Consider the following 144,179-nt stretch of genomic DNA (forward strand, 5'->3'; position numbering starts at 1 on the left):
TGTCTATTTGTGAAACTTTCTATAAGCGTTCAAAGCTGACTATTCAAAATTGGCACAGAGGAAATTCTATTTGGAGATATGTCAGTAACCTTATCTACTATATCGCCTCCTGGTTGCTCTTTCACTACCAAGAATTTCATTGATGGACACTGTAGTCTCAGAAGCCAGATACGCTTTTCAAAGGAAATGTCATCAGTCTAATAGAGGGCAGGCTTTTTGACAGAAGACAGAAAGTTGCTATATATGAATATTTTTAACCTAGGCATGATTTAAAAGGTAAGGCTTTTTTTCTAAAAATAATTGTTAATCAGAGATATGTCACTGCTGTTTACAAAGTCGGACATCTGTCTCAATGAATTGCACAGTCTGGGTCTTACTTATTCATACGTCTTACGTAAGACATTTACAACAATTTGCTGGTGAATATCTCTGCTCACAACCTGCATACCTGATTTATATACCTCTGCATCTTGCATAGATATGTACTACAAAGCAAATGTGTTTTGATTGAAATATCAGTCTATTATGGCTGTTTTGCTTTTTTTTTTTTTTTTTCCACATCAGGTGGTCACAAAGCACTAAGCTCATGTACCTTGAGTATTTCCTGCCCACCTTGTCCATTGCTCAGGGATATGATTTTGCATATCCTTGCTCAGGGATATGATTTAGCAGAGGGTAGCTAGAGGTAAGGTACAATGGTTAGGCTGTGGTTGGACTTGATGATCTTCAAGTTCTTTTCCAACCTGAGTGATTCTATGATTCTATGATTAGATGATGAGGAAGACTATTTTGCAGAGGTTGAGGTATGCATCTCTTGTTGTGAAAGACTCTATATTTAAACTACTGAAAATGCTGGAATTTAGCTGGGAGTCAATGGACATGGTATGTACCCCTGGTTCAAACAAATACTTTCTTTGTTGCTGCATTGTGTTATGCAATACTTCAGGATGCTGCTTTGTGTAAACGTAAAGCAATGATAGCAGCATTTGTTTCAACCATTTTGGAACTGTGAAGATTTATAAAGCTCCTTGAGATGTGTTTGTCAAATTCTGAAAAGGTAACGTCTGAACATTCAGAACTGTGGATGCTTGTAGAAATGCTTAAAAAACCCTCAGCATGGCTGAGCTCAGGGAGCTGGGCCTATTCCAATTCAGAGATGTGAATGAGTGGTGGGTACGCTGAGTTACCAGAGATATTCCACTAGGTGTACTGGTCCTTCCCTTAGAGCACCCAGAGAAAGAGGTTGTGAATGTCCACACTGCAGGGCCACCAAAGAGCCCATGGGGAGAGCAAGAGTTCCCCACAGATGATCAGAAAGCCAGGTGCCATGCTGGTCATGGGTTGAAAGTTGGACTAGATGATCTTGGAGGTCTGTTCCAGCCTCAATGATTCTATGATCTGTGTTACTTCCTCTATATAAAAGAAACTAGGAATGCTGAAGTGTTTATTTCCTTGTCTTTCTGTTAAAAACAAACATCAGGTAATGGAGAAAATACAGAACACGAAGGAAAAATGAGTGTTTTTTTAACTACAGGTTTTTGGACAGGCATGTAAGATCTGTCTTCAGGAAGGATGGGAGGTGCCGATCACATTGTTTATCAGAATGAGACTAGCATCCCCTCAAGGACATGAAAAAAAAGAAGAAAATCCCACTATTTTTAATTATAGAAGTTACAGAACCCTCATGTAATTCACTTCAAAAATTGACTGGACATGTACTATAGTTTAGACAAATTCATTTGTTTTTTCTTTATAATACAAGATGAATGGAAATGCTGGCTATATGCCTGCAGCCAAATACAAAGAGGAATATGATTATAATATTTATTCAACATTAATTAGAATAAAGAACCTTTCCTATATGAAAGCATGAACTGAATTAATGGTGAAGCTAGAGTGTATAAACAGGCAAGCTTTTGTAACAGATCTAAATTCTGTGGGAAACAAAATACCAACAGTTCTCAAGCATTATGTGTCTGTACCAAAAATGCCCTGCCACCACCTGCCTTCCATATACTCTGGTGACTGTTTTTGCCAACAAACTAAACATCTCCATCAACTGCAGTGGAGGATGTGCAATGCAGAAAAAGACAGTCTGAATCTTCTGAAGAGACCATAGAAACTGAAACATAATACATTTCTCTTTAGTTATTTACTTTTCTACTCCTCCAATACTTGTCCAGCAACAGAGGTTCCAGCACAGAAAGCATATACGAAGAAACACACCAAGTATATCCACAGAGGACAGTGCATGATGTAGCCATAACCTCTGCCATGTCTGAATCAAACACAACAATCTGAGTAAGAGTGAAATTCTGCTTAATTGTCTACTAAGTAATACCAGAAATATCCTATCTCCTTTAGCGTTCTAGCTTTGGTAAATGAAGCTTAGAACTTCTAAAGCGAATCTCTTGGTTGTTCTCACCTCTTGTGCCCTGCTTCACATTGCAATCTTACCTTGCAGGACATCACTTAGCTCACTTCAGCTGAGTTGAAACTAGAGACACTCCAGTAGCTCACCTGAGGTGTGCTCCAGTCAAAAATGAGCTTAAGCCTGTGTAATCAGAATAGTCCAAGGTAACACCTCTCAGCATAAATACAAACTGAAGGTCTGGAGATCTGCTTCTGTCTGCAGAGCCACTCCTATTCATCTGCACCCTTGCTAAAATAGAGCTTTTCAGGCCAAAGAACATTCTGAGTTATTCCACAAAATAAATAAATGCAAAAACCTTTTTGCTCAAACAAGGTCAAAAACAACATTCCTGTCTTTATGTGCCTGCCTACTCATGTATAACACTTACACAATTCATGTCACAGTAATACCTGTATCTTTGTAACTTGTGAGTGAACACTCAACTATAATTTCTAGGTACTACTGAAAGAATCTGTATCTATTTCATTAGGTTCAATGGTAAGTGGGGTCAGAGCAGCCAGTGGGTTGGAATTAATGATTGAGGTGAAATGACCTTGTTTCTTAGGAAAATTCTGCTGTTTTGTAGCCATGAATCAGTGCTTTCTGGTCCCCACAGCCTCCCTTGGAAGTTTCAGAAAAGCAGCATACAAGTGAAGTATCGGCACACAGGATCTTTCAAGACCCATTTCTTATTAAGCTGCCTCAGCTTCAGCCTGCCAACAGAGTCAGCCCAGCTTGGGTTATATTTCAGTCACTTTTCCAAAATCCACTACTGCTGAGTCCTGGATTATCCCTGTCTAAAAATTCAGTCCCCTGTGTCTGAAGGTGAAATTTGGTTTAGCAGCGGGAAGGTGTTAACACAACCGCACTGTGGAGATTAACGTTAGAGCAAATCATCAAAAGAACCAGAAATATCCAACATATTCAAGATATCTATTTTTGATGAAAGCCTCAAGAAAGTAATAAGAGAACAGAGCTTTACAGTAGGTCAGTTATTAATTTTTGTTGGAACACCAACAAGAGCTTGGCAAGAAGCTACATGTCTGCAGTATATAATTTTTTACTGGTTATTTAATAAGAAGTTCCAGATACCCATTAACTTCCTCTGCTCAAACTAAGTATTTATTGTTTCACCTGTTTTGAACGAGGAACAATGACCTCATTAATAAAAGGTTAGAAACAGTGTGCAGTTGTGTTGCTGTTCTTCAAAGTAGCTCCATGTTAGTGCAGAAAAATGAGTGTATGATTCCTAATGGCTACACTCACCATGATCCACAACTCAAATCCCTCTCATGTCAAGAGCTTTATAACTACCTTTACAAATACAAGAGTGAAGAAGAGCAAAGGGCTTCTTGCTTTTCCACACTGTTCCCAGAGGGTCACACACACCACCTGTGTACTTTTGAGCTATGGAGATGCTCCTTGCTGTGCCTACAGAAGCTGGTAGTACTGGCTTCTTCCTGGTCAGTCTCTCCAAGAGAACGTCTGGCAACCATGCACAAAAATTGTCATGCCTGCTATGCAGGTCTAAAACGTGCTGGCCCCTGTAGTGCATGAATATAGAAGGACTATGTTTACCCACATGAGCTCCTAGGAATGAAAACTAAGGTAAAAATAGCAGTGATACCTTATTGGAGTTTGCAGTGTGGGCAAACAGCAGGAGTGAGAACTTATTTCAGGCAGGAGTGTGGTTGTCATACATCATGAAGTGTGACCTCTGTTCTGCTAACATGTCCTACACCTGTACTCTACTACACCTGTGTCTGCTCAGCCTTCTGGCAATATCTAGTATTTATGAAGCATGCTTATACCTTTATGTTAGCAACAGTGCACATGTATATATAGGCACACTGTAGCTCCTCTGTTGATTTGGCATTTGTAAGGTCATGCTGTGATGATTCTGAAAGTGTTTCTTGGAGATGTCTGAAAACCTCTTAAAGAACCACTGGCTCACTTGAAGTAATACCATTTTAATCCAGTTTTTTTAAAGCCAAACAATTAGAAGAATATACTGTATGCAAATAGGTACTGTGCTGGGAGGAGGAGTGAGCAATTGATCAAAGAAATGGGATTCAATCGGAAACTGAGAGCAATTAGACTGTTATGCTGATCTTTGGTCCTAAAGCTAAAGCAGAATGAAACTTTAGGATACATAAACTACAGAATGTCTAGCTCATATTGGCCACACTTACGGAAAAATTCATGCCATGGAACTGCTACCTCTCTGATGCAATCTGTCAGATCTACATGAGGTGGATTGGAGAGGAAACGGTCACAAATCCATGGCTGGACTACTGCCTGAACAGATGGCTGTGCAAAGTGAAGTGGACTTGCTCATGTAAGGTTTTAGACACACTTTTTGTTGATATTTAAACTTTATCAGTCTATGAATGCATACTCAATTTGGAAATCTCCCATCCGAGCTCAAATTTTTCACACTAATAGTTCAGTTATTCTAAAAAGTCAAGGCAGCAAAGAAAAAACCCTTTTCCCCAGCTCACTCTGAGAGCTATTGCTGCTGTTTCAGACACAGCGACAAAACAAACTAAGAAGTGTTTGGAAACACTGAATTAAAATTTTCAGTGTGTGCACTCGAGTATGAGTGGTAGTCATGCATGTGTATAATCATGTTAAAACTGCAAACCCATAAGCCTAAGCTCAGACTTAAATCACAGTTCTCTGAAATGACTCAAATGACACAGGGAAGAGCTTTTCCTCAGCAGCTCTTAGCTACTTCTAGCTTTTCTACTTCATATCCTCATATACTGTGTTGGTGGATGAAGAGAAGAAATATGATTAAGGCATTTCAAGCCTGACATGAATATTTTTCCAGTGTAGAGGGTTTTGATAATGTAGACTTGTGAACTGAATTTGGAATTTGCTTTGCTTCTGTAATTGGGCTTCTAATGCCAGCAGAAGAATCAAGGCCTGAGAAGCAAACTGAAAATACATTTCAAGGGAGTGCACACATCTGTGGCACAGTAAAACTATTAGGCTACCGAATGCCTGTTTTGAATTACATCAAATTATCTGAAGACCATATGGCAAATGGAAATTTTTAAAGTTGCCGTTCACTGCCTTGTACAATATCATGAAAGATTTTTTTGTTATTTTGTCTAAACCTATATATGTAAACTCATATGCTTTCAGCATTTTGTAATCAATAACGGAAAGCCAAGTGCAACCTGCTGCAAATGCATAATCCACACAACGGAGAGCTGCCTTCCAGTGGAGAAGCGTGTCTGCATTTTTAAAAAGAAAGTGAATAAAAGAATAACCCACAGACAGCATCACTTATTTCTCTCAGATTCGCTGGGGGAACCAGGACTAAGAACCTGAACAGGAGATGCTGACATGTGGACTCTGGTTCCTGACTTTAGGAACTAGTATTTGGAAGTATTGACCTGTTTATCCAACCCTAAAAAGAAATCAGTGTTTTATCAATTGTACTTTCCCTATGCACTTTCCTATGTACATCCCACACCATATATGACTTGCAGATGGAGAGAGCAGACAGCAGTCCAAAGAACAGTTTTCTCACCGTGTGGCAGATGTCAAACAGAATTTTGTGTTTTTCTACATATGCTTCTACATACAGAGGCAGTAATTAGCTAAAATATTGCCCAAATCATTTGTCTAATAGAGTTAGTGAGCCCTTGTCTTAGTGTTTTCACTGGCAGCATGTGACTTTGGCTTTGTACTGATATCAGCCTCATTTTCCAGTCTTGCATCATGGGACCAACCCCATGTTTCCAACTACCAAGGAAATCTGACTTTTTTCAATTAAAATGCCCATCGCAACTGAAGCTAATTTAAACTTTGCATCACATCTGAAGGCCATTCTGGATTTATATTTCTCATTGCTTGGATGTTTTGCATCTCTCCTGGTCCAGGATTTATTATGTTTTCCAGTTATCTTTGAAGTGTTGGTGTGGGATTTTTTGTAGTGAGTCTTGAGCAGTTTGTTTCAAGAACCTTTACTCTCAGTAAATGTATATGGATGTGTGAATGCTGTACCTTGCAGAACAGCAGTAAATACACATTTAAGGGAACAGGAGTTGTGTGAGTGTAGCTGAGTAATGGCCACTTGTACTTTAATGTCCTTGTCCTTGATGTTTGCAAAATCAGCCACATCCCAACTTGCAAGATGTTTCTCCCATCTTTCTACCTTCTACAGAAGAGAAAGAACACCAGTCTCACAGAGCTATGTCATATTTATGTCTTTACTTAATATGTCTTTACTTCAAAACAGTGAGAAAATAGGAAATCAAAAAGGTTGCATTATACATTCTGCCTAATAAAACATGAGACTTTGTTAATGCTGAGATATGGCTTGATAGATGCACTATGGCATATCAATGAGTTGCACCTGTCCAAAAAGTGAATATTTTTAAAAGGATTTTTTTTATTTATTTTTTTTAAATTTATAAGAACTATTTGATGAAAAATACATGCCAGGCTGATTTATATTTTGATATTTTAGAGGTTTTTTTATGTCTTCACATTAATAGGCTTATCTAAAGCAGGAAGGTCTTTTTTACTCTCATATTGGCTACATTGCATGAACTGACATTTCAGTTCAAGGAAGTAACTTACTCTGCAACAGTAACATTTATTATTTGATCCTGATAGTACGGTTGCTGTGTATATGACTATACAGCTAAAAGACACCTGTTCAGTGACTATTACCTGGCCCTGAGGCAGTGTTCTGGCCTGGTATAGCCTACAATACACACCACTTGTCCTTCAAGTCTCCTTCAGGTACCCCTGAGGTTCTCAGATATAATTTTCATTGCATTGCATGCTTGCTTGAAGTGTTCACAATAATGTGAAAGTGCACTGCAGTGTTTTTGTAGCCTGAAAACAAAATTATGCTTGCACGCCTTTGGTTTGATATGCAGGCATGTTTGAAGGTACAAAGGCTGCTAGTGCCACTTTGGAGAGTTGCAAAAGTTGGAGGGAGCCAAGACTTGTCATTCTTGCTCATAGTGCCCTGACGGTAATGCTTCTCAATGCCTCCAAACCCCAAATCCAAATCCAGGTGTTGTGGTAGAGCATACTAGGTGGCAAAGGACAAAATCATGCCAGTGGGCTACCAACCAAGCAGCATAGGTGGTCATAACAGAAACTTCCTATACAGCACCCATTAATTAGCAGTGTAGATGTGTGCTGAACAAATACTTGGCTTCCAGTGGTTAAACATGGCAAGATTTGACTGCATGTTTGTGAGTGTATAAGTTCTCTGTTCCTCAGTTCCTCAGCAGACAGAAGGCATGTCAAGGAGATGTCAATACAGAGAGGACGGGCACTGATGAGTGCTGCGAAGGCAACATACACAATTCTATCTGTACTTCTTTTGTAAAGACTAAGCCTTTCCCAAATTGCATGCACTGCTCAGGACCCAAATTAAGAGATTAAAAGAAAAATGAACAGGTAGCAAAGAGGGGAAATAACTTTTCACTACTGCTACCACACAATTGCTGCAACAAGACAGCTTAATTAAGTCTGACTTCTCCAGCAGTTCTTCATGCATGCAGATCATAATTTGGGATAAAGCAATGCACTTTATATGATCTCCATAGCTGTTTTTGTTGTTGTTGTTGTTGGCTGCTTTTCAATTATGACTTTTTTATTACATTTCTATTATTTTTTCTTCTGGATTCACAACATGTTTCTGTTTCTACCATGGAACAATATAAGTGCTTTCCAGTGGCCAAAAATAATATGTCTAAATTCCAGTGGATTTCAATGAGAGACTGCACAGACCCATGGATAAAGTGTCTGTCTTATATTTCAAAGCACAAACTTTGCAGATTCTTTCTTTCTTTCTTTCTTTCTTTCTTTCTTTCTTTCTTTCTTTCTTTCTTTCTTTCTTTCTTTCTTTCTTTCTTTCTTTCTTTCTTTCTTTCTTTCTTTCTTTCTTTCTTTCTTTCTTTCTTTCTTTCTTTCTTCCTTTCTTTCCTTTCTTTCCTTTCTTCCTTTCTTCCTTTCTTCCTTTTTTCTTCCTTTTTTCTTCCTTTTTTCTTCCTTTTTTCTTCCTTTTTTCTTCCTTCCTTCCTTCCTTCCTTCCTTCCTTCCTTCCTTCCTTCCTTCCTTCCTTCCTTCCTTCCTTCCTTCCTTCCTTCCTTCCTTCCTTCCTTCCTTCCTTCCTTCCTTCCTTCCTTCCTTCCTTCCTTCCTTCCTTCCTTCCTTCCTTCCTTCCTTCCTTCCTTCCTTCCTTCCTTCCTTCCTTCCTTCCCTTTTTTCCTTCCCTTTTTTCCTTCCTTTTTTCCTTCCTTTTTTCCTTCTTAACTTTAATGGGCCAGATTCTCAGTTTGGGTAAACTGGAAGATCTGTGTTGATGTTAAAGGAGCTGTGCCATGCTACATTAGCATCTGGCTTCATAGCTTTTTTCCTCTTTGTATCATTTTTAGTCTTCAGTATCCATACACCAATAATTTGAAATCTGTAACTAAATGTATTTTTTTGTTGTTGTTGTTTTAACAGAAACTCCTGTTCAAGAACTTGTGAAAATCAGTAGCCTCTGCAAGAGGAAGGTTGTGAGTATAAAATGTTAAAGCTGGACTTTTTCAATTTGGTCTTCTACCAAAGTAAATGGAAATGTTGACAGAGCAGAAGATGAGTGAAAACATATAGACTTGTTCACTTCAATATCTCTGTAAAGAAGAGGGTACAGTAATTCCTTCCCTCTTTTAAACTCAGGCACAAGATTATTCAGAATTAGGAGGCAACTGTAATCTGTTTTTTGCCATTAGTTCAATCTCTGTGACTTCTGAAAGCAGCTTGAAACCATGTCAAACTCTCAGATCTGCCTGTTCCTTATCTACTGACATCTTGTTGATCCCTTTTGCCATCCACAAACTTGAACTGAGTGATTAGTTAAGACCTTGTATTTAATGCTTCCACCTAATGATCAACAAGCAACAAGATATTATGTAGGATCCTATCTGTTCTGGGGGCATCATTGGTGGGGCCATACTGCCAGGTTTGCTGGCTGGATGAACCACTAACTTAGATCTTAACAGGGCTGTCCCTCAAGTTTCATTCAGTAAGACCAAGATTTTATCCTTAGTTTGATTACAAAACTCTGACATGAATACCATGACTACTGAAGCGGTCCTTTAGCTAGCTTTGTTTGCAATGAAGAATTGGGCTAAACTTCTATTAGATTCATAAATAGTAGCATACCTGAGTGCGTATAATTATGAGAGAAAGAACTGAATACCACAGAAATATATTATCCACCTTGTTAGGTGGCTAATGGCTGAGAGGAAGAAGTAACGGACTAAATGAACATAAGAGAGCTCCCTAGTTGTCTGCAGAAGTGTTCCTAGATGAGCTGCTGTCATTTTGGCGTTTTATCCTGTTTCACAGAGGTATAAATTTAATGCAGACCTGTCTGAATAAAGATTTCAAGTTTTCATGAAGACACAGAGGAGAGAAAGAGCAGCAGTACCCAAGACATTCAGACAGCACAGTTCATGGCAGACTCACTGTCTGTCCCATGTCCATCCTCCTGGAAGTTTCCCTAATAGCCCTCTCAGTGGGTTTCAGATTCTTTGTTATTGCTCTTGCAACTGTTTTGAGTCTGTTAGATTTTTTTTTTTTAATATAAATTTTTGCTGTATGACCAAACATGTGAAGGAAATGATCATAGTTCAGCAGCATAAGGAGAAGGCGGTTTCTGAGTTGCAATGAACATCTATTCATTTTGAGTACAACTATAATCAAAACTTGACATGTAATTAAAATGATGATCATTTTCAACCGTGGCTGTAAAAAATTAGTTTTTGAGTTATGCAGGTTCAACACATTTACAGGAAGCATAAGAGATGAAGATATGTAGCAGTGGGAAAATTTTATGACAGTGTATAATATTGAATAGATTTCTTGAGCTCTCCATTTCTCTCCTTCATTTCTCTGGCACTGAGACTGTGAGTTTGAGTTTAGGCTTAGCTTCCTCTGCTTATATTTGTCACGCAAAATCTAGACCTGCATCTAAAAGCCAGAACTGCTTCTATCACTTCTGAGAAGATTTTCACATATATTCCCATACATATTTCCAAATACAATTTTACTGGTATTACATAGAATGGTGTGATTTTTCACGTGGTTTATACAGTTGAGATCACATTTATCCAGCTTCATGAAGAGACTGAGTTTCTTGTAGTTGGATTAAACTTAATGAATGTATGATCAGATAGCCAAGAAAACAATGTATTTTAAATACGAGAAAGCCAAATTTGCCCTTATTTACCTTCTGTGGATACCTCCTGTGGATATCCATGCATTTTTATGAGTAGAAGAGAGAGCAGAAATTGGTTTTGAATATTGTGGAAATCACTCCAGTATTTTGGCTAACCATCTCCTCTAACTTAATGTGGTTAAGGACACGAGATTACAAAACCAACCAAAATTCTGGCAATGGATTCACTGGCTGGCAAGGAACAAATTACTACTTAACTGAAGCCACTAAAAAGTTCTCAAAACCCCAGGAAGCACCATATTTCTTGGCTGTGGCAGAATCACTGGGAAAAAGAACAAAGTGAAGCCCTTCACAACACTACCTCAGCAGTAGCTGGAGCTGGAGCTGGATGAAAAACCTGCTAGAGGTTACTCAGGATGAGTACCATCCAAGTCTCTCATACCACAAGTAAACAAAGTTAGTTATAAAAGAATGGAAACAAATGTAAAATACACTAGGTAACACTCTAAAAAATTATAAAAAGAAAAAAACATTGCCTTTAAATACAACGACCACATTTCCTTCCCCTTAATCAAGACACGTGTGACGTAATGGCATTTCCCATATTCAGCTCTATGAAAGTCCCTCTGTGCAACTGCTGCTCGTCCAGTCACCTCTGCTCTTTCAGGAGTGTTGCTAAAAGGGCAGAGAGTGGTTGCAATCAGCAGCATCATTTCTAGAGCTGCTTGGGAGTTTTGTGCCATGGCTCATGTTTACTGGTTCATTAAGACCTACTTGTGGGAAAGGACTGAATATGATCACCATTTGAAGAAGAAAAAAATTCCCCTCCTTTTTGAATTAACTTGCTGTAGTATCCTGCTTTAGATTTCCAAAATAAAAGACTGCCTTTGGAGGATGTAAAAAGTCTTTCAAAATCTTTGGGTTTTTTTTTTTCAAATCAAAGTAACTTCCTGTGTAAGTCAAAAAAGCATTATCACAACGTAATACATTCTTTGATCCAATCAAAGCATGTTTGATTGCTGGTCTGTGAAAATTTTCCAAAAAATTACTTTTTCTCCTTTTGGAGGATGAGAAAATACTTTGAAAGCTCCAAATTTCTGTCAATCAAATACAAATATTCCCTTCCTGCCCAAATCACATCCTGAAAAGTCTCTAGAAGGGCTCAATTTAGCCAAGATTTTTCTCAGATTTCAAAGCACAAATAAAAAGAGCACAGGCATTGTGCTGGATAGGCCATGAGGAGGTGAGGTGCCTTTACAGAGAAGCAAGGAAGGCTGCAATCTGCCTTTAGCCATCAGTCACACCAGCAGCTTCCTATAAGAAACTGAGATCATCCATGCCAAGTTCTCCCTGCTTCACCTCCACATTCACACAGTTAACCCTGACATTTAGCCCTGAAATATTGGCCATTTCCCTGTAGCTACTGAGATATGTAAAGGGCCAGGACATCCACCTGTTCTGCTTAATGTAGGTAGCCAGAAACAAGTAGCTGGCTTTACACTACAGTGGAAACCTTACTGTCCAAACTCTGTAGACAGGTCTGTCAGATTTTATGCTTGAAGGCTTCATTCAGTGTGCTATATTGGAAAAGTGACTTTTGTTCTGCTCAGAAATGCTATGTATTCCATTACTTTGTGGTATTTGTAGTATGTCATGAACTTTAGCAAGACAGACGGAACAGAGTAAGCCAGATTTCACAACTGTTTCTAGGTTTTATGTTTGTTTATTTTTAATCTTCCTTATGTCTGAAATCTGCCCTGAACAAAACAAAACACTTCCATCAGGCCAAGCCTTTGAAAAAAATAATAAACTGGCATAGAAATATTCTTGTGCTGTTAGTGATTAATATGTATACTGTGTTAGTTTAGTGCCATCAAGTGACCAAAAATGTGAAACAGCACTTTTATTCTGTGAGGTTTCTTATGGATATTTCTTATAAATATAAAGAAAGCTGACTTGTTATCCTTTCAAAATATGTACACAGAAACAGTTTCACAAGGTTTTGGTTCTTCGCTTTGAGCGCATTTCTTATAAGAATACAGAAATAAACTTTAAAACTTCACCCATACAATGCCAAGGCAATGAATCCTTTCATCTCCCTGTTTATCAGGTTTGAATAACCTCATCCGCTTCTCTCTGGCTGCAATCTTTGCTGCACACAATTCAGTAAGAGGTGAGAAGTCATGATAAGTTTATTTCATGGTGATATCCTGACACTCTGATACAAACTTATCTTTTTTTTGACTGAGGTTATCATAACTTTGATGTATAAGTCCTTACATTAGTTTCTAAAACGCAGTAACTAGCTCTGTTAGTACAAAGCATCCTAAGTGGATATAGAAAAGAAAATGTTTAGGTTTTAGTATGTCCATTAATTATACGAATGGCCACTGCACAAAGTAGCATATGTAACATATGTAAACATCTAAGAAAACTTGTCTACAAGTTTTTATTTGAGATTTTCTTTATGTAAATGTGTATGTAAATTAACTTTGAAGCAATCATCAATCATAGAATCATCTGAGTTGGAAGGGACCTTTAAAGGCCATCTGGTTCGATTCCCCTGCAATGAACAGGGACACCTACAGCTACACCAGGGTTATCAAAGCCCCATCCAATCTGACCTGGAAATGTCTCCAGGGACAGGGCACCCACCACTTTTCAGGATGCAGAGTCCAAGCATAAGTATGTTTCTGATTTGTGAGGGTAGAACCAAGTTCAAAACAGAGGTGAGGGCATTTTATCTCCGGGATATTACGTTAACTTCCCACCAGCAGAAAAAGTTCTGAATCAGTCATCAAGTGAATGTGAGCCCTTCAGAGGGAAGTGGGAGAGCTGAGAATTCACAGGCAGAGCACTAAATACAAAAATCCCACATAATGCCCCAGTGAGTAATAGGCTGAGAATAGGGGCCTGACAGAACTAGGCTGTGGTTGAGAGGAGCATGGAGTGTAACTACAAACCATGCGTGTTACTGGATAGCCCTCAGAGTTAACATCGTGGGTAGTTCTTTAAAACTTTTCCTGAAGGTTCGCATCATCTCCAACAAATTCCTTTATCATGCGCACACAGGTAGCACTTGTGGTTGTAGCTACTGGTGAAATATAAGGAGGAACAAAACCTGGCAGTGTTGCTATTTCACAAAGAGCTGTCGTTTACAGTTGGATCTACTTTGCAAAAAGCCTGTAAACACTCTATATGTGCCCCCTAGCTTCTATAGGCTTCATTTGTCTGGAAGTCCCCTAAGAGCACATATAGTCAGTATGTATGTAAATATTCAGATGCTATTTATGTTCAAAATACATGTATGAGGGCTTCATAGAAAGTAATATCTTCTATTTTATGATGTTGGCCCATGACATCAGAGGCAGATGGTGGCGCAATGGCAGTAGAGGTTGAACTTCCCACCAGTATTCCATTACATTTTGTTGCTGCGTGACAGATGGCAGCAGAAAGGTAGTAGGAAAATGAAACTAGTGAAAATGTATAGCTCCCTTACCAAACTTACTGTTTAAGCTAACATAAAGAGGTAACAAATGCTTGCATTCAGAGTAAGGAAAATAATCAAAACATCCAGTTCTCGTATAAAATAAACTGGAAGAGTGCATCCCATCCATTGGACATGTGGGGATAAAATACATTCTTGGCTTCTTTTCTTTGGTTCTCCTCTTCCCAAACCAGCTACCATTCATTGCTCAGTTGGTAAGGCAGAGCACAGGATTCCTTGATGCCTGGTCAATAGTGATGCCGAGCACACAAGGTCCTTTGATGCAAAGGATTTCAAGCTCAAAACCTCAGAAGACGAATAATACCATTTTGTTTTATACCTTTTAAAATTCTTAGTTACACAGAGTACACCACTGAAACATATGAACCTCTTAATCTTTGCTACCCAAGAATGAAAGCCAAAGACTGATTTGACGTCTAAACTGTCTTTCAAATATGCTTTTGAAAGAAGTGTTCAGGTACCTTGCAGTTAAAAACAGTTTCTTCCACCCATGGTCTTTCCCTTTAGGAATTTTTAAAATACATTTCAATTTTGGAAATAATATACCATGAAGAGCTTATCAATTTATATCCTGCACAATGTTGAGTGATGTAGTCCTCAGCAGTTTCTCACACCCCATTCTGTTCCAATTCTTTGAACAGAAGGCCATTGAAGTCAGGCTATAATAATGAGACAGCCATATCAAATACTGGATTTTTCTCTTTTAAATCATACCAAGTGGGAACTCTAAATGTGATACTGTGGAAATTACCATATGCTTATGAGTACCGAGCAGAAGTCCTAGTTTGCTTTCAAAAATTTTTCAGAGCACATAAGAACCTAGAATTTCATCTCTGCTCTTGAATTAAAAGCAGTCCGTGTAAAAAGCAACAGACTGCTTCTCCTCTCTCCTACTAATGGCTGAGCTGATAGCAGCTATGCCTTTGCTACAATGAGAGCACAATCTGCAAAGCAGCTGAAAAAGCAGTGAGCTTTATGTCTGGGGAACTATTTCTCCCTAATGCTGCCTAATGGGCAGCCTGTTCAGGCACATGTGATGGTCGTAACTCAGGATATCAACATAGCCACAGAAATATCAGCATGCTGGAAATTACTGCGTGTGTTACTGTATCTACATGTGTTACTGCATGCTCATTGTACCTAGCCAAAGTTATCCCAAAATAGGAAGTCTAGACAGTCATCTGGACTCTTCGTAGCAAGTGGAATGCCATAGGAAGCAACACATTCTCCACAATGCACTGTAGAAATACAGGAGGCAATCCATGGCTAAACTATAGGTGAGCAGAATCCATCTTTAATGCCTAAGATTTCATTATTTCCAGAAGAAATTCCATCCTAAACAATTTCTCTGAACAGAAGAGTTGTATTCCCTCCTCACTTTCCCAGCTGCTCTGAATTAAAATCTAACTTCATTGACTGGTAACAGGGGAGACAGAAGTTTCCAGCCAAGAAAAATTCTGGTCTTGCATTCAGGAAGATATTTACAGGACAACAGTATAAGACATCACTCAAAACACATCCCATTTTCTGGATTGGAGTACTGTTGAAGAAAGGGCCTTTATATCTTTGTTGTGTAGCCTTCACTACAGTGCAAGCAGTCCAGTTTGTTTATTCAGGCTTTGGCTGAGCTGGTTTTACACCTCCCCAGCTCATCACACAGTAGGAGCTTTTAGACCAAACTTAGGTTTGCTATTATTCTTGGCCGATCTAGGTTTAGAATTTATGGAAAGCTGGATAGAGTGAATCAATAATTTAAAATATATATCAAAGAAACATTCCAAGCTTCCATGTATGTCTGAAAATTAAATTATGGATCTGCTCTACTGAACTAAAATGGAAGTACTATTTTATCACAGCTTCTGCTGTTGCAGCAAGAATTGTGTTGGACGCGGAACAGAAGTAGTTAATAAAAAAAAATCAATCAAACATATGTAGAACGAGAACCTACAGGCAAAAATACGAGAACTGAAAATATCCTTGGCCAAGATATTTAAAGTTTTCATCTGCAATCTAAATTGTCAAATTACAAAGAACTGCCCTGTATCTCAGTTCTTCTTTCTTTTCCCTCCTGTACAACCAGGCAAACCACCCCCTGCAAGAAAAGGTACTTTCTTGCAGAATGCTGAGACTGTTGACCAAAAGAGGGAAATTCCTTTTTTTAGCATTTATGTGTTGGCACTTCCCCTTGCCAGAGTTTTATATATACGCATTTTTAAGCATACCCTCAAATGCACTTGCTCACAAGGAATGGGATAAAACAATGAATTCATTTGCAAACTTACATTCTGCCAACAAGTCAGCTTTGTTCATAAAAAAATAGGGAAACCGCAACAATATTATGCATTTCTATCTAAACTTTACATGTATTTAAATGATATATTAATGTGGTGAATACAATGAAAACCAGATCTTACTCTGAAAGGTTGTATTTTTATATTACTGTCATGTAATACATCTGTCTTGAATGCCCTCCCCAAGACTTCTGTGGAACTGTCTCACCATTACTATCCACATCTATTTTCATTGCTGGGGCTTTGTTTTGTTTGTTTTGTTTTTAATACAGTTCTATTGTCCTGAGGACTGTACACATCTATATGTGACAGGTTTACTAAAATGCCTCTCTTTAAAACATTGGCTACACAGGAAAATGACTCAACTGCTTCTCCACTTGTCAAACAAGTATTTATGGTGCCATATTTAGCATTATACCCCAGAGCACAGTGACTCCTACACTTATAATGGCAGAAAATGAAGTGCTTGGGCAATGAATTCATGAGGAAGAATCTTACTAGAGGAACATAATCTTTTCTCCAGTGCAGTTACTGTGTGTTTCAAACCTATTTAATAAATATACTCAGTTATGACAGAATAGTCTTTCGTCTTTAAATCTTACAGGCCTTTAAAAAAAAACTGAATTAGTATGGAGTGCAGTATTCCCGATCAGTGCAGGTATGGATTCTTTTGGGATTATCTTCTCCCTACGCTAATCTACAGGTTCTCTTCAGGACACTTTCCTAATGAGCCTTGTATGGATCTGCTTGTGTGGGAACAGTAGAGGCTGAGCAGCATTTATGAGATGTTTACATTTGCCGGTGTTCACTGATGGAGGACCAACCATATGCAAAGCCAGGCAATGCCCTGATGTTTAAGAATCAATCTTAATTTTCAAGAATATGATTAAACAGTAATTCAGCTCACTCAGAGATATTCAGTTCAAGCTTCAGCAACAGGAAAAGACAAAATACCTCTGCAAATTTAATCTCTGACCAGGTAAGACACCTACAGCTCAAAGGAACTTATATATATAAGACTTTGCTGACAACTTACCTCCACTAAATTGCATCTGCAGTTTCAAGATGCCTGTCATTTCCCATGCTTGCTTGCATCAGCCACTTTACAGCTCCTAAACAGACTGAACTGACCAAATCAGAAGATGAGAATCCAGCCTTGAAATTCTTCATGTCTTATCCTGTGATAAAGAGCTGCTAGCAACACTAACAGAAGATCCAAAGGAGATCTAAAGGAGATACATTAACTGACTAACCATTCACAGAGCACTAAAATCACAAGTTAGTGAAGCACTTCATTTAATCACTGAGGTAGTTCAGAGGGATTTCACTGGAAACATTACTTTTGTATGAAATTGTCAATTTAAATTGTGTAAGATGCTTATACAAAATTATCTCTTTGTTGTCTATTTTTTTTTAAGAACCACTTTAAACGTTCACTGAAGATGTTCTTTTTGGGTAGTTCTGCTCCAAGTAAAATGGTTTAATTAAAATTGATTTTAAATCAGCTAAATGCTTACAAAGCTTGTGTATGTATTTTCTAAAAAAAACAAAAAAAAAAACCCAAAACACTTTAGGACAATGTAGTAAAAATACTCTGATAAAAAATTAGTTTCAAAGTGTTCACACTGGGTAAATTTTATGTTCATTGTTATATTAGTAGAATTCCTGCATGTATCTCCAAGTCATTATTCAAATCAGGGCAACAGATAAGCCAAGGCACATATAATTACTGTTGATGATGATGTAGATTCTATTATTGCTGCTGTGGTGGAAGCAACGTGTACCAGTTGGGGATCTATTATTCTAGGCTGAGTACACATACAATGAAAAGATAGCATATGCCACAAAGAAATTTGAGCTAGCATCAGCTTTGCAGAATTCAGCCTGCACAAGCTTCTGTTGAAAGCAAAACTATTCATTTATTCATTTGAATATTAATCACAACAAAAAGCTAACTTTACAAAATGGGAAATGTATTTTGAGTAGGTTACATTCCACTGAAAAACAGTGAGAGATGACTGTGCTGTTTTCTGTTTACCATTGTTTCTAAAAACAAACAGCTACAGTATTCATTACTAGTTTTATTTTTGGTTAATATGTCAAGTGCGGGCCATTACCATACATGGCAGAATAAATATGAAATATATTACTGTATGGGTCCTTGAAATACAGTCAGGAGTCTTTTATGATCCCAACAATTCAGTGGGAATTTCACTGACTTGGATAGATGAGGTTAAGTCTATCCTGAATGTGTCTAAAAATTATCTGTAGAAGAGAACAGATTCATGCAGCTTCCTCGAACATTGTATTTCAGGAAGATTTTCAGGTACAAGGACAAAGCTTTACTGAAGAATATCTGCCAGAAACCTACTATTGTAAAAATCTTCCCTAATAAAACTGCTGGCACAGTTTCATTATGATCCTACACCCAATATATGAATGCTGTACTTACAATGATAGTGTTGTATTATATTAGGTAATATATACTCATGTGTTCTCCTGTCCTGAAGAAAAAATTATGTATGCCTTAAAGCTTGTGCTGATACATGGTCACTGACTAAATGGAACCATTTATTTGTTTAAGATTGCACTAATGGTGTGAAAACATAATGGTACTACGTCTTGTCATTCTGATGCATTCAATTACTTGCCCACCACCAGATTCTTCAGGAAAAGGAAAAGGAGCAGGGGTACTAACCTGGGAAATAGAAGGGGTGATAAGGACATCATTAGCAAGGTGCTGACACAACACAAATCTAGAATAGTGGAAGCTAGGCAGAATTGCAGGATTATAGCAGCACTTTGACAGAAGGACTAATAACTTTGAGGTGAAAGATGGGGTTTAAGTTACTCTGTGATGAATACAGAGGTTAACAGAGCAGTATTGTGGATGAGTTGACAGAAGGTCTGAACAATTTGACCACTGGGTATTTATTGTTCTTTAGATATATTTCTTGCATGGGAAGAAAAGGGGTCAATTCAACAGAGACAAGAAAGAGCATTAGAGGACAGTGACTAACACACAAAGAGACGTGATCTTTTAACAACATGAGAAAAAGGCTTTGAAAAGAAGACCTGTCACAAAGATCCAGAAATAAGGGGTCTCAGAGAGGTAGAGAGAGAAACAAATGAGTAGGCATTAAGAGAAAATAAAGACATAGAAGACGAGTTGGGATTTGAAGTCAAATGTCAGGGATTTAGTGAACCTGTGGAAAAAAATATGAGTTTATCAACATCGCAGAAAGAGAGATGGTGGCACACTTCAGTGATAGCTGTATATAAGTATGCAGCTTGCTAAGGAGAATGGGAAGAGCAATGCAGGATAAGATGCCTCATTTTGCATCAGATGCAGGAAGAAACAAAATATATATTGTGTATTGGTGAAAATAAAAAGGAAGAAACAAGAGTGTGTCATGGCTAGAGTTTATTTTTCACAACAGACTATAGCTCTATTAAAAAGGAGGAGGTTATCCTGAGCAACTAATAGAGGTATTCCAAAAGCAGTGGATTTCAATTACTTGAAAATCAGAAAAATTATATAGCATGGCAAAAGAAGGTCCATTGATTTCTTGTAATGTTTTAGGGATGATCTCAAGCTTCAAGGGACAGACAAAGTCAAAGAGGCATTACTAACTTGATTTTCATGACAAGTAGGGTGGAACTCATTTTGAATTTAAAGGCAGAAGGTAAACTGAGTGAAAGTGATCATTACATGTTTTATCAAAATAGGCTTCTCTGTTCTAAAAAGAGAAAGAAAAAGCACCTCTATGCTACCAAACACCGACTGCATTGTTATGTAGAAATGGTAAAACTAGCTTTAAATCAAGCTAATCTTGGTTTTAAAAGCGGGATCATCATAAAAGCATACCATTCTATATGAGTTAATTAACCTCCTTTCTGCATGGTCTAGGCTGCAGCTCAGTAATTTAAAGCTAACCTAGATTTCCTACAGAGAACAATAGACTCATTTTTAATTAAACATACAATAGCAAGCTATCTTGATGTGAACAAAAGGAAGGGGAAGCTTAGGTAGACTGTGTTAAAGTCACATTAAGAGCTCTTCAAGGGTTTGAAAAAAAGTCATAATAAGGGGACAAAGAAGACTAGTATAAAGGAATAAAATCACGTAGCCTACAGTACAAAATGAAGTAGAAAGAGATATAAAAGGCAACAAGAAAATATTCTGGGAATATATTAGAAGTGCCCTGATACTTACTTAAGTTTATCTCACAAAAGAATTTAGAGAAGAAATGAGTTAAAAACTATTTAGATGAAATATGCTTGATTTAAGAGCCTGAAGAATTTGGTTCAAAAATACAGCAAAAATAATGTGAATTGTTAAAAGGCTGTGCAGATTCAAAGAGACCAGAATAGGATAAAATGCGTATAAGGAAAGCACATCCAAAGCGATCTAGGTTAATTTTTACCCTGAGGGACACTCTAGAAAAAATATGTTTACACAAATTTGTCAAGAATAAGCGATCTCACATTAATCTCACGGCCTTTTTTACAAACAATTTCCCTGAGTCTGTAGGAAAAAAAAGGTGTCATAGATCTTAACTTTAGAATAAGTAAGAATCTGTCCCATGACAGTTTTATTAAAACAAAAAGCAAAGTAAATACGATTTTAATGAAATACAGTTTTCATGAAATCAAATCCAAAAGGCACGTTCCTTGCAAAAAACAAACCTGGAGAATATTTTCAGCAAGATCCCATAAGGGTATATTGTCATTTCACTCCACTCAATCATTCCTTTAATGATCTGCAAGATATAACAGAATATAGATATGTTAAAAAAAGGCTTTTCACCAACTTGGGAACTGTAAGACAAAGTTAGAGCTCAAAATCAGTTCTGTAACTTGGATAAGTATCTAAAAGTTAGCAGTATCTAGAAGTCATCAGAGCTAAGGCAAAATGTTACACCTGAGAATATAAATGCATAGTCTAAAAATGAGAGAACTAGGTGGTAATATATTAGAAGAGGTTCACAGCAGAAGTAAGGCTTTTGTCACAGAAGCAATCACAAAAGCAAATTATTTCTGGGATGTACTGATAGAATTTGTTCTTACATCTAATAATGTAATAACATAATTTCTACACTCTAGTTGGTGTTGATGTCTCAGCTGGACTACTGAAAGGCATTATACGTTAAGGTAAATGCAAAAATCATACTGGAAAGGAGCTAGAGAAGAACAGTAAGTCGTTTATTTAATGTAGTCTAGGATGAACGTGAACAACACTGTTTTGTCTATGAAAAGATAGTGTACATATCCACATACAAACACTTGTATAAATGAATGCATATTAACACACACTTAAAAAAAAAACATATGTGAATATATTTTTAAAAATATAATTTAAAATATTGTTCATTCTCATTGGAAATATGAAAAGGAGAGCAGCAAGAAAATTCAAGTTGGATACAGGAAATATATTTTCATGCAGGTAAGCATAGGTGCAATCTACACACAAGTGTTGCAGCTTCCCTTCAAGTAGATGTTTTAATAAATCAATTAGACAACTTTTTTGTGGGCGATGCCACTTTTGAAAACATGATCCACAGCCTCCTTAGATTCTGTGAACTACTCCAGAGAGGTCCCTGAAAAACAAATGAGCAAAGCCAACCTAATCTCAGCATATACAGCAGTTCTCATATTCATGTTTACGAGTGCACAAATTGAAGATGTTTGAAGAATGCGGATCAACATATATCTGAACCTGCCTCAGTGCAGAGATTAGATTAAACTCTTGGGGCCTATGAGCCTATAATTCTTTTTATTCCTATGTGAAAAATCACATCCCCTCTGCAACTCAATTTTCTTTTACTTAACAAAAACGCAAATAGTATTTTCCTGTCTCACAGGGGACTGTGTCACTACATGCATTATAGATTGCTCAGATACAGTGGCAGTTGCATGAACTAAAGCATTCAGAATTCTATTTTTCTCTCCTCCATGGAGGTCTTCTAGGTTCTGAACATCTGGAAGAAGGATGTGGAGCTGCTGGAGTAGGCCCAGAGGAGGGCCACAGGGACGATCAGAGGGTTGGATCACCTCTCCTACAAAGACAGGTTGAGGGAGATGGGCTTGTTCAGCCTGGAGGAGGCTCCAGGGAGACCTCATCATGGCCTTCCAGTGCTTAAAGAGTTTCTAAGTTTATAGTGATAGGACAATGATGATCAGCTTTAAACTAAAAAGGGAGATTTGGGTTAGATGTTAGGTGAAAATACTTTTCTCAGAGGACAGTAAGGCACTGTCACAGCTGTCCAGAGAGGCTGTGGTGCCCCATCCCTGTAAGCACTCAGGGCCAGGCTGGATGGGCCCTGGGCAGCTGAGCTGGTGGGGGGCAACCCCATTCTTGGCAGGGAGATGGGACAGGATGGCCTTAAGGTCCCTTCCAACCGAAGCTGCTCTGTGACTGCTCTCTATTAGCTCTCTATAACTTCCTGAAGGGAGGTTGTAGTGAGCTGGGGGTTGGCCTCTTCTCTCGTGTAATCGATGATAGAACTAGAGGGAATGGTTTTAAGCTGCGCCAGGGGAGATTCAGGCTGGACATTAGGAAGTATTACTTCTCGGAAAGGGTAGTCAGGCATTGGAATGCACTGCCCAGGGAGGTGGTGGAGTCACTGACCATGGGAGAGTTCAAGAAACGTATGGATGTCGTGTTGATGAATATGATTTAGCTGGGAAGTATTGGTAATGGTTGGACTAGATGATCTTCTAGGTCTTTTCCAACCTTGATAATTCTGTGATTCTGTGCATGATCTCATGCCTATACAGCATGTGTCACATCATGGGCAAAAGGAATCTCACAGCGACTGTATTATATTTACAATACAATAAGTAAGTAAGCTCTTTTGATACCAAATAAAGAATAGATAACATGAGCACGTGCAATTGAGAAAGCTTGCACCAGAAACTTCCACAAAGCTTTCACAAAACACAACGGCCTTGGGCTCAGGGGTGCCACCTCCGTACCCACAACAGAAACAACGCGGCGTTAGTTCTGAGGAGGAAGAAGAAGTAGGAAGGCAGGGAGCGATGCGAGCGTTGCCTCACGGAAGCCCAAAGGAGGCCCTGAGCGGCCGCAGCGCCGCGACTTGATCTAGTAAATGTGTATGTTTGGTGGCCCTGCCAGGCAGGGGGGTTGGAACTACATGATCCTTGAGGTCCCTTCCAACCCGGGTTATTCTGTGATTCTGTGACAGCCCGGGCGAGGGCGCAGGGCCCGGTGCCGGCCGCCTTCCTTCCCCTTCCCCGCCTCTCCGCCCGTATAAGCGGGGCGGGCGCCCCCGGCCGGGCCCGCCAGACCGGTTGGCTCCTGCGGGCCGCGCTGCTCCCTCCGCCTCTCCGAGGCGCGGCTCGGCCGGGCCCGGCGTCCTGCGGCCGCATAGAGGCCGGGCGGCCCCATGGCTTTCATCCGCAAGCGGCGGCAGGAGCAGGAGCTGTACTCCAAGGAGAGGTGAGCGCTCGGCTCGGCCTCGGAGCGGGAGCGGGCTCAGCCGGCCCGAGGGGCGCGGGCCCTGCGGGAGGCCCCGGCGGAGCGCTGGGTGGAAGGGGCGGCTGCGGCGCCCGGCTTCGGTGTCCTTGTTACTACTGCTGTCATCGATTACCCTGACATAAGGCTGAAAGGGCTGCAGGGTAAAGCTGGAAAACTAAGAGTTGCGTATAAGCTCCTGTTTTCGGTTGTGTTCATGGCGTGGAGGTACTCTTGCACCGTAGACGCTGTTTACGATTTACCTGAACATGCTGAGCAGCATGTTGTCAGCCCTCGCCTTATGGGCTCCCTGGCAGCTCCTCAGAGCACTGAATGCAGCTGCTTTTCCTGCTGTCTGACTGCAGCCGCTGTGCTTTGTGCCTGTGACTGCCTGAACCTGTGAGCAGGCCGTACCACACATGCCTATGTAAGTTTTGAATGTGCTCTCTTATTTTTAGCCAGTGACACAGTTTCCTTTATGTGCCTTACCTACATCTGGCTTGTCAGAAAGCTTCAAAGCCCCTTCTGATCTTTGTATTTCCACAAAGATCTCTGTGAAGTAAGAACAGGGCTCAAGTGCTCCCTAGTTGTGGCCCACACTGTGAGAGGCAGGTCCCACATGGACACGTTGCTGGTGTACATCTCTGCTGTTTGTTCTTTAAGAACAAATCACGTGGCAAAGAGTTTGGCTCACTTTGTCCTATAAATTCTGATTCATCGCTGGTGAGAGATGATGCTACTACAGCTTTCGGAGTGTTGACATGGAGGGGAAGGGGGGAGGTTGGAAATTTTAACAGCATTTCTTAAGCACTCTGAAGAGCTTTTGTCTCTGAAATATCAAATGAGTAATATGTAATCCTACCGCCTTTTGTGGCAGTCATGCCTTAAAGCAGCACAGAGAAGCTGTTTACTTCTCTCTCTTCAAGAGGCTGCACTGAGATCTTCTCTTTAAGCCTTGTTGGGTACTTGTTGCAGGGATATGACACAGGTTCCTACCCCTGAGCTTCGCTTGTCTGAAGTAACATCCCTGTAGTTATTTCATAGTGAGTTGACTAGGGCTTGAAACTTAGTGGTAGAGGTGTTTCACACGTGGGTTTGTTGTTTGTTTATTTGTATAAAGCAATGTACACATGTGTAAGCTGTGAAAGTTCTGATTAACAGCACTGTGAAACAGTGGGTAAAAAGCTAATCTTCTTACATAGTTGCTTTGGGGGAGGGAGGAAGGAAGGAAGACCAGTTCTAAGTGGTAAGAAAAAGGCCTTGAACTAATTAGTTGGACTGAATTAATATCTGATTACATAAGCCTACTTTTCTGACTTATTTTCTAGGAGAAAACAAGGTAATTCTAAAATGCCTTGTTTGTATGCTGAGAAAAGGGGAGGGGGGGGGGGGGGTTGTTCCTTTAAATAAACCAATCCACCTATTGAGTTAATTCTGGCAGCAGTTTCCCCTTCAAACATACCTGTATTAGAAGACACTTTTTCACTTTTCCTATGTGTTCAGAGTTTAATAAAAGATGAGATATTGTGTCTTGTTTTAATTACGTGTGTTGCTACCCAGTGCAACCTTTAAAAACAGTCTACATTCATGAGTAGGAATAGATGTGTATTTTTCCCCAATTAATCTTAGTTAAAATTGAAATTAAGTGATGTTTTGTGAACTTGTTGCTTTCTTTATCTCTCGAGTTCTTGGTTCTGCTGGCTGTGTGCCCAAGCACAGGTGTTTCTAACACTTGCTATACAGGTCTTTTATAAATAGACCTGCTGGTTTGCCTGCTTGGCTTTCTGTTGACAGAGTTTATCTGTTCTGCTGCTAACATCACTCATGCAGTGTAGGTCCTGCAGGTTCACCTGTGTGATGGTTGCTTGCTGCTTTAAATCTGTATCTTTATCTCGCCCTCTTGGGACAAAAATATTCATAACGGAGGGTTTTATACAAACATTAGCAAAGGAGTCCTACAGTTGGCCGACAGATGCTGTGCTCTTAAGAGGAGGGTCGCTGTTAGAGGTAGTTTATGTAGCCACATGCTGCCACAAAAGTGGGTGACCTGCTGTGACCCTGGCAATGTACTTCCCTTATCAAGACTGTGCTTCCAGTATCTTCTCAAGGTGTGTCCAGTCAAACACCTTAAGGCATTGTGCCCCAGTGGTTTTCTGGCATGTGCAGTGAAGTGATGGAAATGGGAACAATGGAACAATGCGGTCACGGTTAAGAAATTAAAGCAGGATCAATGGGCTGGCTTCTCTTCTGGGCGGTATACATAGAATTTTGCTGAGATGTGTCCCTGCACACTCATTCCTGTCTTCAGTTAGAACTGATTTGGTGCTTGAGTTGGTAGGTGATATTGGTACATAAAATCAATTGTGGGTTTGTCGGTTTCCTTTTGCTGTTGTTGGGTTGGTTCTTCCACACCCTGAACAGTCTTCAGCTGGATCTCAGCTGGAGCTAGGTTTGGTTCTTTGAAAACTGAAGTATAAAAAGATGTGCACATTAAGCAAAATAAAAGTGAAAAACCTCAAACCTGTAAAGCTGTGTCTGCTGGGGGATCCATCGTAGCATTCTGGCAGGGCTTGCACACCTCAAGTTGAAGTTAGTACGACAAGAATTCTGCATTTGGTTTCAGTGCTGAATGCTTTGAACAATGCCAAGAATGTTTGGGGTGTAATTTGGGTACCCAAAACTTATATTTAGGAGATGACATCATGTGAAGTTAAGTTTTGCAAGTGTTTTTCCTGGTACTTAGCATGCTGCCTTGTTCTTTGATGTGTATAGGGTGTGTTCTTGGCTGGGATCCCTCAGCCCTTTTCTGAGTGGCAATTATATGTCAAAAATAAACAGAAGGCTGGAATACTTCACTGCTTTGTTTCCCAGCCTCACCTGCAGTACGCTAGTACTACTGTAGGTTAACTAGATTAACATTAGTTTTGCTTGGCAAAGTGTTTGTGATTTGTTCTGTTCTTTTCTTGAAGCTATTTCCACATTGCTTCTATCTGGATCTTTCAGATTTCCTTAATCCCGTTGTTCTGGGACGACACAAGAACATGAAATTGTCTCCAAGTTATACTGGCATGTCTTAATTTACTTGTAAGCGTGGGTATTTATTTTCTAAGATCAAACAATTAAACGAGTATCTGTTTATGCTGACTGAACCTTATCCACAAGGTTCAGTGGACTAATGCCAGTGGACGTGGGTTGGTATCAAGATGCAGAAGCTGTTAGAGCCTTTAGTAAAGTTCCTTCTTCTAGTCTCTTACTGCTTCTGCTGCTGGTCTTAGATGGAAGGTTTGCTTTAAGTCTGAGATGTGGCAGCTTAAATGTCCTTCCACCCACCATAATGATCAAAACTACTGATTGATTCCATCCTGTGATTCTGTGATCCTGGAAAGGGCTCCCACTAAACCATGTCCCTCAACACAACATCCAGTCTTTCCTTGAACACCTTCAGGGTCGGTGACTCCACCACCTCCCTGGGCAGTCCATTCCAGTGCCTGACCACCCTTCCTGAGAAGTAATACTTCCTAATGTCCACCTTGAGTCCCCTGCTGCAGCTTGAAACCATTCCCTCTGGTCCTATCCCTAATGACACGAGAGAAGAAGCCAACACCCAGCTCGCTACAACCTCTCTTTAGGAAGTTATAGAGAGCAATGAGGTCTTCCCTGAGCCTCCTCTTCTCCAGGCTGAACATTCCCAGCTCCTTCAGCCTCTCCTCATAAGGCCTGTGCTCCAGACCCCTCACCTGGGGGTGTTCAAGGAATGACTGGATGTTGTGTTGAGGGACATGGTTTAGTAGGAGCTATTGATGATAGGTGAGTGGTTGGACTGGATGATCTTGTAGGTCTTTTCCAACCATGGTGATTCTATGATCCTATGAATTAAATAGCACGGTGACCACAAAGAATGTGAATGTAAGCCTGTGACAAATGTCTGTATTATGGAGCCAGAATGAATATATCCTATGATATGCTAAGCTATGAGTTCTATTGCTTGATTTCAAAGGCTTTGGTATCAACAGGTACTTTCTGGGTTGCTTTTCAAGAGAACACAGGCCAAAAGAAGTACAAGTTCTCCACTTTATACTCTGCCAGTTTCTCATGCTGGGTATCATTCTCTTCCTACTGCTGGGTTTTGATTTCCCTTTTCCTGCTCTCTCTCCCCTTGCTGCACACAGAAGAATCAAATTGCCATTCTAAATGTATACCAAACATGCCTACAATTCTTGTCATAGGACTGTGTGACAGCTGATAGCACATAAATTTTGCATGTCAGTATCCTGATAACCACAAGTGTCTTTAGAATACCTTTAGTTCTTTGGAAGACAGTCACACTGCAGGTTCATCTGAAGTCCATCTGCTTTGCTACATGTTGAAGATCCCCATTGCTGTAATTGTGTAGTTTCTGTGCTAGATTTGCTATTTGTGCAGCCCTTCACAACACTGTTAACTACTGATGCAGCATAGCAGAGGGTATTGTGTTCCCTTGCTATCTGCAAATACTTGTTAAACCTCCTGACAATTCTGAAATAACATCTGATGTGGTGACACCCCCTCTCGAGAGACCCTGTTGATACTATAGTATTAGTGGCTATACTTTTTGACTTATTTACATGAAAATTCCAGGTTATTCTATAGGTCATGCTTCATAATTCCGAGGTTCATTTTAAGCCATAATTTAAACTGGTCTAAATTTGTAAGCCAGTCACAATCGGTTGAAATACAAGTTTGATGATTTTTGGTATCATAAATAAAATTTAAACATATATTCGCTGAAATAGAAGTGAGGTAAAAGGGGAAGCATACCTCAAGTCCTTCCCATTGGCCCCATGCATCTGGCTGCGGGAGGATGAATGATGCAAAAGCTGTTGAGTATGAAGACAGAATGCTTTGTAGGTAGGGAAGAACCATCCTGAAATATTTCAAAGAAAACTCTTGGCTTGTGTATTTAGTTTTATGTAAATGTGTTGGTGTCACTGCAAATAGCATAGCCAGTGTTTTGATGTAGAAACATGACTTATCTTGAGTATATGAAGGATTCCTGCATTTGTTAAAACCATAAAAGGGAAGTCTAATAATTATATAGACAACGGGTGCATTATGAAAGACCATATAAATGTGTGGAACTTGTCCAAAGGATGGATGAAGACAAAGGAAGGAGTGTAAGAATGGAGAACTTCGGAAACTAATTCAATGGAACATGACCATCTTGGAAGAGGATTTTGGGACCACTAACATCATTGGTCTGAAGCTGGTTGTTTCCTATGTCTGTAGTGTCAGATCCCAGATGAAGAGACTTTGGCTTGTGGATACTAAGCAAAGTGCATAGGCATGCGCATATATATATATATATATATATATATATATATATAAAATATCAGAAAGAAATGTTCTGATGGTGAATTACTGTTTAGGTATTCTGATGTAACTTCAATAAAAGGCTTTAAATAAAAGTGTGATAGCACTTGCTGTATCAGTGTTTGCAGAAGTCCAGGCCTTTTAAGCTTGTCCCAAGTGATTTGAGTAATGTTGAAAAATGAGATTTAATGGTATCTGTGTGCAGTCTGCTACAGTTTCGTACTTCTCTGTCCTTTTAACGTGTAGAATGCTCCTGGTGAAGGATTTTTTCCTTTCATAATGTGAAGCTGGAACCTTTGTTTCCTGAGATGATCAAAGTAAATATGATTCAGCTCCTTCAGAGGCACCAAAGCCTCTGAAGCCTGGAAATTCAGTTTATGCCTGTTGACAACTCTTTGGAAGGGTAAAAAATAGCAAGACAAGGGGAAATGGTTAGAAGTTGAAGGAGGGAAGATTTAGGTTAGATATGAGGAGGAAGTTCTTTATTATGAGAATGGTGGGGTGCTGGAACAGGCTGGCCAGAGGGGTTGTGGATGCCCCGTCCCTGGAGGTGTTCAAGGCCAGGTTGGATGGATCCCTGGGCAGCCTGGTCTAGTATCAGATATTGAGGTTAGTGGCCCTACATGCAGCAGTGGGGTTGGAGCTTCATGATCCTTGAGGTCCCTTCCAACCCGAGCCATGCTATGGCAGGATGTGCTTTCATAGGTTGCAGTAAGTTTGCTAAGTCATGACACAAAACTTAAGTAAACAAGATGAATTTGCCAATAGTACTCTTTTTTTCTAGTATATAATTCGCTTACTTAACAAGCAGAAGCTTTAGTAAGTAGTTCATTTTATGAACCCTTGCCACGCTTACTGCTTGTTATTTAAATGTGAAATACTGCTCTGGGGATGCTTGGCATTTATTAGCATTGTCACGAGCGTTTCTTGTAAAACGCATCACGAATGCATTACAGAACTTAGCTCAAAGCATGGACATGACTAATGGTAAGTACTTCTGCCTGTCAGGGCAGCCCCATGCACAAGCAGCTGTTGTTCCTGTGACTGAAGGACTTAAGATATTTCCACTCCTCCTGCTGTGCCAATACTCAGTCATTCCCTACCACTAAAACTTGTAGGTGAGCATGGATTCACCCTGCTAGTAAATATTTAATTACACGCAGCAGTTGTTGAAGCTGTTTGAGGATGTAAGTTTGCATTATATCATGGCTAGCCTACTTGTATTTACCTTGTGAGAGTATTGGTGTGACAGTGGTCCTATGGCGAAATACATCAGACTTTTTTCTATATTTTTTTGGTTGAGGTTTGTTTGTTTATTAGTTTAGAAACAGGCATTTGAGCAAGCACAGGTACAAAGAAAAGTGCAGAAAAGTGGTTAGAGAGGAAGGTTATGCTTCACTAGAAGGGATCTGTAGAGTGGTGCAGTAAAAACCACACGTGGTCTTAATGTTTTAAATCAGTGACGCTTGTCTTTGTTTCAGAAAGACCTTAACTTACATTAATAACTTAGTTCCTGCTCCACCTCTCGTGTCACTGCATATTTTGGCTGGCTTACACTAATGTGAGTTAAATGAATTACTGTTTTAAAAGACTGACTGTTCTAAGATAGTTCACGCCTGAGAAGTGAACAACATGAAAGATCAAACTTTACATCTTTTGGAGGAGCATCAGACGGTCATTGTTACATGCACAGAATTCCCATTCAGATTTGTTATTTTACAAAGTTAACTTATTCATTCTTAGGGGTTGAGTGAGAAGCAGGGCACCAATAACAGCGAACATTTCCCGTGCGCTTGATGTATTTTGTTAAGGGTATTAACTATTCTACATTGTTCTGGCTATGAAGGAATGATTTGAGTTTGTTTCTTTGCAGGTTTTCACTGCTGCTTCTTAACCTGGAAGAATATTACTTTGAACAACACAGAGCTAATCATATCATAAGTAAAGGTTGCAGAGATGAAAGGTACAAAAGTTTTACCTTCACTCATTTACAAGAGCCATTCTAGTCCCATCTACCTGCAAAACATACACAACTACTTATTCATTTATTGTTTCCTTTAGGAAAATAAGAGGTTCTCTAAAAATCTGCTCAAAGTCGATCATTTTTGAACCTGATGAAAATCTCCAACCCATTATCAAGGTAAGCAGTGCAACACTGCAACTTCATGGGAAAGTAAGATTGTATTTAAGGAGCACACATGTATATGTTTTTACAACCTGCTGCAGATACCATTGAGAGACTGCATTAGTATAAAAGCACCAGAAGACAATGAAGCGAATAACCTCTTCTTACGGTATGTGAATTGGAGTTACTGTACATATGCATTTAACTCTTTGTAAAGCTGAAATGGCCGTCTCTCAATATCTTACTTTCATTTTAGGGAGATATCTGGTGGGATTTCTGTTGTGTGTAATCAGGTAAGAGCTGCATATAACAGATTTTCAGTGTATAAATGTGAGAGGTTATGTATTTCAATAGTGTTTCTCAGAGCTGGAATTCTAGGATGAGGAGTTGACTGGAAGCAAAACTTAGCATTAATGTGAAGCTGTTGATGCTTGGTAACTTTAAACTGTTAGTGGCTCTATTAATGGGACTTTGATTAAAGGGAATTTTCTGCACTGTGCATGTTACAATGGAGCTTAGAATAATTTCAAAAGCAAGTAAAAGAGAGCAGGCTGATCTTAAACTGGATATTCATCATCTTTGTTTTGGTCTTGCTACAGTTACATGTAGTTTTCTTCCTTCTGTAGCTTGTATTTGTAATGGCAAAGCCATCTTAATTCTTGAAGTTCAGTAGAGTATGTTTTCGCGAAGTACGTGTCCACCAAATCATTTTCAGTAGCCATCCTAAATCATGGGTTCATGTTCCAGTTGTGAGTTATGACTGACTTGAACGTGTTTGTACTTGGTAAAAACCAATAGAATATTCTTTAAACTTTGATTAATTGGAGCTGGTAGATGTTCCAGTGCTTCAAAATAAGTTCACGTTTTCATTTCAGGAAATAACTGAAATGAGGTGGGAAATACTTCCTTAAACATTGCAGCAAATCTATAAGATTTCTTTTTACAAGGACTAGCCTTACTCTGTTAAGTACTGTGGCAGTCAAAAAGGAGCTCAGGCATGTAATTTAATTTGCACTAGAAAAGTTCATGGCCTGTGTTAAAGTAATCAGTACACTTAATTTCATCTTGAAACTACTTCTTGGAAGAGTTCTGCTTAGTTAAGGCTCATTGTGTTCATGGTTTTGTATGTATTCAGCCGTTTTATTTTTATAAGTCATTTCTGATTATTCTGTGTAAAATTCCAGGTGGTAAAGGAAAAAAACAAATCTGAAGTATTGTATTTAATGTCACTGCCCTTTTTATTACCTGTCCCTCTAGCATACAATATTAACATATGATCTGTAGAATGGGTTTTTGCAGAAACATTACAAAGGAGAAAAAAAGTTAACTTTTAAAATGGCAAATGTTAGCGCCATCGTGTAGTGTGTCAGTCATCGTTCTGTCACTGGGGAAGTGCGCTGAAATGTTTTGCTGGGATGACACGTGCTTGTATCTTTGTATAAGAGTATGTCAGGTATGAAGTGCTCGCAGGTTGTGTTCGTGATAAATCATGACCTCAATATGAATATTTCTTCAGAGTGGAATTTCTGCATTATAGGAAAGTGAACACGTTTAAGGTGATCTGATCATTCAATGTTTGCCTTTTTTGAGGCTCAAAAAAATGTTAATCCATAGCCGGACAAGAAGCTTTGCTCTGTCTGACAAGTAACTTAAAGACTAATGGCTGTACAGTATAGTAAATAGTAATAATGTGGGATTATATAAAGTAATTTTTCTCAGGGTAGTGTTGGAGAACCATCTTACAAAATAGGAAACTAATACAACATGCTAATTTTTATTTATTTATTTATTTTTGGCTCTGCTTCTGTACGTATTTTGCTGTGTACTGTCTGCTTTTCCCATGCCATTTAATTTCTTCTGGCATATCAGTACTGTGTGTTGTCTTGTGCCAAAGGCCACCTTGCCTACTTGTGGGTTCTACTACTGTCAAGGCAGATGCTATCCACTCACTTAACCCTCATTTGCCAGGCCAGAGTCTCTTCCAACTTGAGCAATTCTGTGATCCTATGATTTGCTTTTGTCTTTTTTGCTTGCCTTTGGGTGCACACCCACAGGCCTGGTGCTTGCTGTAGGAAACACACCAAGGCACTGGGCCCTAAGCAAGCTATGTGCATGGAACGGGTGGATCTGGTGTGTGAGAAGACCAGTGGAGTGGGTCTATTGTGTTTTCTGGATCTCATACCCATTTAGACCCTTAACCGTGTCTGAGAGTTTAGCAAGTATGAGCCTTTCCTATAGACAGAGTGAAACATGACTCATTTTTGGCTTTGGCATCTTTCAGACAATAAATGATAAGCTTTTCTGTAGGGGCTGTGAAGAAAATGAAATGAAGTAAAGTGGTTTCATATGCTTTTTGTTGGTTTTGTGTGGGTTCTCTTGAGTGGAAGATTCTCTCCAGATCTGAGAGTAGCATCAAAGAAACAAAACTGCTCAAAAGTAAGCTGTGGGATGGGAAAGGAAATGACATTTTTAGCTGTTGGAACTGGAAGCAAAATGTTTGGTAGTAGAAAGAGCTCATTTGAGAAGACCCGTGCAGCGGTCGTGGAGTGAGGTCCCTCTGTGAGAAGGGGCATTGCCTTCAGAGCAGAACCCCAGAGGCAAAAGCTACCAGAAAAAAGCAGGGAGAAGTATTCTGTTGAATGGGGTTAGGCTGGTGGCTGTGCTTACTGCCTTCAGTCTTACAGCTTCTTGAAGGTCATATGATGGGAATAGAAACTCACTAATTGACCATCAAAGTAAGCCTGTGAAATGCATTTGAACACTCATCCCTTTCACAGCAGCGACAAAAGGTCATTGTTTTTTGCTGTTCATCTAGTGTAGCTAAAGCAGGATGTTGCAACCTAGTGTTTTGGTTGCTTAAGCAGTGTTCTTAGCTTTGTATTTATCAGAACATACGTGTATTATTGATGGTGGGGGGAGGGCTGTTATTTTGTTTTTTTGGCAGGTTGTTGTTTGTTAGTGTAATTTTGGACAAAAGCCATAACAGTCTCTTGCTCTTTCAGGTTTTTCTTATTAAAGAAAGAAACGTTATTGCGCCCTATAAAACAGTAAGAGTAAGTATACAGTTTTTCATTATCCTTAGCAAACTAACATTCTGTGAAGTTCAATGCTCTCCATTATTAAATAGTAAGATTACAGTCGTATTTCTCCAATTATAGTTAAACTTCATAACTATAGTTGGAGAAATACGATAGTAAAATTTCAAAAAATACGTGATTATGTATATGAGATAAAACTAGTGCCTGAATTCTTCCATAATGCATGTGTGATATTTGTTGGAATACGTGCTGCAGTCTTGTCTCTTGCTAGTTACCTCAGTGTGCAGCTCTATGGGCTCAACAATCAGACAGATAACTTGATGCTCATATTCAGTGGGCACCGTTTCTCTTCAGTTTTAAAATATGCTCCCAGCTGAATGGGTCGCGGTTCAAAGAAACTGCAGATAAAATTTGCTCACAACAGAAACCAGAGCTGGCTTCTGATGCTTTCTACTCTAATTCTTGAGTTTGAAGGCTTCAAGGTAAGGAATTGGGGGTTTTTCAGCTGAAGCGGGAGGTAGATGAAGATACAAACGCAAAATGGAAAACAGAGTTATTTAAACATTGTTTTTGCCCCCAACTTTATTCCACAGTTCGGAAATGAAGCATACAATTAAATTTCTTGCCATGTTTCTTCAAATAAAAGGCTCCAAGAACAATCAAGGCAGTAAACTTACATTGTCACATTGAACAGCAGAGTTTGTAGATAATGTCTGAGTTATTTCCAGCAACTACTTTGGGTTGTTTTGGTGGTGTTTCCAAACTAGGATTTTTAATATTAATATTTTCCTTTTTAACTTTGTCACTAGTTCTTCATGCAAAACCTCATTTCTGTTCTCTTGTATTCTCTGTTTTGCTTCCAAATGCAAGATGTATTAAGTATCACATAACCATCAATAGCATTGTTGTGGTAGTTCTGTATTTACACCTGACTGAGCGTCAGCCAAACCTGCTAGTAGCAAGGAGGTTGGAACTTGGTGATCTCTAAGGTCTCTTCCAATATAAGCTTTTCTATGAATACATGATTTGCTTCTGTATGTAATGCTAAACTAGTTAGAGCATGTATTAGTTCTAGACTTGGAGGTGTTGGTGCTACATTAAATGGAGTGCTTCAAAGCTGTTATGTTGTATTGTATTAAGTAACTGACCAAGGACTGCACAAGGAGGTTACCACAGGATGTTAGATTTATAAAGATAAAATGAACACAACAGGTTTTACATCGGTCTTTCAGATGTACATTGCAGCCTCTGGAAACATACTTTGACAATGTTTTATTTCAGTTAATTTTTTTTTCCCTTGTATTGCATTTCAAGCTTTTTTTGTAGTAAATATGCTTTTGATTTTAGGGTAAAACAGAACACCTATTCCAATTGGATGTAGCTGGGAAACTAGGAGATGTTGTCCAAACTCTACATCAGGTATGTGGTTATGACATCACTATGCACTTTTCCACAGCATATTTTTTGATATTCAGTGGGCAGCTTTCTTTAAGTATTTTTAAGTAATTCCTTTCTCCAAGTGAAATTCATTGACTATCTGGTTTTTAAGATGCAGAAGTTGAACATACCTTCTAGTTCTAAAATCTGTTATAAGCTATTCTCATTAGCTTTCTACTATCCATGATGATGATATATTGACAAATTACTCGACAATAAAAATGAGTGAATGCGTTCAACTTTAAAGAGGAAAAAATAATAGCTCTTTTAGTGCTCTTTTAGTCAACAAGAATGCTAATGCCCTCCTAGTTGCTACAGACATTCAATCTGTGAGACGTCAGTACTGTTTCACTTAGTTTGCTGTCCTTTAGCTCTACAGGGCTTCTTGTCTAGATAAGATGGGAGATCAAGCTGCCATGGTAAGTATCTGATTATTTCAGAATATTATTGTTTCTAATGAAATTCTAATTGCATTTCAATCCTAAGCCATATTAATCTATTTTTTCTTTCACATTAGATAACTGCTATACTGCAATCCCGTTTGGCTAGAACTTCATTTGATAAAAACAGGTATCTTTCTAATAACTTATGGGGAAATGTTTTGTTTTTTACCTGTTGGTGGTTTAGTCTTTGGCTTCATTACATAGTAGGTGCTTCTTTGGGCAGCATAAGTTGTCTAAATTAGAGATTTATCTTTTTTAATATTCTGAAAAATTTGGTGTGGAGAATAGAAAATTCTGTGTAGTGAAAGTGTACAAGTTACTTTTTTTCCCATTTTTTTTCCTCTTCAGGCTATTCTATCCATGCATTTGTTCCAAGTTAGGTATTGGTATATGCCAAATAAAGCAGTATATAAGATAAGTAGTAACAGGTTACTGCTCTGAGAATGAAGCAGTACGTACAGCTTTCCTTTCTGGGCTGCCAGTTAGAGTTTTCAACAAAGAACCTTCTTCACACCTAAAGCATCCCTGTTCAGATGTGCTGAAGTTATAAACTAACCTGAAGTATTTAAGGATAGCCATGCATATGTAAGAACCAGAGGTAAACTTACTCCCTTTCTTCACTTGTAGATTTCAAAGCATTTCTGAAACGCTGCGTATGGAATGTAAAGCAGAAATGGTGACACCACTGGTGACTAATCCAGGGCATGTGTGTGTTACTGATGCTAACTTGTACTTCCAGCCTCTTAATGGATATCCTGTAAGTGCCTCATATATGGTCTTGCATATGGTTTGAGCACACAGCTCCTCTAAGGGACAGTTTCCAGTTCTTGTATTATTCCCCTTAAATGCACGTAGGGCACATCTCCAAGATTTATTTTCATTTCTGAGAAAAGGTCCTTAGTTTTCCTGTAATTTCTGCTGCTTTGTTAGATTCAGTACTCTGAGGTTTTGTTCTGAGCTAACTTTCTGAACGTTGACAGAGCACAGAATATTCTTACTTGTTCTCCATTAATATTCTTTAAAATAACTCTCTGTAGCATATAATTCGAGTTTCTAGTGTTAATCTGTGGTGCTGCCCCTGCCTGATGAGAGCTTTCATTCACTTCCTGTTAGCTAGGAAGTTTGTAGCTAGGTTTTCTATTAATCTGAGTGTTTCTTTCCATATTGGAAAACTGAGTGCATATTGCAGATGGATTGCTGCTTTGGAATTTAATCACAAAGAAATAGCAGCAGTAGTTCTAACAGGTCTCCAAGATCTGAAAAACATGTCCTGACAAGTAAAATCTGCTTCCAGATTATTATGGTGGTTTATTGTGACTGAATGCCATTCAATTTCTGTCCATCAGATGGCACCCTCAGCAAACGTTGTGCCCACGAGCCCGATGGCTTCTTTATTTTTAGTATAGTTCTGTGTGTTCTGCACATCTTTTGCTTGATTATTCTTACTGGCAAGAAATTTGGGTGATAAACAAGTTGTTATTTAGTCTTAAGCTGCTTTACTACTCAGATGAGAAGCTACAACAAAGACGAACTTCTTTTTAAAGTAGCGGCTTAAAACCACTGTTTGGCTGCTAGTGTGATATGGAATGATATAGCTTTTGTACTGCCTAGTGTCTCTAGTTCAGAGAAACTTCAGGTTGACTGGGAAGGTTAAGGTAGAAGTACACATCTCCGTCTTTTCCATCCCTCTGCCCCATTCTCCTTACAGAAACCAGTAGTACGAATCACACTGCAAAATGTACGCCGCATCTATAAAAGAAGACACGGTCTAATGCCACTGGTAAGCTCAAATACTTCTTTTTTGTTTTTTAAACAACATGCTGTGTATATAGTTTCTGTTTAAGAATCAGTTCTATTTAAGGACCAGTCGAAATTGTATGCATTGTTAGGCAGAAGTAGTTTTAAAAACTATGGATTATGCAGTGAACAGCACTCATAAAATACTTCCTGTTTTTGAAGTGTTTCAGTTCCTTGTGTTGTCAAAAAGATGAAAACATAAGAAGTGAATTCTGTCAAGGATGAAAAACTTTCTTTATAAGCAGTTGGTGTAGAGGGGGAGAGAAGGGAGCACTTCCAGGAAGCAATTCATTCTATTTATCTCAAACACCTATCTTAGGATGGAATGAATTGCCTTCTCAGGCATTTTCTCTCTGGATTGATTCATGAAGGGTGTCTGATCACTACTGTAGATTGAAACTAATGTGGAGTGATGAACCCTGCTATATGTGACTGTGCTGCAGTGGAACCTCAGTTGTGTTCTTCCAGCATTTACACTGACAATTCAGACTTGAGCAAAACCTTTCTCGCAAAACACATTTAAACTAAAAAACAGATAAACAACACCTCCAATAAAACATTACCTGCCCTTAAACAAGCTGGGTAGAGACTGTCTATGAACACCTGTTATTCTGCTTGCTTGACTGGGTGTAAATGGAATATTGTTATGGTTGGAAGTAGGAAAGATGAAAATGCTAGACTTGTATGTATGTAAAACTATGACCAGCACTAAGTTGTAGACATTAGTAACTGGAATATTCCGTAAAAGCATGAATGTTATGGCTTGTTAGTAACTGCTTTCAATTTGCTTTTTCCTTCTCTTTAATTTTGAAGGGACTCGAAGTATTTTGCACAGAAAATGATATCTGTTCTGACATCTACCTGAAATTCTACAACTGTCAAGATCGAGATGAGCTCTATTACCTTATTGCTACATATATAGGTTTGCAGCATTTATTTATTAATGTAGTTTGTAGTTCCTTGCAAGGACAAATTTGTCTGGATTTTTCTCTCTTGGTTTGTGGGAAGAATTAAAAGCTGTAGTAGCCATAAGAATTTTTAATAGAAGACAGCAAAGGTCAAAATGAATGTTGAAAAGTTGCATGTTTTTGTTTGTATTTGAAGAGCTGGGTATGGAAGTTGAGGTAATGGTATTGAAGTGAAACTGATTATTTTGATCTACTTAATCTTAAGTTTATTAAGTTAAATCTTAATAAACTTAACATGTACCTTCAAAGGGAAAAAAAAAAACTATCTTCAACAGAAAAGAGTACGTAAGATCAATTCTGCTGAATTATGTTCTGTATGGTTGGATTCCTCTCCTGCCCCATTAAGTCTGTGTAAAGAATCCTAGAATTGTTGGAGTTGGAAGGGACCTTAAAGGCCATCTAGTCCAACTCCCTGGCAGTGAACTGGGACATCTGCAGCTTGATCAAGGGAACACCTCCATCGACAGAACATTCACCACTTCTCTGGGCAGCCTGTTCCAGTGCTTCCCTAACCTTATTGTAAAAAACATTTTCCTTGTATCTAATCTTAATCTCCCGTTTTAGTTTGTAGCCGTTTCCCTTTGTCCTGTCACAACAGACCCCCTAAAGAGTCTGTCAGCTTCTTTCTTACAGCCTTTAGATACTGAAAGGCCGCTTCTATGTCTCCTTGGGCCCTTCTCTTTTCCAGGCTGCACAGCTGGTCCTCATAGGGGTGGTGTTCTGTACATGAGAAAACTCTTGTAAACACATGGATTTTAAGTGCACACACAAATATCTGAACTTTCCTAAGGCCCAGCAATGGATGGTGAAATCTACCCTTCTAAAACAGTTACATTCTTATTTATATTAAGTCCTTCATTCATTACGTCCTAGCAAACGAGCGTATCTTTTGCAGATCATGAACAGAAACATTCCAAAATGCTGGCACATGTGATGAGAAAATGCAGGAAAAGAGACATTTTTTTTCTAGAATGCTACTATGACTGAAACATTGAAACTCCTTCTTTATTGCTAGTATTGAAAGTGTTCATGTAAATTCTGTACTATCTTGTTATTGTACCCAAAATCTTGTTCTATCTTAATGAATTTGCCTAAGCATCAATTAATGTTTTCCCCACTTCATCAAAGCTTGGACTGTTCTCAGGGATAAGTGGAAAATCCACAGAGGGATATTCCCTCAGAACCATTTTAGTCTTTTCATCTTGTTATTGAAAAGGAAGTAGATTCTGACATGATTTTCTCTCTTATTGAAATAATGGTGTGCTGTCGGCCTACATCAGACATTGTTTGCTGGATAACTTTATCATCTATTTTTTCGAAAGATGAGATTTCCAAGTGTAGGGACTGATGAAGTCAAAGCTTCCAGTCTGGCTGTACTTTCCAAAGAGGTCACCACATTCCTATGAAAAAAAAAAAACGTACAAGAGTGTGGAAAATTGGATAGGGTTTTGTTTTCTTCATTCCCTTTCAGAACAGTCCTTTGGTCCATCTTGCAGCACTTGATGAAACTGGACATTAGAAAGCAGACTCAGCCTTCCAAAAATGTTCTTAACATCTTAATAGCTGCCACTGACAGTGGAAGGTCCTTTCTTCAAAGGTGCTCCCAGTTTTTGTTTGTAGAACTTCCAGTGGCAAGATGAGGATTGGAATATGTTTTCTCCATCCTACTTAAAACAGGCCTACCGCATGCTAATCTGAATTCCTTTTCCTAGCAATTCCAGTGGTAATATTTGAATAATTTTAATGTTCTGTAGAAATATCAATTCTTCGGTTTCTGAATATATTCTAGCTTTCAGCAACAAATAGCAGTAAGAGATATTTGAAGACTTCAACCAGGAGAAAGAGCAGCTGTTGACAGAGAAGGAGTAAAACAAGCATGCAGAAGTATACCAGAAGTGTACTGTGTAACAATTTTCATAGCAAGGATATAGTTTTACAGTGGTTACTTGATGAGGAGCCTGACTTGGAGGGCTTCTTGCCATGATTACAGTCATTCTGCTATTTCAGGCTCTTGTAGAGGTGCTGGATTGGTAGCATGAATAGTTAAAAGCCAGAAAAGCACATTTCAGTTGTTAAATCTCCACATTACAGGACAGAATCAAGACAACAAAGAAACCTCTTGAAATTTATCTTAAGACTGAGGTACAGAATGAAATCAGTGCTCCTGGGTTATTATACAGTCAAGAGGCATATTTTTGTGTACAGCTACTGAATAGAGAGTAAAGCAGTTGTGAGTTTCTTGAGCCCTTGCACACTGCTTTAAATTGAAGCTTCAGGTACCCAGTTCCTATTTTCTTGAGTGGTGGTCAAGTTGCACCTTCCACTAGTCTCTCTGTATTAGTTGTTCTAAGACTGCTCTCTATTTCCATGCGTGGCTCCTTTCTATATTGTCAGTGGGCATTCTTAGCTGACCAGTAAAAAATATATTTAATTTTTTGGTTTCCTAGCAGAGATGCTTTTAGAAACTTCAAGTCTTAAAGTTCTGTTTGCCAAGAAAGCTGTTCGTGGTCTGCAAATGTTTTTTGATACCTTCATAGACAGACAGGCTCTTTCCCATCCTTTGTTTGCATATTCAGTTCTAATACTCCTCTAGGCCTATCTGAACACGTCTTACGAATGCATTAAGTGTAGCATCTATTGAAACGTACAATCGCCACTTAACTCTAACTTTTTATTTTAAGCTTCTGTGCCAATAATTATTTTATATTACCTTGAATAATGTTGATCTCTGTGAAATGTTACGAGTGGAACGCCAAACCTCAAACCCATAATGTTTGGTTTTATTTCAGAAAATCATATTACGGAGCATACAGCTGAGAGCTACATGTTGCAATGGCAGCGAGGACACATATCAAACTACCAGTATCTACTTCATCTCAACAATCTGGCTGATAGGAGCTGCAATGATCTCTCCCAGTATCCTGTATTTCCCTGGATCATAGCAGACTACTCTAGTGCAGAATTAGGTATGTGTATACAAGATGACATGTTAATGCATCATGCTTGGCAGCTTGGGGCAAGGCATTAGGAATGTGTTTCACTGCATGATGTTCAAAGTATATCAGGATGCACCCATCGTTATTGGCCTTAGGTGCTTTAATGTGTATTACTCTTACTCTGGAGCTCACTGGAAAAAATACCTCCATCGTTCCACTTTTTCTGTGGAAAAAAAATCACTTTTCAGAGCGTTTTGTGTCTGTTCAGTCACTTTGAAAATTACTATTGAAGATTCCAAGACTGCCTGTGATTTGGAGAAATGCGTAAGAACCAATAGAATGGCCTTTGGAACAATATGGATGCATTGAAATGAATAAGATCTAGGTGTTCTTGGGCAGGTTTTTAATACTACAATTTAAAAGAAGCCAAGAAGGCTTGTATCTAAGTAGGCTACTTTTTTTAAGGGCCTTTTTAAATGTGTGTTGAAAGCTTGTCCTTTTTGAGGATTGAGTTCCTCTAAAACCAGTGGAATAGGGGAAGCACCTACTCAGATTCTACAGTCTGATTGTTTGGTGGTTTTAACTGTAGCAAGCTGAATAGAAGTAGAAAGAAAACTATACTGGCTACCAGCTGGTACACTATGTCTCGTGTATCAGATGATATTAGTTGCAATAAATATGAAGTATGTATAACCACTAGTTCTTAAGCAGGAAATTTGAGATAAGTCTACTGGGGAGTAAGGATACAAGTATGTGCTTATGGTAAGAATTTTATTCTTTTGTAATTGTGGAGGTAATAATTTGAATGTTTCTGTGTTGTTGTTTTCCTGTTGTTAGGGTGTTTGGGGGTTTTTAGTGTTGATCAGAACATGCTCCTTTGTAGCAGGAATGATTCATGGTCCGTTTTTTCCAGATCTGACAAAACCTGCAACATTCCGTGACCTTAGTAAACCAATTGGTGCCCTGAATAAAGAGAGACTTGAGAGATTATTGGTATGTATATCTTTATCTGTAGTATGCTTTTGGCCTTGTGCATGTTAGCGATAGAAGAAGCTTTGTCAAGCAACTGTTGGGAAGTACGCAGACCTATAAACAAACTTGCCTATAAAACCTCATCACATTTGTGTTCAGTTTGATATTTATCTGTACTGATTTTACGAGTGAAAAATCTCAAATTATTTGAGTCTAGTTTCTCTACCTTAGTACCATTCTTATGTGTTGTACCTTTAAATGTTCTTTATGTTAGGTTGGTTGTTATAAAAACCACCAAGTCATATAACTACTATAATGAAAAACATAAAACTTTAAGAGCAAAAGAATGAAAAGCATAATGTAAAATATGGCAAAGTAGGAGCAATGCAAAGGAAGATGCAGAGTTTAAGGGAGAGTGCTTCAAAGGGAGGAAATAGGGAGTTGTGGAGATTGGAGTATCATGAAGATCCCACGTGCAGATAATAGTGCATGTATTTCTTCCATTTCTCAGAATAAGTGGGCATTCTTTTTCACAAGCAGTCAAATAATACAATTAGAGATAGAAGGTCCTCAGTTTCTTTGCTTTCAATTCATTGCTGTGGTAAGTTAATAATTCCCAAATCACGTACAGTTCTTCAGATTCTGTGTACAAATACGATCAGCGTTATATTTTCAATAACATTAACTAAAGATTTCTTTCTAAGATCAGGCTGTTTCCTCAAACTACTAGCCATCTCATATTTACTTCACTAATAGGCTTCTCATTTCAAGTACAGCAGGTTCTAGGGATAACCTGTAAAAGTCATGAAGAAATGTGCCAGGTTGAGTTCAATCAATGTGTTCTTCCATAACCTTAGTAAACTTCACATGAAAGGCAAAGAGGGGGAAGTCAGTGTTCATGTTCCTTTGAAGTTATATCACTGCCTTAGCGTGGGGAAAGTAAGAGAAGAAAAAAGTGAAGACCTGATAATTCTGGATGATGAGTTATAAGAACCTTTGTGCCATATTGATTGACTGACCTGATTAAATCTGCACGCTTACTAGTGCTTAAAATGTGTTTTGTCTATGGGAAAAAGAAATGTAATGGGTGGCCTTCATCTCTCACTTTTTTTTTAGTAAAGCTATAGAGATTGTGAGTAAAATAGTGAAAGAAAGCAGGAGCACTGATACTAAACAGCCCTCTCTTCCTTCTTATGTTGTAGACACGTTATGAGGAAATGCCTGAACCTAAGTTCATGTATGGGAGCCACTATTCATCCCCGGGTTACGTTTTGTTTTATCTTGTTAGAGTTGGTGAGTTTGCTTTTACTTGCCTTCTGTTCAGACAGTTGCCTCAGAAGCAGGCAAGGTTTGAAGGAAGATGGTGACTTCTTATTCCTCTCTAGCTCCAGAATACATGCTCTGTCTGCAGAACGGGAAGTTTGATCATGCCGACAGAATGTTCAACAGGTTTGCTTACATTTTGTCTGTATGTAAGTTGTCATTTTAAAACAGGCATCAAGGGAGTGCGAAGCATTTAGAGTGTCTTCTAACAAATGTGTCATTGATATGTTGTCTAGTGTTGCAGAAACCTGGAAAAACTGTTTGGATGGAGCAACAGATTTCAAAGAGGTAAATGGCCAGGAAATGAAACTCGAGTATAAGCACTTGTGCAGGACTTTTCTCAGATGTCTCATGTTGATCATCATTCATTTATATTTTATCTCAGCTATTGATGGCTCTTTATGTATCCTTTCATGTTTTGAACCCTTTTTTCCTCTGTAATTGTGTGATTCCTCGTATGTCTTCTGTCTTTTCATTTGACAGAAATGTCATTATGAATGTTAAAGGAGTAAGGGGTAAACGTGCAATTGTAGGTATTGGGTTCATCTACTGGGATTTGGCTGTATTATAAGGCTAAGCAGGATGGTGCGGGTGATATAAGAGAAGGAAGGGATGCCATCTAAATGGACATGAACAAGCTTGGGAGGTGGGTCTGAGAGAACCTGATGAGATTCAAGGATACCAAGTGCAAAGTGTTGTGCTTGGGTTTGGGTAATCCCAGATATCTGTGCAGACTGGAAAATTTGGTGAGAGCAGCTCTGTGAAGATATCTTAAAGGCTGGAGCATCCTTCTGAAGAAAGGTTGAGAAAGCTCAGTTTGGAGGAGACCTCACTGTGGCATTCCATTATTTAAACAGAGCTTATAATAGAAAGGAGGCTGATTTTTTTTGCAGTCTGATAGCAGTAGGACAAGGCAGAATGGTTTTAAACTAGAAGAGGGAAGATGTGGATATCAGGAATTGGAAGTCTGAAACTGTAATGTGAGGAAATTTCCAGTGCTTCTTTTCTGACAAATAGGAAAGCCTGGAGGAATTGCTATCCAACTTCAGGCCTGAATGTGTGAACGTGGATAACTTTGTTTTTACTGAATGTCTTCTAGTTAAAGTGACTAAAGCTAAGCTAACCTCAGAACTTTTTCCTTTCTTATTTCTTTTCTACCAGTTGATTCCAGAATTTTATGAAAACGATTCTAGCTTTCTAACAAACAGCTTGAAATTGGACTTGGGAAAAAGACAGGGTGGAAAGACTGTTGAAGATGTAGAGCTTCCCCCTTGGGCATCAGGTAGTAGTCCAGCTTCTTGCGTTATGAATGAATTCAGGATTATCATTGTTATTTCCTGGGATTTTTTTTTTTATTTTTTTTTCTCAAAAGCTCTCAGTTATTTTCTGAAGTAATTTTTGGTGTTAAATATGGATATATTCTGGAGTTGTTTTATAGCAGTTTTGAGTTTACTATGGGTCTTCTGGTTTGGTTCTTTCTGGAAGAACAGAGAGGGATAACGATAGTAAGTGGGAAATCTCTAATTAACCTGTCTCAAATCTTCTCTAATTAACCTGCCAGGTCCTGATGACTTCCTTCGGAAGAGCCAAGAGGCTTTAGAAAGTGAGTATGTATCAGAGCATCTTCATGAGTGGATTGACCTCATATTTGGCTGCAAACAGAAAGGAAGTAAAGCTGTTACAGCTTGCAATGGTAGGTACACATTGATAGGTTGTCTTTGCTTTTATTACTATGCTTTAAATGCTTGATCCTAAAAGGAAATGTGAGTTTTCCTTACCAGCAGAAGTGTCTTACTTGTAAAATCTATTTCCTTCACCTTTGAAGATGTAAAATCTTTGCTCAGGGATATGATTTAGCAGAGGGTTGTTAGTTTGGGTACTATGGTCAGATTGTGGTTGGACTTGATGATCTTTAAGGTCTTTTCCAGCCTGAGCAATTCTGTGATTCACTAGTGGTAGCTGAGATGATTCTGCAGCGTTCCTGTTATTTACTTACAGTGTAGCACAGCAATGTAATATTCAAGTAGGGTGTCTCAGTTAGGAACGAGAGTTTGTAGGAGCAGCCATGCAAACAGGCACTGAATGTTTTCTATGCTGTGATTGTAGTCTTGTGTACAAATGAGTTGATATCAAGAGACAGTGTTCATATACAGGGCAATGTAATTCGCAAAGTTTGCAACCCAGTAGTGTTACATTGAATGAGCTGGAGCATAGACTTTTATGATCTTTCTTGCTATATTCTGTTACCTGTCTATAAAATTACCAAAGATCTAGTTACGTAGCCATGAATTTTTGGGGAGGTGGGAGGACGTTCTCCTTCATTAAGATTAAATAAGCTCTTATTCCTTTATGAAGGAGCTGGCTTTGGAAACTGCTTCTGAGTCTCTTAGATTCAAGCCCAGGATAAACCTTGTATTTTTATCTTGTACAAATATTTATATATATTTTTTGCAGTGTTTCACCCATTAACTTATGAAGGAGGAGTGGATTTAAACAGGTAATGGAGAATCTGAATGTTTTTGTAAAAGCAGTTAAATTTATTGTTATCTCTTCACATTCTCTGCTGGATGTATAATAAGCCAGTGAACTGGTACCAGGTTGTCAATTTTAACAGATGTTCAAAGATCGTTACTTGAACTCTTCTTTGTGTTGGTTTCTCTGATTTGGAAATTGAATTGTGGAGCTGTTGTATGAATGTCTGTTGTGTCTGTGGTAAATCAATTCTGTGATGAGGGCAGTAACTGTACTTTCAGCCCTTGAAAAAGCCCTAAAGAACTTGCCCTGACTAATCATGTTGTTTCTTTAAAGCATTATGGACCCCAATGAGAAAGTAGCTCTGCTGACGCAGATCTTGGAGTTTGGACAGACACCGAAGCAGTTGTTTACAACTCCTCATCCTCAAAGGATAATGCCAAAAAGCTCCTCTCGAACATCTAGTCACAGCGTTTCCATACCTGAATCTCCAGGTAAGTGTGTAACAGATAAATTGATGATGAAACTCATTTGTAATTTTGAGATTTCTATCTTTTCCCACAGGAGTTCATGATAGGACTCTCCTGGCCACTTGCCGTTTAAGTAGAGTCAAAATCAATCCATGAGATTATCTATTAAAGGAAAAACTGGCAAGATCAATTTGAAATCTGAAAATATACACATCCTGTAGCTGTGATCCTGCACTTTGCTTTATGTTCCATTTGCCTCCTCTGGGACTGTTCAGTGTCTACTTTTGAAGATGTAGGAGAGCTGTGTTCCTTGGCCTTTTGTGACACTTTAGAATCAAACTGACATGACAGCAGCTTCTTTGACAGTCTCTGTGGATACTGTAATGTTGAGATTTGTTCTGTTCTTGAACAGAAATGTCTTTAAAGTGATTCCTTCAGAAGAGGGGTGGCCAGCAGGGACAAGGAGGTGATTGTCCCTCTCTGCTGCCCTTGTGTGGCCCCATCTGGAGTACTGTGTCCAGGTATGGAGCCCGCAGTACAAGAAGGACTGGGAGCTGATAGAGAGGGTCCAGAGGAGGGCCACAAAGATAATCGGGGGGATGGAGCACCTCCCCTGTGAAGACAGGCCGGGGAAGCTTCACTAGTTCAGCCTGGAGAAGAGAAGGCTGCAGGGTGACCTCATTGCAGCCTTCCAGTACCTGGAGGGAACCTGTAAACAGGAGGGGAGTCAACTCTTTGAAAGGGCAGATAACAGCAGGACAAGGGGAAATGGTTTTAAATTGAAGGAGGGAAAAGATTTAGGTTGGATGTCAGGGGGAAGTTCTTTACTATGAGAATGATGAGGTGCTGGAACAGCTGCTCATAGAGGCTGTGGATGCCCTGTCTCTGGAGGTGTTCAAGGCCAGGTTGGATGGGACCTTGGGGAGCCTGGTCTAGTATTAAAGGTGGAGATTGGCCCTGCCTGTGATGGGGGGCTGGAACTTCATAATCCTTGAGGTCCCTCCCAACCTGGGCCATTCTGTGGTTCTGTCATCAGCCTGAACTGTATGAAGCCTGAGAATTTAACTTGAAGATCTGGATATGTATGTGTGAGACTGGGGACTCTGCTCCACTCTGCCGTTGCTTGAGTGAAACTCTGTAGAGAACTTACTTTGTACCGACAGTACATAATTTATATTTAGTGTGTTTCCTCTTCGTTATCCCTTAACTTTTGAGATGCTGCAGAAAGTAAACTTATGATGTTCCTAACCAAATGTAGTAGGATAATAGGTAGGTGGCTTTCATGGTACTTTTCCATTTGGGAAACTCTTTGACATTTCAACGTGTACAGTAACCAGAAATGTGTATTCCTGGAGATCTGTGAGATTTCTGCACTTTTGTATTTATCTTTCTTCACCTACTTCCCGACATTTATCTTTCCAATTTCTGTATATGGTAAAACTTTACTTTGGAATTTTGTTGCAGTTTCTCCTCATGAAGAATCATTTGAAGATTTGACAGAAGAAAGCATTACACTTGCTTGGAACAATATATCTAAACTAAGACAAGAGGAACAATATAAAATTCACAAAGAGTAGGTACTGCTCTTCCCTCTTCAGTCACAACTGTTGCATTTAATTAGGGATAGAAGCATCTGTGAGTCTATTAGAACAACGGGTTAGGGCTTATATGGTATCTAAGTTGTCTAAGTACAGTAGCACCTAACTTAATACTATTTAATTTGAACGTTTAAGCCAATTAAAAGCTCAGCTACTGCACAACCCAGAGCTGTCTCCTTGTGAGGAGTTTGTAAAGTCTCCATTTATGGGCTGTAAGGTAATCCAGATACCCCACTGGTGTTCTGATGGGTCCCTAGGGAGCCGTGCACCAGCAGCCCCATCTCAAGTGAACTTTGACAACGCCCAGCTAATCCCACATTGGGAAGATTGAATGGGAAACCATTAATCCTTTCACATGGGCATGTCCTTTCCAATGAGGATGAAGTACTTGCAGAACCTTGTAGGGAACCTGTACTGATGACAGCAAGATACATTTATGTATGTGGGCATCTTGTTCACCACTGTAGTATTTTTAATCTCACTGAATATCTTGACTTTTTTTTTAATAGAAATCAAATACCAGATTTCAGCAGTATTTAATTTGCAGTATTGTGGGTATGTTTCAAAGCCTATGAAGTCACTGATGAGCTTACTTGTATTCAACAGGGCAATTACAGGAATAGCAGTCACCTGCAATGGGTCTTCGGTGTTCACCACATCCCAAGGTGGGTATTATTGCAGTTATTGCCTCAAACCTGCAGTGCAAATGCTTCAGTAAGTTGTAGCACCAGGTGATGTTTTGTGAACGAAGAAGCAAGCAGCTTTGAAATGTGAGAGCAAAATTAAGGCAGAGTTAAATGGGATCACTGAGTTCTCATTTGTGCAGTTTTCAAAGGAGCACAGCCCTAATGTTCTGCCACATACAAGATGTTCATTTTCACTTCATGCCCCGCTGATTCTTGCAAATACTGAAGTTCTCATATACATCAGTACTGTTGCTAGCTTTTGGTTTGTCACATTTGCAAGTGCCCATTATGGAAATTAATAAAGTCAGATAGATATTTCCTGTACTTAAATAGATGTTTAAGTTTCAGATCTCCATGGATTTCAATGTTGTCCACATCTAGGCTTGTGAAGGTGTTAACTTCTCACCTTAGATTATTAATTTGAAGACTGAGAAACAAACACATACCTGATTTTAGCGATTGAATATATGAATTTTCAAACAGACACTAAATTTCTATCTTCTGTAAGACAAACCAAGAAGTCATTTTATATGTAATGTGCTTTGTTCTTTATCCTTAGACTCAACTTTGAAGATGTTCTCCAAAGAATCAAAAACACTCCAAAGAAGCGTGTCCTTTTCCAACATGGTAAGCTGCTGTCAAAATAAAAACATCAGTAGGGTTCTTGAAAGCTACTCACAGAAATGTCTCTTAGTGTCTTAGTGTACCTCAGTGTGTTCTTTCTTCTCCTGACTCCTCAGTTATATGACGTGTGGATCATTTAACAGAGTGAATGGAGATTCCCTTTTGGGCCTCCAGGGAGAGCACGTTCTGTGGATGCAGGAAGGGAGCATTAAATGGTTCTCTTTACTTATGTGTTAATGCTGCTCTGAGTTTTCTGCTATATAGGGAAGGTCTTGTGGTAGACAAAGATACCCTGGCATGAGCAGACAGGTCAAAACACTGGTGCCTGTCCTTACATGCTCCTCTTGACAATGTACAAAGGGAGCTCCAAGTCCAAGTTAGTCTCTAGTGAGGAGGTCGTGTACACTTTTGTTCTCTTCATTTTCTCCTGCCCCCTTGGAGGTTTCAGTGTTGATCTGTTGCAGCAAATGCAGAAGCAATAATCTCTTTACATTCCAGCTGCCTGCTGTTCTTAAAAACAGATTTTGTGATGGCACAGAAGCATTGCCCTGTTGTTTTCCTTCTACTTCCAGTGATGTGACTGGGTGTTTTCTTTTCCTTTTGCTTCCAGTGATGTGACTGGGAAGATGTCTGTAAAGAATATTCAGTTTGTTTCTTGCTGTTGAGAATAACAGAAATTACATAGCGATATCCGTTGCTTCAAAGAGCAGAGCAGACAGGTTGCTGTCATGGAAAAAAAACAACATGAAAGAAAACTTGTCTCTTCAGGTTTCTGCTTGTGTATAGAATTGACATAGCTTGAAAGATGAAAAGCTGGCTGGTTTCTCCCGAGTGTAGTGGAATCACATGCCTCGTACCTGAAGTACTTGGGAAAAGGAGATCCAATCCATCAGTTGTGCGCGTGTTTCTGGAGTTAACTTTGTATTTACTGGAGTTTTTCATAAGGTTTTTCTTAATTAACATTCATGCAACACCTGAATGTTGTGCATATAAAGGATCGCTGCGCTCCTTGTTTTTCCAGAGCCATGTTAGTGTACTTCTCTTTGAGGGTCAGAAATAGAGCACTGCTTTGTTTTTCCTTTTCCACAGGCTTTGTCATCTTGCATCATCTTACCAGGAGATACCACTGTCGTAAGTTCTTCATGGGACAATAATATGTGAGTATTTACTTCCTGTTGACTCCACTGAATTAAACTGAGTACCTTGGTAGTTATCCTTTTGGTTACAGATACAGAAGGTCACTGATAAAATGCGGTATCTGTACTACTGGTTTTGTTTTCTATACCAGTCTGGTTCCTGTTAGAAGCTGTAGAAAAGAAGTTACTTTCATCAGTTCAGAGCAATATGTTCATGTTTTCTTGAAGGTATAACGCCTTTATGTTCTCTTCCTGCTAGATATTTCTATTCAGTTGCATTTGGAAGACGGCAGGACATCTTAATGGGACACGACGACGCTGTCAGTAAAATTTGTTGGCGTGATGGGTGTTTGTATTCTGCATCCTGGGATTCCACTGTGAAGGTCTGTATACGAGTTCATAATATTTCAGTAACTATTTATCACTAGCAGTTGATATTTGGCCAGAGACATGCATTGGAGTGGAATACTTTTAGATCATTTAGATCATATTTATAAGCTACTATAATATTATAATAGTTGTACAAGTAGTTTAACTTGTGTTAGCTTTACATCAACAGTTTTCAAAGGTGAAATGTTACTTTAAAGCAACATCATTCACTCAGACTTAAAATATTAATTTCCTTTTTTGGGGTGAACCGCATTTGTTGGAAGAATTGGGATGTTTTGTGACCTGGATTGACAATTGTTTACTGACTAGAACAGGCTCCTAATAGTAGTTCTGTAGTGTATTTCTTCAGCTAATTGAAAGCATACAGGTAGACTGAATAATAATGTGGAAGTTAGAGGTAGGAAAGCATTTCCCAAAGCCACCTTGTGCTAAGTATCCATTCAGTGCTGTGATATACAGTGCTTTGGTAATCTACTTGGATCAACACAGTCATGTTTAAGGTATTGCTTTGCTTAACATTATCAGTTTAAGGTGCCAGTTGCTGTTGTGCCACACGGATGAGGTTTGCAGTTACACAAGCAGCACTTGTTCTGTGAGCATTAAGAAAGGGAGAAACTCATCCAATTTCACTAATGCTTCCTTGAGCAAACTTAAATGTCTGTGTTGTAGGTGTGGAAATGCGTACCCGGGGAGACATTGAGCAATAAAAGAAACTGCTTTGAATTGCTTGCAGAGTTAGAGCACGACGTTAGTGTAAGTATGCAGACAGAGGTGCAATACCTCGGCATTTGAGATTATATCAGATGATCCCAACTCTCGTTTTAATGAGCAGCTGAAGTATGAGGGTTGTCTGGGGTGGTGCTTTGTTTTACCGTGTGTTTTTTTCTCTTACGGGGTTTGGGTGTTTCTGGGGCAGTGTTGTTTCATTGGCTTTTGTTGGCATAACCTTGCCTGAGGTGAGCGTCCTGCTCTGCAGCATCCCCTGCTTCCTTGGTTGAAAGGCCTGCTCTTAAGGAGCAAAGCGACAGCAGGAAGAGTTCTGTGTTCCTATTCTGTGCAGTTAATTACATGCAGCTGTGCACTTTTCTTACAGCATCTAATGTCACTCTTATAGTATATTTAAAGGAAATTCCTTGCCATTGGTTCTTTCTGATAAACCTCAAGGGTAAAGTTTTGCATTACAGTGGAGAATACGGGTACTAAAAGTAGTCTGTAATGTTTAACTTCTAGGTAAATACGATCGACCTTACAGCTTCAAACACAATACTGGCATCTGGAACCAAAGAGGGCACCATCAGTGTTTGGGATGTTACCACAGCAACAGTGCTGCACCAGTTGCCGTGCCATTCTGGTACTGTGTTCGATGCTGCGTTTAGTCCCGGTATGTTGGATTTCAGTTTAACATATACACCTGGGGGTTCCTGATTACATGTCATAGACTCTGGTTATTGGAATTACTAGTCTGAGGGGAATGGCATATAGTTGGAACTAGGTGGTCTTTAAAGGTCCCTTCCAATTCAATCATTCTGATTCTATGAGACACTTCTCTGCTATAAGGAAGTTTTTAATTGATGCAAGGCCATACCAAACTGCAGACCAATAGTCTAGATTCTAGACCAATGTTTATCATTGTATGCCTGCAGACAATGTGAATTTTCTGTAAAGCAGGTCACGCCTATCACAGCCAACATGTCGTACTGCGTATCTAAACGTGCTCCCTTTGTTTGTTGTCATGGTTTGCTCTCTTGTGTAGATGGCAGACACCTACTCAGTGCAGGAGAAGACTATTGTTTTAAAGTAATAGATGTACAGACTGGAATGCTTATATCTTCTGTGACTGCTGATGAGCCACAAAGGTAATCCTGAGAACGTATGTATGGATTATGAAGCTGCATGCCCAGCTTAGTTAACTGTGGAGATGCTCAGTGGTTGGCCATAGCAACAAGAAAAGACAGTGTTGAAAAAGAGCTGTTTAGCTGTAGCATCAACCTGCTCTTCCAGAACTTTGGCTACTATAATTTCTCTTACTTGCATCACCTCTGTCAATAACCTTTATTTTCCAAAGCTCCTTTTTTTTTATGTAAGCTAAGAAGAGATGATTGGCTTTTGAATTTTAAAGAGCACTCAGTTGATACAGCATTGTATATGTTTAGTTGGTGAAAAAAATAGACATATCAGGTAAAGAGATGAGGATTGAAGTAGGAAACAGGCAGTAGCCTTTCCTATTTGTTCTTGCTTGTATACAGAAGTTCTGAGTGTACTAACAAAGAGTTATTTGCAGGTGCTTCAGGTGGGATGGAAATACTGTCTTGTCAGGAAGTCAGTCTGGTGAATTACTGACTTGGGACCTCCTCAGTGGAAAAGTCACTGAAAGAATCAAAGGACATGCAGGTATCGCTGAACTATTCTTGTTCTCAGATTGCCTGGGAGCTTCCTATTTTCTGTGTGTTGGTATTGACAAGCTTTGAGAACCACTTGCTCTGCTCCTCAGTGGCTCATGATATATGACATGTACCTTTTTCTTCTCTCCCACGTAACACCTGAGTCTCCTAGGAAATGTAAACAGCAGTGCTCTTCCACTGTAGTTATGAGACTGAACAGATGCACATGAGTTTTCTAATGGCAAAGTTAACGTATCAGTCAATAGCCAGGAGAATGTTTAAAAGTGAGCTGCTAGGCATACATTTTAACATGCTACAGTTCTAATATGTAAAGCCCAAAGGGCAAAGTGGAAAACTTTCTCCTCCTCTCCCAGTGACTCCTTTCGCTGCTGTGATCTGTATTCTGTGTGTCAATTTAGTTTGCCTCCTTTTCCTCAAGTGGTTGAGGCAGTGTACCAAGGAGTCACTGAGGTTAACAGGATACAAGGTGTCTCTTCTTACTGGATATACTGTCAATGTAATGCAAAATACTGATTGATGATCCTAAACTGATTTAAGTTTGTTCCATTCTCTTCACTACTACTCATGTCTGTTTTGGTTTTTTCATTTCTTTTCCTCCAGGTGCTGTAACCTCCATGTGGATGAATGAACAGTGCAACAGTGTTATTACTGGAGGGGAAGACAGACAGATGATATTCTGGAAACTGCAGTACTAAGTGCCTTTCCCTCCAGATGTTTAAATGAACTCTTTCATTTTAAACCAAACCTTTTAAAGGAACTCACTTAACTGTGTGCAATGATGGCTGCTGGAGTTCAACCAGAGAAGAAGCTTTGCTCAACCACACCTTTCCAGCTTCTGGTGACTTCACTGAGAGCTCTTAACTTCCATTATGTACGCATTTGGTTTTCATAAACTACCAAAAATGCTTGTCTAATAATGAGATGACATTAAAGACCTATTTTTCTGTAACTAAAGAGCCCCTAACTGGTAGTTATTGTTGTAGCCGGTTGTGTGAACCACTTCCAAAGAAGCAGCAGTTGCATTCTTTAGAAGATTTAAGATACTTACAACATGACTTCTTTGCATCATACATCTCCCTTTCTAGCAGTGATGTGAAGGTAAACGCTGCTTTGAACACTTACAGCTTAGGCAGCTGAGCAGGGGTCAATCTACTGTGTAGTCTCCAACTGTGGCTACCTGCAAAGGCAGAGAAAAATCAAAGAGCATAGTGGTCTTTTTCCTATTATTGAACAAACCAAAACCACAGCCTTAATTCATTAGCCTGAAAGGGAGCCATGGATAATCATAACCACTTACTGTGGAGAAGTTTGATATTGACACCTTATACGTATATCAGTCTTGGCCTAATAGTGTGATCTCTTTTATTTCTGTTGCCTTGCATCTCTTCTGTTACCATCTTTGTCTTCCTTGCCTTCTTGTTTTATTTGGGGTTCTCAGCTTCCTTCAACTCTAATTCAGCATTCAAGTTCCAGCCCAGAGATTCTTGGAGTACAGGTATAACTCATGGGTCTATGGGTCTATACTGTTACAGTAACCCAGGGGTAAAGCAGTGCTGTACTGGGCTTATTTTTCCCTGTAGGGCTTCAGAATACTCTTCCCTGCAAGGGGCTCCTCTGAGGTTAAAGACTTCAAATAGCCCTCAGGGGTATATTACAGTCACAGCTACCTGTGGTTGTATTCCCTCAGTCCAACCCAAGAGGAGTGTTTTTTTAAATGGTATTAAGCATTAAAACCATAAAACAGACGCCTCAAAATGGTTGGTTGGTGTTTGCTGTTTTTTCGTATTATTTATTTCCTACACGTAGCCAAAAAAGGGAGAGGAACCCCAATTCTACAAGCATCCAGACAGGGCACAACTGAGTTGCAGAGCCTGTTAAAAGCTTTGCTTCAGTTGTGCCCGTCTTTACTTGTTTACCTCCACTCCACTCTCTTGCTTGGCTCACAGGGTTAAGTTTTCTGCACCCAGCTCTTGCAGGAGCTTGAAACTTGTTTTGTAACTTGTTTCACAAGTTAATGTGCTCTTCTACTCCACTCCTGCTAATCTGGAGCTGGGCAGCTTAGAGTTACGCTCTGGTACGCCTGATGAAGCACAAAGAAACTTCCTGAGTGCTAATAACTCCCCCCACTTTTCACACCCCCTTCTCTTATTCAGGTTTTGGACACAGGCCCGCTCCTTTGTCACTAGAGGGACCTCTACACAGCACATTAAGGGGCTGGGTTTTTTTCTCATCTCCAGGCCTGTTCTAATTTGTTTTCATCTGTCTAAAGTGATTCTGCAGCCTGGTCCTTACTAACTGAACAATTCAATTCAAGGGGCTCCCAGCATGAATTTCACTGCCACTGCAGCCTGAAGTAGCATCAGTATTACCAAATCCATTTGAGGAACAAAAGCTACACAGGTTCTTCTAGAGCAGCAGGTGAACATGCAGCACTGAACTGGCATAGCAACATGCCCAGGAAGAAAAGCAAGTAAGGTACCATCTTTCCCAGACCACTTCTGGTTCTTGGCTAATTCAGAATGAATGATCTAGTAAAGGTGTATGTTTGGTGGCCCTGCCAGGCAGGGGGGTTGGAACTACATGATCCTTGAGGTCCCTTCCAACCCGGGTCATTCTGTGATTCTGCAGTGCCTTAATCATCTCCCACACCCATCTTATACTCATTAATACCTATTCTAAAATAAAGAGTACTTGCTATGACTTTATGCTACCAGAAACTGTTAGAAAGACTGAAGTTTACACTATTAGTGCCTGCAACAGAGAATGAAAAAGGAAACAAATTGCTAAACCTGGCATTTAACTTCAGAACAACTAAAGACTCAGCTGAACCTGTGCCTACAACCTAATCTTGCAGGTCCCCACTGAGTTTGTCACCTACCGCAGAACAGCATCAATTGGAAAGGAAGGGGAAAGGACAGATTGATGCAACTTGACTTATTAAGGTGAAAATTAAAGAAGTGATATCAAAACAATCAGCACTACTTACCAGCAGAGCAAAGCCCAGGTAGTCTCCAAGCAGCAGTGCAGGAAGTATTTCCTCCCCTTGCCCAGTTCTACTGCTAAGCACAATGTTAAACAGTGCAGAATGCTTCTTTGGTCAGCTCTGTTCAGCAATCCCATCTGTGTCCCTTCAAGCCTCTTGCCCACCCCCCACCTACTGTAGGAACAGACAGTAAAAAACAGAAGACTTCAGTGCACTGCGGGCACTGTTCAACAGAGGATATCACTACTCTTAACACAAATCTAAACCCCAGCAGCACCTGGAAGCACATCGAACAAAGTTAATATCATTCCTGCCAGCCCCAGTATACTTAATGAGCAGCACACAACTGAGAACACTACTGCAACTACACAGTTAGTGCTCCTGATGAACACCAATTTCCATTCTACATGTTAAACAGAAGGTAGAAAATAAGTATTGTCTTCTCAACACTCAAGATCAATATTTTAATGTATTTCAACTTTGTTGGCAGTGAAGTTTTAAACAACTTCCTAACTAAGCTTATTTCCTACCCTGTCTTTGCTTCCAGCTGAAGCTGCCCTTAATGAACGAAGCCTGTGTTAGCTGATCTCATTAAGCACGCTCACACACCATCTAAAGTTCCGATCATTTATTGTCATTACTTCTGAATCCTTAAGAACTTGGTTAAGGCGAGAGATAAGCACATTAGTTACAATTTGTATAACAAGTAATAAAAAGATTTGATTATCTGTACACTACATTTCATTATATTTAATGAGTGATGCCTTCAGCTATATTCAGCCTAGCTGGCATTCATGTGTAAACAGTATTTACTAGAACAAAAAATAAGCTACTACTAGCCATACTTGTAAAGCACTACCTCAAATCTACTCTTGCAAACAGAAAGCAGTAAAAATACTTGTTGTTTTCTTAAACATACAAAGCACAGCATTGCCCTAGTTAACAACACTTAACTTTGCAAGTTACATCTGGTTCCTTCGGTCGCATGGCTTATCATTGTAGTAAACTAAGGAAGAGACTTATGAAAAGAAGTCCTAACGTAATTGGAATTTCACATTTGTCAAGCATATAAGGCTACAAGTCTTACAGTTTGCGGATAAACAAGATATGTTGAACTGTAACATTCCCAGCCATGACAGATGCAAGTGCTTGACACAGCCTAACTTCTCCTGGCCTCCAAAAAGGCTCATGTGCAGAAGAAAGAAATCACTGAGTATAATAGGCCAAGTTGAGCGGAATTGTCATTATACGTGTACACACACATGCACGGGGGAAGCTTAGACTTCAGGAACAGAGTGATCCATGAGGCTTTTCATGATGCTCGTTGCCATCCTAAAGAAAAGGAGAAGGTGCTCAGTTGTGCAAGACAGAGGCAGAAGTCTAAAAAGACTGACTGATTGTTGTATCTTTGTGGTTGCTATCTCTAATTAAATATACAGGCCTTCCACACCATTAGAAACAGTGTTTTAGTTACAAGGTAACGAAGAATTGTATTTCAAAGCACTTAAACTATGCTTAGAAGAGGGTTTTTGAAGTAAAGAAAAAGCAAAGGAGCACCACTGCCATGGGAACAGCTCGAAAACAGAACCAAAATAGCCCAGTCTGATGCAAGTCATTGGATGATGCACGTTTTCCGACTTCCCCATCTTAACCAGACTTTCTGTCAAGCTTGTTCTCATGGCAAGACCAAGTTACTTTTTATTTAACCTGCGAAAGCCAGTAGTTGTCAACTTCAGTATAATTAACACTGCGGCTGCTTTGTTCGGTTGTTACCTACCTCTTTATTATATACTCGTAAATACTTGAGGGCATGATGGTAATTGTCACTACACTTCCAGCTGTTGCCAAGATGTCTGCAATCTGAGGGTCCTGTTATGGAACAAGAAATCATACGAGCGACATCACTCAGGATGACTGATAATGCAGAGTTCAAGAGCTCCTTCTAGACACATTCAGAGGTGCACAGCTCCCTGCTTCAGGGTTTTAACCTTCAGGGCTAATCACTAACCCACAGCGCCAATCAATACCAATCAATAGGCATCTGTGGAGTTTTCTTAACAGGAACTGCCTGGAGAAGGGCTACAGGCGTCCTACTACAACTTGACACAGGTTGGCAGAGGGAACATTCCTTACCTTTTGCCAGTAAAGTTAAAGACTAACGACAGAGGGCAAAGTGTAACAGGTACATACAGAGAGGAAGAGGATTTTCCCCATTAACAGCAAAGACACCCTGAAACAGGCATTTCCCATAACATTACGGATCAAGGTACCTCATTATTTGGTTGTTTTATAAACATTAAGGAATATACCATCTCGCCCTCTGCAAAATACGGTTACTGCAAAGAAAAATAGGTGCTCCCTACATCGACCACGCAGTACTTATCTTACCTTCAATCCAATTACATTCTGGCCATTAATTTCACAGATGTTGTGCTCTGTAAGAAGTCCATTTCTCGCAGCAGAGCTGTCTTTCACTATTGACGTTATTTTTCCATTCTTGAATATGAATCCAACGTGCCCTGTGCTGTCCTTATGCATAGTAATGATACGTTCAAAAGGCCTGTAAGAAAAAAAGCAATTGTAAAGTGCAAAAACACATTTGCAGTTTGCTGAACCACAGGAAGAACTACACGCTATTTCAGTTCCTGTGACTCACAAGAAGTTCATACGGCTGAAGTACGGCTCACTCAGAATACAATGAAAAGCAATCAGGTTTAGTTTCATTTTATGAATAGTTGCTATTTTAATCTCTTCTTTCCACAGCAAAAAGTCACATTCCACACATAAGCTTGTTTCTAAACCTGATGTTTTCCCTTTTCTATAGATATTCCCCCCTCTAAATTAATAATAAACTACATATCAAAACATCCAACCACCCAAACGGCCATTCAAACATAGAAGTGTTACCAGGTAGCTGACACTGCAGGCCACCTTAGTCCAGGTGTAGGTTAGGAAGTCAGATAGAGAAACGGTACGCAGCATGGAAATTTACTATCACTGCATTTTAATTTAACACAATAAAAGTCTTATGCTGCCATTGGGGTCAACCTTCATTCTCAAATTGTAACACTGAAAGAGCTTCTGAAGGCCTGCTCAGTCACACTGTGCATCACAGAATCATAGAATTACCCAGGTTGGAAAAGACCTAGAAGATCATCTAGTCCAACCATTACCAATACTTCCCAGCTAAATCATATCCCTTAACACAACATCCAAATGTTTCTTGAACACTCCCATGGTCGGTGACTCCACCACCTCCCTGGGCGGTGCATTCCAATGCCTGACTACCCTTTCTGAGAAGTAATACTTCCTAATGTCCAGCCTGAATCTCCTCTGGCGCAGCTTAAAACCATTCCCTCTAGTTCTATCACTGATTACACGAAAGAAGAGGCCAACCCCCAGCTCACTACAACCTCCTTTCAGGAAGTTATAGAGAGCAATAAGGTCTCCCCTGAGCCTCCTCTTCTCCAGGCTGAACAATCCCAGCTCTCTCAGCCGCTCCTCATAAGGCCTGTGCTCCAGACCCCTCACCAGCTTTGTAGTCCTCCTCTGAACACGTACCAGTGCCTCAATGTCTTTCTTGCAGTGAGGGGCCCAAAACTGAACACAGTACTTGAGGCGCAGCCTACATGTCACCCATCTTGGAATTCCTGCAGTGAGCCTTACCTGTCCCGAACGATCATTGAAATCCTCTCCCCAGAAGCCTGTTTCAGCACTTTATGTGCTTTATCAGAACTCCATCCTGCACAATTGTCACCGTTGATCTGCAGAACCTGGTCCCCAAACCGTAGACCAGCCAGAGACGCTGGAGAGTTTGCTTGTACTAATTGGACAAATATTCCCTACAAAAGAAAGGGGCAGGGTGAAAGCAAAAAAAGAAGTCTGAGCAACTGATCATACTGACTAGTACTAAATTCTCCTATCTTTGTGTGTAGTTGACTAAAAACTCCTGCACAAGATAGTCTATAAGTAGATTCAGAAATGGATCAGCAGTGCTAGGAGCTCCACAACAGTCTTCCCCTCTTACTCAATCTCATTAGTTTTCAACTTCCTACCAATTATGAATTGTTAGACTGCTACAAAAGGTAAAAAAACAAACAATAAGTGGTAGAACAACAAAACCTAATGCTGCTAATTCCTAGTCAAAGTACCCCAAAACCCAGATAGAGCAGGTCAATACAGGATGTAGATCATCCCTCTCGGGGTGACAGGACAGGCAGCAAGAAGCAGTCACAATACTCTCTAGGAAAACTCCAGCATTTCTGGGTTAGAAGAAATGCAGCATCAATTTAACCTCATTTGAAGCCCTAATTACAATGTGTTTTTACTGCTTTCCACACTGAGAATCAAGAGATACCAAAAGAGGGAAGCTTCAGAGCAGACTTAGGAATATCTTCAGGTAGTACATTCATATTAAGGGAAACCAGAAGAGACCTACTCTGACATTATTCCTTGCATACAAGTAAAGTGATACTCTTGTTATCCCCATTTTCCTCACGAGTACTGCACAACTCCACTAACATTCTATAAATCTATTAGAAGAATCTATATTTAAGCCACATGCATTACCTCACCTACTGCTGAACTTCAGTACCCCCCAGAGTTTCCACAAGGATAAAGCCTTGAACTTCTAAGTACTCCTAGCAGCTCTGCAAGGGCACTTCTACTCTCCAAAGGCAAAAAGAAAGATAATTCTTCAGGTGTTGTAGAACATGGAAATATATTGTTGCTATGAATTCAGACCCCAGTCCATGCTCTAGTTTGAGCTAATGAAGAACTTCTAAATTCCGACAGCAGATAACCAAGCATTACACACGAGACTAATTTCTGACCATATACATACACTAGTTTAGCTACCAATTTAATCCAGCAGTAGGATTTCTCCTGGCAAAAGCAAGCTGCTGTACTTACGTTGTCAACAGACTTCAGGCGAAGTCCAATTTTTCCATCTTGATCTTTACACAAAATTGTTTCACGGATGCCTTGCTTAATTTCTGCTCTGCGAATTCCAATATCATTTCCAGTCACTGGAGCTACCATATAATTAGCAGGTGATCGTGTTACCAGTTGCTGATTAAAACAAAAACCAGACAACTTAGTTCAGGTGATTAAAAACAATTAAATCATAACACCAGCTCTTTTCTATCTCCCTCCAAAAAGTAAATCATAGAACCATAGAATGACCCGGGCTGGAAGGGACCTCAAGAATTATGAAGTTCCAACCCCCCTGCCTGGCAGGGCCACCAAACATACACATTTACTAGATCAGGTTGCCCAGGGCCCCGTCCAACCTGGCCTTGAACACCTCCAAGGACGGGGCATCCACAACCTCCCTGGGCAGCCTGTTCCAGGGCCTAACCACTCTCCTAGTGAAGAACTTCCCCCTAACATCCAACCTAAATCTTCCCTCTTTTAACTTAAAACCATTTCCCCGTGTCCTGCTATTGTCAGCCCTTTCAAAGAGTTGACTCCCCTCCTGGGTGTAAGTTCCCTTCAGGTATTGAAAGGCTGCAATGAGGTCACCCCGCAACCTTCTCTTCTCCAGGCTGAACAAGCCCAGCTCCCTCAGCCTGTCTTCACAGGGGAGGTGCTCCAGCCCCCTGATCATTTTCATGGCCCTCCTCTGGACCCTTTCCAAAATCTCCATGTCTTTTTTGTACTGAGGGCTCCACACCTGGACACAGTACTCCAGATGGGGCCTCACAAGAGCCAAGTAAAGAGGGAGAACCACCTCCCTGTCCCTGCTGGACACCCCTCTCCTGATGGAGCCCAGGATACCGTTTGCATATACACTGCTTAGTTTACAAGTAGAAGTAAAAATGACTTTTTCTTACAAAACAGCATTAATCAGTTAATTGTAGTACTTAAGACAAATAATAGCCCACTATGTAGAATGCTAGATAAACATTTCACCTTTATACTTGTGGTTACTGAAACATTACTGACTGGTACTTACACTCTGAGGCTGAGCAACTGGCAAGTTTCTCTGCACCTCTTCCTCATTGAGACTCAGACCCATGTACTGAGAAAGTTCTGGATATAACCTGGGGTACAAGCCTATGAGAGGAGAAACATGAAATTAATATACTTGTCAATTTAACAGAACAGCATACTATTCATGCATATTAACTGAAATCTAGTGATACTGTAACATATTTTATTTGAGAATTACAATGGAAAACAAGTGAACAGTGCAAGGGGTATTCATGGAAACAACAGGCATTTTGTCTGGAAAAATTCTCCATGGGAAAGTCACACACACACACACACACACACAGAGAAGTTGAATACAATGTTCTTCTCAAGCAAGTTGCTACCATTCATAGAATCATAGAATTACCCAGGTTGGAAAAGACCCTGAAGATCATCAAGTCCAACCACAGCCTAACCATAGTACCCTAATTCTAAAAACCCTACACTAAATCATATCCCTGAGCACCACATCCAAACGGCTCTTAAACACAACCAGGGATGGCGATTCAACCACCTCCCTGCGGAGCCTATTCCAGTATTTAACTACCCTTTCTGTAAAGAAGTTCTTCCTAATATCCAACCTAAACTTGCCCTGGTGCAACTTGAGGCCATTTCCCCTCGTCCTGTCACTTGTCACTAGTGAGAAGAGTTTTCTCATAGTTCCAGTGGATGTCTTTTTATAGTCATGCTGCTCACACCAACAAAGAAACCATGGCCCTTGATATGAAGAAAAATAATTATTTCAAAATTGGTTTAGCGATAGCAATCAGTAAAGCCTTTAATGACTGTTTCTTCTGTGGCTGCCTTCTGCTTGCATTTCAAGCCCTTAGGAATGAAAGCTGTAAGTGATTTTGGCAACACCTTATTTTTCTCTTTTGTTCTTCATCAAAAGATAACACTGCAGAATGCATCTTGTTGGGTGTATTACAATTCCAATTCAAAATAGGAGAGAGCACTCCAAACAACACAAAACACCCAGCATCTCTCAATAACTATAACCTACAATCTCCTGCCTCCAACAGGACTGAGGGAGTCCCTGTGGGTTTGGCACATCCTAGAAACTGTCAATATGTCCCAACAAAATGGTGATCTAATAATTTCCCTGCAGGGATGGTTGTCTACGTCCCAAGGCATAGGTAAAACAGGTTGCCCAAGGAGGCTGTGGATGCCCCATCCCAGGAGACATTCAAGGCCAGGCTGGATGTGGCTCTGGGCAGCCTGGTCTGGTGGTTGGCGACCCTGCACATAGCAGGGGGATTGAAATTGGATGATCACTGATATCCTTTTCAACCCAGACCGTTCTATGTTTCTATGATTTCTCAGCCATACACAACATCCAAAGAATGTGCAGACAAGCTGATGTCAAAATACATCATTTGATAAGCAATATGAAAGGCACAGAAGTTGCAGTGGAATACAAACGCCAAGCATCAGAAAGGATGCTACTAAAAAGGGATTAATAATGCAAATTTCCATCTGATCTGATGATGCCAGCTCAGGTAAGATCTTCAGTTCCTTCTGGTCCAATTCACCTTCCCGGATCTAAGGTGGGTCTCTGATGAGCTAAATAAATTCCAGCCTTAAAATTGCTTAGATCACACCAGCTCCGAGAGTGAAACTCGAGACAAAGGTGCACTCACCAAGCCTTAGTACCTGCTCTATCAGCATTCTTTACTGCTCTTCCAGCACTGTAGCTGGTCATGCTAGTTACAGATTTTCAGGCATATCTGTGCATCTTTGTGGGTGCACATCAGCATGGGGATAAAAAGGTGAAATGAGACTGACATCTTCAGGCCCATTGTGTTTTCCAACATATGTTTTTACCCCAAAAGCTGCAGAAAGCACAATATTGTTGAAGTTCCATGTTTCTGGGCACTTCTCTATTAACAGATTTGTGTCTGCTTGTTTCCAAGCAAGTTCATATGCTCCAGAGGAAAGATGCAGTGGAATAGGTTCCCCAGGGAGGTGGTTGAGTCACCATCCCTGGATGTGTTTAAGAGCCATTTGGATGCAGTACTCAGAGATATGATTTAACAGAGGGTTGTTAGGGTGCTATGGTTAGGCTGAGGTTGGACTTGATGATCTTTGAGGTCTTTTCCAACTTGAATAATTCCATGATTTCATAATGCTCAGATTCATGCTGCTGTCTGAAGTTTACAAACATGTGACAAGTAAGTATATGCAAGTGGCTGAGGTGAAAATCAAGGAGAGCTCAAAGGGTCCCAACAACATGAGCATACTATGCAGCACATGACCTTACCTCCATCATGAGGAACTGGAGCAGAAGCTTCAGACAAGATTGCTGGATTAGCTGGGTTTGAAGAGAAGGCAGTCTGAGCCTAAAGGGAAGGAAACTCACACATGTTACTATAGGTCTTTCTTGCATAAGAGATCTTTGTTACATAGCCAGTAGACCAAGTATTCTTTTTAATGTGCTAACTACCACTCATCTTCAAGCACTGAAGTCAATCATTTTCTTTGAAGTATTTAACACAATACTCGGCAGTGTTATCATACCGATAACATATCAACAAGAAGTCATACCTTCCTCAGAGACAGAGCTATGCTAATAACACAGGAAGGCTTCACCATCAGCATCAGTTCCAGTTTTGTCATTAAGCAAATAGAAGAGACTTTTAAAGTAAGCCAATTCCCTTTCTTCTCACGGTATCAGAGCTGCTTCTTTCTTAGCCTTTAGCATCCACAAACAGTCGAAAACATTACCTTACAGAGACCTACTATTATGCAGGACAGAAACAGCCACCTTAACATTGCTACTGATGTTAAAAGTAAAAGGTGTGGTTAAGTTTCAGAACAACGAAACACAGTGCCAAACAGGACGCATAAATCACCAAATTCAACACACTGACCAAATTACTGAGTGTTTTTTAAGGAAATAATGCTTAAAAATAGATGATTTCATAGTCCCGTTCTCTCCAGGAAGTTACATTTAAGAAGTTTCAGAGCAAAAGTGACTCATTATTTAGTCTCCAACTCTGTACAGTAAGAACAGGGTTTTGTTTTGTTTTTTACAATTCCCTCCCCCGCCACACACTCCAGTTTTCCTTTTAATCATACTGATTTGCTGAGGACACAGGGCATCCTTCAGTACTAGCAGAGAAATACCCTATTTCCATTACCACATTGGTTGCAAAAGTTAAACAGTGAAGAGTTTTTAGTTATAGTGTTTAAACACTGGCAGCTGGTCATTAAAAGGCTGAGGGAGCATATAGTATTATCAGCTGCAGGCAGGGTTGGGTTTTGTTTTTAAATCAAAGTTTACTGTCACCTGACTGTATCTTCACCTCAGGATAATGCAGGGCCCATGGAGCTAAACAAAGAAATCCCAACACTGCCTACAGTTCCAAAGGTCCTTCCCCACACAGAGAAATGCAGGTGAGACTGAGGCACTTTTCCTTTTCTTTTCCTTTTCAGAGACTGTAAAATACATAATCTAGTAGCAGTTCTCCCCTCCCCATCTTAAACAGAAACAGGATCATTACTGTTACCAAAACCAACTTTATGAAAGCCTGCCATACCTGAATAACTTTGTCCACCTTCAGATCTTCTAGGGAAGGATAGAGAGACATGTTGATGCAGCCTCACTGGGTTGGAAAAAGAAAAAGGAAGGGTTAGCCATCCAGTACTTGCCTAGTATTACAGCTTAAAACAGAAATGAAAGAGAAAGCAGACAAAGCACTAAATAAGCAAGTCGCGACCTGTAAACTTTAGCACTACAGATACAAAGCACTGAAGACAAATTTCATTAAGACTAACAGCTTCATCTGTTATCACTATTAGCCTGTGTATAATAGGCTTTGCTTACTCGGTGCTGTTAAAGGTTGCAGCCATGAGAAAGCCTGCACAGAGAACAGCTTCACAGGAAGTATTGCAACAATGATGAGGATTAAGATGGAAACCTAATTATGTTCCATCTCCCAAGTAGGACAGTAATTCACATGCAACTGAGGAAAACAGTTCAGAAGTTTTCACACTATCTAAAGGTTTTTATCATTTCTAACACTCCTATCAAGAAGTCACTCACAGAATCACACAATGACCCAGGTTGGAAGGGACCTCAAGGATCATGTAGTTCCAACCCCCCTGCCTGGCAGGGCCACCAAACATACACATTTACTACATCAGGTTGCCCAGGGCCCCGTCCAACCTGGTCTTGAACACCTCCAAGGACGGGGCAACCACAACCTCCCTGGGCAGCCTGTTCCAGGGCCTAACCACTCTCCTAGTGAAGAACTTCCCCCTAACATCCAACCTAAATCTTCCCTCTTTTAACTTAAAACCATTTCCCCTAGTCCTGCTATTGTCAGCCCTTTCGAAGAGTTTACTCCCCTCCTGGGTGTAAGTTCCCTTCAGGTATTGAAAGGCTGCAATGAGGTCAAGTCACTCGAGAGAACGGGCTTCCTGCGTCCATTTGTACCATATTAAAGAGAAGCAACAGACCACGAACCACCCAGACCTAGTCAGCAGTGGGTTTTGAAATCCACAGACTTCAGCCTGCCTCCCTCATGTGATGAGGAGAGAGCCCTGTGACAGCATAACAGGAAGCAGTGAAATAAAAACACTTCATGTGATCTTGGAAGGCACGTAGCTCTGCGTGATCTGAGCCACAGAGGCTTTAGAAAACTCCACTTTTGAGAAATCCTTTGCTCAGATTCTCACCGAGGTCAACAGAACGTTGCAGAAGAGTAGTTAAGGCAGTTCACCACAGGAAAGGATAGAAACAGAACGTAAGAACATGATAAAGCTTTGAAAATTAAAACGTGGCACAGAAAACATGAACGCAGTTAACAGAGGCACTATGAAGTGCTTCTGGTTGGGAGATTAATTCTCTCATCCAAAGATAAGTTAGAGGTCCTGATTTGTGCAAGACTGAAAGAGACCACTACATAGAATTACCCAGGTTGGAAAAGACCTTGAAGATCATCAAGTCCAACCGCAGCCTAACCAGTACCCGAACTCTAACAACCCTTCACTAAATCATATCCCTGAGCACCACATCCAAACGGCTCTTAAACACAACCAGAGATGGTGATTCAACCACCTCCCTGGGGAGCCTATTCCAGTACATAACCACCCTTTCTGTAAAGAAGTTCTTCCTAATATCCAACCTAAACATAAATCCTTGAGCTGCTGCTTCTTTACACGCAGACGCTGGGTTGATTTAAACAAACTAAAGCTGATGATTAATTGCTGCAGTAACACAATAGATGTCTCTTCACATAACATTAATTTCATCAACTGCTTTTCTACTTGTTCAGCAGAGCGCCCAGCAGCTCCAGTATCATGTCACACTACAATTAACATTTCCAAAGGGAGCCCAAAGCGGGACAAAGATCTAAACTACCCCAAAAGAAGTGGCCACACGTTTAGCATTATTTGCAACTGATAGTTTTTGTCAGGTCATTGCAAACAAACGAAATAGAACTGAGACCCAGAAACATTAAAAATTAAACAGATGCATTTAACGACAGTGTAAAACTTCATTTTAATGCAGCATTGACCTGAATGCCATCAATGCAAATGCTTTTGCTCCATCAAAAAGAACAGCATATGCAAGCCAAAGCCTAGCACAACGCACGCTCAGGTAAGCAGTCCCCAGCCACCTCATTCTGCTGCTAAAAGCATAGAATGGCTTAGACTGAAGAGATATTAAAGATCATACAGTTCCATTCCCCTGCAGTGGGCAGGAGCAGACAAGGACATCCATCCCACCTGACCTTGAGTGCCTCCAGGGATGGGGAATCACAGCTTCTCTGGGCAGCCGTACCTCACTGCCCTCAGAGAGACAAATTTCTTCCCTATCATCTAATTTAAATCTCCCCTTGTTTATTTTAGAGTTCTATCTGCAGTAAAGCTACACAGAGCATTGTATTCACAGCAGCACAGACTGCTCTCAGAGCCCATTGTAGCATCTGATGGGTCTCTGGTTCTGGCCATCATTCCATATCATCCCACTTCCAGCTGGGCCATCTCCCCACAGTCCACTCTCACCCTGCATAGCAATCACCAGTAACACCCATCACAGGCTATCACCTCAAAACTGTTCCTCATACTTTCATATTGGCTCTCCAGGCACCAAAGGAGCTCCTTCAGAAGCTGACCCTGCTACTTCACCACCACTCAAGGCCACCTCCCTTCCCAGCTGGAAACTTGCAAACCCTCGGGTGTGTCACAGCTCCCAATGAGTTGCCCTGCCAGCTTCCTTCTCCAAATCTCACTGGATGCTATTTTTGGTTTTCCAATAAATAACTGGAATAACGGTCACCGCTAACTGCATTCTTATCTCCTTACATACCAGCTTTGTTGCTCTTACAAAAAAAAAAGGAGCATTTTCTATTTCCACACAGGCTGTTCTAACAGTTAAATACGCACCCAACATCTCATTAGGCAACATGAGATGCCCTGAAGTACTGTATTTAGTTCAAAACAAAAACATTTAGCAGCTACCATCATCGTCAGGGACCGCCGGGAACCTCAGGAAGAACCCATAAGTGACTCATAGCAATAATAAGCCTGAACACAAAGTTTGGGCAGCCACTGGAACGGCTTCAGACAGGAGCTGGGGAGCAGTTACCACACAGCGGGAGCTGCTCACCTCCCATCCTCCCTCAGGAGCCTACATTGGCAGCAGAACCATTATCCGGTTGTTTACAGGTTCCTACAGCACATGAAGAACATACACAGTAAGTTGAGGCTTTCATGAAAAGTACAAAAGCAAAAAAGGAAAGAAGAAATCCCTGTTTCCAAGTATCCTCAGGCCAGAAGGTCCTTCAGCAGGATGCCTGGCCAAGCAGATCCTATTGACCAAGGGCAGCACCCAGCCAACAGGCAGCACTCGTGACACACTCAGGCTGTGTGCAGGGAGTCCTGTAGGTAAGAGCAATCTGCTGACAAGCAGGTTTGCATGAAGAACAACGGGCAGCCCAACACACTCCTTGGGTTGGAATCCAGAGCTGAACGCACCCTGAGATCTAGCTAATGTCTGATCTGTGGCTATCACTGTCTCTGAAAGTGGCAGCAGGCAGTACTAGGAGCTGGAGTGGGGTGAGTAAAGGTAATTGGTGCCTGCGGCCACAAAACAAGCATTTGAATAGCAGCTTTGGCTTTCGGAACTGCTCGAAAGTTGTGAGGTTAAGTTTCTTCTCCAAACTTAGGAGTCACTTCCCGAAGGTCGGGTTGAGACAGCAGGAAAAGGCAGCAGCTGTTTTGCAAGCTGTGACCTCCACTAATCACACGGCGTTTTCCTGCTGATACCACCTAATTGGTCTCCGAGCGTTGCCCTCCTTACAGAGGAAAACTCGGGAAGGTGCTGCCTCCATTTCAGAGCTGAGGAAGGGCTCACCTTCCCACAAAGGCAAAACACATCCGTTCCACCTCCGGATCCCAACAGAAGGCGGTACGAACGCCCAACCCCCAGGCTGAGGGGCAGGGGTGCTGACTGGGAATCAAGCCATACGCAAGGGACCCGCAGTCTGAACGGGAAGGAGCAGCACCCCAAAACCTCAAACACAAAGCAGAGAACAGCTACCAACGCACACAGCGTTCATTTCCTCACAGTGTGAGGAGGGGGCTCCTATCGGCAGACATACAATCCGGAGCCCCACGAAATGGCTGCTCGGGGCGCCGAGGCAGCTCCCCGCCCCCCTCCTCACACAGCGCCGAGGAAGTCACGCCGCCCCAGACCCACAAAGGGCAGCGGGAGGCCGCCAAAAGGGAAAGAGTTCCCCCGTACCTCCGGTCCTGCCGTCGAAGAAGGGGTCAGCGCACAGAAGAACAACCGCAGCCCGCACAACTCCCAGCCGCGCCGCTATGAGGGGACCGGGGGCGGTGGTGGAGCTGGCCCGGCTCTGCGCATGCTCTGAGGGCGGGGCTGACGGACACACAGGGTGTAGCCGTGGCAGGGAAGTTCTGTGCGAGTTTGAAAGGCTTCTGTACTTAATTGCCGTAATCCACACGTATTCTCTGTGTTTATAGCATTGATCTGTTTACCACAATGTTCCATCTTGAAAAATCCTTCTTCGCTATGGTCCCCGACTTGTTCATCAGGCAGGCAACTAGATGTGCTGAGCTCCCTGAATCTTATCTCCAGTTGAGAAACCTGGGTGTTCAATGAAGGTGTTTCGCCTTTATTGAACCTTCCAGCCCCACAGGAGGAGACCAGCGCCTGCCTTCACAGAATCACAGAATCACAGAATGACCCGGGTTGGAAGGGACCTCAAGAATTATGAAGTTCCAACCCCCCTGCCTGGCAGGGCCACCAAACATACACATTTACTAGATCAGGTTGCCCAGGGCCCCGTCCAACCTGGCCTTGAACACCTCCAAAGACGGGGCATCCACAACCTCCCTGGGCAGCCTGTTCCAGGGCCTAACCACTCTCCTAGTGAAGAACTTCCCCCTAACATCCAACCTAAATCTTCCCTCTTTTAACTTAAAACCATTTCCTCATGTCCTGCTATTGTCAGCCCTTTCAAAGAGTTTACTCCCCTCCTGGGAGTAAGTTCCCTTCAGGTATTGAAAGGCTGCAATGAGGTCACCCCGCAACCTTCTCTTCTCCAGGCTGAACAAACCCAGCTCCCTCAGCCTGTCCTCGTAGGGGAGGTGCTCCAGCCCCCTGATCATCTTCGTGGCCCTCCTCCGGACCCTTTCCAAAATCTCCATGTCTTTTTTGTACTGAGGGCTCCACACCTGGACACAGTACTCCAGATGGGGCCTCACAAGAGCAGAGTAGAGAGGGACAATCACCTCCCTATCCCTGCTGACCACCCCTCTCCTGATGGAGCCCAGGATCCCATTTGCTTTCCGAGCTGCCAGAGCACACTGCTGGCTCATGTTAAGTCTCTCTGGCTCATGTTAAGTCTCTCATGTTAAGTCTCTGCCTTCAGCCCCTTCCTCCTGCCCTGCAGCTGCCGGCTTCTCCTCAGCCAGTCATGGCAGTGCTCAGGCCCTCCTGTGGGACACCTCAACTAGGCTCCAGCACAACTCAAATACTGCTTTTGTAGTGATGAATTTTCTATGTAGCCTAAAGTAAATTTTCACAGAAGTGCAGTGAAAGATTTACAATACTTACACCTCAGAAGGGGGTGTAGTGTTTTGTCCTGCAATGAGCCCCTTGCAGCGAAGCCCCATACTCACTCAGGAGCACCAAGACCATGGTACTGCCTTTCTAGCACAGGGAGCTTGTTACTTGCTGATCTCTGCATTACTTCATCCCTTGTCATGATACTTTGAGAAGTCCTGCTCTCAAGGTGATAGCATTTGTCAGACTATGGTGATGCCCTAGCCAGGACATTCAGCTCTGTATAGTCTGTTGTTTGTTCAGCTTGCTTTTTGTGCACCATCAAAAATCCAGGTTACGGGCAGTAGCTCCGATAATAAAGATTCATCTCATCACCTTCATCTCCAAGCTCCAACTTCACTAACAATTTGAAGACCAGTATGAGGATGCGGCCATGCTTAACAGATTTTAGAAGATCTCTCTTTCCAAGATTGCCACTGAGATGAGACTGGGGAGCCTGAAGGAGTCAGAGGTAGAAGGCCCAAACTGCTCTTGATCAGTTCCTGAGCTACTTTCAAGAAGGGGTCCAAGACTGCATCTATTGTTTGAGCATAGTGGATAAAATAGGGGAAGTTATTGGATGTTTGTTGAACTTAGAGCACCCAAGGACAATAGCGTGCTAATGTTCCCTTGTCAATATACTATTTCTTTTCTGTTTGTTTGTTTTTTTCCTTTTTCCTGGTCATGTGCCAGCTTTTAAAGAATAATGGATTGGTACCAGTCTCTGCAGCTGCAAAACTCTTAATAAAATAACGCCGAGTGGTTACCTCAAAATTCATATTTTTCCTTTGAAGCTGGGAACAAACTGTGCTTTTGTTCTTTTGTATGCTAGGAAATTCTCCACCCATTCAACAGTGAAACATGACAGACGATCACTGAAAGCATATACAAGTTGTGCAGGCAGCACCCCATCATTACTGGAAGAGGAATAATTGCTGTGGAGTGGTTCTGTTCCTGGGATAGTCGTGAGAGTATTAACTGGCCCTGTTCCAAGCTGGGTGCAATGAGCAAGGAGTAGCCTGACGTGTTGTTTGTACTTCTTGAACAAACCAGCCCCAAACCAACATACGTAACTGCTGCGTCAGGCTGGGCTGTACCAATTCACCTCTAGACTTCTTAAAGAAGAATTAAAGAAGACTGTCACCATCAATTTATGTTCTTTGTAGGTGAAATTACACCACGGGAATTTCACCAAGTTCAAGTGCTTAACATTAGAAGCTGCAGGAATTAGAACTGCCGAGGTCACTTTGTTTCTGACTGCCAAGCTACCTTCAGTGGATGGCATGACATATCATCCTGGTGTCCCCCACCATCTCACAGCTGGATGGTGCTCGGGCAATGCATGATTTTCCATTGCTCAGTTTGCAGTTTCATGCCTGATTTCCTGCCTGCTATTCAGACGGCTGTAGAGATGGAAATGCTAATGTTGTCACAGTCTTTCCTAAGTAACCCTCCAGTGTCTGACTGCTGTGCAAACAATTACCGATTTATTTTCTGTCCTAACTCTAAGGTATGGGCAGAGAGTCAAGGCACTTCACTCTAGTGTGCTCACATTGTGCATTATAACGAGCTTCCAGTTCTACAAACTTTTATTTCATGTACTGAGGATTGTTTATTAAATGGATACCTTCCTGCCCTCACTCTGGGCTGCGTGTGCCCGACACTCCTCCAAATGGCCTTCAGGGCTTCCTGCGGGGCAGCTGGAGACTGAGGAAAACACAATGGCTGCTTGTGAAGAGCCTGGCAGGAGGACTTGTTTATCACCTCTGTGAGAGCAAGGAGCAACACTCACCCCATTGCGGGAGCCTGGAGACACCCCTCTCTGGCCGTTACCCTTCCTCCCTGCGCGTTAGACACCTCTGTGCCCCTACAGCAGGCAGAGCAGTGGTCGTGTGGGCTGCAGTCTCCTTAATGGGTGACCCTGAGGCCAGGAGGAGGTGGGAAGATGCCCTGGGGAAGCAGTGGTTGCTGGCCTCAGGTGGGAGGGTCTGCACTTCTCCTGCACTCAGGCCACAGACAGGAGTTCGGTGGAAGGGGTTGAAATAAACCCCACAGCTCTTCTCTGATATCTCTGTTACTTTGTTTTAGTGTTCTAAGCACTAGGAGCAGAGGCCAGGCATAGCAGAAATAAAGCATATATTTCGCAGTTTAACTGTCGGCACTGTTTGTTCAGGAATTCAATGCTTTTATTCCTTTTTTCTCAATGTCTTTAACTGAGCGTGTTGTACATTCACATCAGACTGTATAACTCAGGCAGGGGCCCTGGTCTCTGAATTAGGCAGCTCTGGTGAAATTCTGTATTCTTGATGAAGCATGACGCCAGACTGGAGGACTGCAGGCACGTCTGTCTGCCCTCAAAGTATGCAGACCACATAGCCTGGTGGGCCGTACCTCAGTGCTCTGCCTTTAATGGGTCACAGAGAAACACTGGAACCAGCCAAAAATGAAAGCACGGCCAGAATTCAGATAGGTTTGGGTACTGCCGCCCGAGAAGTGCCACTGTGGCAACAAGGTACATCTTGCCGTGGAGAACACACTGAGCCTGCTAATGCAGAGCAGGAGTGCTGGTGGCATAAGGAAGCAGGAGCGTGGCTGCATGGATGGGAGTCTGGCATTTTGTCTTAAAACAGGCTGAGCGTAAATCTGATCAGACACCAGCCTTCAAGCTGGGATACTTGAGATGAAGTCAGCTACTCTTCTTTGTTATGGGAACAGTGACTGCAGGCAGAGGAGGCAAAAGAGAACCAACACCAGCAGTGACTCAGTCTCCTTCAGCAAGGTTCACCTGTCACAGCTGGAAATCGTTGCTCCCCCTCAGCTAACCTGAGAGTTTAGTAGGAGACAGCCCCAGGAGCAGGAATTGCCCTTAGTGGCCGGATGCTCACTGCATGTGTCTCATCTGAGGGAATGCTGCGCCGGCAGCACAGTGCCCTCGCTTTTCTGGGGAGCTGTCTGCACACTGACTCAGCAAGTCACATGCTTTCTGCAGCACAGGTTTTTTTGGAAGTCCGCCACCTTATCTCTGACTGCACGGAACCTGCTTAACTTACAAGATTTGAGTCTCGTTAAGAGCCACACAACTTCTGGAGCGCTCATGTGTATTAATTTGTTGGGAGAAGCAATAATTGGTTCCCACTTGTAAACGTTCCAGCTGTTTCACTGTTCCTGTCTTTTACCTTATGTTTTCTCTTAACCTCCTGTTCTCTGTAACATCTATCTGTCATCCATCATCTATCACTTTTTTCTTCCTGCATTACCATGTTCCTTTTGTGCATTTCTTTTTCTGTTATGGTTTAAGTCTTTCCATTTGCAAAGTAAAGCCATAATAAATCTTTGTTTTTAGCTCATGTAAGTTAAATGTGTATATAGAAACATATAGGCAGAGCTGAGTAAAATACAGTATTACGGCAATTCTGGTAGAGGAAAATTAAATTACGTATTTAATTTTAGCAGAGATAGATAGTTTTTCAAATTAGTCATCTGCATTCAGTTGCAATTAAATTTTCTCAGGCCAGAAGGCTGATTCAGATGTAAAGCTAGTGGGCTGTGGTTTAGACAACTTGTTTATGTTGTTACATATTCATCTCTTTCTAATCTCATCTGGATGGTTGAGCAGCCTCACACTTTCAAGGTGCTTTCTATCATGTCTGTTATAGCAGCGTCTTCCTTTTCCTTTCTTTTACACAATGAAGACATTGTTCACTGCCAAAGCTTCTTTTAGACAAGCAATATATATATATATAACTTTTTTCTTTTTTATATGAATGTTAACCTTGGCAATACAGGACAACATCTAGTCTGTTCTGCTGATGAGCATCCAGTCCATATAGCCAATGAGCAATGTGAAGGTGGAAAAAGTCTGTATATGTAAGGATAGATAGACATCAGCTCTTCAGCACTGGTTGACTCTAGAGATCCAGTTATTTCACTCTACTTGCTTTTGCCGACATGTTGTTGGATGGCTAAGGATCTTTCAACATCCCAGTCTCCATGACTTCTTAATGGGGACATAAAAGCAAGTTGTGAATTTGATGGAGTAAGGAACATGAAGAGCTACACTTCAGAGCTGGATAACTCAGGAAGGTGAATACACACAGCAAGTTGCAGGAGGGCAAGTAGTAAGCCATGATGATATGTGGGAGACAGGAAGGCTCTGCACTTCTTTAATTTTCATTTGTTTGTTAAAAAAATAAAATAAAAGGGGAAGAATAAAAAAAGAGAACAGAAGTGAAGAAAAGCAGGATGAAAGTGCTCTTTACATGCCCTGCTCCATCTGCTGGTCCAGTCCTGAATAGCTTGTCATGCTCTACGGTTGCCCTGTAGTCTTTTTCTACTGGCATGTCACCCAACTACCTTTCTCCAAATATATCTATATATTTTGCATTCATATCATTATTTTGTAATGGCGTCTGAGCTTTGATTTCTCCCTGTTTAGTGTTTTGATAGCAAATGATACAAATAAACTGGGTACTTCCTGTAGTAGTTCTACTATTTGAAGGAGAACTGTCAAGTCAGCATGCAGCATATTATTAAAATTGGTTGAAATTAAAGAAAGGATGATATTTGTTAATGAGATCTGGTCCGAGATGGTTGATACCACCATATTGCTATTGAAATGTTTGGGGTGCCTGTCCTTAAAGAGGATGCAAATTGCTTGGTTTCCACACCTGTCCAACTTTATAATCTACTGTAATGCAAATACAATACATTGTACATGCATAGTTCTTCATAATGACAGGTTCAAAGGTACTACAAAGGAATCCTATTACAAAAGAGTTGTACCTCTTTTCAGACAATCCACAGCAGGGGAGAGAAGTAAAGGAAATCTGAGCAGAGCGCTTCTCTGGAGTGAGATGACTCACAGATTTTGCAGAAGGCAGATTGCAGTGTAGGCAAAATCTGCCCTTTGAACAACCATAATGATTAAAATAAATAGAATTGTAGGGTTATATTCTGGTATGATGAAATTGCTGTAGATTATTTAGGTTATTAAAATCCTAAACTGCTTGGCATTCTTTCCTACGGCATATTTAATATTATTTTCATGGCATATTTAATATTATTTTCATCATAAAAGGATTTGAGTTGGAAGGGACCTTTAAGATCATGTAGTTCCAACCCCCTGCTGTAGGCAGGGACACCTCCCTCTAGACCAGGTTGCTCACAGCCCCATCCAGCCTGGCCTTGAGAGCTTCCAGGCATCCACAACCATACAAGGCAACCTGGTCCAATGTCTCACCACCCTCACAGTAAAGAATTTCTTCCTAATATCTCCTGTAATCTACCCTTTTCCAGTTTAAAAATTCAGTTCTTTTAGAATGTTGGATTTACTTGTGCTTTATTTACCATGAGCCAGCCTAAATCTCTCTTCCCCCAAAAACAGCTCTCAAACAACCTATAATTACTCTTAAATACAAAAGACAAATACGTAGGCACATAGAATGAATGCCAGTTGTGATTTATAGAAAGAGGAAACACTGACTGGCAAAGTTCAGTGCCCGCTCTAGAACACAGCACACAAGTGCCAGTTGAAGATGTTTACCAGTAGGTGGTGATATATAATTATTTATTAGTCATTTTCTAGCGCTACAAGCAGCTGCACTCAGGGACTTCTAAACTTCTTGTTAATGTTTTCCTTTCCTATTGCTGCAGCTTTCTGAAATACTTGTTCTATGTTTCAGAAGCATTTCCTAGCTGTGATGGCAGCTCCATGCCGCACTGTGTCAGCCCACACTGCTCTGCCAACCACTACTGTGCTGCAGTGTTGCTTTATTTTCCATCTGCTGGTGAAAACTATTAACTCAGATCTCACAACACACACAAGGGAAAAAAAATAAAGTCAATTGTTTTTGTAACGGGGTGTACCTCTTATAGACTTCCATTGAATAAAGAGGCTTTAGTTCACTGTGAGCAGCACTGCTATTTACAGGCAACTGCACTCAGCAGCCTTCTGTAACTCAGTCACACCCTTCTGTGCTCCAGCGCACCAGAGTTATGAAGCCATCAGCAACCGTTGAAAAAAAGAATGATTAACCCTAGCTTGGCCTATCAATTATTGTCTATTTAAGTACTGTGTGGGGGTCATGACTAATTAAAACCATAGACCTGAAAGGAGAGAGTTGAAGCTGGTTGGGTGGATAGCGAGTTGTTTCTATGCAGCTGTACGAAGCAAGCCAGGAGGTTCTCTTAAGCTTCAGGAATCACAACAGTTCCTCTCCAGAAGTGAAGGTGAGCCAGTTTGCTTCATGGGAGCAGCACTGGATCCATGGAGTCCATGCCCAGAAATACTTTACAGCCTGGAACAGAGGTGACAGACAAGGGTGCTCTTGGTAGTGACTGCACACACTGGGCAGTTGTTAAAATGTTTTCCATTTTCCTTTAACTATCATCAAATGCACTGTTCAGTTTTTCCCTTCTTCATAAAAGGTGGACAACCAAAACAGTCATAAACACTGCTTTATTTGTGTTGGTGTCATTGGCCCAAGAGGGCTATAATAGTTATTTATCAACAGTGCTGCAACCTAAAGGTTTCTTAAATGGAAAAGAGGGCACGCATTTAATTTTCCCAGGGAAGAGAAAGAAAAAATGCAGTTATTTAAAATAGGCCGCAAAGCATGTCCTGTTCTCTGCCTAAACATGGTTGCACTTTTAATACTGTTATGCATGAGCAAATCAAGAAAGGTTGGCAGTTTTAGAGAAATTGCTTCTGTTGTGGCAGAGGGTAAAATCTGTAACTGATGCTCTCATCACACTGCAGTACAACTATCTAGATCACATAGGGAAAAGGCAATGGGATGGTGTGAGGAGCCACAGGTATCTGATGCTGGATCATAGAATCATAGAATCATGAGGCTGGAAAGGACCTACATGATCATCTGGTCCAACTGTCCTCCCATCACCATTGCTACCACATGCCACTAACTCATATCTCGTATCTCCTGATCCAGATGCCTCTCGAACATTGCCAGGGGCGGCAACTCCACCACCTCCCTGGGCAGCCATTCCAGTACCTGGCCACTCTCTGAGTGAAAAAGCTTTTCCTTACATCTAATCTAAACCTCCTCTGGCGCAACTTGCAGCCATTTCCTCGGGTCCTGTTTGTTGCCTGGGAGAAGAGGCCAAATTACTCCCCATCACAACCTCCCTAAACAGCACTGCAGGGTGTTAGACATAAAGCTGATGAAACTTCCTACTTTCTTGTTTAGTGGTGATTGAAAATGAGAAGTCTGAGATCTATACATGAAGAATCAGATGCAAACATAATAAAATGACCGTACCTGCTCAGGATGATGAAATGACAGTAATAGACCCCACATGACCTGTGAGGCATCGCTCTATGTTGCTGAGCCGCCTCCTCGATGGCTCAATGCCAGGTGCTCCTAGTGCTGACCTTTGGGCAGTGGGAATGCCCCCAGCAGTTACTTCATGCCTGGATTATCTCCAGCCCAGAGCTAGCAGACTTTTTGCTCCAGTCTCTCTTTGCTTTGTAGTAGGTCCCCCGCTGTACCCAGTCCTCTTTCCCACCCAATTCTTCTTGACTCTTTTCCTTCCCTTTGCTATCCAGGTCATTTTTCTTTTGAGTTAACAAGATGTGTCTCTCACAGTGTTCTCCTAGTCACTCTGTATTGGCTGCACTGGAAGTGGCTTCAGGTGAGGAACATACTCCCACTGAACATGTCACAATCTGTTCTTGGGGGTGTCCTACTTAATGGTAATAATGAATAGCCAAGAACTGATCATAACTAGTGTGATCCATCATTTACGGTTTATTGTATTTTGTACGCATATACCTCGTGTTCCTGCTGAAACACATTCTGCTGCTTGTGCTGCTCCACTAGTAGCAATGCAATGCATGGCTTTCTTCCCATGCAAATCTCTTTTTCAGGATCTTCTCCCAGATCTCTTTGCCCTAAGCCTTTTGACTGCACTTCCCCTTCTAATAAATTAAGTCATACTGCAGGTAGAATTTAGCCAGTTCTTGAATGGAATATCCCATCCTGTCACTTGAGAAGGTTCTCTTGCCAAGATGCTGGAGACTGGCAGACATACTGTGTAAACACAGAGGGTACATTTCGGTTTACAGTCTTTTCGGCTCATAATGACAGAAGTGAGTGAGGAAAAGGCTTCAAGGCCCAGGAGTTATGAATTTGAAAGGACTTTGAGTTTTAAAACAGAAAGGTATGGAACCAGGGAGTAAGAAATTTGCAAATAGCATTCAGAGCAGCATACAACATGAGTAGATGAAGTTTCTGGGCAATTTCTTTTTATTTGAGTAGTGGAACAACTCCAGGATTCGTGATAACAGATAAAAGCAAATATCAGAACAAAAGTGGCTGCTAAGATGGTGCCCAGAAGGAGCTTTCCAATTCTCCCTCCCATCCCCATCTGGAGAGAATAAATGAGCAGCTGGGTGGTGATGAGTTGCCTGCCAGGGTTAAACCTTTTTGGTACCAAATGTGGGGCATGAAGGGTTTGAGACAGCAACAGATTTGATTGGTTTGTGGAGTGTGTTAAATCAAGTTTACATACTATAGCAGGTTAGCTGCTAATTGGCAAGCTCCTGTACTTGTCATGCAGCTTGCTTGCCTTATAGATCAGTTATATTGTTATAGACCAGTGCTTGATAGTGGCTGATTTGGCTTCTGCCTTGTCCTCTACCCCTTATCATCTTGCTTTGCTGTGCCTGGGAACATTTTGATAACAGCCAAGGCCACAAGTTTGGGCTGGCAGATGGCTGGGTCATCACTGCTGTCCCTGTGCTGCTGCACTGGACAGGCTGGGACTCCAGACTGAGCTCAGCTTAGATGGACTGTGACCTGTAGATGAGCCCACATGGGAGCATGTCTACCCCAAAGCATATGTGGCCATGGATAAGTCCACTCTGAAACAAGCACACTTCAAATTGTATATGGCCATGGAGAAATTCATGCTGCAGCAGGTACACACCTTGCAAAGCCCATAGAACAGCTGGGGAGAAGGCCATACCAGAATACCACAAAGTGGATAAGACCACAGCACAGCAGGTGTCCAGAAAGACAGTGGCTAGTAGAAAAGACTGTGCCAGGTACACCTCGAAGCAACTGTGGCTGTAGATAAACCCATTCTGCAGCAGATATACCTCTAGAAAAGTAGCCAATTAATAAGACCACAACAGATCAGGTATACTTTAAATTGTCTGTGGCTATGGATAAGTTCATGACACAGTAGGAAAACCTCTGAAGGATCTGAGGCTCTTTATCTCAGCCCAGGAGTTCTTGCTTTCTACTTCTCTCCCCCATCCCACTTGGGCAGAGTGAACAAATGGCTGTGTGGTAATTAGTTGCCCACTGGAGTTAAACCACAACAAATGGAGAATTAGAAAGGTCTTAGCAATGTATGGACAAGCTATCACGGAACCACAGAATTATGGAGGTTTGAAGGCACCTCAGGGTTTATCTGGCCCAACCCTCCCCCATGTAGAGTGCACAGGCCATATCCAGGCATCTGCTGAAGATCTCCAAGCAAGAGACTCCACAGCTCCTGGACAGAGGTGCTCCATGCTGGTGCTCCATCACCCGCACATCACAGAGATGCTGCCTGGTGTTCAGAGGGAACTCCTGTGTTCCAGTTTGTGCCTAATGCCTCTTCTCCTGGCACTGGGCACCACTGAAATGAGCCTGGATCCACCCTCTCTGCAGCTCCCCTTCAGGTATTTACAGATATTGATGAACCTCCTGTTCTCCAGGCTCAACAGTGTAATGATCTAAACGTGTTTTCTTTTGCCTTGCTCCGCATTACATCAAATGTATTTCATCCTTTTCTAGTAGAGAAACACGGTTAGAGGAATAAGTCCATTCTTTTACCTGCAGCCAAATCTCTCCCTCTCACAGCAGCGCAGCACAGCCAGGTAAATCCACACAAAGGAGAAAGGAGAGAATAGGCAGGCTGGCAGCCAAGGGACACCATGAACTGCAGCCACCATTTACCTAGCTTGACTCCACTGAACATCTGTCAGCAGCCATTTAATTTATTGCTAAACTTGAACTATAGACCGTAATTGGTAAATCTGCAGGATAGATGAAAACACACCTGAGAGGCCTTCAAATTATCAACTATTACAGCTGTTTGATTACTTTGGAACCACTTCTGATACCTGATATCAGCTCAAGGCCGTGTCTGCAACTGTCCACATCAGTCCAGTGAAGAGCTCTGCAGAAAGATGTCAGAGCAGAGACAAAGCAGCCTTCGTCCAGAAATGGTTAATCAATAGCTTGCTAGGTTGACTGAGTGCCATTATATGCAGCGGTGCATCTACCGTATAAAAAATGTGACCGGTTATTCCGTATCATTCTCAGTCACCTCTTCTGCCATAGCATTACTGAGCAGGTTTTCCACTTGGAAGTTTGGGGGCACTACCAGAAATGTTCATAGCACCATGGATCTGGGGAACAGTGATAACAGTCTGTTGCACTTTTTGGTTTCTTTTTGGGAGGAGAAGGAGGTAAGGAATCCATTTGTAAATGCATCTTAGTATATTCCTGTTCTTTGCTTCTTTCAAGCATACTGTGTGTGTGACTAAAATGAGTGTAATCTGAAGATCATCAGATGGATAAATGTGGGTGGATAAATGCAGGATAACATGGGAAATACTCTCTTTTGAGAGACTTATGTTACAATAGAATTCAACTGCACAGACTTTTAATAGCGACTTAGTTCTTTGAGATAGGTGTTGATACAAATCTATGCACAAATGAGCTAATTAAGATATTAATATGTGTGTTCTGTTTTGCTAAAGCACTGGGCTTAGTGTATTCTAATCATAGCTAATTAGCAAATACCTGCTTCTATCTACATAGCTTAATACTTATTTAGAAACATTTCCTATTATCAGTCTCTCCTAGGTGGTTACACAGAGCAAGTTATTTGCTTATGACAGGCTCTTTAGCATGGACTGTGGTGATAGAATCCTTTCAACAAAGGATTCTATGATTCAGTTATAATTTTGTATACTTCAGCAACCATTTTCTGGTTTTACTATTAAAAGTTCGACAAAAGAAGTAAAAATATTTAACCTCATAGAATGATAACCATCAAGAACATACTAGAGGATAAAGTTATTTTAGCTGCCACAGTGACTTTCTGCAGGAAAGTGATTTTCTGACTGTCAGAATAAAAAAACATCATTTAAGCACATGCTTCATTTTAAGCATATGCTTAACATAAGGCATGGGCTTAATGACAATTTGCCTGAAAGACTAAATCTTATGCCTAGTGCAGATCAGGGCAAATTTCCCACTGTTTTCAGTGGGATTGGCTCCAAGTGAGATACGCCAATGATAACAACCTTTCTACACTCAAAAGGCAATTCCCCCTTGGTGTTCAAATTGATTTGTGGATATCATTATGTTTCAGACAGTATTACTGGAAAGCATTTATGAGACCATTATGGATCTGTGGACGTTAGCCAGAGGCAACAATGCTGCATTTCAACACATAAAAACAAACAAACAAACCCAATCTAGGGAAAAATGAGATGGTGAAACTGTGTTTTGTCATGCTTATTGTGATGCAGACTTATCATTTTTTTGACTAATACACTTCACAGTTGGCTTCAACAGCAGCAGAAATGAAGTATTAAAACTCTCCCATCATCATTTTACTTACTTGGTAGTTTTGAAGAAGTGATTTTGATACATACTTCTAAACTCAGGGTTTTTTTGTATGTGTTTTGTAGGCGCCAAGGAGAGCCACCACTTGAAAACGGGTTCCTTCCATACCTGGGCTGTGCCTTGCAGTTTGGTGCCAACCCCCTCGAATTTCTCAGGGAAAAGCAGAAGAAGCATGGCCACATTTTCACTTGTCAAGTAGCAGGGAAATATATTCATTTCCTCACTGACCCTTTTTCATACCATTCACTGATACGCCAGGGAAAACACTTGGACTGGAAAAAGTTCCATTTTGCTACTTCTGCCAAGGTACCACTTTAAAAATGCTTTTAATATCTATCATGCTGGCAGGACAGACAGTGCTTAGTTAATCCCTGTAGCATTACTATGCCTTTGAAATATAAGTTTCACATTTCTGCACTTTTATTGGTTTGAAATCTTGAGGGTTTTTTTTTTTCTTTCTTTTTTCTTAATGGAAAGAAAATTTACAGTGATTTGGATTATCCAAGAAATACATTTAGCAAGGCAGCATCCCAAATTGCTATAGTAGAAACACAATTAGAACCATCTGCCAAATTATATATAGTTTGTTGAAGCTTAAGCTTTCTTCAGGAGATTCTTATCACTATGGAAGATTAGGGGTCTTATTGTCTCAAAATGTGATGCAATACCATGGAAGGTCTATCAGACTTCTACTGAAGTAAGCAAATAGGCTCCTTTTGACGTCAGTGGGAGCTGAATGATGCTTTATGTAAACACATCCATTTATCTGGCAGCATCTGTTCACTTTTATTTTCATTTGCCTACCTAGCTGCTTTGGTTTGCTTAGAAAATACTGGTTCTAGTATTTGTAGTCTTTATGATGCTTCCTTATGGTTAGCTGTGATGTGTTTTGGCTCTAATTTCTGCAGTCCTCATGACACTTTCCTCTAGTAAGCTGTGAATTTATACTTTGGCTTTAATTTCTATTAGGCTTTATCATCAAGGTGATATCAGGTCTTATTTATCATGCACATATTTTATTTTGTAACAGGCTTTTGGGCATGGTAGCATTGACCCAGCAGAAGGAAACACCACTGAAAATTTTCATCATACCTTCATTAGAACCCTTCAAGGTAATGCCCTCGATGCCCTCATCGAAGCAATGATGGAAAATCTACAATACGTCATGCTGCAGTCAAGAGCATCTAAACTTCAGCCTAACACCTGGGTTACAGAAGGACTTTACACATTCTGTTGCCAGGTGATGTTTGAATCTGGCTTTCTAACACTTTTTGGTAAAGAGTTTAACCCAAATCATGACAAAAATCTATCAAAGCGGGAAACAGAGAGAGCTCGTATCCTAAATGCCCTCGAAAACTTCAAGGAATTTGATAAGATCTTCCCAGCCCTTGTGGCAGGGCTGCCTATCCATCTATTCAAGAGTGCCCACAGTGCCCGTGAGAAGCTGGGAGAGGCTCTGCTCCACAAGAACCTCCTGAAAAGGGACAACCTCTCCGAGCTTGTCATGCTCCGCATGTTCCTGAATGACACTCTGTCAACCTTTGATGACATGGAAAAAGCGAAGACCCATGTGGCAGTGCTCTGGGCCTCTCAAGCTAACACCATTCCTGCTACTTTTTGGAGCTTGTTCTACCTTCTTAAGTAAGTCCCAACGTTTCTCGTTTCCAAATGAGAAGAATAATGTTTATTGTCTTTCAGAAACCAATTCACTGCTATGGACAAATTCCGCTGCTTCAGCCAATGATAACATGAGTGACAAGCTGTTCTGGACTTCTGCAGAAAAACTCCCTTGTTTGGTCCTCAGACCAAGCAGTGGTGGTACCACAGGTCATAATTCCATAGATGCTTTTCAAAAAATACTACTCTGGGGCAATACTTTGAATCCCAGCAGTAAGAAGTAGGATGTAATATGCTTTGTAAATTAAGTTTTGGAGTAAGCCTATATGATAGGACCTTAAAAGTGATGGTTGCAGTCAGGATACTGATTGTACTGAAGGCTCTCCCAGTATAATCACATCTTTTTAGATATCTCTCTAGAGCAGGCAAAACAAGCTCTAACTTCATTGTTATTTTCATGTATATATGTTGATAGATCCTCCTGAGATTACAGTAGATATGGAACAATACTGAAACGGAACCTCCCTGCTGCCTTCTTCACCCTCATTGCAGCAGTGCTTTTGTATTTGAAGATAAAGCCATTGTGGCAGCATAAAGAGTGACCCCCAAAATATTGTTCTAACAATGCATGACTTTCTAGGACAGAGATTTGAGATTCACCTGAGATATGTCTGGATTCCTTGAGAGAAGGATGGACATTCAAACCCCAAGTGGTTCAGGATTCTTGCATCTCATTTCCTAAACCTCCAGCCTGGACTTTCCAATGTAGTACTTTTCTAAGTTTGGATAGCTGCAGTGTAAATGGCATCTGCTGAGCTTGTGACTCATGAGAGGAGTACACAGTTCAGATAAAACAATTACATGTCCACTTTGGAGCGAATCTAAACTTGCATAATCTAGCCCTACATAACTACCTCTTGAGTATTCATCTAAATTTCTGTCTTGTACTTTCATGTCTACCCACTGATGTTAATAATTGAAGGTTTTTTGTACTTTTCATTCCATGAATGCACTGGCTTAAATCTCCTGGCCTTGAAGTATTTTAATGCCACAATTATGCATTCAGAACAATGATAATGTTGCATTCTGTATTATCATCCATACATATTTCACCATAGTTTATAGATAAATAGTTTATAGATCTTCCATGCCTGTAAGAAAATCTAGACAGTAGAGGATTCTATGTGGACTTTTAGTATTAAGAATTTCTTTTCAGTTAGACATAATATATCACTATGGAATAGGACATCATCTAGGAAAGTGATGCTATAAAACTGACTTATGATCCCCTTCCTAAATCTTGTAGCTGCTGTAGGGCTCCTTCCTAATCTATGACTGATTGTTTCTGATTTCTTACTCTTGGCATTGCTTTTCAGTGACATCACTGTCTATTACCTATGTTACGCACATCAGTTCTGTCCCATTGTCATTGGAGACAGAATCAAATAGTGTTCTTTTCCTTTTTTGCAGCTATTGCCCTTTTTTAAGACATCAAACAGTGTGATGGCATAAGTAGATTTTGCTGCAACACTGTTGTGTTAGAAATTTCTTCAGCTAACAAAGTGAATTTCAGTCAGGATAAAAACAAATGGCAAAACCTGTTTTTGTACCATCCTTAAGATAACGTTACACCGCTTCTTCTTTTTTGATTTTAGGAATCCAGAAGCAATGAGAGCTGCTACCAAAGAAGTGCAAAGTACTTTGGAAAGTGCTGGAGAGAAGATAAGCTTAGATGGCAACTATATTTCATTGAACCGAAAACAGCTGGATAATATGCCAGTGCTAGGTATAACTCTTTTATTTGGGAGTACCAGAAATCACCGCACAGTTTTCAATATCTTCTATTAGTTCCCAAATGAATACTTGCTATGGGATTACTATTAAACAACAAAAAACCAGAACAAACATCTGTTTGTTCCTTATCAATGGCTAACACTACCATTCTTACCAGAATCAGAACTGGTCCTGGGAATATTAATTCACATGAATAGCACATTTCATGGGCAAAGGGATGTTGGAATACTGCTACACAACCACACAGTGTTGGACACCCATGGGTAATTCACAACAGTACTCTGTTTACTTAAGATCAAATAAAGAGGGTGCTGTCAAATTTTATATCTCATTATGGAAGGTTATTTTTTTCAGTTTTGCCTTTACCTCAATGTAAAAGCGTGTTTCACTTTCAAATGTTACGTTGCATCAGCTATAAATATTTTTCTATGGGAAAGAAGATTATGTTCTCAGTCTAATCTGCAGAAAGGATAATAATGCCAACAACAACAACAACAACAACAACAAAAAAGAGGAAGATACTTTCTTAAGCATTTGTAAAGTTTTGTTAAATTACTTCCCATAATAGGGTCTGATGGTGGATTTGAATAGTTCAAAATACTTAAGCTCCCCCATAGATATATATATACTGTTTCTATGGTAACCATTTCTTTTCCTCTTCCTATAGACAGCATCATCAAGGAGGCAATGAGGTTATCGAGTGCATCCATGACTTTCCGAGTTGCTAAGGAGGATTTCACTTTGCATTTAGAGGACAGTTTTTACAACATTCGCAAGGATGATATTGTAGCTCTTTATCCTCAACTGTTGCATTTTGATCCAGAAATCTATGCTGATCCTTTGGTAAGTATTTATCATAGCACATTACATTCTGAGCTCTAGCAGAAACTAACGTGCTGTTCAACAGATCATTTATCAGGAGTGCCCCACAGCTGATTCACTGTTACACTCCAGACAGTCTGTTCTTAACGCATGGATACTCAAAGGTGGGCAAGAGGAAAAGTAAAGCCAGTGCAATCACTGTCTTTCTGAATAACATGATTTGCTATAAACAACGACTGGGCAGGAAACCCAAGAGAGCCTTCAACTTTTCACTTTCCTCAATAAGGAAAGGTCATGGTTGTAGGGAGCTCGAGGGAGGACAAGGGTAGTATTGTCCCAAAGATGTGAAATGATCAACGTTCAAATTCTGATGTGTGAACTGCGATGCAAGTTGTAATGCTTATTTTAAGGGGTCAGAAAATAAAAATTACCAAAAAGATTCCCTAGCTCAACTCTCGCAAGGGTCCTGAGATGATATGGTCCCACAGGCCAGAACTTCTCAGGGGCCACACGTTCCAAATAGCAGAAAAACTGCCTTGTACAACACTGCCAGAGGCAGTTCCCTCACAGCCTGCATTCTGTCTTAATAGCATTCCCCAGCCCTTGGAGGTACTCAGGTATCAAGTAACTCTTTTGTGGGTTTTATTACAGACATTCAAATACGATCGTTATCTCAGTGAGAACAAAGAAGAGAAGACTGACTTCTACCGCAACGGTCGCAAGTTGAAGTATTATTATATGCCATTTGGAGCAGGAATAGCAAAATGCCCTGGGAGGTTATTTGCTGTCCATGAAATTAAACAATTTTTGGTTCTAATATTTTCATATTTTGAGATAGATCTCGTTGACAGTAATGTGCAGTGTCCTTCTTTAGATCAATCCCGTGCAGGACTGGGTATTTTGCAACCATCCAATGACATTGACTTCAGGTACAGACTAAAATGCCTATGAATACAGATATTATTAAATCTATAAACTATGTACAGTATAAATACACTATGTGACCAATACTTTGTACATATAATATATATATTTGCAAATGAAACGTTACAAATGTCAGTGGAAAAATCCATGGGAAGAAGCTACTTCATCAGCTTAATAGAAAATATATGATGCATGCCACATAGTAGCAGCAGACAGTGGGTTTAATGCATTATGTTGACATAAAAGTTACCCCTTTTACCAACCATTCTAAAATGCAACTAGTGGTTTTGAACTGTGTTTATATAGTATTTTTTTGGGGGGAAGAGGGCTTGGCCAGCAAATACTTTTTCAGTGTCCCATTTTTCTAATATAATCAGAAATTTACCAGGTTGTTCTAAATTGTATAAATTCAACAAGAAGTTAAAACTTATTCTTTTTTTATAACTGAAATATTGGGGATAGAAAGTTCTCCTCAGAGGTGAAGTAAAATTTTTATTGTGTAAAGGCAGTGGAAGGGAAGGGTTTCCTGGTAAAGTACCTTTATGTTTTTATGAAGAACTAGAAAAAGAGTTGAATAAAATCTACAAAATTTTTCACGTTCTAGTGAAATTACAAAACCTGTATTATATTCACTGTAATATATTTCTTTTCGGAAAGTTGTAAATGTATTAAAATAAATGATACTATATGTACCAAGTGCCTCTCTAGATTGTCGGTTGTATTAATGTTTTGCAATGCTCATCTCATGCCAGCTGAGCCACCTTTATACTAGCCAGCTCAAACAATAGAATCATACAGTACCTTAGGTTGGAAGGGACCCATAAGGATCATAGAATTATGGTTTGAGTTGGAGGGAAACTTGAAATTCCCATCCCCCTACCATGGACAGAGTTGCCAACTACTAGATCAGGTACTATGTTGCCCAGGATCATTGAGTCCAACTCCGGGCGTAAACTCCTGGTCCAACAACCAGCATTTAAATCCTGTGTCTCAGAGCGTTGTCCAAACACTCCTTGAACTCCAATAGCTTTGGGCTTTGATCACTGCCCTGGGTAGCTTGTTCCATGCCCAGTGCCCTCTGATGCGGAGTCTTTTGTAACTCCCAGCCTGACCCTCCCCTAAGGCAACTCCGTGCCATTCCCTCATGTCCTGTCTCCCCCAGTGCAGAAATCAGCACTGCTCCTCTGCTCTTCTCATGAGGGGCTGTAGGCCGCAGTGAGGCCTCCTTCCAGTCTCCTCTAAGCCAAACAAGCCAAGTGACCTCAGCTTCTCCTCATGTGTCACGCCCTCTTCACCATCTTTGTTGTCAATATGGAGATAAAGAAACAGCAACAGATGTTTGTGGTTGGATTGTGCACCCATCTCTACATTCTGAATTTCCATAGACTATCATAAGTCACACTCTGATGTTTCTAGTCAAGTTCCTTTAAAGGAACTATACACAGGCTATAATGGCCCATGTATTTCATTTTCAGTGGTGGCATGCCTGTAAGAACCATCATAGGGATAATACCATTTGGTTCTCTGTAACATCCCAACCTTTTCTTCATGCAATCATAGAATGGCCTGTGTTGAAAGGGACCACAAAGATCACCCAGTTTCAACCCCCTGCTATGTGCAGGGTCACCAACCACCAGACCAGGCTACCCAGAGCCACATCCAGCCTGGCCTTGAATGCCTGCAGGGATGGGGCATCCACAGCATCCCTGTTGTGGATGCCCCATCCTGTTCCAGTGCAGCAACACCCTCTGAGTGAAAAACTCCCTCCTAATATCTAACCCAAAACTCCCACATCTTAGTTTAAATCCATTCTCCCTTGTCCTATCTGCAAATTCTTTTGCAAATGTTGGATGGGTGTCATAAAATCCAGCTTTCAGTGAACCACCTACAGGTTGAAAGAAGATTTCTTATCATCTGCCAATGCAAAGAATAAATGGACTTAAATTTCAGTTGTTTTCCTGTCATTTGTATGTACCAAAGGATTCGCCGTTCGTGCTTGACTTGAATGTTATCCTCATCACAGAAAATGAAATACACAGATATTTGTTCATTATATTGTAATTGTAAATTCAGGTTTTACATTCTGGCAAGACATCTGATCTGGCTAATAGAGCTTCCTAAACACAGAATTTTGGACTGTGTCCTAGAACTGCTTTAAATTATGTATGTTTCTCTTCTCACTATTCACCACGTTAAATATGCAAAGGTAAAGTAGTAGATTCAGCATGTGTGATTATTAACATTTATAGTATCTGTAATATTACAACTATTAGGTATAATGAAAGTGGCTTTGAGTTATTAGTTCTGTTCTCTTGGTAAGGAAGTATCCAGGGAAGTATCCAGTACAGCCTATTTTTGCACTTCCATCAGTTATGTTTTTGTATGATTTCTATCAATTATAGCACTTTCATTCTAAGTTAGTATTGACTCAGAGAATACGTGAAAGTCAGCACATATCACATGTGTCCTGGCACATATTATTACCATTAATACTTGATGAAAAAGTATTCAAAATAGAATTACAGTGGTAGAGAATGAAAGACATATTAATTCATATATTCCTAAATTAATTGCTAAATTAATTCCAGGTTCCCTGAAAATTAAACCTTCTCTCATACCCTCTTGCCTCCTTCAAACTGACAGCTGCAGTCTGCTTTAATATTTGCTTTCAGCTCCCTTGGTCTATGAGAAATCGAAGTATTAAGTAGCTCCCAAAGCTGATTTGACTTTCAGCTACCTAAGGAATACCACTCATAGTGAATTAACATCAAAAACACCACAGGATTAACTCAGTGGATTAAAATTGAGTCTGGAGCATTGTGGTGAGGTCAATGACTTTATCTTGAGTTAACGCTCACAGAGACAGCACAGGCAATACAGAAAAGATCTCCAGCTCTGAATTGCCTATTTGACACTTATTCCTCCTTCCTCTGCTGTGTGACAGTCCCAATCCACTGGAAATATGTTCTCAGGTCTTCGCTTGTCTGGCCTGATCTCACTTACCCAGTCTTACCTACTATCCCAACTGTGTACGTATTAAGTCAGACACCTGTTTTCTTTCCTAGTACCCTGAAACACACTCTTTCCTAAACCACTAAGTCTTCCCCTTGTTATATTCCTTTGTTTACTCCTTCTGGATACTCAAATGGATCTTCAGAGGGTGTTGGGAAGGAAATAGGTACTGTGTCTCTGGTTCATCAATCCCTTCATAAAGACTTCAGCATTTTACCTGAACGTTCAGTTAGAGGCAGCCATCCACAGTCCTCATTGCAGCAGATGTTGAGAGAAACTTCACTTTCAGTTTGAGGTTTGCTTTTTCTGCTCTTTTCCCCAGTGAGAATTAGATCAGTCTTTAATGCTCAGCACATACAAGATAACTGCTAACAAATAAGTTTTGGATTTGTCTATAACCTTCAGCCAATTCTGTACCAAGAAGGTCAAGAGCAAATAAATAAAAAAACTGTCAATTTCTGTGACTAGGTTGCTATGATGCTACTCCTCCTAGGGCAAAAACTAAGAAATGGCCAGGAGAGCTCCCAAGACATTTTGTGTCCAAATTACTATAATCTTAGAACTATATTCATGAGAATTATTCAGCGAACACAAAAGCTAGATAAAAAGATCCAGCTTAAGAGTAGCTCCTTAGCCCTCTCTAGACAACAGTGGGCCAAAAGCCAGTCTGAGTCTATCTAAAGACAGGAACTGGAAATAATTAATGTCATAGAAAGTGAATGATGAGACAGGGTCCTCCAACTGGCTCGATCTCATTGTTGTTCTTGAGAAAAGTAGTACCGCGTTCCAGTAGTAGTAGTAGCACCAGGTTCTGAGTCATGTGAATAAGGTCTACGACCATTCTGTGTGCATAGGGTTGGACTGGCAATACCTACAAACTGCTTCGGGTCTGACTATGCCAAAAAACCACCTCGACATCAAGTTCTGGCCTAATTTATTTTAACCAGACAGTTCACTTTTCTATAAAAAAAGTTTTTTTTTTTTTTCTATTCACTATTTTTTTTTCCTAACATATCCTTTCATTCACATTATGCTCTTGGTTTAAACCTACTGAGAGCAAGAGCATCCATAGACATAGCTCCAACAGTAGGCTAATGGTCTGCCCTGCACTCAGACCTTTCCACACAGGATTTTTAATATATCTGACTCACAACCTTCTATTGCTCTGAGTTACCTGAGCCAGCGGAAGGCTCAATCAATGAGGAATGTGGGAAGTCTTCTTCCAAAATACAAACCTTGGCACTAGTTCATGCAACACAACTGTTTTCTAATAACAGCGATGCAGATCTGGATACTTAACAACAGCCAGCTTTTGCACACCTCTCACACTGAGCTAACTCAGATTTCCTAGGAGAGGCAGTGGGGCCATTCCCAAGTTAACAAGTCACAGCACAGAGGCAAGCATGAGAGTCCATTTCCAGCCCCCTCCAGTGCAGTGCCTTAGCTGCAGGGTGACCATAAGCTGCTAGAAGCCAGAACCACTGCCACAGGTCCCACATGCGTGGCTCAGGTGCTCCTGCCAAAATCCCCATGGGAGCACAGGCCTCACCACTCAGTTTCCTATCACTTTTTTCCTGCTGGGGTAGGAATTCTCAGTGGATGTCTGAACCCACGGGCTGTGAATTGACACTCACACCAAAAGAAACTTGAAACAGTACAGTTGACCACATCTTTCTGCCTAGTTCTGAACTCCTGCGGCATAAGGATTATAACAGCGTATCTACAGAGGACTCTGCAGAGCAATGCCACTTTCTAGTGCTTTCTAGTGCAGTTAGGCAGCTGAAAAGATCCAGCATATCCTCCAGAGGGCTCTTCCTAATTTATGGCAAAAAACAAAAACACAGATGAAAAGTTCAAATAGTTTTCTTACATCTATTTTCTTCTTCTCTCTCTCTCATTCTTTTTTCTTTAAGTATTAGTTTATATGTATTTTTGTTTGCTGCCACAACTGCTGCTTTTCTAACCCTAGTTAAACCTCTGTTACCAGGGTCACACAGATGCAAGTGAGGGAAGAATATGGTCCAAAGTCTGTGGCTGCTATGCCTCAGCTAAAGTAATCAAATACTTCAGCAATCAATGCTCACCTGCTTTACCAGGGTCATGGACGCCATAAGGTTATATCAGGGTGATTCTCTTTGCTGCCTCTCCAATAAAGGTACTTTTCTCGAGACAAGGATATACAAGAAGGAATAAATGAATAAATAAATAAATAAATAAATAAATAAATTTTGTAAGGTGAAACACAGTGCAAGCAATTAGGAAAATACCGAACTGATCCAGGCTGGTATGAAGGAGGCAGCCTATGTTATGTTATGTGAGGTTACGTGAGTATTTCACGTTACGTAACTGCACAGAGATAGAAGCAGAAAGGAGGCAAAGACCCCACCTCCCAGGTGAGAACCCCAACCATTAGGATGGCACAGACATTCATTTCTCTCAGTGAATCTGTTAGCTTTTCTCTGAAAAACTGAACAGATTCAGCAGGACAATTTGCACAACTCCAAGATGTACTCTTATAATTAAATTCCTCCCATAGCTGAAAAACCATTTAGTTCTGCAGTGGAGGGATAGGGAGCAAGCCATGAGCAGCTGAGAGCAGGTGGCTTGTGACCTAAGCAAAAGAGACAGAATTGAGGCAGTAAAAACGTTTTACAGCTTTCAGGCTAAAAGAAAACATTACCTCACACTGCAGTTCTTGGAAGCAACACAATGACCTTACTAATGTAACAAGACACCTTAGCAGGAAAAGACAATTTACATGTCTGAAACCATGCTGGCCACAGCTGCTATTCACCAGCTGGGATTCATCTGAAGAGCAACTCCACCAGCTGACCTTTTGCTAGATGCTAAGAGTCATTTAACACCACCTGGTCAGGCAGCAGCACCAGGCAGGCTGAGCCAGCTCCTTTCCAGTAGCGTGGGTATGAGGCAGCAGTGGCAGGCTGGGACTGGAGGATGCAGAGTGGAGGGGCCTTAGAATCAGAGTCATAAAGGCTGGAAATCTAAGACCATCCAGTCCAACCACCCACCTACCACCAATATTTCTCACTAAACCATAGCACTCAGGGCCACATCTACTCGTTTCTTGGACAATTCCAGGGACAGTGACTCCACCACCTCCCTGGGCAGCCTGTTCCAATGCCTGACCACTATTTCTGAGAAGAGATTTTTCCCAATATCCAACCTGAACCTTCGCTGTCACAACCTGAGGCCATTCCCTCTAGTTCTATCACTAGTTACATAGGAAAAGAGGCGCCCACTTCACCACAGCCTCCTTTCAGGGAGTTGTAGAGAGCAAAAAGGTCTGCCCTGAGCCTTTTCCTTTCCAGACTGAACAATTCCAGCTCCCTCAGCTGCTCGTCATAAGACTTGTGCTCCAGACTCCTCACAGATTCATTGACCTTCTCTGGACACGCTCCAGGGCCTCAATATTTTTCTTGTGGTGAGAGACCCAAAACTGAACACAGTACTCGAGGTGCAGCCTCATCAATGTTGAGTACAGAGCTCCACTTACTTCCACTCTCTGGGCCTGGTTCTCCAGACAGTTCTTTACCCAGTAGCACCGACTGTGAATGGCTGGAGCCCAGCCCTTGAAAGCTGCAGAACATCAGCAACTTTCTCAAGGTTCAGGGTCAGCCTGGAACTGCCTGACAGGGTTACTCTAAAATCATCGCTGCCAAATTTTAAATGGAAGAGGCTGCCATTACACTGCATGCGAACTCAGTCTCTGAGCTCTGCCTTGAGTTCCTCATCTGTGGGTCCTGAAGTGTCAAGGGCAAAGCTGTGTGCACAGTGCTACTCTAGGTCAAAACTGAGCTCAAACGAAAGCAGAACTGTGAATGTCTGGTAACAGAACACCTTTAGGTTTAGTCAGACTTTCTTCAGCATGTCAAATGTCTTCAGTGACCACAGCTTTAAACAGAGATTTTTCAATTCCTAGTTAAGCTTTAAATGGTTTTTTGATTACATTGTAGGACCTTTCTTGAAAGTTTCTAAAGGAAGAGGAACCTGAAAGAGGAAAAATTGTGGGGTAATTCTGTCTGAAAGCGTGAAATATGTTTTTAGTACAATCACAGTTTAGTTGTCAGTGAGGTGCTTCAGAAAATGCTGTCTATAGTCCCGGACTAAAAAGCTCAGAGAGAGTTTGAGCATAACGATGCCTGTGCCCTGTCCCTCTTTAGGCAGCTGTATACCGCAGCTTTGGTGGTAAAAGCAGTCATTGCCTCAGAATAACCTTAGAATTAAACAATAAAAAGATTACATGTTCTTAAATGGACTACTGTTCAGTAGTCAAAGTAAACACCTGCCTTGCTAACTGTTGTTGACTCTATTTTGTTTTCTGCCAAGACAGACAAATCTGTGAGATGCACTTAAAATCAAACAACCAAAATCAAACAATCTTCAGTGTTTCAATTATCAAGAAAAGAAAGAGGTCACTTTGGAGCAATCAGAGTAAAGTCAATGATTTTTTTTAAAAATGAAAAGCCAATTTTACACAATTCACCGGTAAATAAGATCCTGCAGACTCTCTATTTATATTTTTAAAGATAACAATAATTTCTTAAATCTACCTCCTCAGACAGAAGGACTCCATAGAGATTGTGAAAGATTAAAACACCTTGGCTGATTAAATCATTCTGGGAACAATTCGGTGTGAAGGTCATATGATCCTGTGATCCTAAATTCTATGATTTTCAAAAAAAAAAATAAATATATATATATATATATTTTTTTTTTCTGTGATGTTCTGGTGTGTTTCGGGAATCCTCTGCTCTAATGTTCAGTGCTGGCAGATGCTCTGCACGAAGTGCTTACTCATGGGATCACAAAACCAAGTTTTTGTTGTCCCTGTGATTTGCTGTGCCAGCTGCACCATGGACAGTTTCACCTTTAACTTCGTTTGTAGACAGATCAGTGCCAGCTCCCCCGTCTCTTCTCAGCCCAGTATCTGATCTGTGCCCTACAGAGTCTGAAAAAGAATTGTGGACAGACAGGAACTTTTAGTGCCTCCAAAGAGCTTTATTACTTACCACCACAAATCCTTATGACTGGTTGGAAGAACAGGTTGATGAACATTGCCCAAAGAGCTGGATTAGCAGATGGGAGGTGATCTGGGCCTTGATGACCTACCATGATTTCAGCTCTGCACCCTTCTTCAAAGACAACTTTTCCTTAAGCAGGGGGATAAATACTTCCTCTTTATTCTACTCAACATTTTAGCATGGATGCTCTGGCACAAGTAAGCAAAGCCTCAGGAAAGGTGCAGGTCCTCTAATACACCCTCTATATGCAGCTCTATATGCCAGCTCATTTCATGACTAATTTATTTCTCACTTGTAAGAACTCATAACGAGGACTAATATCCTTATAAGAGTGAGAGACTGGTGTTAAAAATGATGAGGAAATCCTTAACAGTGTAAGCCACAGTAATTCAGTAATTACATGGGTTCTGTTAAGATGCCTGGTTGCCATTCAGTAACCAAACTGAGGCTCCCACTGCAAGCAGAGCAGAGCCAAGGGCTAAAGGGCCACTCCAATCTCACCCCAGGAACGTTTTCTAAAGTTAATGTTACATATGTTACATGATTATTCCCTAGCCTAATACCTTACTATTATTTTTATGATTCATATTGTAGCCACACAGATCAGGACTTCCTTGTAAGAATTGTACAAACACAGAAATGCTGTTCCCAAGGAGGTCATAGTCTATGCAAAACACAAGGTGAAAAGCATCCATCCAGAGGAGGACAAGGAAGAAAGGAGGCAGTGCTGCCAGCATGCCAACTAGCGGTCTGATAGAACAACAGGTTGATGGAGGTCAAGTTCATCATTGGTACTGAAAGTATCTGTCTCCATCTGGTCAGAGGTGAAGCAAAAGACAGGAGGACATATAAAAATAAGAGGAGCACCCTAATTGTGACACTGGCTGCCAACAGTGACCAAGGGTGCAGATGGGGTATTGCTTTGAGACTTGATGCGGCTGAAGATATTGGGAAGAAGTGTCACTCGAATGAAGCCAATATAAATACAACTTGTAGGAAGAAGTCAGCACTTGTGCAAGCTTAGAAGCAAGAGAGAGAAAGGAATGTGGCATGAACATAACTGAAGCAAGCTTGTGTTGGGAAATGAAAGAGCAAGAAAGAACTAAAGGAAAGAAATGAGAGACGGTGATTGCCAGGAGATACAATAGGATGGAGTTAGAAGAAACACAGGACAGCTCTGTAAGTGACACCTTAGTGGAAAGTGTGAACATAGGTTTGTAGAGCAGATCTCAGATGGATTCTGTTCCAAACAGTTCCTGCTGTAAATAAAATACCGCAGGCTGAATTCGCATGCATATACTTACACAAATATTTGTGAGTGCTCTGATCAAAGTTATTAGGCGATAGCGTTCAGCCTTGGAAGCTGGCCTTGAACAGCATTTATTAAGGTGTTCCACTACTACTGCTATTGCTAAAGAACAGTACACCAAACTGCACTGCCAACCAGCCTTGACCCTTTGTGCAGAGGACTACCAGTAAAATAATATACTTGGAGCCTGCCAAATAAAACACATGAGACTATCAGCAGCGCTGTGTAACCACTATTATAATCTCTGTATTGCCAAAATTATGCTGGGCAACAAGAACTGGTTAAAGAAATACAGCATTTTCTCTGCTTGCTATGCTTATCCATGGGGATAATTATTATAATTTTAGGCAGGTGTTTTTCATAATAGATTCAGGTTTCTAACTTGAGTGTAATAATTTCAGCAATGAATATGTGGTGACATACAAAAAGGAAAGGGAAAAACTGGGTGCCACGTATATACAGATTGAAATAGTTTATGTTAGCAGCACTAACAAGGGCTTTGACTTGTTTGCCCATACACAGGTATACATGGCTGTAACTAATGCCACTCTGCACAGACCTGGTAAAATATTTCAAACACTGGTTTCTGTAGAAAAATGCAACATCTGAGATATTATGTGTGATTTGACGTAATGAATCACAGGGGATGGAATGAAAAATGATTTTCTTTCACTTGGTTCAAAGTGAAACAATACCAGTTTTATTCCCATTTGAAAAGCTCTTTCATTTCAGAATTACAGCAAATTAAAGGATTAAAGATGAAAAACACCATTGTTTCACTTGATCTATGTTGGCTGTTGTGATGTTTTAGTTTGCTGAACATTCCCATATATTTTGCTTCGGGAGAGATCTGTGCACTGACTACCATCCAGCTCCTTCCAAAATGAATTATTTCCATGGCTCCATAGTAACCACAACTTCCGCTTTCCTATTTTAATCACTGAACCATTAACATTCTCCTACCGTGGGACAAATATTGAAATCTACCTAAACTCATCCAACATTTTCTACCGAAAACATTTACCAGCCACTCTGAAGTTCTTCAGCAGTAAAAGCTCCCCAAAATAAAAGGGAGTTGCCTGCTTCCAATCTCATCAATGTCAGTAGGAATTGAAACTAAAGCTTCTCAATGAAAGAATTCAATCTGTAAAGCCTTTGAAATCCTTCCTTGTAATCACTATTACAAGGGCAGAAAGGGGTGTTGTTATTATTAGCTTAAAATGACACGAGGGATACATATCCAGACAGATTCAAAGGACAATTATGTACCTACTGCTCTATACACAAATGTGGACTCATCAAAACATTCTTCTTTGCTGACTTTAAATTTTGGCATCATAGGATAATAGAATCATTTAGGTTGGAAAAGACCATCAAGATCATCAAGTCCAACCACAGTCTCATTATTTCAGTAGGTTTCCTGTTCAAATCAGGCCATTGCACAAACCCTTGAAAGTCAATAGAATGCACTTTTAAAGTGCAGAGCTGCAACATTATTGTTTTAAAATACAATGGGAAAAAAGATAAATTGCTAATCAAAAAAGCAAAGCAAAGTCAGTAACTGACATTTCTTAACACTACTACTTGGTTTTATTTGCTGCTTATTCTGATAAGCTTCCATGTATTTATGCTTGGTGATGCAGATGTTTCTTATCAACATGAGAATTTCATTAATGTGCTTGTTTTACACAAAGCAATATAGAACGACCCCTGTTCATAAAAGAAAACAACCCAGTTTGCTAGGCTCACTGATGCAAGGCGATCCACCTCCATCACTAATTTCCACTCCCAAAACACAGGAAGAAACTACATCAATCATATACTTCAAAGGAAGAATTTTAGCGAAATCTAAAGACAGTGGGAAAATCCTTCTGCATAAGAACTATGTTTTACCCAGAATGACAGTCTTATCAGATTGAAAATCGATTCTTATTTAAAATCATAAAGTTATAATTTGAGGGTGCAAAGATGTTTTAGCTTTTGGTTTCTTTCCCTTTCTCAGCACTAACTACCATCATTTGTAAGGCAAGTTGTACCAAGTCCACATGCTAAGAGTTTTCTCTCCTAGCATTGGTTCCAACCAATCCCCAAACCTCCATCTTTTCATTTGGCACGTGTATCACATCTATGGTTTCTGTCTGTGCTACTGTGCACTACCTGATCTGTCGGTCCCTTACTTAGCTTAGTTAAAGGTGATAGTCATCCACTTAGTCAAAAATGTTGAGGAAACACAGAAGTCCTCAGCATCATTCTAGGATGCAAAAGTTGGAAAAGCAATGAGAAAAGAGAAATCCATAATAAGGAGGAACAGTAGGGACCAGCCACCACCCCATCTCATGCTAAACAAGGTCCTTTGTTGGTATTACATAATTAGAATGACTGAAGTCAGAAAGCCCCTCAGGGTCCCTCTGGCCCAACCCCAATTCCAGCAGGAACACCCAGAACAGGAGGCCAGGCCCATACCCAGGCAACTGCTGAAGATCTCCAAGGAGGAGATTCCGCAGCCTCTGGGCAGCCTGTACTGGTGCTCTGTCACCTGCACAGCACAGAAATGCTCCTGGTGTTCAGAGGGAACCTCCTGTGCTCCAATTTATGCCCACTGCCTCTTGTTCTGGTATGGGGCACACTGAAAGGAGGCTGGACTCATGCGCTCTGAATCTCTCCTTCAGGTATTTACAGATATTGATGAGATCACTATGAGCCTCCTCTTCTTCAGCCCCAGCTCAGTGTCAGCCTCCCCTAGTAGGAGATATGTTCCAGGGCCTTCATTCTCTTGGTGGCCCCCTGTTGGACACTCTTCATTATGACCAGGGGATCAGAACAGGACCCAGTGCTTCAGGTGCAGCCTCACTAATGCTGAACAGAGAATCCACTTGTTACATCCATTGGTACTGGCAGCCAACTTCACCCTGCATTCCCTGTGTTTTGGCTCACTAAATAAGAGATGACGTTTATGTACTTCCAATGCAATTCCTGCCTTTTGCCTCTCCCTTCAGATTAAAAAGACTTCATTCTGTACAGAGAAAGGTTGAGAACCTCTCAGAGGTCAATACCTCCTGAGTAATAGCAACAGAGAAGCAACACAAAAGAAATTTTAGATGTTTAACTTGAAAAACTTAGTTTATCAAAAAGGGAGGAAATCAAAACACATTAATGATGCTTGCATCAAATATGACAGTCTTCCACCATTAAGTTGAGGATGAGTTGTTTCTCTTCCTTCAAAAGATGTCTTGTCAACAACTTCTTAAATATGCACCTCAAAAAGTGGCTCTCAGAAAGAAGGTGAACCCTTGGGATACAAAGCTTTCCAAAGAACGTAAATTTTAGTTAGAAAAGATGCCGCTACATGATCAGCCTAATTAGCCACCCAAGCAAAGCATCAGTCAGGTTAGTACTCATTACTCAAGCAGAACCAATAGCTGCAGAATGGATAAGGTGCAACATACTAAATGAGACTCTGAGAACAAAGAAATATGTTGTCAGAAGTCTCCCTCAGTTATCGGGACAGGTGCTGAAAAGGGCAAGAATGCAGGGAACATAATTGACAATTACGAAAAGACAGCCATATAGCACAGGAGGTGTAAGTTGCAAGCTCAGTAGTGCTATGAGGCCTGAAGTAAGAGTACTGTGTCCAGGTGTGGAGCCCTTAGTACAAAAAAGACATGGAGATTTTGGAAAGGGTCCAGAGGAGGATCATGAAGATGATCTGGGGGCTGGAGCACCTCCCCTATGAGGACAGGCTGAGGGAGTTGGGCTTGTTCAGCCTGGAGAAGAGAAGGCTGCGGGGTGACCTCATTGCAGCCTTTCAATACCGGAAGGGAATTTACACCCAGGAGGGGAGTAAACTCTTTGAAAGGGCTGATAATAGCAGGACTAGGGGAAATGGTTTTAAGTTGAAAGAGGGAAGATTTAGGTTGGATGATAGGAGGAAGTTCTTCACTAGGAGAGTGGTTAGGCCCTGGAACAGGCTGCCCAGGGAGGTTGTGGATGCCCCGTCCTTGGAGGTGTTCAAGGCCAGGTTGGACGGGGCCCTGGGCAACCTGATCTAGTAAATGTGTATGTTTGGTGGCCCTGCCAGACAGGGGGGTTGGAACTACATGATCCTTGAGGTCCCTTCCATCCCGGGTATTTCTGTGATTCTGTGTGATTTACTGTAACATCTCTTGGAGCTTTTCTAGTAGTAATATCTGCTACAGATCATGATCTGTTCTTCAGACTGACAGCATAAAAAAGAAAGAGAAATCTTCCCCTATTTATTTGCTATGATCATCTCACACAGTGTTTCTCTAATTAACTTCCCAACGTAAAGGCAAACCAGAAAGTAAAACTCAGTTCTTCCCTGATGTTCAATAGCTATTTCTCAGTTGCTTAACTGCCACGTTCAAGTACGGCCTTCAAATCTGCAGAACATTCTGATTTCCTATTATCAATACATAGTCTTCTCTACAATAAAGCTGTATTACTGTTGTAACAATACTTAACAAACCATTCTGTGCTCGTACAGAGACAGTGGCGCTCTCTCAGCTTACGAATGGTGCTATTCTAAGAATGTTCATGAAGTGAAGAGCATGTTTGTTGGTGGCCTTGGCAATGAGTGAAGGCTATTTGGTAATCGCTAACTCCAGGTCACCTCTACCTTCTCTGCTTGCGCAGCAGATTGGGTAATAAAACCTATACAGACAACTAAGGCAAACAGACCTTGCCAGGTTGGCGCGTTCTAACTTCTATGTGTTCAGCTAAGCTGCTGTTTCAAAAGAGAAAGAAATGAGAGAACAGGTATTCATCTGACATATGTTTTCTTTGCACCAAAACTAGAGATTGCGCACATCTGTGCATCAACTTGGAGAGCCATGGAAACAACATATTGCATCATCACTCGATTCTATTCAGGCCCTGAACAGAAAAGCCTTGGGAGCGAAGCATCAAACTTAATCATTTTCATGTGTTTACAGGCAGGCCAACAGTCTTCAGTGAACTGCTCAGAGCACAGAATTACATGTAGACATTAAGTATTACAACATCGACTTACAGGGATTTTCTGTATGTGGATGTTTAGCTGAGTAAATAACAAGTAAAAACTGTTCTGAGGAAGAGGTTATTGCAGGTTACAGGAATAACATGAAGAACCAAAGATCTTCCAAAGGTCTATCTAGTTTTCTCACGTTTACTTGCTGATAATGGAACCTTCTCTACACCTTTATCATACATGCAACCTAAGCTTTATTTTTTGGACTGTAGGATCCTCCAAAAGCAGAGCTGTTCTCCAAAGGCTGAGATATGCAACAACAACAATACGAAAAGCACTGCCTATTCATACTGAATCCTTTGGTGGGCAAAGTCCAAGAATGGTCAGATTTAAATGTGAAATATCAAAGCAACAAAGAACAGAGGGAGGCAGGGAGGGAAGACTCAACAAATGGCCAACAAGCTGCATGTTGTACCGTACAAAGAATAGTTTCCTGTTTAGTGGTTGTAAAGATAAACCTGAAATACACCTGTATTACTCAGTGATACAGCTGAGCCTTCCCAGCACTGATATTTAAGACAAGGTTTGAGTTCATCACCTTTATCTGAGCAGACCCTTTTAAGGTCTGATTGTCTGATCTCTCCGAATGAAGCATTCAATCCCTTCACACAAACCAGGCTTATCTTCAGTGGTGATCACATTTACCAAGCAGTTCCAGGAGGGTCTAAGACCTGTGGCTGTTACCAGGAAAGATTTCTTATACAGCCAAATGAGTTACTGGACTGTAAGAGTAGGAACAAATCATTTAGTTTGATTTGTTCAAACCATCTTTCTCTACCCACTTATGCTTGATCTTCTGCCTTGAACAGTTCCTTTTAGACTAGGGGATGCAAGAACTGCTATGGAAATTAGGAAAGCTTTAGTAAAGATATGCAGCTTTAAAAGCTATACAAATAATTTTATAGTTACCCGAGAGCATACACATGTTCCAAACAAAAGACCCAATAAAAGAAGTGATACATATGGAAACAAGGGCTCACAAGGATTGACATACTCATTTATAGACAATATATGGCAATAAAATCCTGCATTCAAAGCCAAAATCACCACAAATCAGATTTTAACCACCATCTTGTTAACAGATGAAGTATTCAAGCACAAGCACAAATAAATGCCACACCTGAGTTCTTCTCTATCAAGTTGCAAACTTTCTCATAAAACTAGCATGTGCATTTGCACATGCAGGCAGAAATATTTATCTGTTAAATCTCAAAGTGAGAGCAAAAGACTATAAGGATATTTATGTTCTGTCTTCTTAAGAGAGGTGCTCCAGCCCTCTGATTATTTTCATGGCCTCCTCTGGACCCACTCCAACAGCTCCACATCCCTCTAGCACTGGGTGCCCCAGGCCTGGACAGTTCTCCAGCAGGGGGTCTCACAAGGGCAGAATAGAGGGGGAAAAATCTCCCTCTCCCTGCTGGCCACTCCTCTTCTGCTGCAGCACAGGATACAGTTGGCCTTTTGGGCTGCCAGCACACACTGCTGCCTCACGTCCAGCTTTTCTTAATGGAAATACTGAAGATGCACAGTGAGATATTTACATTTTCTACTTTTAAGTATGAAACAGCCATCATCGATTAATTGCAAGAATGATCAGCCAAAAGCTCTCTGTGCAACATCATTTCAGTACTTCTTATTCTTATGATCTTGCCACTCACTGCCTTGTCTGTTCCTAGAACTGCACATGCCCTGGCTGAGGCCTGACAGGCTTGAACAGCACAAGCAAAGGGAAGGAGCAGTCTGTTCCTCCTGCAAAACAATGCCATTTAAAGACCGTGGGAGCTTTCCCTTAGTGCAAGCAACTAGGCAGGGAGCTGCTAACTTCAACTCTGAGTGCTTCCTAACTCTTACTTGGCTCATTTAATATTAGAAAGATTTGCATTAAGAGGGAGAACAGCATGATCTTCTTGTTAGCATATGCAACAAGTGCATCCAGTAGACAGATTAAGGCAGAATGTTTACAAACTTCTCAAAATGCTGCTGAAAAAAATCCAAACCAACAAGCCTGATTATGTTTACCCAGAATAAATGATTACAAAAACGGGAGCGGTGTCCAAAAAAAGCAAAAGCTTTCAAGCCCAGATTTTCAAGAGAAAACATTTACTTTTGGATTGTTCGGGTCTTATGTGATAAAGGATTTCTGTAAAAGGCAAGCAGAGGTCAAGCCTGAGCCTTTCATGAGCTGCCTAGAAGAGTGATAGCATATCGCTTCTATTTCACAGAAGCTAAGAGGAACTTCCAAGCACCTCAGGAGTCTTGCTCCATGAGAGATGATCAACCAGTTCCATTTTCATCCTCCCTCCTTCCTTGTAGCCATTCACAGCTATATGCAGATCTTTATTCTAAGAACAGCTCTGTACCTTTTGTTCACTGTATCACAGTCTCGTGCGGGTTTGGAAGGGACCTTAGAGATCATCAAGTCCAACCCCCAGGATTCGAGCCTTCTGTGTAGTAGAGCGGCACTTCTACCACTTGCACCTTTTGTGCCTAGAGTGAGAATTTAACATTAATAAAAAGGGAGGACAACAATTATGAAAGAGAATAAGAGTTCTAGAGGTTTTCAAGTACTTAGAGGCAGTGAAATATTTTAAATTCACGCACTGATACGTATTCCTAATGCTTGACAAAATAAACTCAACTACTAGGGCTCCTAGATCCTATCAGCTGCTACTGAACATTAACATTCACCAGCTACTTGAAATAAACACTGTCATAATATGAGCTGTTTTTTGGCACAGCAAGAGGAAAAAAAAATATTATTTGGTTAAACACTGTGCTTAATGTCAGCTTTCAGAAATAATAAGCAGTGGAACTGCACCTACATTCTGAGCTGAAATAAGCCCAAAGCACAGACTGCCCATGGTCTGCTTCACAATACTGACTCTGACCTCAAATTAATAGGTAGAATATAAATGTATAAAACACATGCATAGTGCGTGTCCATCCCTTTCCATGTAGGCCTGAATATCTTTTATATTTGGCAAGCAACATAATCAGCACTTCGACACAACAGAAACTGAGAAGAACAAAAACTGCCTATGGTCTTTTAACGTAGAAGTTTATTTACTCAGCACATTAAATGTATTATGATTAAATCATGCCAACAGATTACAAAAGCAAATGGCTTCAATTACAACTGCACATTTAAAATTTACTCAAACTTCTGCTTTGAGATGAAAAGTTGAGATTAATCTGATATACCAACCAAAGATAAAGCTATGCATAAATAAGCGTGTTGATATTTGCAAGGTAAAATAATCAGTGAAAACAGGATTTTTAATACATATATCTGTACAAAGAATACAGACCATTTACCCTCCTTCAGAGTCTGATCCATTCATTTGATATAAAGCCACAAATATTATAAATCTGCAGCCAGTCTACCCACTATGTAAGATTCCTACTTACATATTACCACGTTATTTGAAATATATATATATATATGTGATTTCAAAGATTAAGAGGTTTAATTATACAGCCTCCAATGGAAGTGTATAATGGCAAGTTGCACAATTAAATCCCCACTGAATATTACAAAAGGTCTTTAGCCAAAATTCCAAGTATAAAGATCTGACTTTCAGGTCAAAGCCACACAATCAATTAACACATCTGTGCATGCAAATGACTGAATAAACAATGTTTGTGTCTGTGCACCTTGGTAGTTTTTATTTAAGTAACTGTTCATGTGAAGAATCACACAGCTGCACAGGGTTCAAGTTCAAAGTGACCAGAGACCTACCATCACAAAACCTACATCACAGCAGTTCTTCAGATGACAGCAGTCTTTCTCACTTCCTTAACTTCAGAAGAAAAGAAATTCATAGTTTACACCACAAGTAGAACAACCAGAATACAAATGAGAATGCTACTATAGTCCGCTACAGCTGAGCTTTGCATCTCCTGATACTGATTCTCTCAAAACAACAATATAAGGATATTTACATAAGAATTAAAATATAAATAATTATACTACACCATGAAACACTAGAAACAGAATATACAAAACTTATAATACAGCATTAATTATCTGTCAACCTATCAAACAGAATACCTTGATGTTAATACAGCTTAGAAGGTAAACATAACCTACAGGCTAAGTTTTCACATGGCTGTTTGTCAATGCAGCATAAAACATTTCCATAGTGCAAATCTTACCAACCGTATGAAATACTCTCTCCCCTCCAGTAAAATGCTTCTTCCCCCCTCCCCCGTAAAACAATGAAGAGTCACTGTGATAGCTCACATCTCATACATGCCATTGTTTGAAACATACTAACACAGGGAAACTCAATTTTAACACTGAAAAGGGGTTAAACAATGCTGAGAAATTAAAAAATAAGATATGCCATAGCTGGAAGACATGAAAATCAAAAATCTGATCTATGGAAGTGGAAGAATAAAGATGCCGATCCTTCTGTTTTTCATCTACTGAAAACATTGTATGACAATACAGCACAGACTCCATACTGTAGCAGCGGCTCTAAGATTACTTTAGTTGCTGAAGAATCACAGTGTTAAGTATATCTGCTTCTCGTAGTGTCAGGCTTTCATCTGTTAGCTCTTTATTTGGAAAGGTCGTCACAAGAACAAAATCAGTTGTTGCAAATGCTGGACGGGACTGGATAATGAAATCTCGAATATCTTTAATCCTGTGGAAGGGATATGGACATGAAAGCTGTGCATATAGACATGATTGCATTCCAACCTGAATCTCTGAAGACTAAGAACACAATAACAGATTGAAAAACTGTTTAATATGTCCTAATGGTTTTACTTTTCAATTTCATCCATACTGGTAAGTAATTTCTCAAACTGGTGCTGGGAAGGAAGAGCCTGGGCTGGTACTATCAAGCCTACTGAAGTAGGAGATGTTATTGCTGCAAATTCTTGTCTATTGGCATCTCAGCTGAAATTACCTTCTTGTAGTCTATGTATTTTGTCAGGTGAAGAAAGCTGCACATTGGCTCTGCCCTTATTCTGAGACAGAAATGGAAGGGAAAAGAAAAAGAGACCAGGTGAACTCTCAAAGCCATATAACAGCTTTGTAAAGAAACTGAGTCCACACTAAGATGCTAAGATCATTTTCAAGGCAGGATTCAAGACAAGTTTCAGCTGTGTTCTAACACAGTGCTGCACATTTTGGAGTGCATTAACTTGAGCCTTGCTTGCTACCAAGTGTGGGTAGAACTGCTACCCAAATCTCTGCCTTCTGCTCAAAGTTCTCTCAGCCACGTAGAATAGAAAGTGCAAAGCATAATTTCACAGAACTTTGCTCTAAAACAATCTCTTAGACAAATAAATGAGGTTGGCCAACACCATTTGTAGTAATACCCTAACAATGTCAATAAAAGTAATGGCAAGCTCTAAACAGCTGACTACTAAGTTGACTGGAGCAGACGGTCACTGAATAAGAAGACAGAGGCATTTAACACCTTGGTATTTAACAGCAATGATGAATTCTTGGGGTGGCTGGGCCCCAGAGTTGGAGAACCCTGACTTTACATCTATAGTCAATGGAACTGTAAAGGAACGACTGTAGTATCTCAACATCCCCAGATTCACAGATCAGGGTGGATGCATTCCAGGGTGCTGAAGGAATTAGCAGATGTTATAGCTGGATTTCTCTCAAAATATTAAAAGTGGTCATGGAAGTCAGGAGAAGTCCCTGCTGAATGGAAAGTAGCCAACATTACAGCCATCTTCAGAAAAAGCACAAGAAACTGCAGCGTATCGATCTAATCTGTCCCCTGAAGAGTTATGGAGAAGACTGTCCTGCAGACTGGAAGGGAATACTATCAGGGATAGTCAACACCAGTTCATCAAGGGAAGACAGTGGATGTAATCTTTCTGGATTTCACTAAGACCTTTGGTACTGTCCCCCATGGCATCCTTCTAGACAAGTTGACCAATTCTGAGATAAACAGTTTCACACCATGCTGGGTGATGAACTGGTTTGACAGTAGCATGCACAGGGTTGTAGTGAATGGAGCTACACCTAGCTGGCAGACGGACACCAGTGGTGTTCCCCAGGGCTCAATTCTACAGCCTGCTCAATATTTTTATCAATGATCTGGATGCAGGACTGGAGTGTGTCCTCAGCAGGTTTGCTGACAATGCTAAACTGAGAGGGACTAGAGGCCTTGCAGAGGGTTTTAGGCAGATTGGAGCACTTATTAATTAGCGGCTTTTCCCCCGGTAACCCATTCACAGGACCTGTAGGAACAGCACAAAGCTGTACCAAAGGAGATTCAAATCTGTCATAAGGAAAAACTTCCTCTCTGTGAGGGTCATCGTACACTGGAACAGGCTTACTAAAGAGGTGGTTAATGACCCATTTCTCTCAGCATTCCAGACACTTCTGGATAATGCTCTCAACAACATGTTTAACTTTTGGGTAGCCCCAAAAGAGGTCAGGCAATCCAAATATATCATCTTTGAAGGTCTCTTCCTACTGAACTATTCTATCCTAATCAATCTGAACATTCACCAAGTTTCACACGCTGCCCATCCCTGGGAGACAACCATCCACTGTTTGTCAGCTCTAGCCCAGCCACACACCAGAACTGAAATGAATATGGTGTGACCATATACCCTTTTGACTACAGGAATAAGTCTACACTTACAAACCACATATTATTCAGTCATAGCTTAGGCAGCTTCAAGTACAGTGAAACAAAAAGCTGGAGCTCCAGATTACAGGAGCAACTCTGACTATACTGTGGAATATATTATACTCCATAATGCCTTAATACAAAGTATCATCCAAGTCAGCCACTGACTTCTCCCATGATGAGCTCAAGGTTGAGATGACTACACTTGAAAGGTTGTCCAGACATCAGTTTCATCAGGAACAGTAAGGGGATCTCATACCTAAACAGACACTCATTATGGCTGGTACTGAGCCTTTACAAATCACAGAACATCACAGGTCAGGAAAGTTTGTGACTGCAATTACCAAATATCCTGTGTTTTCAATTACACAGTTTTGCTCTGATGGTCAATTTATCAATACATCTCTGTCTATGAAAACAATGCAGATATGTGATATTGGAACTTTATTTCCCCCTTTTTGGTGCTTTGCTGATATGAATTTGATGATAAAGCACAAACTTACCAAAATAGTTATTGTTACCTGTATTGAATCACAGATGAAGAATTAATTATTGATGTAGAATTAATTTACCTGTGTGTTTGATTAAATCTTTGTATTAATCGGCTTCCATCAGCTAATCTGATTTGAATTTTAGTTGCTGGAATGGAATCATCGATCAGAACAGGTGCATTAAGAATGGATTTGTCCTCCTCCTCTGGAGATGAAGGTGTGCTGACTATTTCAGGTGTAAGACTAGACAAGTGGAAAAAAAAAACCAACACAAAACAAGATAAATAATACTTACATAGTTTCTTTTCAATGACTGTAAAATTCCACATATATTTTTACTGTATCTTGTGTAGATCCTTACCTATTTAATATCAGGTAAATGTAATCAGGTACAAACTGGAATATCAGAACTGAAATATTATGCATACAGAACATGAAATGACAGTCTCTGATACTAAGATTACAGATCATAACTCATGGACTGGATTTAAAAAGAATAATTACACACCATTATATTGTATTGTATATTGTTAACTGTCCCAAACTACTTTAGAAATTTCTGTCATGAGCACTGTTATATGATTCTGGGTATGCCCCACTTTTTTAGAACACAAGTGATATCAGCAGGTAATCAATCGGCAACACCACACAGAAAGCTTTGTCCTGCATAATATACAAATTAGGTCATTCTGACTGGAGATAAATATTTGATCCCTTTCTTTCACTGCTTAAACAGCTAAGACTGCACAAGCTACCAAAACAATCTACAATGGGTGTGCACATTCTTCAATATAGAACCTCCTCTCTTCCCTGCCTGTTTTTGTTTTGTATTTCTTTAAGTAGCACAAATAAGTGCTCAGGTGAAAATGTTATTGCATACAATTATTCGCAGCATCACTCCTAAAAGAGCTTCTTACCTTTTTATTGCTTGTGAGCACATTTCCTGATTATTATCTTTTTAAAAAACAGGAAATACAGTTTGGAAACTGCTAAGAAGCATTTACTGAATTACAGAGAATCATAGAAGACCTCAGGTTGGAGAAGACCTTAAACATCATCAAGTCCAACCAGAACCCAACCATACTACCTTAACTCAAACAACCCTCCACTAAATCATGTCCCTGAGCACCACATCCAGAAGGCTTTTAAACACATCCAGGGATGGTGACTCAGCCACCTTCCTGGGAAGCCTATTCCAGTGCTTAACCACCCTTTCTGCAAAGAAGTGTTTCCTGATATCCAACCTAAACTTACCCCAACGCAACTTGAGGCCACTCCTCCTTGCCCTGTCACCTGTCAGCAGTGAGAAGAGACCAACCCTGCTCTCACTGCAATCACCTTTCAGGCATTTGAAGAGATCAATAATGTCTCCCCTCAGCCTCCTCTTCCCCAACATTAAGTGCAACAGCATACCGTTAATATCTTTTTTTTTTGCAAACAAATAAATCACACAAATAGACACGACCACAAATAGAAGCCTAGGAGTACTCACAACTCAACAGCTCTTATCAAATCAGTGGGAGAAGATGCTATAAAACCGATAATTGTTATGTAAAAACGCCTGCTTGCTGGCAGAGTTGTCACTTAACTGTTTACTATGACAGTAATTTAATCTGAACAGAGATTAAGTATATTTGGACAAAGTAAACACTCAGAACATGGGAATGATTTCTGCAATATTATGTACCAGTTCTATTGGTAGAAAAAAAAATATAGAGAGACAAAATCATACATTAGAATAGGCAGAGAAATCTTGTATTTACAACAGACACCTAGCAGATCTAAGAGCAGGTCCAGGACACAGAAGACTTGCCTTTTAGTAAGATTACATATAAGCTTCCACGGTTACAAGTGACTATAAAATCAGTGCTGGGACCTTGAAATCAAGGTGGCACAAAGTGATTTCATACTGCTGTCATCACTTGATTAGTTCTCCAAAAGAACTAATTAAATCCAGCTTTTGGCATGACAAACAGACGCAGAAAACTCAGTGATTTTTTACCTTCCAAGTTTTTGCCCTTCTCCACTGAAAGCTTTGAATCTCAGTCTTGGCTTCACATATTCCTGCTCCTGGTGATCTTCCATATCCAGGTTAACCTGGCCACCATGAACGAGTCGCTGCAGTTCCACAGGAATTTCCCTTAATACAAAAAAAGGCTCTCGGTTACACTCTGTACTGCAATGAAGAATTACACAAAAATCTTACACTGTACAAGCTCATGCTTGTTGTCTGCTTACTTTAAAAGCCATAGATGCCCAGTTGTTTTATGAATTGGCTTGGTCTCAAAATAACAGATAAAATGAAAAACTAAAATGAAGAAAAAAGATCAGCATAGAAATTACCAATAAAATATGCAGAACTAACAGCCTATATGAGTAAAGTTAGAAGTTAAGCCACCAACAAATATCAGTTTTTTAATTACTCTATGCATCTGCTGACAAATATGGATCTCGTTTGATAGGTACAAACATAGCAGAAACCTTGAGTTTTTAATAATTTCGGTCCTTTAGAGAATACAGTTTTCTTCAGTTCACTTGAAGGATGTGCCCCAATTTTGTGCCCCAAAGTTGCTGTTTTAACTCACCCTCTTTTAACAGACTCAAGAAACTGAGCATTTATTGGGTCTGAATAGGATCTCAGTTCTCCATCATCTAAACTGAAGCCGTTCCTCCACAGTTTCAGCAAAATCTGAACCTAGGGAAAAACATGGATGTTCAAGAAAGTGAAGATACACAGGTAAAGTATTTCAGTTTCCTACAGATTACTATTTATTCCACAGCCAATTTTACATTTGTGGTAAAAGGTCTCTTATTAATCTGTTATTCATGCGCCAGGGCAAGTTTAGGTTGAATATTAGGAAGAACTTCTTTACAAAAAGGGTCGTTAAGTACAGGAATAGGCTCCCCACAGGGAGGTGGTTGAATCGCCATCCCTGGTTGTGTTCAAGAGCCATTTGGATGTGGTACTCAGGGATATGATTTAGTGTAGGGTTTTTAGAGTTAGGGTTCTGGTTAGGCTGCGGTTGGACTCGATAATCTTCAAGGTCTTTTCCATCCTGGGTAATTCTATGATTCATGACATACAGACAATATACAATGACTTCATAATGAACTTGACAGTGTTTGAACTACATTTAAAAGCAGTAAACACTTCCTGTTGATAAAATAAGAAATAAATGCATGTATTTATGAAATATTGCTGACATACCAGTTAGAGCTATAATTGCCATTTCATCAAATTGTTAAACTGCAGTTAAAGTTGTTACTAGCTCTACCCTGCACCTCTTTTTCCTGTAACTAATGCCTTACTGTCCAGCTCCCAACCTAGACCACATCCTTTAGCTTCTCCTGTTTTTCCTGCCTTTATGAGCTTAACATCAACTCTAGGCACTCATCTGAATAGCAAGGTATAGAAGATTTTGTATTTTTGTCTTTCCCTCACTTCCACACAATGACATGATCCCAAGCAAAATAAATCTGACAGGAGAAAAGGGAGAAAAAGAAGAAAAGATTTGCTTTTAACCTGGATCATCTCCCTGATCCAACTTATCACTTCTGTTGGCTTGTGGGAACAAGAGGCTGGACTAGACTGTCTTTCAACCTAACATTCTATATTTTTTTTGGTTGGTTTTTTAATATTATGAGACTAACAGAGTATACTAACTTGGTTTCTTTCTTATTAATAAGTGGAAGAATTTAAGCTGTATCTAAGCACAGGAAAAAGAAGACTGAAAGTCATGCTCAGTCTGAAAAGCTGGCAAATAAAAGCTTTTGATGTCTCCACTATCTTCATATTATCAGCTAGGATGCATTTAAATTGTATAAGGAAGAAAAGGAGGAATCATTTAAAAGAAAAGATGACCTGATTTTTCCCACATTTGATCTTGAGTCAGAGCAGACTATCACACAAACTGCATCAAGTACAGCAAAGAAGTGTCAAGATGAGAGGATGAGAGTAACTTGCATAGAGAGGATTTATAAAACCAGCCATTTATAATTCGTGTGACAGAATGGTTTAATAAAATTCAGCCACTCACATAAAAGCATGAAAAACATGAATGCCAAGATGGAGAAAAACTTCTCTTTTTTTCCCCCATCATTCTGTTTCAAGTAGTGAAACCAGCACTTTCTCAGCTGTGGGTCAGCACCCAGTCTCTGACTTGAGCCTTCTTTCCCACTAGTTATAGTCTGCTATAAAAAAAAAGCCATGCATTTTCCACCACACTGAAAATAATTTGCAAGGAGAAGACTCCAGCATAAATTGTATGCGGATGATATTAAAAAATTATAAAGACACAATGAGATGAGTATTATTATTAAAGAAGAATGGGATTCTTTTAGATTGTTATCTGTTTTTAGAAATAACTATGTCTCAAGTTAGCTTCAAGATTTAAGGCAATTTTGAACTAGAATCATGTCTAGAGAAAGCTAATTGATTACTTGTCAGTCAGCCTCACCCCTCAATTCCTGGGAAGGGACTGGAGCAGCTAAACCTGGAAATCATTTTCCAGGCATAGGAAAGACATCAAATTCATTATGAGCAGTCAGCATGGATTCATCAAGTAGAAGCTGTGTTTGACCAACTTCTGTAATGAAATGACTGGCCTGGTAGATGAGGGGAGAACAGTCGACATTGCCCACCTGGAGATCCTCATAGAAGGGCTGTTAAAAGTTTGGTCTGGATGAGCAAATAGTGAGCTGGACTGAAAACGAGATGAACAGACAGGCCCAAACGGTGGTAATGAGTAGAACAGTCTAGTTGGAGGCAAGTAACTAACAATGTACTGCACAAACCAACAGTGGGTTTAATCCTGTCTGGAATCTTCATTAGTGATCTCACCAATGGAACAGAACATACCCTCAGCAAGTCTGAAGATGATACAAAAACTGGGAGAAGTAGCTGATCACCAGAGGGTCGCGCTGCCATTCACAGACACCTCAACAGGATGGAAAATGGGCTGACAGGAACTTAATTATGCTCAACAAGAAATGCAAAGCCCATCATCTGGAGAATAAAACATCGTAGTCATTACCACACTGAGGGGCACTTACTGGGAAGCAGCTTGGAAAAACCTGAGAGGAGACCAAATAGAACACAATCCAGCAGTGTGCCCTTACAGCAAAGGCGGCTAATGGTATTCTGGACTGTATTAGGCAGAGCTTTGCCAGTAGTTGGCCACATCTAGAGCACCGTGTCCAATTTCAGGCTCCCCAGTACAAGAAAAACACAAACATAATGGAGAATGACCAGCAAAGGGCCACAGAGATGAAGGGAACGGAGCATTCTCTCCTATGTGGGAAGTCTGACACTGAGCTGGGCTTGTTCAGCCTGAAGAAGCCAAAGCTCAGGGAGATTTCATCAGTGTGTAAATCCCTAAAGGTGCAAAAAAAACAGAGCCAGGCTGTGTACACTGATGCCCAGCACCAGGACAAGAGGTAATGGACACAAACTGGAATACAGGTTTTCTCTGAACATCAGGAAACTTTTTTTTTTTTTATACTTTGCAGGTTTCTGAACAATAGAACATTGCATCTAGAGAGGTTGTGGAGTCTTCTACTTAGAGATCTTCAAGGTGATCTTTGAGGTGTACCTCCTTCAGCAGAAGGGTTGGACCAGATGACCTGAACAAAGACAATTCCCGTCTCAACTACTCTGTGAAATCATGGATAAGGACCCCGCTAACTGTACACAAGTCATAATCAAAGCAGTCTCTCCCCAGAATTTTGAAGAAATCCTTCATTTTTCTGGCTTTCCTAAGTTGTGGTATCATATAACATACAGATGACTTGCTTTTCTAAATTATGAACTACCCCAAAATCACTCTTTTAACTTATAATTATTCTTATTTTACCAAGCATGGTAAAGATATTCAGGTGGTAGGTATTTACCAGTGAGTAAGTATCACTTCTAATATAAGTGCAGAGCAAAAAATGTTAAACAGAAATCACTAATTACCAAGGGGTTTTAATTAACCCAAATCAGTTCAGTGAATGCCTACATTATAGTCAGCTTAACAGCTGTTGTGTCTCTTCTCTGCGTCAAATGAAGCTTTTATTTCTAACCTCTGCTTCGCAACTCTGGTCAGGAGATCAGAATGCTCCCAGCAACTCATGTTCCCAAAGCTGCATGTGGCCACCCAGTCCTCTTACCCAGCATATCCATAACACAACCCTTAGTGGTATCCACTAAATATTTTTCCTCTGGAAACACTTTCACTTAATTTCTACTGAACACATTTCTAATGTTTAGATATTTTTCCTTCTTCATATACAACTGCAGTAATACTGATATTTTAAGCTGTAGACATAGTAAAGGCAGGCAACTATCAGAGACTTTTTATGGCTATTCAGAATTGTACTTACATCTTGATTTTCTCCGTATATATATTCAGAGTGCTTTTGAGACGAGTCACCCAATCTATATCCACCACCTGAAAATGACTGAAAAATATACAAAGTAAAGCTCATTGAAGAGATAACTGAAACACTTTATTAAATTAATACAATTAAAAACAACAGCACACTTGCTTCAATAGCAAAAACAAACAATTGTAACTTGTATGCTTTCTAAAAATATATATATATATCTAGTAACTTTTATAGGATCAATATTAGTTTCTACTCTGTCCACTGAACATAAGTAATGCAACACAGACATTGTGACAACTGCAGTTAATTTTTAAAAATCAACTTAATTAAAAATGAAGCAAATAATCCCAGTTCAAGCTGATTCCTAACAATTCTTCCCACACATCATGTGGGAACAACCAAGGGATCAGGCCCAGCCAGCATGGATTCATCAAAGGCAGGTTCTGCTTGAACAGCCTCATCTCCTCATCTCTATCAATGATTTAGTGACCCACCTTGTGGATGAGGGAAAGGCTGTTGACACAGCCTACATAGACCTGAGCATCGCATTTGACACTGTCTTCCACCCTACTCACTCCTGGAGAAGTTGGCAAAGGCTGAAGCCAATAGGATGAAATTCAACAAGACCAAGTCTTGCACTTTGGCCACAACAACCCCAGGCAACACTACATGCTTGAAGCAGAGTAGCTGGAAGACCGTGTGGAAGAAATGGACCTGGGAGTGTCAGTCAGTGCTTGCTTAATGCAAGCCAGCAGTGTGCCCAGGTGGCCAAGAAGGCCAATGGCATTCTGGCTTGCATCAGAATGAATTTTGCCAGCAGGAACAGGGGGGCGATCGTTCCTCTGTACTCAGCAGTGGTGAAGTACTGCATTCAGTTTTGGGCTCCTTACTTATAAGAAAGACATGGGAGCCCTGGAGTGTGTCCAGAGAAGGGCAATGAAGCCAAGAAGGGTCTGGAGCACAAGTCCTATGGGGAGTGGCTGAGGGAACTCAGGGAATACCACATCACTCTCCAAAGCTCCCTGAAGGCAGGTTGTGGCAAGGGCGGGGGGATCCACCTCTTCTCCCATGTAACTAGTGATAGGACTAGAGTGAATGGCCTCCAGTAGCACCAAAGGAGGTTCAGGTTGGATATTAGGAAAAATTTATTCTCTGAAAGAGTGGTCAGGAGCTGGAATGGGCTGCCCTTGGAGGTGCTGGAGATACCATCTCTGGAGGTGTTCAAGAAACATTTAGATGTACTGAGGGACATAGTTTAATGGGGAAGTATTGGTGGCAGTTGGATGGTTGGACTGGATGATCTGGGAAGTCTTTTCCAACCTTGGTGATCCTGTGATTCCCTGAAATTGCATGGAAGCACTTTTTTTTTTTTCTTGTACAAGCTACTGAGCACACATAGTACACAACTGCATTGATCAAATCCCTCTGCTCTCTGCAAACCACAGAAAGACATATTTGCTCTCATTTGATTACGGAGCCTGATGTAAATAGAGATCAAAATGCCTTTTGACTTTTACCTTTGCTTTACTGAAGTCACCAGATGTTCTTGAAGCTTCATCTAGTGGTACAGCCCCGTGTTCTTTTGCTTCTTTGAAGAGTTCAGCAACAATTTTACTTGGATTGTTAGAAGCCCCAGAAATTTGTAATCCTCTATATTCTGAGTCACCTGAATAAAATCTTTAGAATAATAACATTCATAACCAACAATGCTTTAAAATGACAAGTATCATTTTTCTCTTCACATTAATGAAAGTAAGTCAATGGACAAATGCATTTTCAAAAACAGGGTGGAGCAATGTTAAGAAAAATAACAATTACTTTCACAATTGTTAAATGAGTTTTTTGTTTTCGAAATACCTTTGGTTTTCTTTGTCATCACTCATACTTCTCTCTGGTTTTCTCAAACTTCTGAAAGAATCAATTTTAAGACTGTTGAGAAAAAAGAAAGAACATACATGAAGATGACCGGCACATACTCTCCATCTGTATCAGAGGTACTAAATTCTTCACATCCAACTTCTGAAACCATTAAAGCTAAGGACATATTTTTATCATTTTTTAAACATGACGATTTTATTTCTAAGCCAGACAAAATCCTCCAGAAGATCCACCTTGATGATAAGTTTATCTTCTCATAATAGCTTTTTGTCCAAAGTACACAGATGCTTAATATCGAACAAGCCTGAAGTGGAATTCTGCTGGTGGTCTCACTGATAATAAAGGTAATATTACTAGTTGAACATCTATTGGAGAATCCTGTCTACCAGTGTTCACTTCCAATTCTTCCCATGTTTTAGCTGATTTTGTTGCTTAGTGAAGTCACTGCAATGCCCTGAAGTTCCTGTCTATGTGTAACCCAGAACGTAAGAAGTAGTAGTTTTCACTTCTATCCTGCATGACTTTAGAAACTCATTGAGTGGCAATGTTACAAAGACTTTGAATAGATTATTAAATGCCACTTTCATTCTATCTTAGAACAAGGACCAGTTGGTAAGCTACCAGAAGACAAACGAGGTTGTCAGTTTACAATATGCCAGGAAGAGCTTTACAGATGTAAACCCTCATCGTGGAGTATTTCACAATTAAACTCACCAATGCAAAATCTATGTAAGGCAGCCAAGCTCACAGGCAGGATAAGAACACACACACAACAGTCCGCTACATGGCAGTTTGCTAGTTCAGCAGTGTTTCACCACAGTACATTTCAAATCAAAATATAGTAGAGCAGAGCATCACTGTGTTAAGTACTGCTGTAAAAACAAAGTGATTCTACGGCTCCAAGAAGGATCTGTTTTTTATCTTCTCAGAAAAAAGATGCATAGTTACAGACTTAGGTCATTGGCAGTAAAAGCTCTTCTATGGTATTCTTCTATCCTTAATCCCTTCTGTTTTCTTGCCTTGACACACTGTAGGCTCTGTGGGGCTTGTACTTTTACGCCAACTGACCTACATTTGGTGAAGGTGCTAGAGAATGCATAATAGAATGGTATTTGCTCCAGTAGGGCCCACAGACATCCTCTATACCTGCAACTGTGCAGACAAGTAGATGACTTCCAGAGAAGCATTATGTTTCCTTGCCATTAACACCTACCATTTAAAAGGAAAATGAAATCAACTAAAAATCTCTATATATATCTTATTTTGGATACCATGCAAATAGCTTAACTGTAGCCATTTTCCACTCTCAGATTCCAACATGGTTGCCAGCAAAGAACAAGTGCTTGCCAATACCTGTCATGCTAAGTATTTGCAACACTGTATTGCAGCTTTTTCTTCAGCTGGAACAGGAAGCTGTAACTTCTTGACAGGTACTAGTAAATTGAGTTGTTTGTTTTATTTGTTTATAGATTCTGTTCTATGTACCTGATTTTAGGCAGTTTTATCCAAGAATCCCAAACTATGATTCTGCAGTTTTCTCATTTGGTGCTAAATTCCTTCTTCATAAGGATCTGCATTTGAAAATACACTTGAGGCATAGTGCTGCTGAGTAAGCTCCTTCCTCCTATTTGACCTCTTTTGAAATGGAGATTCATATTGGCAGCAGTGAATGAAAGACAAGCCAGATACAATCCTTGTTATGGCCTCATTGACAGTGATGATTTAAAGACTTCTTTAGAACAATTTAAAGAACAATTAATTAAGAACTGGCAAGGTTTCTTTATAAAAGTTTTAAAGCTATATTGAATCTTCAAACCCCATTGCGTGAACCACAAACACTACAAGGCAGCAAAACCTGGCTTTATATCTACAAACATGTCTTCTATCTACCCAGAACCACCAAACAACTCAATTGCAAAGTCACCCTAATTTCTCTCACCTCCTATGAACCCACTACTCATTTATCTGGCTAGTTACTTAAGTAGTACTGACCTAAACAGAAGATTGAGAGCAGCTCTCGTCAAGTGTCACACAAACTACTGATTTGCTGAATTGTGAAGGAAAGAACTGCAGTATTTTTCTGACACAGCAATTACCTGAATTCAGGCTCTGCAGAAAAAAAAAACAAGCAGCACCGCATTTCACTTGGAGCATCTTAGGTGAAGTGGGTTTAAAGCACTTTGGAATAGCATATGACACAACAGCTCCCAAATAAATATGACTAAAAAAGCATTCTAAGACATGGACTACACATTATTACAGGGATTCCAAACTTTTGACTATGAACTGCTGTAGAGCACTGTCTGTACAAAAAGAAGATGAAGTAACTATGACAACAGCATTTTGTTAGCTAACACAGCACCTATTTGACACATGTCTGAACTACAAAGCTCGCCTTACCCCTTTGAGTTACTCATCCTTGTCGTTGTTGGCTTGTCAGGACACAAGGACTGCCTTTTAGCTTCATCTTCATATAACTCTGCCAAGGCCAACTGTTGAAAACAGTACTCATTTTAGAGGTCTAGAGCTACATATGGAACAGAAATGAGACACACTAATGCTAAATGTGCACATCATCAGAAAATTAGAGACATCAACATGAGAACTCACAACTAATTCTCTAAATTCAGCTTCCTTTCTATTGAGATAATTAGTATGATCATGGCAGTGATGTGATACTTGTACTCTGCTTGCACTTGGTCCACACAGTCTCATTAGCTACTGCCAGCCAATATTAAAGCTCCAGAATACACACACATATGTTACTCATATCACACAGAATCACAGAATGACCCGGGCTGGAAGGGACCTCAAGGATCATGTAGTTCCAACCCCCCTGCCTGGCAGGGCCACCAAACATACACCTTTACTAGATCAGGTTGCCCAGGGCCCCGTCCAACCTGGCCTTGAACACCTCCAAGGACGGGGCATCCACAACCTCCCTGGGCAGCCTGTTCCAGGGCCTAACCACTCTCCTAGTGAAGAACTTCCCACAACATCCAACCTAAATCTTCCGTCTTTTAACTTAAAACCATTTCCCCGTGTCCTGCTAATCCTGCATATTCTCTTCGATGCTAATAAACTGCAATAAAGTTGCTAAGAGTACCTCGGATAAAACTGGGAAACAAATACATTTTACACACATATGACACAGAAATGGGAAACAAAAATGCAACTAGAGTAAGTATGTATTAGGATTAAGATACAAACTCAGCCTGACTACCTTGATTTCCCCGCCCCCTCACTGAGCCCGGCCAGAGCCAGGGGCACCCCTGAGACAACGCTCCGCCCCGCTGAGAGACCGGGACGCCCCTCCCCGCCCTCTCACCTGCAAATCCCGTGCGCTGGGCGGGCGGCCACTACCGCGGTGCTGCCGCTCCCTCCTTAGGCCCGGTCCGGCCGCCGACATTTCCCCTTCCTGCTGCGAGGGAGCTGCCCCGCCGTCCGCCATCTTCTGAGGGCGGCCACCCCTCTTGCGGGTCGCCTTGGGCGGGGCCAGAGCCGAGCGGCACTTCCGACTGCCATGGCAATGGAGCGGCCCCGCCCACGGGGCTGTTTCCATGGAGAATTCTTTCCAGAGAGCGGTGAGGTGCTGGAACAGGCTGCCCAGAGAGGCTGTGGATGCCCCAGCCCTGGAGGTGTTCAAGGCCAGGTTGGATGGGGCCCTGGGCAGCCTGGTCTAGTACCAGATCTGGAAGCTGGTGGTTCTGCCTGCAGCAGAGGGCTTGGAGCCTGATGATCCTCGAGGTCCTTTCCAACCCAAGCCATTCTATGATCATATTCAAGGATTCCTTACGAAGACAAACAGCATAAACACAAATGTCCACTTTCCTTTCACCTTTGCACACAGTGCTGTGTGCTATGGGATATCCTTTCAGCTGCTTGGGGTCAGCTGTCCTGGCTGTGTCCCCCTCTGACTTCTTGCCCACCCCAGCCTCTTCACCAGCAGGGCAAAGTGAGACGAAGAAAACCTCCATACTGTGAAAGCATTGCTTAGTGAGAGCCAAAGCTCAAGTGTGTGGTCAACATTGTCTTAGTCCCAAATGGAAACACAGCACCTGGCGACTGCTATGAAGAATATTAATGCCATCTCAAACAGACCAGTACAATGAACCCCTGAAATTTTGGTTGAATATTTCATGTCCTAATCAGTACTGAAAGAAAACAATGTAGTGTGAGAAGTAAGACTTGAAATGACCCTAAGTACAACTAATGAAGAACAAGTAATGTTTGAAAGTGTGTGTTTTCGTTTTCCCAAGAATGAACATAAGAAAAAAAAGGAAACAAGGCAGTAAAAGAATATACATCTAATGAATATATTTTATATATAATGGACAGTAAGTGTTCGTAATAGTACAAGTAGAAATCAATAGATCGATTCCAATTAGATATTTCATTATGAAGCAGATCCATTGTATATGCACACAAATAAATATCTGTGAGGCCAGCTGAGATGACTGGCAGCTGAAGAGTTTTGTGATGCAAATTAGTGAATATGCAAGTGATTGCTGCGTGCAGTTGGCTACTTGGGGTTTCATCTGAAATTGTGAATTGACAGCTAACATCACTAATTATCCAGCATTCACACAAAATGCTCTATTAATCCTCAACTGAAATGAAGGGGGAACTTTCTTTAGCACGTGATGGTGACCCGTATGCTAAGCTGAGATATTTCTAAAGCAGACAGCTGGATGTGATTCACACTCTATTGAAATAGCCAGCTAACATTTGTTTTCAATGCCATTCAGACAAAAACCTACCGCTTTCTCTAGTGAGCCTGTCTAGACCCTCCAGAGCTGGAGTCACACACAACCTTTTGAGGCAGACTGTTGAACAGTGCACCTGTGCTTGTGTCTTCTTAGTAAGCCAACTCTTTGGTGAGTATCATTCTCATGGGTCAATACTACCTGCTATACAGTGGTGTCAGTGTTGTTCTTAGTGAAACCATAGGTGCATGTGATTGCTGTTTCCTGCAGAATCATTTCAGGTGTTTGACAAAGAAGAACGGCACAACTGAAGGTTGCATATATAATACATTGCACTTTGCTCTCACATTCTCAGCTCTGTATGCCAATTCATGTGTGGTTGTAAAGAATTTTGGTCCATGGGGAAAAATGTGAATGGAAGTAAGATTCAACTTCCATAGGCTCCTGCACTTGAAGCCTCTTTATGAATATGTCGAGAAAAAAAATGCAGTCATGTGCTGTTCCATTCAGTCTTCCCTGGATTTGTTAGCAGTGTGCAGCTGTTGTCTAAGGGAAAGTGTCCTGTGGTGATACACAATGAATTAGCAAAGATGTCTAAACTGTAATTGCTTTAAAAAGCCAAATGGCTCTATTATTAAATCAGTTGTGTGTGGGTTTTTATGTATGTTTGTTTGTTTGTTTTGTTTTTAAGAAATAAATAGGTATCTCATATTTTGACAGGCCTGTCTACCCTAAACATTGGCATTATTCCCATCTGTCATTCTCTGTGCTTACCTCCTCTTTGGTTAAGGCTGCCAGCAGTGTTCAGAGGTCACCTGAATACAGATTAGCATATATATATCTATATATATATATATAGATAGATATAGATATAGATATATATTTTCATACACACACACACACATATATGTATATGCTTAGTGAAATTTATGTAATCTCAGGCATCTGGAAATATTAATCTGCCTATCCCAAGCAGTCATTTTGATTTTTATAACATTATTGTGGCCAATGTTTTCTTTCACAGTAATAGATTGAAAGCAGCTAATTACAGTCTGTTGGCTCTAGTTCCCTAAATAAAATTGGTTCTGTATTTTTCTTTATGTCTTAAATACTCTGAGATATTTTTCTTCTGGTTATTAAAACTAGCATCATTTTACAGTCTACTCTTTGGGAATAACTCAGGTAATGGACAACAAGTCTTTTATTTTCAAAATCTCTCTGCAGTTGTTGCTGTCCAGAAGTAAATATATAATTAAAAAGCAAGTAAAAACAGTAGTTAAACAGGCCCCTCTTTGATTTTTTTTTGGATGTAACATAAATGCAAAGAAGAAAAGGTAAGAAGAAAAAAGTTATCACTTACATAAGATTAATACCAACATACACAGAAAGATATTTAAAATAAAAACATTGGAGAAACTGTAAAAGAGTGATTAGAATAAGGATGGGAAAAAAATACATTTTTATGTTTATAGAATTGAGGAACATCTGGGCTAATGGGCTTGGAGGCTGAGATAGAGAGCTGAGACTTGACATGAGTAAATACTTTTTGGACTAAAGGGTTGGAACTAAATGATCTCTAAACCATTTTGTGATCCTATCATTCTGTGATTCTATGTGTCTATGGTTCTACAACTCTGTGATTCTATGGTACACTTAGAGAGATGGGAAGATCTGAGAATTTAACTAGTTTACTGAGTCATTCCTTATCTAAACACAGTTCAACTGGCAGAGTGGTAGCTGCATCTGTCTCGTATCTGTTATACAATCTGCTGCCTTTTTCTTGGAGGAGATAGAGAAAAATGGTGTGGATTGTTTACTCACCAAGCACCTATTTCTGCTCTTTGAGGAAAAGCCTTCCGTCTTTAGAACTCTGAATGAAGAGTATTCAGAAAGGTCTGTTGACAGTGGTCCTACATAAAAAAATGTTGAAATGAGGGTATGTCTTCAGCAGAACCAGAACAGCTGTTGATGCTTTCACAGAATCACAGAATCACAGAATCACAGAATCAATTATCAAGGTTGGAAAAGACCTAGAAGATCATCTAGTCCAACCATTACCAATACTTCCCAGTTAAATCATATTCATCAACACAACATCCAAACGTTTCTTGAACACTCCCATGGTCAGTGACTCCACCACCTCCCTGGGCAGTGCATTCCAATGCCTGACTACCCTTTCCGAGAAGTAATACTTCCTAATGTCCAGCCTGAATCTCCCCTGGCTCAGCTTGAAACCATTCCCTCTAGTTCTATCACCGATTACATGAGAGAAGAGGCCAACCCCCAGCTCACTACAACCTCCCTTCAGGAAGTTATAGAGAGCAATAAGGTGAGCCTTCTCTTCTCCAGGCTGAAGTGTTTTTTATGGGAGTGATGTGGTTTTTATGGGAGTTCCTAAAACTTGAACTGGACTGCTACAGTTTGCTGAGGTTGTACTATGGTAAGACTAAGATTTATAGAAGAAACACCATTTTCTTTTGGTTTAGCTTTAGTTCTGATATCACTTGCTTAAGCACTGAGAGATCCTGTCTGGCCTAGGGCTGGCCAGGATTGGATTCCCAGCGTCAAGGTAAAGCTGGAGGTAAATATCACCATGGTGTGTACTTTGTCACTGTTTTGAGAAGGTGCTGGAACAGGGAAGAGTCAAATGTGGAGATCTGGTAACTGGGGCAGCTGGAAGAGATGTTTCAAAGAAAGTGCAAGAGAGAGTTATTGGAGAATGGAGATATGTAACAAAACCTTTTCAAGGCATTTCTTCATCTTCATTTCACAGTGAAGTATAATATCTTCTTGTTTAGAAAGCTTGTACCTTTCACACTCAAACACCAAATTAATTAGTGCTGACGTACATTTTTATTTAAATCAATTAATTTGTTTTCTGCCAAAAATGCTAAGTCCTGTAGGAGAGGTTTTGTGAGTACTGGTCACCAGGTAGTTCCCCAGTATTTTTGCTTCCCCATGAGCTGCAGTCCCATGGCCCTTGTCCTAGAAAGAGAGGAGTGGAGCAGGGAGGAGGACCTCTGTGCTTTGTAGATGTGATGCAAACTGGGCTAGAGGGAAATTTCCCATAGGAAAATAGCATAGAAATGAGAATAGGTTGGGGTGAACACAATGGGTTGTCATGGCCTATGATTACAATGTACCAGCTGTTCTGCAACTGATAACATTGTGTGATAAGCCGAAGGAAATTTCTTAGGGGCTAAGAGATTCACGTTTCTATTTAAAATAAAAATAATTTATTTTTTTTAAATACCCCCATAAGAAACAGAACAGAGTTCATTAAAATTTATCAGTATTACCAACTTTTAAAGGTCTACACTTCTCAAATTCATTATGTTAAAATACTTAAGAGGAATTTATTTCTGCTGTTCAATGGTCTGTTATTTTAGTCTAGAATTTCTTGAACTCTCAACTACACCAAATTTTGCAAAGAAAATAAAAGTGCCAAACAGCAACATTCCATTGGCTTAATTTTTCCATTACTGTTCTGTTGCCTTCAAGCATGTAATCGCTGACTACCTTTATTTCTTTCCTTTTTTGCTGGCTATGTTTAACTACAATATTGAAAAAAGGTAATGACCATAGAATCATAGAATCATAAGGTTGGAAAGGACCTATGAGATCATCTAGTCCAACCGTCCTCCCTTTACCATACCAACAGAAAACCTCTAAACTATATCTCCTAGCTCCCTATCCAGACACTGTAGTATTGATGTTGTATTCAGTTTGGGCACCTACAGGTGTTTGCCTTTCATTGGACAAGAACTGCGGGTGTAAAGTTTTCTACGAAAACAGGACAGAATGAAAGATGAAGAATGGAGGATACAACTGAGAAAAAACAAGAGAAGCCAGAAAGTTATGGCTCTAATTGTAGCATTCAAGAGCAGAACTAAACTGCTTCCAGTTATGGTTTTATAAATCAGGACAGTTAAATTAATTGTGCCAGTGCTAATGTTTATTCATTTGGTGCTCTAGTTGCTGTCGCCTTGTCTTCTTATTGCCGACAAATGGTTTCAGAGGCAGAATACAGAGAAAGATGAAGGTTTTGGAGATCTGATGGTCTGTAGTGTAACAGGTGCTCCAAAACAGATTCAAGAGACTCCACCAAGGGGAAGCTGTAGTCATGAAAATATTAGACAAGATGATCCACACAACTCAGGAAGACAGATGTCCTCAAATCTGTGTACTGCATTGCATGTTTCCAATTCTCCACTCTCACTGTATCTCTCTCCAGTTCCTTAGTCACATCTGCATCTCAAATATCAGACTCTCCTCTTCTATCATGCTCCTCAAGTTCCTTTCCATCCTTCCAGCCCCTCTGGTGATTATCAGTAACTTTTTCCGTCCATAGCAATGTTTCTGACACTAGTAAATTTCCATGACATACCCTTGGTAGTCCCTTCAGGAAAATAACTTGCAACTGTCCGTAATTTAATCTGTGTAAAATATATAGGTATATAAACTTCCTCTGGATACAGCTGCCAGTGTCAGTCCCACTTGAGCTTGGGTTTGGTTTTGCATTTCATGACAGCGGTCAGTTTGGTAGAGCTCCTTTGCAATCAACAGAGGAACCTCAGGAGAGGAACATAAGCTTCCTCCAGGAGCCTTGATGTCTATTGCTTTGCCTTTGGTAGAGCAGAGGCACATCAACTTTTGTGTGACTTGTACTGTACTGCTCTAAGAATAGCAAGAAGGGACAAGCTGAGAGAGTGCTGTCTGCTCAGGCACACTCAGCTGATGGGGAACACGCTCATGGATGTGACTATGTGAGGCAAAATGAATCCTCCCTCTGAGATGGGTCTATTCACAGATCCAACAGGTGAAATGAGATCTGTCGACAGATCTTTTCAGGATCATTCGCTGTGCCAGAATCCAATTTGCTTTTATTTGGTAAATGTGATGAACAAGATTACCTTCAGAAAATATTTGCAAACCAAAAGTCAACTCTACAGATGTCTCTGCTGTTTTCAGAGCGAGCTTTGCCTAAGTCAGGATGTAAGATTTAGATCAGTCTCTTCTTCTACTCCCTGTACGACAAAAAGCATCAGCGCAAACTGTTCTGTGTGATCTCAGAAGCATTTACGAAACAAGAAACGTGCTTTCTAATGTCTCCCATGTATTTTTAGAGCTGAAATACAACGTCAAGCTAAGATTTCCTAATAGCATTGCAAAGAAGCAGCAGCAGGTGGTGCTGAAACAACAGGCAGCAGAATGGCAACAGTTCATGTTGTTGTTTTTTTTCCCCCAACTGATACCATTACCACAGCATTTTCTTTTAATATTATTTCTCTTGTTGCTGTGGGGGCTAAGAGCTGTAGCTACGTACTGAGGCAAATCAGTAGTGATTTCTACACAGAACATACAGAAGAAATAGGCAATTCATAATATTTTGTTTCCCCTGTTGTTCAAGGAAGCAGGATAGCAGTGAGTTATGTAGCAGTCATGGGAATTCTCAGAAGCTTTGACAAAATGCTGCCAGTGATCTGCAGGCTGGGTTGAGGTGGTTTCTTTCCCTTTGATATAGTGCACACCTATAGGAATACCTCTCTGTTACCACATACACGAAGATACATGCTTGGAACTTGAATTAAATTATACAGCAGGCACTTAAAAGGAATCTGTGAAGAACTAATTCTCTGCATAGAATACCAGCCCTAACACTCTGAATCATTACCTTTGAGTCATTATTCAAGGCAAAGTGTGCGGGTTTCTTTGAAATCAGTGCCCTCTATTTTATTATGTAGGCTCACAATATCAAAGGTGGTATGGCAGTAGAGGTTGAACCTTCCCACCAATATTCAGTTACGTTTAGCCATGTGACAGAGGGCAGCAGAGGGGCAGCCTGACAAAATGGTGTCTGAGATGGAAGTGCACATGAAGCAAAGATATGTAATTGAATTCCTCCATGCAGAAAAAATGGCATTCATTGATATTCATCGACACTTGCTGAACATTTGTGGAGACCAAACAGTGGATGTGAGCACAGTGAGGCGATGGGTGGTACATATTAGCAGTGGCAACAGTGACATGAAAGACAGGCCACACTCTGAATGTCCATGCACAGCTGTCATACACTGAAAAGAAGAGCATCTTCATCAGCTCATCCACGCAAAACAGCAGATTATGACCAGGGAGCTGTGTATGAAGCTGGATACCAGCCTCAGTGTGTTGGAAATGATGGTAGCAACATGGGAATATCACAAAGTTTGTGCCAAGTGAGTCTCGCATTTGCTCACACAGGAACAGAAATAACTCTGCATGCAAGTTTATCAGGACTATTGAACCAGCCTGAGGCTGAAAGTGTCAGTTTCCTGGATTACATCATTACTGATGACAAGATGTAGTGTCACCACAGAGTCAAAATGTCCATAGAGTGGTTACATATGAACTCATCATCAAAGAAAAAGTTCAAGATGCAGCTCTCAGCAGGTAAAGTGGTGTGTACAGTCTTTCGGGATAGGAAAGAGATGATCCTCCTAGATTTCCTGGAACCCGAACCATCAACTCTGACCGCTACACTGCAGTACTGACTAAGCTGAAGGCTCAAACTTCCAGAGTCAGGCCAGAGAAGACAGCCATTCTCTTGAAACACAGTAACACCAAGCCCCCATGCCAATCTTGGCTGGACTGTTCTACCGTACCCACCATATAGTCCGGATTTTGTGCCTTCTGACTTCCATCTGTTAGGGCTGATGAAAGATGGACTGTATGCACAACATTTCCCCAGCTATAATGTTGTCACAGCAGCTGTGAAACTGTGGGTCATCTCCACTGATGCAGATTTTTATGAGCACAACGTACAGACTCTGTCTAGTTCATTGCTGGTGAAAATATGTAGTTAATGGTGGAGCCTGTGTTGAGAAATAGTGTTTTGTAGCTGAGAATTTTCTCTAATAATTTTAATTTTTTTTTTTTTGTTGTAGAGTAACTCAAAGAGACATGTCTAGAAATGAACCATTTCAGCTGTATCCTGGTCTTTTAGGGATGCTTATTCCTTTCGAGTGTTTTTCTTTTATTTTATTACGTGTTGTGTCTTGGAATACAGTTTGACCTGATCTTTCTTTTCTTCTAGCGGGTGAAATTGGAGTGCACCAGGGAACACGAACAATACTTCATCCACATCCACTTAAACTTCTGCCCTTCCCCTCAGTACAAGGTCTAGAATGTCAACTGTAGGCACCCTGTCCTTGCAACCTTTCCTTTCATTTCTACATGTTGTGTTTCCCATCTTTGGCAGTTCTTTAATCTTCTTTCACTACTGAATCAGTAAGTGGAAACAGTGAGGAGGGAAAGAAGAATTAAAGGAGATGAATAACAAGAGGCAGCTGTTGACTGCTACTCTTACAGCATGGCCAGTATCTTCTAGGCACTTAGAGACAAATGACGGAAACCCACAAATCTATAAATCTCCCTGCCATTAATCTGCATTAGTAGGGCAACCCACAGTGGGGTCAGAGAATCTGTCACACCTTGCAAGATGGCAGATGATGAACACCACCTGGGTTGTTACAGGATATGTGAACTTTGGGAAAGGACATCACCTAGACATTTCCATACAGAAAGATTCCTGGGAAAATCAGTTTCTCCTGTGAGCCTTTGAAGTGTTCTGTACAAAACTAAAGTATGAGATTGCCAAGAAAGTTCACTTGGTAAGGCACGAAGTGGTAGATTCGTGCTTGCAGATTTCTGTAAATCTGAGCTGCATGGAGTCAGCTGCAGCTTACTTTTTGAATGAAGTTGTATCCCTTTCTAATAGAAGCTTTGGCCCTTTCTCAAATAAGGATGACAAATTAACATCTTGAAAAGCACTCCTGAACAAAATTAGAAATCCTTTGTTTTTTATGATTTTTGGTTGGTTATTTTGGAGAGCTTGAAGTGGCTTGAAGTATGGGTGTAAGTCACTTGGATAAGGAAAGTTAGAATCTACCCAGTGATGATGCTACTGGATAGTCTGACAGGCTCAAAGTGTCAGGCACTTTAGTTGATTGTTGGTTGGTTGGCTGGTTGGTAATTTTGTCGTTTTTGTTTTGTTTTTCCCCCACCATGTTTCCAGGAACGAATATTTGTTGAAATTAAAGCCCTTTCTTCACTAGCATGGCAGTTTTGACAATCTGGGATCTCGTAGTAAAAAAACCACTTGAGTGAGAAATATCTGCCCAACTGTATTTACAGTGGGATGGGATTGGACAGTTCTGCCGTTATGCTTCTTCCCCTCAGATGACTGTCAAAATACTCTTGAGGTGCACCACATTCACCTAGAAGTCCACCTCTGAGTGAGGACTGTCTGCTTACCTGTCATGTTCTAGCGCTACATTTCACTTCACCCAATCATAGTCTTGTCAAATAAATCTGTTAATAACATGTGGTTTAGCTGGTAAACAACTATGGTAAAAATGGGCCTAGGCTGGGAGATGTGTCAAGCTGGACATTCTCTTATGCACCACTTAGTCCAGAAGAGCTGCAGTCTGTTATAGGTCTGGCAAGAAGCATTAACAGGACTTTGATTACTGAAAGACTTACTGAAGAATCAGCTTGTGATTTTGTTCCAATTAGTCACTTAGGAGTTATTTAGGTCAGCCTGCCTTCCAAAAACAGATTTGGAGAAGTTCCCTCTAATGCCTTTTCACAGACTGATTCCCCTCTCTGACTTGTTTTGCACTTATGTAAAAAGCACTATATAACAGGTCCTGAACACTCATTATTTCCCTGGTGCCTTACATGGTGCTACATTTTGAGACACCAGCCCAGGGAAAGCCTTCCTTAGACAGACATACAGATAATGCAGATGGAGCTGGACTCTCTGAAATGACTTTTCCTCATGAAATATTTTACTTAGTCCAAATCTTATGTGTGGCTGTGCAAGTTGTCAGTAGCCACAGGGCATTTCTTGCCTTCTTTGAAACCACTTGGTATGACACGGTGCAGCTTCTTATTCTCTTGGATTTTCATTCTATTTGTGTACAATTAGAAACTGTTGATTTATTAAGCAGTGCTTTTATGTACCCCTGTGCTTATGGCCGTGAAATTTCATTGAATAAAGCTAGCTTATTTACTTCACCAAGGAGCTGGCAGTGGCCCAGGAATGAAAGACATTAGCAAGCTGCAGCACCATTAGACACTGACCTAGCAGGGCCAGAACAAGTGCTGAGGGTGAGCGGTGTCAGGATGCCACTTCCAGGTGGGAAGCAATAACAAGACAGAGAGCTTTGATCAACAGAGATTTCTTCTGCAGTCACTCCACTGGCACAGCATGTCTGTGAAGCAATTAGCTGTTACATTTGTATTAAGAAATAGATGAAACAATTTTTGTTGGGAAAAACACGCTGAATTATCCAGCAGAATATTGCTGCATTCAGTAACTCAAAATGTGTATATTGTTGGCCATCGAGGGGCCTTTCTGTGTTTCTCCTATTAGCAATGATATGAAACTCAGTTTTCCATGTCTAAATATCCCCTGAATATTCAAATCTCCTCCACTTCTCTCTGAATGTAACATTGGGCTGCATGGTTGAATATCGGGATCATTTTCTCACCAGAAGGTGCTTTTGATGCTATGTGAGGAGGCCACCGTTTTAAACTTGTGACAGAGTGTAGAGGTTCAACTGCATGAAGAGTTAACACCCCTGAGCAGTCAGCTCGTCTGTCTGCCCTGCATTAGGAATGAACTTCATGACATGGGGAGAATGACTTCTTTTCCAAAGTTATTTAAGTATCTACGGGCACAACAAAATGGCTAATGGGATTTGGTGTCTAATTACTTTAAAGATTCTTTCCATAAGTGGTTTGTCTAGGATTACAGAGTGAACCTGCGATGGAGACTTAAACTGGAGTTTCAGGTTAGGTCCCTTTGGAAAAGTTCAGTTCCAAGAGCACATACTAACATTTGCCAGTTTTTGCAATGAATGTCTTTTCATCAACTTCTGACAAACTACAGATTCTCTTCTGTTTTGCTTTATTTTTTAACTTTGCTAAAACTGAAGAGGAAGCAACTTCCCGTTATTATGAACAACCTCACTGCATCCCAGAAACTGAGATTACGTATAGCATTTCTAATTTTGTTCATTTTCTGAATATACATTTAACCCATTTATTTGTTGACTTTGAGCAACATTGGGATGAAGTCAATATCAAGTAGTGGTCAGAATTTTAAATGTATTTTAAGCATAGCCTAGAGACTTGGTCCTCGCTGACATTTAAAAATTGGTGCTCTTCTATTAACTGTATGCACTATGTGTCAGTTAAAAATTAAGGCAGCATGGAAATACATTACTTTCTTTGTGGTTTAAGAAAATGAAAATGAATCTGGAATTGAATATTTGTTGTGTTTTCTTCCTCTTCTTCTTCATTTTTTTCTTTTCTTTAACAAACCAGTGCAAAAGGGTTGAATAAATTAAACTGTCAGATTCCAGTTGTTACACATCTTCCTGTGTGAAGCATGGAAATTGGAAGCACAGGCTGTGCATATTATGTTAATACTGTTTACTCTACTTGGTATCCATGACGTTGTATCCTGGTGAGTCTAAGCTACAACAGAATTATTCCTTACAGAAAAAAAAGAAAGAGAGAAATAAGGTTAACAAAACTGCATCTTGGCAGTTTAACTAAGTGAAACACAACTCTCACTGGAGTGCTGACCAGTATTTGGGGTATTCATGAGCTATTCTGCAGATGCTATGTCTCACATTAGCATGTATAACACCGAATCATCTTGTCAAAGAACCCTTTTCTGTTCTACAGTATAACAAGGCGTTGATTGTGATTGTTGGATTATAGGGTCTGTCTGCTGAGACTTGTGCAAGATGTTAAAAGGACACAAAATGCTCTATTTGTAACTTGAACTCAGAGTGCACATTCTGTAATGTACTTTGTCCCAAAAATATAAGTGAAGGCCAAACATTTAGAAATGACTTTTTGTTTCATTGTGCTTTACTATTCTGGAGTTTTTTACATGCTGTTCCAGTTTCACAGAAGATAAACTTTTCAGTTCTACCAAAGAGATATTAAAATACTTTACAGAAAATCTGTTGTTTTTCTCCAGAGTAAAGTCTCTTTTGTCATTTTGAACACTATGTGATTATTGGAGAGTAAGCAACTTCCTTTCCGGAAAAGATGACACAAAGTTAATGAATATCTTTTTTCTGCTGTGCATAGCATTAACTTCAACAGAGCAAACACTAAAACACCACTGGACATTGAATAAGTTTTGGGTTCTTTTCTAAATGTTATATAATACAGATCTACATCTGATACTGCAGGATTTAGTGTCTAGTCTCTCATCCCACATTATGCTGTTATCAACTGGAAACACTTAACATTTATTAGAGTCACTAGAAGAGTATTTTAGCATTAGTATAGCAATACAACATACATTCAAACTGTGATACATAAGCATGGGTAAGACTCATGCTCTGGTCTCAGTGCTGCAGTGCTATGCAAAATTATTCGGTATTTCCAGGATGAAGCAAGAAGGGTCTTCTTCATATATATATATTTAAGTTTAGCTCCAGGAGTTCCAACACGGTGCCAGTGTGGCTGTCAAGTCCACTTGCAACTCTATAGGAGAGTTACATTCCAATAGGTTTTTCACTCCTATGAGTATCAAAAAGCATCAGGCATGCATGCATGTGTAGCATGAGCAGTTCACCACCACTGAGACCTGCAAAGTCTTTAACTGGTGTGGCTCACTGTGAGAATGCCAGGTAGGTCAACATATTGGCCAAGAGATGTGCAAAAATACAGAGAAAAGTTAAGATAACAACAAAAAAGTAATGAGTGTGAACAGAAAGCAGGGAAAGGTGAGGAGGTACTCTTATGACTCTAAATGGGTCGTTGTGTTCCTAAGAGATGCCCATGAGTTCAAGAAATCAATCAGAGAACAGCAGAACTCATGCTTATTTCTGCAAATAACATCTTTGATGCCAAAGCTATTTCTGAAATAAGTTAGGAAATAGAGTACATTAGCAGTTTTCTTACCCTCAGTGTGCATCTGGAAGGTTGTATTATGGTACCATTTAGAGGTGAATATTTCTGCTGAAAGAAAGTCGAATTTTCTGAGCCATTGGTCACAGACATAAAATGATCTAAAAGGTAAGTGAAATGATGGCTCCTACGTAATGCACAAAAATCAATTTAAAAGAAAAATAAAACACTATTTTGAGAAAATTCTACAATAGATTTGTTTTATTATGGCAAACATTGCCTGAGTTATTCATTTGCATTCAGTGTTGTGAAATGCAGTTAATTAATCTGTACATGTTATGTTAGTATTTCTGGTCAGACCAACACGGACTATTTTAAATTGTACAACTGTAATAAATTCAGGGATGGGAGGAAATTACCAAGTTCTCAGCACATTTTACCACGCGGAAATTTGGACAGAACGTTTCTAGAATCTAAAATACAAATTCTCTTTATTAACAATAAAACTAAGCTACTTCAGATTTAGCAACATAACAAAGTTAGGGATGAACGAATGTAATATATGGAAAACCTTTAATTAGAAAGAGAATAGACCACAGGATACTACGTTTACTAAAAGGCATGGATCCACAAAGAAGTTTAGGTGACTATCTCACGGGAAATCAGGGAGGGAAAGAAACCTATGGGGACACCACAGCTACTTTTGTACCTCTGTCGTTTAGTGATGAATATACTTAAATTACACTGAGTTGATTTTTGCCATTTCATTTTACAATTTCATTTGAATGAGTAGGAAGAAGTCCCAAAATTCACTTGGTAAGAAAGATATTACTGCAGAAGAGGAGCATCTGAGAAAAAATAAGAATGTGCAATCTAATGTGTCACTTGGGTGGTTATGCTCTAATTAAAGGAATTAATCCTAGGCAAGCTTACATAAGAAAGGGAGAAACTGTGGAAGTTCAGTGTGTTTTTCTGCAGTGCTGATTTTATTGGACATTTATGCCTTCGTCCAGACAACACACGTGGGCTGTAGAATGCAAAATAAGTCTGGAAAAATGCTGTGCATCTGCCTCTCTTTTGTTCTGTGAAAATCACAAATGTGGCTCCTACCTGACTTCTAAAGACTAGCTGAAGTTGTTTAAAGATATGAACCCCTGGACTTGTTTAAATACTTCTGGAGTGTTAAAATAAAATATTGAAATTCAAAGAACTTTTCATAATCCACAAGTACTGTGCTATATGAACAGCCCTCATTGAAGTGGCACAGAATGTACATGGAACAAGCCTCCCTTGAAGGTAGGCTTTTGCAGAAAGTTGGCATTTGTGTTAAAATTGCTCTTTAATTCAGACTGCACCGATCTGACAAGCCTCACATCACTCTGTAAGACACAACAACTGCTTATCAGGCAGGGAAAATATCAAAAAGCGTCATGATTTATTTGCCAGAAAGAGGGGAAAGGCACTCAATGGTACAACAGACCTGACCGGAGGCCCTTAAAATTTAACAAGAGAATTGTAGGAATCCCAAGTGACTACACCTTCAAGAAATCATGGAGAAGAACAAGGCACTTCATCAACCTCTCCTGACTATGCTGGTACATCTGTGCTGTTTTGCTTATTGTTTTCTCTCTAATCTCCATCTGGTGCTAGTAGCAGCCAAATGCTGATTCCTCATTTGCTTTTTCCAACTGAACAAAATGGGCAGTTTTACAGGCCCATATCCTCTTTCAACAGCACCAGCAACAGCATTAAGAGTTTTCTATACTGTAAGAGCTAGTTAGAAACCTTGCATCCACACACAACTGCAATCAAAATCTGAATCAGTGGCACCCAGGCGTGTTCCAGAAAGATACAGCTTGGTGGTACTTTGGGGCTTGAGAGAGGGAAGGAATTGTGCATTTTTCTGTGCAAGGGAGAAGGTTTTTAAACACAGAAGGACTCGGGATATTGCACAAGGATGTGTGGCTCTTCTTTTTGGAAGGAACTGCTATGTAGAAAAGGAATGAAGGAAGATTTTTTCTTAAAATAGGAGAACTGGAATTATCTCTGAGGCAGTGAGAATTGGTGGAGCTGAAGCAATAGATGGGTGCCAGAGAGGAAATCCAAAGTAATGCCAGATCTGTGTTGTCTGGGCTACATTCAAGAAAAAAGATATATCTGGGTGATGTAGATTGGCTCACATCTTCTAAACATAAAGGGATTTTGGATCTAATATCTTGCATGCTCTCAGCAGCAGGCCCAAGTCCCTTAGATGCCTTTGAAAATCCTAGCCACTGGAGATAAATGTTATTTTTGGAGAAGGACTGAAATATCCTACCTACACTGTAAATATTATAGCTTTTAAAACACCGCAATGGAACATTTCAGGTGGTCCAGTCTTGTCAGCTACACTGGGTGGATTCCAGTTTGAGGCTTCCCGCAACGCTTTGTGTTGATGTAACTGTAGGTGTTAGGCCATGCAAATGCCTTCGGAGAAGAAAAGCCTGCAGTCTCACTTTTCTGTATGTACATATGGTCCATAAATGTTTCATCTGAGAGTTCTTCATCTAGCTGTCTTCCCTGCATTTCCTTTGTGAAATGTGGTAGGCCTGAGGGATTTGTTCCATGAAGCACCAAATGAACCTTGCTGCTGTAAGTGATGATACCGTTATACATTACTTGGATTTATTTTGTTAGTATTACGGTTATTTATACTATGGCTCAACTATTTGTTTTTAAAGCTGTAATCAAGGTAGGAATAAATCTTGAAAATTTGTAAATATTCTATTTTATGAGCTTAAGGCTAAGTATGGTTATTTTTATTATTTAAAAAAATGATTAAGAGAATAGATAACTTTTTTTTCCCTCTCTTATTGCCGTAGATGTTTATATTCATACTCACCAAAGGCAGGAAAGCCATAAAAGCCTATACAACAGCCCATTCTTTGCTGTTCCAAGAATATGTCATGTGGCTACATATTGAACAGGGCTGTGTGCAATAGAGCAGACTTAGCTGAGATGACTGGAGAAAATGTTATCATTAGCTCAGCAGGCAAACAACATTAGGAGACAGAAAACACTTGGGAAAGCCAATATGATTAAATCACTACTTGCTAGTCACGACTTCATTACATTTTGTGTCCAAAAATATCAGTGCAGTTATTGAAGACAGAAGCAGTAAAGAGCCCAAGTGCCACAACTTTGAGGGAGAAGGAAGTATCAGACTGTACTATTCCTCCAGCCTAAGAGACAAAAAGCCTTGATTAAAGGAAATGATATCATGGGATTTTTCTAAGCAGCATTCAGTGTACGTCATAGAAAATCCAGCAGTGGAAATGAAGCAAATTATCAAGTAGATATTGCTAGGAAGACTAAGGTTTCAAAAAAATCCTTGTGATTTCTATAGTAACAGAAAAGATTCCTCACTCTCTGATAATTAGAGCACTTTAACAAGGACCACCATGACTACACAGTACCGGGCAGTGGCTTGCAACGTGTCTCTGCACATTACAGAGTGTCCGGGCTGCGTCTGGCCCCACATGGTAAAATCCACATAACACTGGGCAATAATGTAGGCAGCAAATAACTCACACACTCAGGTTCCCGTGACTGTCTATGCAAGACACTTCATTTTGTGTTATGGATATAGTAGGAGTTACATGTAAATATCTATGGAAGAGACCAAGTGGTGCTGATCTTCCTGTATCTGGTAGTGCTTACCATTTGGCTCCACTAGATCATACATACTTTTCCCAGTCAGATATCATTAAAACTGTTCAAAACAGAGTAACAATGAATTAATGTGGGTACCAGCTGTCTAGGGTCTAAATCCACTTCTACACTCTCTTTTGTTTAATGTATATCTTGCCCACACAGTACAATGCACTTCAGTTTTGCTGTTCCAAGCCACATAATCTGCTCCCTTTATCCCGTTTTAGTGTCCTACTTGTCATGTTAGGCACTGATGTTACTGTTGCTTGAAAACTATTAAAAAATAAATAAATAAATTCCTCACTGCAGCGTATGTATTATTAAACATCTTACATCTTTGCACATATTCCCAGGTACCGAATGTTGTGCAGACAGATGCTACAAAAACATCAACCTATGAACATTATCCAATGTCAGAAGAAAAGTATATACAAGTTATATAATGAAATTCAGAGAAAATGAACAAAGTACCAGACAGTGCTTTAAAATGTATCCTTAACTGTAAAGGATGGGACTTTACATTCAGCCTACCTCCCTGCAATGAAAAGAACTATACTGGAGCAAATGTAATAGATACCAGAGATACACTGGTTGCTGTAGCCCATTACAGAATGAGAAGATGGTTTCCTTAGCAATAAGAATGATGACAGAAGGGTATCCATTCTCTTCTCTTGCTTTCTCTTTAGTAAATTCTCACGTTTGCTGGCTTACATGGAGGATCAAATGCCTAGTATTTATCTTCGACTGATGTGAACAGATGCCGAGTGAATAGATTTCATACTGATTAGCCTCTAGGAAACTCTACAAGTACATCTGTGCTTTAAATTTAGAAATATTAATCATTTTAACGTGAGTGTACATTTTCTGATTAACTCTATGGGAAAACATTTGCATTAAATAATTAGCATGGCATTTGAAATGAGGATTGTTGGTGTCATCTACACTGATTTCATTCTCATAATGTTATTTCACATGAATGCATTACAATGAATTTGTAAACGTTGCACTTGGAAAAGTGGTTAAGAAAGGATTCATTCTGCCTCCTTAACCCAATCATAGGATCACAGAATCACCAAGGTTGGAAAAGACCTAAAAGATCATCCAGTCCAAACGTTCACCTATTACCAATAGCTCCCACTAAACCATGTCCCTCAACACAACATCCAGTCTTTCCTTAATACCTAAGAAATCAATATTTTTCAGGTACTTATTCATTTCTGTGTTCTTTTGTAAGCACCTGATTCTCATAGGACCTGCTTCTCATTTACACTGATACTCCAACACTCTTCTGTCAGCCTGAAAGAACTTTAAACCACACACATTCTCTACTCAAGATATAAGAAAAATTGACTTGTTTTCATCTGGACATGAATAAAATATGTGTAGCTGGTTTTGTTTATTTAATAGAGATAACAAGTCTATTCTACACTAAATAGACTTAGGGTTTTATTTTTTTAATCTAAAATGAGATATTCTGTTTAAACAAGTTGATAGAAGTACAGATGACACAGTGTACAGTTTTGGGTGCCACAGTACAGGAAGACCACAAAACTATTAAGAGTCCAAAGGGTGGATGCAGAGATGGCAAAGAGTATAGAGGGCAAGGTGTAGGAGGAGCAGATGAGACTCCCTTGATTCGCTCAGAGAAGATCAGAGGAGTTGAGGGGAGCCTCATGGTGGCTGCAGCTCCTCACAGGGAGCAGAGGGCAGTGCTGAGCTCTGTTGCAACAAGCATTGATTGTGCTGGTGTTTTTTAATGACCATAAAGCATTCTGACCAAAGCTGAGGTGTGCGGAGCATACATCCTTACTGTTTGGAAAATACATTCAAAATTGTATAAGTAGCATGTCCTGAGATATTCTGTTCCCTGTGGGGTTGTAGGAGACCATGCTTTTTACACTGTTGTCTCAAAAGTTTGCTGAAATGGACAAGTTCAGGCAAGTCTTGACCAAGGTTCAAGAAACCCCTTTGTCTAAGGCAAAACTTAGCCAAGGTTCCAGAAATCCCTAGAAATCCCTTTGTTTGAGGGTGACAGATGGACATGTCCAGGAGCTATGAAAGGGAGATAAGATGCTGATGAATGGCCCTAAAGTGTTTTTTTTGTGTGGGCTTATCTCAAGGAAGATGGCAATCTCTGAGTTACTCACATGACTCAGTCCGAAGCTTCCAGGAATGTCTCGAAGACTGGATAGAAGTAGGATAAAAAACAGTTTTTCTGAAATATTTTCTGTGGCTGAAAATACACGGAACATTCAGGAGCTTTGCATCATTACTGTTCTCATTACCATTCTTTCCTTCATGTGTTTGTATGTGGCTGAAAGACAGCGCTTTAATGACCTGCTGGGCAATGGATTGGATGGTAAACATGTAAAATGCACTGTCCCCAAGCTAGTTTGTGAGAAATTTCTTAGCAAACAGTCCTGTTTTTGTGGTATGAAGTATAGATGAGTTTAATTTGAAAAGAAAGCTTTCCCATGAAAAGCTGAGATTCTGAAATCCTAAGGGAAATGATGAGATGAATTTCCTCTTTTTCTATGTGCTTCGTCTTACAAGCCTGCTTGGAGCAGACTCCCTGATCTGATAAATTCATGTAGAGTCATCAACCTCAGAGCCTCTCACAAGAGTTTGAAATAGGACACTGTTTTCTTGATCTCATTCTGTTGTGTATGAAAGGGTGAAGCCAACAACAGCTCACGTGTGTTTCATGGGTTATGAATGTCTCTCACACTCTGTAGAGGTCATCAAAGTAAAGTCTTTCCAACACAAACTTTTTGCAAGAGTTTCATGCCAATAGCTTCCTCTTCCTGAGGACAGACAGCATTTGAAAATGACATCCCTTGTCCCATCCAAAATTAGTTCACCTGCTTTTTGCCGGCTCTTATTCTGCACATAGAGGGCAACTCTCATTGTTTTCAATTAATTTCATCAATCAGAGAGATTTGTAAGACTGTGTCAATGTACAGCCTCCATTACCAGGGGAAAAAAAATGGTTTCATTTTAATGACTTCATTAGATAGAAAACCACGGTGTTTTCCAGCTCTTTGCTCCCAGTAAGACTTAATTTTCTTTTTAGCTCTCTAAAATTACATCATAACTCTTTATCTGATCTTTGAAGGGAAGTGTGTTAATGCAAGAGGATGCACAAACTAATTGTGTGCTCTGAGGGATAGCTTTCCTCTGTCTGTTCATGGATTCTTTTTGTTTATTGGTACTCAGTGGTGTCAACTGATATACATGTTGATATTATGAGACATACTTTTCTATGAGTCCATTAAATACTAGCCTACTAGAACAAAGAAAATGCTATGGCTGGTGATTTTTGACACTGAAAGTCATGTAATAGCAGCTTTCAATGGACATGTAGCTATCTCTACTTTCACCTTTCTTATGCAGGCCTCGCAGCCTTTATTCTTCTGTCTCCAGCTCTTAGGTTGAGTGCCCTGTCCCAGAGAGTGAGAAAGGCCACCAACCTCATTACAGACAGTAGCTGGGTGGAAGTGCTACAGTTCTGCTAAGTAAAGGAGAATACAGAGACTACACATAAAACATGGGACACAGGTACGCCTTCAAGAATCTGTCATCTTTTGAAGATTATGGCTGGAATAGTTATCTTCCCCAAAGGTTCTTGTTGAGTTCTTTGTGGCAAGGAAGGAAGTTGAGGACAGAGGACAATATGTCAAGGCACTGCTGAGGATGCTCCGGTGGCTGAGAAAGCATAGCATTTGGTAAAATGTCACAATTCATTTGTGATCATGCAGAAAGTACCCTTTCTTCTCAAACTGTTCACAGACTCATGGGAGAATGCTTGCAGGGAAGCGTTAGACACTACTTGCGGTGGCAAGAGTGCTTAGATTGTGTAGTGGCATTTCCAGGTTTTCAGATGAAATTTTAAATATCACAGCTGGTAGCACAAGTTGCAAAAACTATTCTGATAAACCAACTCATCTCTTCTCAAAAGCTGTGTTTCTGTCTAACCAACATAGATGTTAAAAATCTCCCAACTGATATATGGAACAACTGTACCTTTCTATCCTTGGCCGCAATATCCCTGTGCTACGGCACACTGCAGCTGTGTCAAACCGCGTAAGCTACCTGCCACCTTTCACTCTCAAAGTAGCTACACATCAGTGCTAATGATTGTATGTCATTCAAATACATTTTGACATCCTTTGATGTGTGAGGACCTCTGCATACGCATATTCAAGAAAAAGAACCTTCCAAGACATAGGCTTTACCTGTTTGCCTTATCCCTCCAGAAGGCAGAGAGAACTTGCACCGTAACCAGTTAGAGCAAAGATTCTCAGTGATATTGTCTGGGGTGTTGCATTTATCAGACAAAATTAACATAGAGCTAGATAGCATAAATTCACAAAGCATTCTTGCCACACAGTTTCAGCATTCGCTCTTACCAATGTCCTCAGTATTTTGTCCATAGAGGTTCTTTTGTTTGTTTGTTTGGGTATAAACTCCACTCTCATTGCTTTGGCTGTGCTTAAATCCACTTAAAGTGGATATTGCCACAGCAGTGGCAATAGGAACGTATTTAAATACAACATGAGGAAGTTCAGTTTTAGGCCATATTAGTCTTTTGCTGAATGTGATTTGTAATATTGCTTGCAGAGTTATTCCTGACTGGCCAAAAGACTCCATTAGGGTGTGACACTGTTACAAGCTTCTTTATACCTTCAGTGTGATCTCAGAGGGATGGTCCCTCTTTTACATTCTCACAGACTTCCTGAGGAACTAATTTATCTTCACAGAGGCTTTCATAATTAAAAATCTGTCTATGAGCAGTTCTGGTTGCAGGTACATTCCTTCACATGGGGATTTTTGAAGTCTGAAGAGTATATTTTTGTTCCTCCTTTTTTTATTAGCACTTATCCTGGCAACTAATTAATGTGATCTGAGAGTAGAACACTGAAGCAGTTGTCTGAAGTCTTCTATTGCAGGCTGAGGTAAATGTTCTGATGAAGAGAGCAGGAATGAAGCACCAAGAAGCCTAATTTGGGACAGCTGAAACTATGTAAGACTGAGAAAATGCTTTGTGAGGTAAAAGTAGTTTGGGGAAAGGAAGCAGCCTTTGGAAACAATGCAACTGAGCACCTTTCAGAAGGAACAAAAAACTAGGAGTACAGCTCCAAATAGGATAAGAACAGGACCAACGGCTAAAAGGTCCAGATCTCTCTATCACAGAATCACAGATTCACAGAATTACCCCAGGTTGG

At 40.4% G+C, this 144,179-nt stretch overlaps 4 protein-coding genes across 15 annotated transcripts; 2 read left to right on the forward strand and 2 right to left on the reverse strand.

The window, feature by feature from the left end:
- The first annotated feature begins 23,718 nt into the window (after window positions 1-23,718).
- On the forward strand, window positions 23,719-55,015 carry NSMAF (neutral sphingomyelinase activation associated factor). 6 transcript variants are annotated; one of them, XR_014942528.1, is made up of 31 exons: window positions 23,719-23,880; window positions 31,118-31,207; window positions 31,306-31,384; window positions 31,471-31,538; window positions 31,626-31,662; window positions 34,372-34,422; window positions 35,755-35,826; window positions 36,216-36,263; window positions 36,362-36,414; window positions 36,915-37,044; window positions 37,996-38,067; window positions 38,898-39,006; window positions 41,842-42,018; window positions 42,875-42,981; window positions 44,163-44,253; window positions 44,346-44,409; window positions 44,520-44,571; window positions 45,445-45,565; window positions 45,845-45,976; window positions 46,738-46,780; window positions 47,092-47,249; window positions 48,690-48,802; window positions 49,430-49,488; window positions 50,069-50,136; window positions 51,223-51,290; window positions 51,529-51,652; window positions 52,329-52,412; window positions 52,890-53,040; window positions 53,413-53,515; window positions 53,941-54,050; window positions 54,662-55,015. XR_014942528.1 is itself a non-coding variant. In XM_085537352.1 (31 exons), the coding sequence occupies exons 1-31, from the start codon at window positions 23,828-23,830 to the stop codon at window positions 54,754-54,756; spliced, it is 2,778 nt and encodes a 925-aa protein (XP_085393478.1). In that variant the 5' UTR covers window positions 23,719-23,827; the 3' UTR covers window positions 54,757-55,015. The 6 variants fall into 6 exon arrangements, 4 of the variants coding, with proteins under 4 accessions (XP_085393478.1, XP_085393481.1, XP_015711101.2 ...); XR_014942529.1 differs by having other exon boundaries at window positions 42,902-42,981; XM_085537352.1 differs by having other exon boundaries at window positions 48,690-48,798.
- Window positions 55,016-57,657: 2,642 nt separating this feature from the next.
- SDCBP (syndecan binding protein) lies at window positions 57,658-70,849 on the reverse strand. 3 transcript variants are annotated; one of them, XM_015855616.2, is made up of 9 exons: window positions 70,771-70,849; window positions 66,557-66,622; window positions 65,278-65,356; window positions 63,001-63,101; window positions 61,956-62,114; window positions 60,711-60,886; window positions 59,433-59,604; window positions 58,822-58,913; window positions 57,658-58,376 (listed from the first exon to the last, which is right to left on the reverse strand). In XM_015855616.2, the coding sequence occupies exons 2-9, from the start codon at window positions 66,605-66,607 to the stop codon at window positions 58,322-58,324; spliced, it is 885 nt and encodes a 294-aa protein (XP_015711102.2). In that variant the 5' UTR covers window positions 66,608-66,622; window positions 70,771-70,849; the 3' UTR covers window positions 57,658-58,321. The 3 variants fall into 3 exon arrangements, with proteins under 3 accessions (XP_015711102.2, XP_085393483.1, XP_085393482.1); XM_085537357.1 differs by lacking the exon at window positions 70,771-70,849 and adding an exon at window positions 69,634-69,691; XM_085537356.1 differs by lacking the exon at window positions 70,771-70,849 and adding an exon at window positions 69,140-69,193.
- Window positions 70,850-82,422: 11,573 nt separating this feature from the next.
- Window positions 82,423-89,597, forward strand: CYP7A1 (cytochrome P450 family 7 subfamily A member 1). Its single transcript, XM_015855658.3, has 6 exons — window positions 82,423-82,576; window positions 83,810-84,050; window positions 84,775-85,385; window positions 87,017-87,147; window positions 87,823-87,998; window positions 88,629-89,597. Exons 1-6 carry the CDS (start codon window positions 82,497-82,499, stop codon window positions 88,926-88,928), a joined length of 1,539 nt encoding a protein of 512 aa, XP_015711144.2. The 5' UTR covers window positions 82,423-82,496; the 3' UTR covers window positions 88,929-89,597.
- Window positions 89,598-106,331: 16,734 nt separating this feature from the next.
- UBXN2B (UBX domain protein 2B) lies at window positions 106,332-122,101 on the reverse strand. Of its 5 annotated transcripts, none has more exons than XM_015855649.3 (9): window positions 121,968-122,101; window positions 121,040-121,131; window positions 118,619-118,690; window positions 118,279-118,438; window positions 116,756-116,833; window positions 112,978-113,087; window positions 112,395-112,532; window positions 110,474-110,635; window positions 106,332-107,939 (listed from the first exon to the last, which is right to left on the reverse strand). In XM_015855649.3, the coding sequence occupies exons 1-9, from the start codon at window positions 122,088-122,090 to the stop codon at window positions 107,777-107,779; spliced, it is 1,098 nt and encodes a 365-aa protein (XP_015711135.3). In that variant the 5' UTR covers window positions 122,091-122,101; the 3' UTR covers window positions 106,332-107,776. The 5 variants fall into 5 exon arrangements, 4 of the variants coding, with proteins under 4 accessions (XP_015711135.3, XP_032298625.2, XP_085393485.1 ...); XM_032442734.2 differs by having other exon boundaries at window positions 106,332-108,267; XM_085537359.1 differs by lacking the exons at window positions 121,040-121,131; window positions 121,968-122,101 and adding an exon at window positions 120,632-120,748.
- Between the last annotated feature and the right edge of the window lie 22,078 nt (window positions 122,102-144,179).

The sequence above is a fragment of the Coturnix japonica genome, chromosome 2 (assembly GCF_054131305.1).
Source record: "Coturnix japonica strain WE chromosome 2, WE-NBRP24, whole genome shotgun sequence".
NCBI lineage: Eukaryota > Metazoa > Chordata > Aves > Galliformes > Phasianidae > Coturnix > Coturnix japonica.

What these genes read in the sequence shown, in the direction of transcription:
- NSMAF (XM_085537352.1), top strand. Translation starts at nt 23,828, where the DNA reads ATGGCTTTCATCCGCAAGCGGCGGCAGGAGCAGGAGCTGTACTCCAAG. An exon ending in CCTGGGATTCCACTGTGAAG is followed by an intron (nt 51,653 to 52,328) that starts GTCTGTATACGA and finishes TCTGTGTTGTAG; the next exon opens with GTGTGGAAATGCGTACCCGG. An exon ending in AAGAATCAAAGGACATGCAG is followed by an intron (nt 54,051 to 54,661) that starts GTATCGCTGAAC and finishes CTTTTCCTCCAG; the next exon opens with GTGCTGTAACCTCCATGTGG.
- SDCBP (XM_015855616.2), bottom strand. Translation starts at nt 66,607, where the DNA reads ATGTCTCTCTATCCTTCCCTAGAAGATCTGAAGGTGGACAAAGTTATT. An exon ending in TCCAGTTCCTCATGATGGAG is followed by an intron (nt 63,102 to 65,277) that starts GTAAGGTCATGT and finishes CTCCTCTCATAG; the next exon opens with GCTTGTACCCCAGGTTATAT. An exon ending in AGAATGTAATTGGATTGAAG is followed by an intron (nt 58,914 to 59,432) that starts GTAAGATAAGTA and finishes GTTCCATAACAG; the next exon opens with GACCCTCAGATTGCAGACAT.
- CYP7A1 (XM_015855658.3), top strand. Translation starts at nt 82,497, where the DNA reads ATGTTCATAGCACCATGGATCTGGGGAACAGTGATAACAGTCTGTTGC. An exon ending in GGATAATATGCCAGTGCTAG is followed by an intron (nt 87,148 to 87,822) that starts GTATAACTCTTT and finishes CTCTTCCTATAG; the next exon opens with ACAGCATCATCAAGGAGGCA. An exon ending in AAATCTATGCTGATCCTTTG is followed by an intron (nt 87,999 to 88,628) that starts GTAAGTATTTAT and finishes GTTTTATTACAG; the next exon opens with ACATTCAAATACGATCGTTA.
- UBXN2B (XM_015855649.3), bottom strand. Translation starts at nt 122,090, where the DNA reads ATGGCGGACGGCGGGGCAGCTCCCTCGCAGCAGGAAGGGGAAATGTCG. An exon ending in AGGATGAGTAACTCAAAGGG is followed by an intron (nt 118,691 to 121,039) that starts GTAAGGCGAGCT and finishes TTTTCTCAACAG; the next exon opens with TCTTAAAATTGATTCTTTCA. An exon ending in TATACGGAGAAAATCAAGAT is followed by an intron (nt 113,088 to 116,755) that starts GTAAGTACAATT and finishes GTTTTTCCCTAG; the next exon opens with GTTCAGATTTTGCTGAAACT.